The 144,179-nt window shown below is 44.5% G+C and overlaps 4 protein-coding genes and 2 pseudogenes across 4 annotated transcripts; all 6 read right to left on the bottom strand.

Annotated features, from left to right (window-relative positions):
• Positions 1–8,207: 8,207 nt before the first annotated feature.
• On the bottom strand, positions 8,208–9,946 carry LOC147021113 (uncharacterized). The gene has a single exon (XM_085890880.1). The coding sequence runs from the start codon at positions 9,863–9,865 to the stop codon at positions 8,240–8,242; it is 1,626 nt and encodes a 541-aa protein (XP_085747006.1). The 5' UTR covers positions 9,866–9,946; the 3' UTR covers positions 8,208–8,239.
• Positions 9,947–52,742: 42,796 nt separating this feature from the next.
• On the bottom strand, positions 52,743–81,125 carry LOC147021112 (uncharacterized; the record flags this gene model as incomplete). The annotated part of the gene is made up of 6 exons (XM_085890417.1): positions 52,743–53,856; positions 54,375–54,519; positions 70,647–70,804; positions 73,243–73,338; positions 73,682–73,779; positions 79,409–81,125. Coding segments are annotated over 6 exons (3,285 nt in total), but the record flags the coding sequence as incomplete, so codon positions are not given.
• A 15,893-nt stretch (positions 81,126–97,018) lies between these two features.
• Positions 97,019–104,923, bottom strand: LOC147021111 (uncharacterized; annotated as a pseudogene).
• Positions 104,651–112,762, bottom strand: LOC147021110 (uncharacterized). The gene is made up of 2 exons (XM_085890879.1): positions 112,411–112,762; positions 104,651–106,898 (listed from the first exon to the last, which is right to left on the bottom strand). Exons 1-2 carry the CDS (start codon positions 112,533–112,535, stop codon positions 105,185–105,187), a joined length of 1,839 nt encoding a protein of 612 aa, XP_085747005.1. The 5' UTR covers positions 112,536–112,762; the 3' UTR covers positions 104,651–105,184.
• Positions 112,763–120,839: 8,077 nt separating this feature from the next.
• LOC147021109 (uncharacterized) lies at positions 120,840–122,822 on the bottom strand. The gene has a single exon (XM_085890878.1). It carries the CDS (start codon positions 122,754–122,756, stop codon positions 121,131–121,133), a length of 1,626 nt encoding a protein of 541 aa, XP_085747004.1. The 5' UTR covers positions 122,757–122,822; the 3' UTR covers positions 120,840–121,130.
• A 17,608-nt stretch (positions 122,823–140,430) lies between these two features.
• On the bottom strand, positions 140,431–142,170 carry LOC147021108 (uncharacterized; annotated as a pseudogene).
• Between the last annotated feature and the right edge of the window lie 2,009 nt (positions 142,171–144,179).

The following is a 144,179-nucleotide window of genomic DNA, read 5'->3' as shown; positions in this document are numbered from 1 at the left end:
CACCTTCAATAGATTCCCATCAGGTCAGGTCAGGTATGGGAGCATGTGCCAGAACAGCACGTCGCTGCGTCCACTTTCCGCCGGTACTCCAGGGGCCTCCGTCTGGCCATCCCCCAGGCAGATGCCAGGCCCATCCCCATCTCCTTGAGATGATGGTCAACCTGTTGCAACCATGAGGCACATGGTCGACCCACTGGCCTCCTCCACTCATGAGACTCCCTCGCTGAGAGAATCTGGTGAGCAGGATCAGCGTCAGGAAAACGAGCCACATGTCCATACAGCCGCAACTGACGCTCACGGACTATGCAGGCAACAAATCTCATCCGAGTCTCTCTCAGCAACCGCTCGTTGGACACAAAATCCGACCAGCGATAGCCAAGGATTCTCCGAAGAGACCTGGTACCAAAGGAATTAAGTCTCCGTCTCAGATCCTTGGTCAGAGTCCAAGTCTCGCACCCATAGAGCAAGACTGGAAGTACCAAGGACCTGAAGACTCGGACTTTCGTCCTCCCGCACAGGTACCGGCAGCGCCACACCCCATGATCCAGTGAATCCATGACTCCCCAGGCCCGTCCCAGACGTCTATTGACCTCTGACTCGCAGCCAGCAGAGACATGAATATCACTGCCAAGGTAAGTGAATCTCTCCACGACCTCAACATCCTCACCACAAACAGACACAGACAGGACAGCAGCATCCAAGATGTCACCGAAAGCCTGGATCTTAGTTTTGACCCAAGAAACCCGTAATCCCAACGGCTCCGACTCCTCATTCAGCACCTCGAGGGCCCCCAAGAGGATCTCTAAAGTCTCCACAAAGATGACTGCATCATCTGCAAAGTCAAGGTCCGAGATCTTGACATTCCCAAATGACGCACCGCAACTTGATCTCTCCGACATCCTCCCTAGAATCCAGTCCATACAAGTGCTGAAAATTGTTGGGGCCAGTACACACCCCTGACGAACTCCAGTAACAACTGGAAATAAGTCAGAGATGGTACCACCACACTTCACAGCACTCTCAGTACCAGAGTAGAGTTCAGACATCAGATCGATCAGTTTTGGTGGCACCCCACGAAGACCAAGAATCCTCCAGAGGACATCCCGATTCACTGAATCGAACGCTTTACAGAGATCAACATAGGCTGCAAGCAGCCCCTGCCGAAACTCTCGTCTGCGTTCGGTGAGGACACGAAGTGCAAGGATACGGTCAATCGTTGACCTCTTTGGTGTAAAGCCTGACTGCTCTGGACACTGGTGCTCAAACAGATGGTGGCGAACCCTCTCGAGCATTATCCGAGCAAAGACCTTGCCCGGCACTGAGAGCAGCGTCACCCCTCGGTAGTTGTTGCAGTCTTGGCGATCACCCTTCCCTTTCCAGAGAGGGACAACAAGGCCCCTCTTCCAGTCAGTTGGGATGATGCCTGTGTTCCAGGCAGAGCACAAAACTGCATGCAACGACACGAGTGCAGCATTTCCACCAGCCTTGAGAAGTTCGGCATGGATGCCACAGATCCCTGGAGCTTTGCCCCATTTCAACTGATTCACCGCAGCCCGTGTTTCCACAAGCGTAGGTGGACCACAGTTGATTTGAGGGTTAGCAACAGGGATTGTAACACCCTTGACGTCCAACTCGACAGTTGGGGGATCAGCCTGGTACAACTGCTCAAAGTAACCGGCCCAGCGGGCCTTCACTTCAGACTCCTCTGTCAAGAGCCTACCACTCGCTGCTCGAACTGTAGTGCTCCGAGGGATGGGCTTGGATGAACGTAATGCGCGAATTCCCCTGTAAGCGGGACGAGAATCACCTGTCCACAGGTGATGCTCTACCCCCTCACAGATTCCTCGCACATAGGCCTCCTTGTCCACCCTCAGTGCACGAACAGTTTTACGCCTCAGCTCCCTGAACAGCTCAGCTCTGCCATTCAGCCTGGCCCTGCGACTCTGGTCAATGGTATCCAGTGTCCCTTGAGAGACAAAATTCTTCTTTGCCCTGCGGTGAGTTCGAAGACATCCACCGGCAACATCAAGGACGGTGGTCTTGAAGGCGCTCCACAACTCTTCAGGACCCCCCAAAGCACCCAGACCCCCCAAGTGTCCACTCAGCCTGTTCGCAAACTCCTCAGCTACTCTCTCATCCCTGAGCTTGGCAACATCCAGCCTCGGCTGGGATGATACCATTCTCCAGGATTTAAGGTGCAGCTTTGGAGTTGCTGCAACAAGCCTGTGGTCAGTATTGAGGAACTGAGCACTCCGGTAGACCCTGCAGTTCTGGATCATCCTCCAACGACCGTCAATGAGGACATGGTCAATCTCCTTTGCCACACCGCCAGCGTTGGAATACCAAGTCCAGCGATGAGCTTGTGGGCGCTGAAACCATGAACCAGCCACCCTAAGTCCATGACTTCTGGCAAAGTCAAGGAACTTAGTGCTATTCTGGTTCATAGTTCCTGACCCATGGGGACCAACACACACCTCATAACCATCCCTATCAGTTCCAGTCGATGCATTGAAATCCCCCAAGACTAGAAGTGTATCTCGTCTGGGGCACTGATCAACCACAGACTCGAGTGTGGCGTAGAATGCATCCTTCACGGTGAGATCACTCGCCTCAGTCGGAGCATAAACAGAGACCAGGGAAATGACACCTAAGGAGTGACGAATCCTTAATCTCGTAATACGCTCGTTGACCGGTGTTACCTCAATTATCATTGGGGTCAGCTTATTGGACACAGCTACAGCAACTCCTTGGGTATGGTAACCATCAGAGCGACCAGACCAATAGTAGGTGCAACCACCCACCATTATCTCGCCGCAATCCGGTCTCCGAACCTCAGAGAGAGCTGCAATCCCGATGTCCAAACGCTTGAGCTCAGATGATAACAAAGACAGGTGATCATCCTCTCTTAGGGATAGGACATTCCAGGCACCCACCCGAAGGGACCGCCTCAGGTTAACCCAAGGAGACCGCCGTCTGGTGGACGACACCTCAGCACCACTCCGACACACTCTCCCGCAATCTGACCCAGGGATGTTACCCCGTGGTTTCCCTCCTATCAAAGATTGGGGGTCCCGAAGGCTTTGCCCCAATCCCGTCATCCGGTGAGCTGCCCTGCGAAGGGAAGCTGCACAGGAGGTACTCCCACGGAGTGGGTTTTCAGATTTTTTTGCGTTTTTGCGTTTTGCGGAATGAAGGGTTTTACGGTGGCCGGAGTGCAAATCCTGCCACCAACCTCCTAATAAGAAGTAACCCAACTGCAGGAGGATGTCCGCAGACACAGTTGGGCACTAGATATGGATGGCCGTTGGCTTACAAGGAGCTCCTCCACCCTTTGATCCCGTTTTCCCATCCACCATCCCGTTTTCTCAATACATTCTCCACCGAAGGTGAACGAAGGTGATGTTTTCACTCCTATCTATCTGTTTGTTTGTTACTTGTCAAATTGAAGATTCGTAAGTATCAGGGAGTTCGGTGGTCGAGCAATGTCCTCCATCAGTAACGATGGAATGGGGGGAAAATGGCGGCCCCACCAAAGGCGCACCAAATGATCCGTTTGAAACTTGTCTGGAGCGATGTAATACTTCATGAATGGCCGAAACGTTTATTCTCGAACATTTTCATTCATAAATAACTGGCACTACACTCAGTGGAGCGCACACCTCCACCAGGTAAAGCAGGTTACATTTTGTTTCTCACCGATGGGCTGGATCTGGATCCGGATGTGAAGCAAAGTGTAATCACCTTGTTCTTGTCACCGACACAACTCGTCCACAACTTTTTAACATTGTGAGTTCACAGAAAGTGAAGGTATTGTGAGACTCATGATGTACGAGTGCAGCTGTGAAGAAAGACCTGGTGATGACAAGGCAGATCACTGACGAGGTCTATTCCTGCAAGCTGATTGATAGTACATACATTGCGTCTCTGTCCAGTTGCAAAGATCCATGTGGACACACCATACAATATGAGAGAGGTGGAAGTCATCTGCATGGATGAACCCGTTTGTGATCTTGTGATTGGTATAAAACCAGGAGCATGAGAGGTCAAGGATCCAGACGCAAACTGGATTCCACAGCTGGAACAAGCAGGAGTGACCAGGGCACAGACCACGTGCAACAAGGATGACACCAAACCATTGATAGTGTCACAATCTCACATCCCTTAGGTAACTGTGCAAGAGGTTGAGCAAGCTCAGAAAGAAGATGTCTCCCTTCAAAGGTTGTGGAAGGAGGTGCAGGATAACAGAGATCATCAGGCATGGGGCAAGAGCAAGTACAGGCTCAAAGTCCAGAAAGGTTTTTTACACTGTATCCACGCAACTGACAGGACCGAGGAAAGTGAAGCAAATCATCGTTCCCTCCAAATATCAGGAGGCCGTGATGAAAGTTTTCGCATCATGGGTGATGAAGATTGTGGTCAAGTTTCATCCAAATTGTGTGTTTATGTAGTTTTGGAGAAGAAAGGAAATAGCTTATTTGGTTGGGCGGTCAAACCGGGACAAACATTGACCACCCTTACACCCTCATTTTTAGCTCACTTGGAACATAGTTCCGGAGAGCTTATGGGATGGCATGTCGTCCGTCAGTCTGTCCATCCACAAACACTTTGCAGCTTCTTCTCGAAAACAACACACACAATTTCAATGAACATTCACCACAACCTTCATCACGGAGGAAGTACCAAAGTTTGTTCACGGCATGAACAAAAACAAAAAAAAAAATCAAATCGGCATCTGACAGAGTTTATGAGGGGGGGGGGGGTTGGCTCACAACATATGCATTTCCTTCCTTCCCCAGAACTTTAATTTCCTTTCACAGACAATTTCGATGAAACTCAAACACAACCTTTATCACCCATGATGTCACAAAGTTTGTTCAGGACATTGAAAAAAAACACATGGGTATTTACTTTCTTCTCCGTGATGTATTTTGTGAGTGGTGGCCTGGTGTTGGCTTAGTGGTTAGGGTGGTTGCTTGGGACCCTCGGGGTCCTGAGTTCGAGCCCCGCTTTCCACTGAATTAACGTCAGGGAGGTTGACTCAGCCTGTCATCCTTCCGAGGTCGGTGAATTGAGCATCAGTATTCTGGTAATTATCGCTGCGTGTTGAAGGCGACTGAAGGGTTGGCGTCAGGAAGGGCATCCAGCCGTAAAAAAAAAAAAAAAAAACTGCCACAAGAAAGGGGACCATGATTGGAGCCCGCAAAAAGCTGACCCCTGCTCAGTGAAAAAGGCTTTAAAACGGTGTGATGATCCTGTATTTTGTGGGTCATCCATATCAGTTAGTGATTCCCTGGTTATCTTATCCAGCCGCGAACAGGTGAGCGCCCAGGGGGTATTTGCCCGATGTTTAATAAATATAATCGTGTTTAACGCCTAACTCCTCCTTTACCATTGTGATGTGGCGAGAGAGATTTAACAAGACATAATATGTATATGTTTCATATGGAGTTCCACATTTCATATTATGTTACGAGCAAGTACCATCCATCACTTCGCTGACAGGAATACGAAGCGGGGTGGCGGGTGATGGGAGAGAGAGAGGGAGACAGTTGGGAGAGAGCAAATAAGACCAATGCTTACCTTTCCGTGATATTTAACCCCCCGGGGATCTTTGACAGGTCGAGGGTTAAACATGACCTTCACCGCCGCGCCTCAACACAGAGTGCCATTTCCTGTGTGTTTTGTATTTTACGGCGATGGCCCCGCTTCACACAGGGGCAACAAAGGTTTCATTGGCTTGAACTGGAGATGCAGATATGGGAGGGTAGAATGCAGTCATTGTTGCTGTGTTTGCTTCTTGATGTCACGGAGTTCCTGCCGCTCTGGTATTTTGTTAATCTTTGTGCACTTCTATCTTCCTGTCCTTCTGCCTTTCAAGAAAATTGCACAACATTATCAGTGGGTGAGGCAACACCAGAGGGACTGCAGGGCCAACACAGACTGTTGATGTGAGATGTGAACGTTATTTTTTATATGTATCTACGTGGAAGTGACGAGTGGATAATGAAAGATCACACAGAAATGTTAACATTAATAACAGACTCTGGAGGTTATCGTATGTGCAGAAATGAAACAAAGCCATGCACACTGGCATCTCCAGGTGTTTATAAGCGATTTGAATTTATGAATAATGAAGATGAGGCATTCGATGATAAGATTGAGGAAAGTGAAAAATATTTGGCACCACTTTATCTTTAAGAAATTGTTGTGGCCTATTCCAAGTCAAGGCACTGTTGAGCAGGCCAAAAAAATGCAAAAATAAATAAATTAATTAATACCCCCCAAAAAAACACGAACAGCGAGGGACAGCAAAGTGATGAAGGATGAGCCTTTTTTTAAAGGTTAATTAAATAATGCCGTTAATTATCTTCAATAGGGGTGTTTGAATGAAGCCAAACAACCGGTTTTCATTCATGTACTCCCTTGGAGTTCCCTCAACATCCTTGTAAAGTTTCAGGCTGTGAGGTTTCATGGTCTTGGAGTTATTGAGGACACACACACACACACACACACACACACACACACACACACACACACACACACACACACACACAATTATCGATAGACAGACAAACAAGGAAATGACAAATTGAAAAACATGGACGTAAAAAGGGTGTAAGTGATTAAATTAGGTGTATGGAAGGTTTCAGTACCTGTCGTTCTGGAGACTCATGTTTCTTTAAAAAAAAACATCTTGGATCGACCATCTGTAAGAGTCTAATGTTTCATCCTACCTTGCTGGAGCGCTTAGTCGATGGAGTGATGATGGATCCACTGCCAAACATGACACCTTCTCCAGCGGCCATGACTACAACTTCTTCGTTTGCACACACATCAACAAAAGGAAGTCAAAACAACTGGAGAGCGACATCATCGTAACCTCCATCATTATCAATCCTTCCAACACAATCCTGGAAATACTGTATCCTCTCAATTGCTTTCTGCATCTCAATTCAATTTTGCCTTTGTTTTGCCTTCAATTTCACATCTTTATTTTCATCATCACAAACTCCCACTGGATTTGCACTGAAGTTTTTCAAACAATTTCAATGATCATCCAGGTGTGCAGAATGACTTTTATACAGATACATTAACAATCATGCGAGACTTCGACCAACGGGAAGATTTGCTTGGTGCTTGTAAGTTTTAGAATCCAGCAAAATATGTGTTTGTCCTCAACACTTCTGAGGCACAGACAAAATTGGACATGATGCAGGTGAAGAACAGGTAGTTTAGACAAAGTTTTAAATTGTAATTTGTAATGTAAAGGAAGAATCTTGTCAACTTACGTTCCAACCGGAAGGATGGTTTCAGGTGAGGGTTGGAGGAGGGAACGAGCACCTCTTCTGAGGGACCTTTGGAAAAACAATCGAAATATGAAAGCTTAGACACATTGATATCTCAATCAGTTTGATAACTTGTTCAAAAAAGAAAACAAAAGGAAAGGCCTGGATGGAACAGGCAACAGATGACAAGGTGAATCAGGTGATCTCATCCAATCGAAGGGAGTTAAAGTTGTTGTTGTTTATTCTGCATGGGGATGATCACCCCAAGAAGTTACCTTCCCACAAAAATAATTACAATTATCTCCACAATTAAGGACACTTCTTCATGAAAGGAAGTATTTACATCAATGTCTGTAAAAGACGAAGTCTCAAAACAAATTTTTCTTGATGTTTTGATTTTGTGGTTGGCTGTGTTTGCACCCATTGTGTGTTCAACCCACCTGCCCCAAAGTATTGAAGAGTGCTTACCTGTGTAAGATCCTGCATACAATATGGCTTCTGCTGTTGCTGCCATCATCAGGGTGAGGCTTCTGTTCACGAGCCAGCCAATGAACAATGTAAGATGGTGATAGATTGATTTTCACCATCAACAAGATCCCACCATGGTTTTCCTCATCTTTCCTTCCTTCACTATGAAAGTTCAGGTTCCTGTCCTCATGAAATGCAAGATGTCCATCAGGATTGAACTCCCTGTCCATGACTGTCCGATCAAAAGATGTTTCAGTGATTGCTCCAACATGATCTCAGGTACATTCACGTGTTTGAAAGAGACCCTGCGTCAAAGTGAATTTGTTTCAACGGAATATTCTCCTTCAATGTTTTTTTTTTTTTGTGGTTTTTTTTCCCTTTAAGCTTTTTTTTGTGGTTTTTTCCCCCTTTAATGTTTTTTCCCCCTAAAATGTGTGTCAGGGAGGAGTCTGTTATAGGAGGTGGGAGATGAGGAGGGAAGGTCGTTATCTCTGGAGATGAGGCTTGCCCTTGGGATTCTTCAGGAGGACTACTTTATCTCCTTTGATGGTATATCTCCCGTTTGGGTCACTTTCCCTCTTTTTTTCAAGATCACTCAGCAGCATCTCTTGTTTTTCTCTTTGGAGCTGAGTGTAATCCGGAGTGATAAAAATGTTTTTTGTCCAGAGAGAGGGATCAGTTAAATTGCGAACCTTCTTGTTATTGGTAAGAACAAGATTCCGATCCGACTCACAACTGAACACAACTTTCATTGGTCTGAATCTGTTCTCAATGTACCGTCCAACGCGGAAAGTGTGTACGGGCTCTATGTTCAGGTTCATGGCTTTAATTAATTTTGTCACAACCTCCTTGTCAAGTTCCCCTTCTCCCTCCTTCACTCCACGGAACATGAGGTTATTTTTACGCCTTTCTATCTCCGCTGGTTCATCATTGACAAGCTTGGACTGAGACGAATGGTGAGGCTTACGTTCGGCCGGCAGCTGATCAACATCATGCTGTTTCACTTGTTGTTTCCTGCCTTCACAGAGAGGCTTCGGTTGGCGTTGAAGAACAACACTGTACTGTTGTCGCTGCTGCCGCCCTTCATCACTTTGAGGCTTTGGTTCAGGTGGGAGCAAATCAACATCCTGCTGTTTCAGTTGTTGCTTCTGTCGCCCATCATCAGTTATGAGAAGCACTTCTTCATCAACCCCTTCCTCAGCAAGTTTTCCTGCTTTTTGCAGTTTGGTTTCTCTCTCCAGGACCTGTTGCTCCCTCAACTCCACATGACGTTTCTTCTCTCTTATCTGTTCTTCTCTTTCCATGAGAATCAACTCTCTTGTTTTCCAGGCAACTTCACATTGCTCTCTGTGTTCTTGTTCCTTTTTCTCTCTCAGACGAGACTCTCCCTCCGATTTATTCAGATTACATTGTCGATTATGAAGCTTCTCTCCCTTTTGGTGGATATGGAGCTGCTGTTTCTTTAGCTCTTCATCTTTCCCATTCATGAAGGCATCAAACATCCCCTGTCGCTCCAGCTCCTGTTCCTGATATATCGGCAATTCTTTCTCTCTTTGCTGAACATCTTGCTTCCACTTTTTAACTTCTAACATTCTCTTTTCTACTTCAACCATTTTCTTCTTACGTTCTGTGTTTTTACGCTTTTCCCAGATCCAAACTTCAAATTTCTCATCCTCAAAATCCTTTTCCCAATTTGATCGTCTGGATTCTTCCTGCTCCATTATCTTTAACTCTTCTTGTTTCTTCCTCTCCTGTTCATTTATTTTCTTCTGCTCTGCTTCCTTCTTCTCTTTCTGCTGTTCCTCCTCTCGTTTCCTCCGTTCATCTTCCTCCTTTAACCACAATTCTTTGTTCAATTTCCTTTGCGCTTCCATTTCCATGAACTCACGTTCTCTGTCCTGAACAAACTTCTCTCTTTGGATGAGATCTCCTTTTTTTTGGAGCAACATCTTTTCTTTTTCCTGAAGTTGTTCTTTCTGTGCTTGTAAAACTTTATTTTGCTCCTCTTGATAATGTTCTTCCTCTTGTTCTTCATTTCCGAAGTTCTGTTTCACTGTGAACTCCATTTTTTCCTTCACATCATGAACCTCAGTTCCCTCCAGTTTCTGCATTTCAAGGAGTTTGTTTTCCTGAACATCATTTACCAATGGTGGCTCATCTTTCAGTTGTCTCCTTTTGATTTTACATCCACATTTCACACTGCAAGAGAAACAAACATTCTCAGTTCAAGGTAAAATGAAGTATTCCATCACCTGTAAAGTGTTGAATACATGGTTTTGTAAAACATAAACAAACATGTTCCACGAGTGTTACAATGCTACAGGATACGGAATATCGAGTATGCAGATGTAACTTAAACAAGGTCCAAATGATCGGTGTGGAACGATGAATCACACTTGATTATTTAAATAATTTAATGTAACGGTGGAGGATGTTGTGAAATTTAGTGTTTGTTTTTGGTGAAGAAGGAAATCATGTAACTTTTTGAAAATTATCTCTCACTTCACTGGCATTCCATTGGAAACAGGTTTTCATGACGTCATTTGGCGGCCATCTTGGATTTAAAAATATCCCCCATCTCAGAAGAACAACCAACTTATTCCTTGGAAATCAACACTTAATAAGTGAGTTTTACTTTTTATTCACAACAAGTGTTCAATAATAAACCTTTTAAAATCTTCCTAAAGACATCATTGTTACTTTGTGTGAACAAAAAAAATTCCAATCAGAGGTTTAAACTTGTGTCACGTGGGTTGGACATGGTTCATATCATGAACTGTTTCAACAATTAAATTACTTCACTCATACATCACAGACGAAAATAATGGGATATGGACTTTTTAGAATATTCACCATCGATCGAATTAAAAAAGAAAGAGCTCAAAGAAAAGAAAGATCTCACTGTCACACAGTAAATAGAAAGATTGATGATAATATTGTTGTGGGCCGGGGGTTTGGTGAGACCACCAGGGGGTGAAGCTATCTCGGTTTCCCACCAGACTCACCCGACTTGCAGGCCATCACACACGGATAAGTCTGTGATGTGGTGGCTCACTAACGGACCGTGAACGCCAATAACTCAACTACATGACCGAGGGTCCTCTGTATAGTTTTCCGGTTACCAAGAAAAATAACCACGTGATCTAATTGGAGGGGGACTCGCCCTAGGTACGTCTTGTCCGAACCAGATCACCTTACCGGATCAGATGCAGCCGAGCGACACTGCCAAGGACATACCGGCTAAAAGGAACGGATCGTTAGGAATAAAGTCCAGGCAAGGTTCGGATACGGACCATGCTGGATCAATGAAAGAAAGACAAAAACGAGCTGGGAACATTTCCACTTATAATTTATTAACAGGCAGGCGAGGAAAAATATGTGGCACGATTAGTAGTTTTTATTGTTGTGTGGAAGGAGGTACAGGAAGAAAAGTGTGGTGTGCCAATAATACAAGAAACTTACAAAAGCAGACACATAGCAATTATCCCGATATAATTCTTGTGCACTCTGAACTTAAGCGAGGACAGGCACATGACACACGCACACACACACACACACACACACACACACACACACACACACACACACACACACACACACACACACGCACGCACGCACGCACGCACACACGCACACACACACGCACACACACACACACACGCACACGCACACGCAAACGCACACGCACACGCGCACACACACAGACACGCACACACACACACATCCAGATGAAGAAGGGTTAATGAGAAGAAAGAGGAGAGGAGATGGGGCTAACGGTCTCTCAATATCTTGCACGATTGACCGATTGCACCACCAGTATGTTTTGGGGGGATGCTCCGCTTGGTGATACCTCCCTGACAGCTAGCACGTCGTCTCTTGCTTCGTAGCACTTTGAGCAGCTCAACATCGATCCAGAGAATAGGTCACGAACGTCAGGCATGAAAGAAGAGCTTTTGGTGGAGTCAGAAGCCAGTGGGTGGAGGAAGGCAGAGTCTGGAGCAGTGGGTGGAGAAAGGCAAACAGGATCATGTGGGTGAGTGGAGTCAGGGACGAGGCGGGGAAGAAGACGGATTCAGCAGGTGAGTTGGTGATGAAATTGGAATAAGCAGATGAGGAACGCTGAGCAGGAAAGACGATGACCGACAGCCCCACGACCCATACTTTTCTCGACGTTGTAGTGCGGGCGAGGGTGACGATCCGAAATGACGTGTCGTCACCTGAATCAGGTGCTCTGGTTGGGCCGTGGACAGCACACGGTCCGGCCGTGATGGCCTGCACCAAACTCCCGGGCTGTCCACGGCGACCCGTGGTCAGCGCCGGTCAATGCGCTGCCTGTCTGTAAGCCATGCGGCCCAAGGAGTACAGCGCGCCTCTGCCTGGCTGCAGCCTCGCCGGGTGGAGAGGCGAGTGGATGTTCGCCATCCGTGCGAGACACCTGGGGTCGCGGTGGTCAGCGAAGACCAATGGTAAGATGCTATGGTAAACACATTCACAGACCCGAACAAGGTGTGCAATTCGTCCCCTGCTATGTGTGCGATTATAAATTATCCTGGGGATGCGCATGTGACCGCCGCCATTGAGCATGCGGTCATTTATAAAATGCAGTGTTGTGTGCAGTGCCGGCCCTGATCTGTGTCATGAAATGAAGGAAAAGGTTGGATATAATTATTAGATGCAGAATTGGATTGAAAAGAGGACAGATACAATTATTAGATGGAGATTTGGATTGAAAAGAGGACAAAGATATAATTATTTAATGGAGATTTGGATTGAAAAGAGGATAGAAATAATTATTTAATGGAGATTTGGATTGAAAAGAGGACAAAGATATTGTTGCAGATTCGCGCCCGCCGGCGTGCGAACGGCCACGTAACTCGAATCGCGGCACGTCGCCCACCGGACGGACAATCCCGTCGTGACCCTCTCGGACTAACGCCGGGAACTAGTCACGGGTGGACCTTTCGGCCTCACCACGATCGTGCCAATCGGCCCCCCCCGCGTGGGATAGGGTTGCTCGCCAAATTCGACCTACCTAAGTACCCACACGGAGGGTACGAGGCACCCCCTCGATCGCCTTCGCCGCCGCCACCTCTCCTCAGCTCCGTCCTCTTCACTCTGACTACTACCACTTCTTCCCAGCTCCACCGACAACTCCCAACTGACTCGACTGACGAACGCGGCCCCCTTATATCCCCCGTGGCCTCGCTCCTTCACCTTTGACCCTTTACCTCCGACCCTTCACCTCTAACTGGCTCCCCATTGGACCGAGGAAAAGTGGGCGTAAATGCTTTTTGATCCATGAATTTGCATATAGCGACCGCACTCCAACGCCCTGGAGGTGGGGCCAAATCGCCCCACGCTCACCGATAGGACGGAACAGAAGTGGGCGTGAGTCGTTTTTGATCCGTTTTCCTCGGAAAGTCTGTGATGTTTCTGAACACGCTGCTCGGTGTGCGCCCTGCACGAGTCCAGTATCGGTGCCCACAAGTGGCGCAAGAATGGTGGTGATACCATGGTGGCGAGTTGTGACGGTAAAGGTCGTGGCTGTTGTCGTGAAGCGGCGTTGTGGTTGGTGGTTGTTGTGTGATGGCTGTTGAGACGTGGTTGGTGGTGGTAGTAATGGCGGCTGGTCCAAAATAAAGATAGTAAAAGAAAAACGGCTATCTAAAAGGGTCGCAGCCCGCATGAATGACATTTATTCCCTATAAACAACGGGTTTGGGCCTAACCACACATATACTTACAGAGATATCTCACCTAAGGGACCTGAATGGTGGTTTGTGAATTTCGTCAACCACAACACTACCCCCTCCCCTTTTTACAGACTCGTCCCGAGTCGTCAAATTTTCGTGTGCCATCATGTGTAGTTTTCCCCTAGTACATTTTACCTACGGATCCCTGAGTGCGACATTCATGGTATTCGTGTCCCCAAAATAAATAACCTGAGGGCTGAGTAACTACCTAAACAAACTCACTCACACGGACGACTTAAATAAAATTGCCGGCGCTAAGACAGACATGCCGGGGGCGCACTCATATTTACAGTACATCTTAACCTTAACTTACAAATTTTACACTAAACCATGGCCCAGGATCAATGAACTCTGCAAAAAGAAAGCAGTTAGCAGGGAGCCAGGCTGCTCGCATGCAGTCTCTGACTCAAATAATGCAGGTGACAGGGAACGTGGCCGGCTGCTCACACGCAGTCCAAGGCCTTCCCTTTTGAACTGAACGCAGTGAACCACAACGGTGCATGGGCTGCACAAACGTAGTCTCCGTGCCAGCTCAAGTGGCACACGCAATGAACACAACGAACGGATGGATGAATGGATGGACGCAAACACGGTGCACGGGCCGCCACTGCAGGCCCGTGTTGTAGCTGCCAACAGGGCAGTTCTTGCAGCTTGCAAACTGTTGCTTTCTGATCCTGGCGCACATGGCAATGAACAGGGGGGGCAAAGCAAAAATTGAACGGGGCTGGTGAACAGGGGCAGTGGGCATGGCATGGCAAAGGTGATCAGGCAAAAACAGCCCGCAGAAGAAGGCCGCTGCAGGCAAACACAGCCGGCAGATGAACTGGCCGGCACAGGCCTTGAAGCACAGCAGCTGCAGACAATCCAGCCGGCACAGGCCTTGCAGCAAAACAACAGCTGCCGATGAAGTTGGCCGGCCTCTGCCTTGCAGCAACGCAGCTAGCAGATGAAGCTGGCCAGCCTTTGCCGTTCAGTGAAGGTTGGTGGAGGGAGTGCGGTGGTGCTGGCCACTCGGAAGGCGGGCTCGGACCTACCCTACGGTCTCCCTCCCAACCTATCGCCTTTGCCTGTCACTGTCTATACCCACTCCCTTAATTTGTCAAACCCCAATTTAGCCCCAACTTTTTTTTTTTTTTTACTTCCCCACTATAAATCGTCCCCTAACCCCCTTTATCGTCCTTGTTCAGCTAACCTATCCTGTCACCTAGCCTACTCCCAACCCCTACGTTCCCTTCCCGGAGGGGAATAAGGGAGAGCTAACGTCCTGTGTCGAGGCCCAACGAAGCCTCAGGATGGCCTCTCCAGACTTCAGCGATCTATAACCAAAGTGGGTCCAGCGGCCCACAACGAGAGCGAGGGGATGGATGGTGCGGAGGGGTACACTTCCTATCTACCCTAACCATTAACTGTTAAACTACCCCGGGGCTTTCAACAAGCGCCTCTCGCTTAAACTATTGGTTCTAACAACCCAGATTCCCGTCGCCTGTGTTGGTGTTCTTACAATTTCGGGCCTCGCCCCCCAATTTTCTCTCCGTGCCCTCACACGGTCTCATTGCTGGGACACATGGCTCCCTTTGGCAGGCACGACCCTCTGCCGATTCTCCGACGATGGCACCCCCGGGCACTACACTGCCTCCGAGCCTACCAGCTCCCTAACACCGGGGAGTGCCCCCCATGGCACCTCCCCTGAACCGCACACGTGGCAGGCTGGCTTCCCAGGCCCCTTTCCGAGGGTCACCCGTGCCCACAACACTGCCCACGCGGCTAATGGCGCCCCGGGCCCCCGCACCAAGCAGGCGCACCCGTGCCCACTACGCTATCCCGGCCCCCCATGGGCCCTTGGCCTACCACGGCCGACTAGCCTGGTGCCCGGGGTACCCACTCAGCGATACTCACTTCTCGCAGCCACGCTCCCAGCCCGTCAACAGGGCTCCTGCACCCCTCCAAACGGGTTTCGAGCCTACACTCCCACCAACAACAAAACGACCTCCATTTTGTAAATTTGACTAACCCCCTAACTTAGTCTACACTGACCCCGGGGTCCCTTGGGCGGGAGTCACTCCTCCCCCCAATCACTCATCGCACCATGCATTCCCCATTCGCTCCACTCACACAGACCCGCTGGCCTCACTCACTCACTCACCAAGCACATGCTTCCACTTCACTCACCAACAACTCTTCAACACACTCACCACTGAACTCTGCCATCCTTCTAACTACCTCCCCTAACTAACTCGTGCTCCCACGTCGTCCCTTACACTATAGCACGTTCCTTTTAACACTACGTAGCTAAGCTACGTCCCCACTACACATTCACTGTCTGTCACGGTCTCCAAATAATCCCATTAAGCAATTTCCCAGGGGGGATTTCTTCCCTTCCTACTGGGCTCGTGAACTCGTTGCAAGGCTCCGAGAGCCTTGCGCCTCTGCGGGAGCGGCTGTTCCAGCACCGACTCCTCCGGCAAGACATATCCATGAGGGCGTAAGGTCGCCCTTGTAGGGCCTCAGGTGGTCCGCGTGGACGATCCGGGGGAGGGCTCGTGGTCCCATTTTAATTTTTAGGACCACGTCACTGACTTGCGCCAGGACGACCCCCGGGCCCTGCCAAGGTGAGGTGAGCTTCGGGCATCTGCCCTTCCTTCGCCGGGGGTTAAAGAACCGAATCTTCGCCCCCGGTGGGTATTTGCTCACCTGGCTCCGGTGGTCGTACCTGCGCTTCATCTTTATGCCCGCCTGTTGGAGCTGGTGTCGTGCGAAGGCGTGGACCTTCTCCAAGCCTTCCTCCAACCGACGGGCATAGCCCTCCCCCGGGGGCCTATCAAGCCGCTCAGGCGTCGGACCGCACAATAAATCGACGGGGCTTCTCAGCTCCCGTCCATACATCAACAGCGCCGGACTACATGCGGTAGACCCGTGCTGGGACGCGCGATAGGCCATCAGGAGGTACGGAAGGTGTTCGTCCCAGTCCTCCTGGTTAGTGGCGGTGAAGAGGGCCAACTGTTGGACCAGGGTCCTGTTGAACCTCTCCACCATGCCATCAGACTGTGGTCTCAGGGGCATTGTCCGTGTCTTTCGAATTTCCAGGAGCCTGCACACCTCTTTTAGTAATTCACTCTCAAAATGTCGTCCCTGGTCCGTGTGCAGCTCCTGCGGAATCCCATACCAGCATGTAAATCCTTCTACGAAGGCCTTGGCCACAACCCCTGCTTCCTGGCTGGGAAGGGCAAAGGCTTCTGGCCATTTGGTGAAATAGTCCATAATTACGAGGATGTACTTATTACCCTGGCGAGTGGGGGGCAGTGGTCCCAAAATGTCCATGGCCACTCGCTCAAGGGGAGCCCCAACCTGATGTAGTTGGAGTGGGGCCCTCATCCTCTGTGGCGGTCCCTTTTTCGCAGTACAGGCGTCGCATGCTCGACACCAGTCCTGTACATCACGCCCCATGTTAACCCAATAGAACTGCCGGCGGGCCCGAGATTTTGTTTTGGTCCTGCCCAAATGGCCGCCGGCGCGGGTACCGTGCACCTGTTTCAAAATTTGGGTCTTAAACCCATCAGGGACTATCACCAGCCAAGAAGTTTGTTCAGAAGGAATCTCCACCCACTTGCGATACAAGATGTTGTCCCTCATTTCTAGGGTCCTCCACTGAGCCCAGTATGCCTTTGTTCGCGCCCCGAATGGGGCGATTTCCTCCCCACTGGGCCTCCTGTTTTCCTGGACCCATTTGTACACTGGCCCTATCACGGGGTCTTCCGGCTGGGCCGTGCTCCATGCCAATCCACCAAATTCCTCTCCCGCGGTTAGTGGCAAAGTTGGGCCTACCACCCGGGCCGCACGGACTGGGAGTTTCGGGGAGGCGTCTGCCAATTGGTCCCTCTCCTCATGTCTCGTGCAATATTTGCAGTTTTCCCTCAGACAGGGGCGTCGAGAGAGCGCATCGGCATTCCCATGAGCCTTACCGGCTCTATGGACCACACTGAAATCGTACTGCTGCAATTTTTCCAACCACCTTGCAATTTGGCCTTCCGGTTCCTTGAACCGTAAGAGCCATTGCAAGGAGGAATGGTCAGTTCAAACCAAAAATTTCCTCCCGTACAAGTACGGGTGGAAATGGCTCACGGCAGACTGCATAGCCAATAGCTCCTTGCGAGTTACGCAATAATTTCGTTCGGGCCTACTCATGGCCCGACTGTAATACGCGATCACTCTTTCCACGCCCCCCTGTGTCTGAGACAAGACTGCTCCCAATCCTTCCTGGCTTGCATCCGTGTCCAGGGTATACATCCCGTCATCGGTGGGGTACGCTAAAACGGGTGTGGATGTCAAACACCCCTTTAATTTGAGGAAGGCCTCCTGGCACTCCTCCGTCCAATTAAATCTCAACCCCTTCTCCGTCAACCGGTGAAGGGGCCTGGCTATCTCCGCAAAGTTTGCCACGAAACGCCGGTAGTAGGAGCAAAGTCCCAAAAGCCCCGTACCTGTTTGACAGTTGTAGGTACGGGCCACTCCTCTACCGCTGTAATTTTTCCGGGGTCGGTCTTCACCCCCTCGCGGCCTATCACGTGTCCGAGATAGGCCACCTCTGTCGCGAACAAAGTGCATTTCTCTGGGCTCAATTTCAGCCCTGCCTGCCTGAGGTGCCCAAACACCTGGTCCAAATTGGCTATCTCCTGGGTGAATGTTTTAGCGTGTACCAGGACGTCATCCAGATACACCAGGCATGACTGCCACGGCATGCCGCCTAGTACACGCTCCATCAGTCTCTCAAAGGTGGCGGGGGCGTTACACAAACCGAACGGCATCACAGTGAACTGATACAGTCCCTTCCCTGTGGAAAATGCCGTTTTCTCCTTCCCCGTCTTATCCATCTCCACCTGCCAATACCCACTCTTGAGGTCCAAAGTTGAGAACCATTTAGAGCCTGCAACGGCGTCGAGCGTATCGTCAATTTTAGGCAGGGGATAGGAGTCTTTGAGTGTCACGTTGTTCAGCTGGCGATAGTCCACACAGAAACGCGTGGTCCCATCCTTCTTTTTAACCAGCACAACTGGTGACATCCAAGGACTTCCCGAGGGCTCGATGACACCTGCATTGAGCATCTTTTCAACCTGCTCATCAGCCTCCTCTCTTTTGCTCCATGGGAGCCTTCGAGCAGGCTGACGGACAGGCCGGGCCCCATCGGTGTGGATCTGATGTTGCACCAGGCCCGTACGTCCAATATCCTCGGGTGACAAGGAGAAGATCCCGATGTGTCGGTCGACCAGCTTGTATAAGGCCTCCCGCTGGGCATCCTCCAAATCTACACTACTCCGATTTACCATCTCGCAAATGGGACCGGGCCAATTCCTAATCGAGTCTGGAGACTCCCTCTGGGGCCGGTCCAGCTCGACGTTATCGTCCCTCAGCTCTGCGACCTCTTTTACTGGGGTGCAATCTGCCACCTTCGTGCCCTTCCTGATAGTGCGTGGTTCCGTGCTAACATTTATCACCCGCACGGGCGCTATTGGCCCGTCGGTACTTACCAGGGTGCGGCCCACGACTAAGCCCGGGGTTGACGGCCCTGCCGGTAGTTCCGCCAGGCCGCAGGGGCCCTGCCACGTTGGGGGTGCTCGCACCGGGCCGGGACCACCGCCTCGGCACCCGGGGGAATGACCACGGAGTCAGGAGCCTCCAGCTCCACCCTCTCATCCGTGCTCACGCCCCCTAACGGCAACTCCTCACCACCCAACTGCATGACCCCCCGGCCCAAATCGATCTTACAACCACCGGCCGTCAGCACATCCAACCCTATTAGACATGGGTCGTACACCTCCGCCACCCAAACCTCTATCTTGGTTTTCACGGTGCCCAATTTAAACGACACGAAACCACGTCCTATGATAGGGGCCGTTGCCCCGGTAGCTAGCTGCAAACTATGGTTTTGCAGACAGTGGATCTCATCCCAACCGTCTACACTCGAATCAAGGACCACAGGGCTGATGATTGTGGCACTTGCTCCTGTGTCCACAACGGCGTCTACCCCTACGCCGGCAACCTTGCACCGAATTGTTAAGCTACCTTTGCCAATTTGGCCACAACTGATGACCTGTCGCAGTTCTGAGGGCTCTTCTCTGTCTCAGTCTGCCGAACACGGCCCTACATGTTCGGCACTTCTTAGTTTCCCGGGGACTGGTGGGGGGTGATGGTTGGGCCTGGCTATCCCTATTGACCCGGGGCGGAGTTGGTGGTCTAGGGGGCCGTGGCTCTTCTCTTCGCGGGGGCCTTTCCCTGCGCGGGGCGTTGCACCTCCGCTGCAGGTGGTCCCTTGCGCCACAATTATAACACCTCCTCTGGTAAGGTGTTTGCCTCCAGTACGCCGAATTATACCCCCCTCCATTCCGAATTGGGGTACCCCCCAATGGCCCATCTCCCGCCCTTCCTGGGCCCGACCGCCTCTCCCCAGGTCTCCCGAACCGGCGGTCGAACATGCCCTGCACCATCCTTTCCATTCGCGCTTGGTCGCCTAGGGTTGCCCCGGCTCCCAGCGCACTGTCGTTCACGGGGTCCACCTGTCGGACTGCCACCGCGTGGCGCCCAGCCCCTCCCAATGGCGTTCTGGCTGCCTCCCAGCAGGCAGCAGTATCAGCCGCCTTCTGGAGGTTGTCCGGGCGCCATACCGTGAGCAATGCTCCGACATCGGTGCCCCCTATTGCTCGAAGGAAATGGTCCAGGGCAATCTCCTCCCGGTACTCCGGTGGCATGTTGGTGTGCGCGATCCCCACCAAGCGGCGAATGTCATGTGCCAATTCTCCCAGTGATTCCTGGGGACGTCGTTTGCGCCCGTTGAGCTGAGCTTTAACAAGCTCGCTCTGCTGGTCCATGCCAAATCGGTTTTTTAGGGCCGAATGGAGATCCTCCAGGGTCGCCCCCTCACTGGGTACCGTGGTCAGGACTTCCAAAGCCACGCCACGCAGGGCCGCTGTGAGTTGTGCCACACCCTGCACCTCGTTCCAGCCATTGCCTCTGGCAACACACTGGAACTGGGCCATATATGCCCTCAAGTCCGTCTTGCCATCGTACGTGGGTAGCGGCACCCTCGGTTCTTTCGAGGTCTCCTCCCGTTCCCCAGGTACTCCGGGAGGAGTGTACCTCCCCAGTCCCAACGGTACCTCACTCCCGCAGGGTCCGAGCCATTTGCCCGGGGGCTCTACCACCCCTGTCCGTGTCTGTCCGTGCCCCGCGTCGTCCCGCTTACTCTCCCAAGCCATTGGACTCGCACTCTGCACACCCCCCGGAACAGTCATTCTGGGTACCCCCATTAGGCCAAAAGACCCCGCGGCCTCTACCCTCCCCAAGCTTGGCATGCTCACCCCCGCATCGGGCAAGCCTCCTCCTCCGCCTTGTGACACCGGCCCCACCTGGGCACGATCCGCCTCGAGGGAGTATATCCTCTCCTCCTGTTCCCGAAGGAGGCCACCCTGCTTTTCACACCGGGCCTCCACCCTATCCGTCAGTCTCCTCTCCATTTCCTCCATTTTCCCCTTTATTCCCCCATTTATTTCCTCCCCTATCATTCCGAACGAAAGTTCCCTGACTTTCTCTCTTATTTGCTCCACCTCCCCTTGTAGCTGTGTCACCATCTTATTTGTCTTGGATAATTCCTCCCTCGTTGTCCTACATTGCTCTTCTGTCTCGCAGCGGTTTTTTCCTATCTGCTCCCCCAGTTCCTCTGTCTTTTCTCCGGCTTTCCGCTCCATTTCATTAATTACCTCCTCATGTCTCTTTCTACATTCCTCCGCCACCTTCTTTAATCCTTTCTGTGTCTCCACTTTTACCTCCTTTCGCAGGTTTTCAACTTTGTCTGTCATTTCCCGATGTCTTTTCTCACAGGCCTCCTTCACGGCTCCCAATCCCTCCTTTATTTTCCCTTGTTCTCTTTTTAATTCCTCTATCGCCGTCGTGTTCCTCCCTATTTCCTCCTTTATTTGGTCCCTGTTTTACTTCTCCCAATCCTTTTCCTACTTTGTCTATTTTTCCCACCACCGTCTTTATTTCGTTTACCCTCTCTTGTTTACTTTCTTCCATTGCGACTCCCACTCCTTTTACTTTCTCTTTTAACCCGGTCACCTCCGCTCGTATCGTGTCGACTTCCTTTTTCATTTCGTTTTTTAGTTCTTCCAATCTTCCTTTTAGGCTCATTCCCATGTTCTGCGTCTCACCCCGCAGCTCTTTCATTTCTTCCTTCATGTTTGTTTCCATTCCGTTCATTTGCTTGTTCATTCCGTTCATTTGCTTGTTCATGCCTTTCATTTCATTTGTGTTTGTATCCATCTTTTCGTTTATTTGTTGTGTATTCGCATCCATCTTTTGTGTATTCGCATCCATCTTTTGTGTATTCGCATCCATCCTCGCTGTCATTGCCGCCAGCATGGCGAATAGCTGGGCCATGTCGGGTGCGCTTGGGTGAGCCGTTTCGGCAAAGATCGGGGGGTTTTGGCGGAGGGGGGGAGGGGAGGTGTCATACACCGCGGCCGCTGCCGCACCTTTTTCGGGCTCTGGGCTCAGTTGGGGGAGTTCATGTTCCTGCACAATCAACATTTCCTGCACGGGGATTTCATCCTGAGCCATGGATTCTACACATTCTACATCCATTTCTAATACCCCCGGCTCCCGCTCGCCTTGAGACGCCATCTTGCTTCTCGTAAAGCGTTAATTTAGCTCGCTCGTAATTTAGAGGAATCGGGAGTCGCTACTCTCACCCCTGGACCGATTCCCGTGAATTTAGCTGGAGACAGGAGAGCCCGTTTTCCCGTTCTCCGATACCAGTGCCGCGAGGAGGGCGATGAGTTTATATCCTACTCCTGACACCAGTGTTGCGGATTCGCGCCCGCCGGCGTGCGAACGGCCACGTAACTCGAATCGCGGCACGTCGCCCACCGGACGGACAATCCCGTCGTGACCCTCTCGGACTTACGCCGGGAACTAGTCACGGGTGGACCTTTCGGCCTCACCACGATCGTGCCAATCGGCTCCCCACGTGGGATAGGGTTGCTCGCCAAATTCGACCTACCTAAGTACCCACACGGAGGGTAGACCGGGCGATCGCACCTCGCCGCAGGTCGACTTCGGACACGGGCCACTTTAAGCGACCCGTTCCGTACTATCGGGATAACCGAGCGGTGTTATCGTCGGCCTCGACGGTTCGATTAATTATCGGGCGTTTTAGCCCACGACCAACCCTTTACGTGAAGTAAGATGGAGATTCAATAGAGGAAAAGACGAAGCGAAGCGGGAAAACAGTTCAACATAAAGCACATTTATTTCACGATGAACGGAAAGCACACATATACAATTACACCAAAAGCAAATGTAAAAGAAGAAGAAACACAATATTACACAAAAAGCAAATATAAAAGAGAAACACAATGCAGATCTATTACCGACTACGCGAGCACACGGCAACACTTATGCAGTTTTACTTCACAGACGGCGCCGACAACACATATACCCAAAGCAAAAGAAAAGGACCACCCTCAAGGATGAGGCGGGCCTGGGGCCGAGACCGCGTCGGGCCTACCCGTCTGGTGATGAGCCGCGAAATGGCCCTGGCGCCCCGACTCCGCGGGCCTCGCTGGGACTGCCTGGTATGGGGTGGGGACGGGGCCCCCTTCTCGCACTATCTCAGCGCGGGGGGAAACAGGAGGGGGTTGTTGATGCTCGGGGGAAAGGAGGATATCTCCCTGTCTCGGGTCCCGCGACGAGCATCTCCACCACGACCTCGGTCGCGCCGCCGGCCTCTCCCTCCGCAACTCCCCGAATCCGACGCGAGCACCCCCTCGATCGCCTTCGCCGCCGCCACCTCTCCACAGCTCCGTCCTCTTCACTCTGACTACTACCACTTCTTCCCAGCTCCACCGACAACTCCCAACTGGCTCGACTGACGAACGCGGCCCCCTTATATCCCCCGTGGCCTCGCTCCTTCACCTTTGACCCTTTACCTCCGACCCTTCACCTCTAACTGGCTCCCCATTGGACCGAGGAAAAGTGGGCGTGAATGCTTTTTGATCCATGAATTTGCATATAGCGACCGCACTCCAACGCCCTGGAGGCGGGGCCAAATCGCCCCACGCTCACCGATAGGACGGAACAGAAGTGGGCGTGAGTCGTTTTTGATCCGTTTTCCTCGGAAAGTCTGTGATGTTTCTGAACACGCTGCTCGGTGCGCGCCCTGCACGAGTCCAGTATCGGTGCCCACAAGTGGCGCAAGAATGGTGGTGATACGATGGTGGCGAGTTGTGACGGTAAAGGTCGTGGCTGTTGTCGTGAAGCGGCGTTGTGGTTGGTGGTTGTTGTGTGATGGCTGTTGAGACGTGGTTGGTGGTGGTAGTAATGGCGGCTGGTCCAAAATAAAGATAGTAAAAGAAAAACGGCTATCTAAAAGGGTCGCAGCCCGCATGAATGACATTTATTCCCTCTAAACAACGGGTTTGGGCCTAACTACACATATACTTACAGAGATATCTCACCTAAGGGACCTGAATGGTGGTTTGTGAATTTCGTCAACCACAACAATATAATTACTAGACGCAGAAATGGGTTGAAAAGAGTGAGTCACATCGTTGAAAAGTAAGTTGTTATCATTTGGTGTGTTGTTTTTCCATGGCTGGCTTCCGTGAGGACCCCTTGCTTGGATTAGCCTCAGGAATAGCGTAACAGAATAAGAATGAGTTCAGAGATTTAATCGGACCGAACCATGAGATTCACACAACGCACTGTCCCGTTTGACCCATTAGACAAGAAGGAAGGGACTATCTGACGTATATTACTGAAATAACTGTCTTGGGACCACTGCATGTTGGATGCCATCATGTTGGACGGATGCGGATCCTGGATCCGCAACAATATCACATATCCCTGAAAATAATTTGGTTTCAGGTGGTTCTGACTTCCAGAAAATGGAGAATCAGTTTAAAACTGATTTTCGAATTAAAAAAAAAACAGTTCTTTTATTGCTGGACAGCGTTAAATTAATGTTTCATGAAACGTTGACATGCTTGTAATGACTTCTGATTGAGTAAACATAGTAAGACTTTGGTCATAAAGCACATCAAATAGAAAAGAATAGTCAATCCATTTTGCAAGATAAAATTTCACCGAGCGTTAATGGAACAAAGCAGTGCGCGAGGGAATATGGGATGGTGTGCCATCGACAACGTAATTCTAGTTTAATATTTTGTTTGCCTTCAACTGTGTTTTCATGAATTACAAGACAGACTGAGCTGAAACTTTCACAGGTTTTTTTTTGATACACAGGTTATTTAATACACAAGTATAATTGAAAACAGCTCACCAAAGTGACAGCTCACCAAAGTGATAGCTCACCAAAGGTGTCCCCTCCCTTTAAAATGAGTATTGTTCCACAAGATCTCACTATGACAGCCATTTTGAAGTTCAAGGTAATTACAAGTCTTTACTGCAAGTAAATCTACATTTGTTTTTTGAACCTCGATCAGTACAAATGTTGGTATTTACACCAAATTTAACTTTGATTTTATACAGGATCAGTGGACTTCTTCATGGCAGCCATTTTGAAATCCAAGATGGTCACCATCACCAACTTACACAAAATTAAAATTGTGGGTTTTTTAAACTCTTTGGCGTAACAAGTGTGGGTGTTCCCACCAAAATGGACTTCATACGACATCCACAGCCTGAGCTATCGTGTCCTCTTGGATGAAGGTATAAATATTGATGAAAAGTCATTTGTGTTCTTTACCAGTGAATGCAGCGCTTTCTCCTGAACCTCGTCTTGTTGAACCAACGAGATGGATTAAACATAATCACACCGACAAACAAAAGGGAGGCAATCACGACGAACACGACATCACGACCCAGGTACATCCCTCCATCCTCAACAGCATCGTTCTGGAAAACCTGTGGAAATAGACAAGGCCAGGGGTAGGAAACATGTTTATTTCATTTATAATTAAACTTAACAATGTTTTTACAATTACTTTACAAAATCAAAAAGTTCGTGACAAAATAGCATGTTCTTGATAATTTTAGAGAACAAACACAATGGTTCATGGAATGTTCGAGAGTTTACCTTTTGTACCACGCTTGTTAAGGACAGGTTTGTAAGAGGGTTTGGGAAGTAATTTGTAATTTGTTCAGAATGCTGGCGATAGCTCGCCGACCATTTTCAAAAAACACCGTGGAATCTTTACCATCCAATATAAATGAGTGTTGGTGGATGAATCCTTCATGTTTAATGTTCCTCCAATGGTTGTAACACACATTACACGTGAAACACCAGGGTGGCAGTTTATGGAGGGATCGAGATTTGAACCCAGACTCAGAGGTGAATGTGTAAACTGTGAAACTCCACCAACCCTGAGATGGATCTTCCTGGGGATCAATTTCCACTGCACACGGAGTGCAATGTGTGGTACCAGATACACTCAAGGTATACCGTGAAGATTCCTCCATCGACACGAACATGAAGGAGATTTTACCTTGAAGGGACAAATTCCAAGTTTACTTGGTGCGGAAAGTTCACCTGCAGTTTCCAACCAAAGATAAACTCTCTTTCTGTTCCTCATCACATCGTCACGGTAAAGATGGATCACAACAATTTAAAGGACAAACAAGGAAGAGTAAATATGGGATTTCAACTGTGCACCAACACTCACTGACCTACTCCTTGTTCAAGGCTACTCCTGGAATCTTTGATTTCCATAAAAAAGTGTCGTAAGACAAGACAGCCGACTTAAGAGGAATGAAAAATTGTGAAGCAGTGGGAGCTGATTAGATACCATTGTCGGATGGACCTGCCTTGGTGAATATGGGGTTCAGGTGTTCAATAAACCATTGAACTGGGTTATGATGAGAGAGGACATTCCAAGGACGTGGAGGGGAAACATTCTGGGATCATTATTTAATATTCCACTCTCCAGATGTAGATGTTTTCGATGAACCTTGAAGTTGGGAATATGGAATGTTTCTTTATGGTTTCTGGTCATTTAAGGTTTCCTGAATGAGAAACTGTATGATGACCCTCTGTCATCATTTAACATTGATTTTATACACACATTTTAAAAACACCGGGTTTGAGTACAAAACGTCTCCTTTTAAGGGGGTGTGTTGGGTGTGTTGGGTGTGTTGGGTGTTTTGGGTGTGTTGGGTGTGTTGGGTGTTTTGGGTGTGTTGGGTGTGTTGGGTGTTTTGGGTGTGTTGGGTGTTTTGGGTGTATGATCCAATCCTACAGCAGGCATGATGGTTCGGTGTCATCAAGCTCTATCTCAGAGGTCCAACTTGTTGAAGCTCCACACCTCCTCCCCCACACCCCACACCTCCTCACCCACACCCCCTACCTCTCCCCCAACCTCTCCCCCCACACTCCCACCATCGAAAATCCGAAGTCCAGGCTGGGCCTGATATCCCAAACTATAATAAAAACAACTCCCCCCGTGCTGTGTACCTTCCCCGAGTTCAGTACGTTATTTCTCACAATCCCTACTTACCTGCTGTGGTCGGGACGCTCCACTTCCGAGGACGGTGATCACGAACACCGCGATGAGAAACCACGACATGTCTGGTGTTCACTAATGCACGGACTGACGATTTAACGATACAGCTCTGTTATGTGTTGAGATCTCCCTGTTGTTGGAATTCTCATTGTAACCACGAACAACCATTGTGACGTCACAGTGTGGTCACGCCCCTTTCTCTCGTTTCTGTTCATATTTTCACCTCGATATAATTATTTACGTATTTTTTGTTCTGATTAAGCTCTTCCGGTGAAAACCACGTGACCCAAGGTTGATTAACATCTCGTGTTTTGTGTTTCAATCATTTTTACATCAATGAGAAAAGGATTTAAAAACGTTCAGTTTGATAAGTTGGGATATTGATAATACTGACATTGTACAACGGACGTGTGTTTACTCCATTGATGTTTTTAATGTTAAATCTTGTTATCAAGGAGTTCACTCAGTGAGTAATGGTGCACGTCCTGATTCATCTTCGTCTCTTTGTTATTCCTGTGAACATTTATTTTTGTGTGTGTGTGTGAACGTGTGTACATAATAAATAGATAGCCTTGAATGGATTCCCATCCCATAATCCCGTTTTCTCAACACATCCTCCACCGAAAGTGGACGAAGGTGAAGTTTTCACCCCTATCCATCTGTTGTTGGTTCCTTGGGAAATCGAGGATTCTTGAGTTTCGTGGAGTTCGGTGGTGGAGTACTCAGGGCCGCCGAGAGCCACAATGGGCCCGGGGCGGGGGGGGATACCAAGTGAAGACCCCCTTCGTCCAGCCCCTGCGCCACAAAGAAACTAAATTTCCCTGATTTCCCAATTGTGTTGTCTACCTTCCCCGAGTACACTACATCATCATTTCTGACAATCCCTACTTACCTGCTGCGGTGGACGGGATGCTCCACTTCCGAGGACGGTGAACACGAACACCGCGATGACAAACCACGACATGTCTGGTGTACGGCTGTCCACGAACTGACGATTTAACGACACACCTCTGTCTTAAGATTTTCCTGTTGTTGGAATTGTTATTGTAACCATGAACAACCTCTGTGATGTCACAATAGACTGTGGCCACGCCCGCTTTTCATCATTTCTATTGAAATCTCATGTAATATTTAGATATTTTTTATATACAATTGTTCAAATAAATCTCTTCCAGTGAAAACCACGTAACCCAACGTTGATGAATAACACGGATCTTTTGTCTTTCAAATATTTTACATCATTGAGAACAGGATTTTAAAACGTTCATTTTGATAAGTTGGGACACTGATTATTGACGCTGCGCAACAGATGTGTGTTTATTTCATTTACTCGTGCACCCACTCCCTTGAGAAGTGGCAGTGAGGATCCTATGACGAGTCCTGGTGTAGAATATAGATCACAGTAGATCTCGGTTCCAGTCCGTGATTCTGTGGTGGAGACGATCAGCATGGAATGCCTAAAGGATGTCGGGATTCCTCCAAATTTCTCTCATTTCCCTGTTAAACAGCAGCACCGACTGTTGAAAAAGGTAATCAATCCGTGTTTGTGTTTTATATAAATATTTATTTTTATTTCTGCTCTGTGTTTTCCACGAAACGCCACGATAAGCTATTTATACACGTCAACACGGCATTTGTCCAAGGAAGAACCCCTTCGGGAGGAGGTATTATTCGTATTAATATTTCTTTGTAATAACATTAATATTATCCTTTTGTTATTCAGATTGTTGTGAGAAACGGCATTGGAAAAACGTCACAATTAGCTATTTTCCCACGGATATACACCTTAAAACGGACCTCGCCCCCAAGGTGGAGGGGATCAAATAAAATCGCCACAAGCTCCATCGTTTGACCCTCAGTCCTCCAGTCAAGTTTCATTGAGATTGGATAAATATATAACAACCGAATGTATCGCGGTCAAAAAACACACAGAGACAGAGAGAGAGACACCAAATTGTGTAATTCAGTGTGATGATGTAATTAATGATAAACCTTGTGATAAAGGAGTTTGGACAGTGAATAATGGTTCACCTTGCTCTTCGTTTATATCTCTCTGGTATTGGTGTGAACATTCAATCTTTGTGTGAATATCCGTGGAAAAATGGACGTATAAACAAATAAGTAGGCCTCACCTTCAATAGATTCCCATCCACCATCCCGTTTTCTCAATACATTCTCCACCGAAGGTGAACGAAGGTGATGTTTTCACTCTTATCCATCTGTTTGTTTGTTACTTGTCAAATTGAAGATTCGTAAGTATCAGGGAGTTCGGTGGTCGAGCAATGTCCTCCATCAGTAACGATGGAATGGGGGAAAAATGGCGGCCCCACCAAAGGCGCACCAAATGATCCGTTTGAAACTCGTCTGGAGCGATGTAATACGTCATGAATGGCCGAAACGTTTATTCTCGAACATTTTCATTCATAAATAACTGGAACTACACTCAGTGGAGCGCACACCTCCGCCGGGTAAAGCAGGTTACATTTTGTTTCTCACCGATGGGCTGGATCTGGATCCGGATGTTAAGCAAAGTGTAATCACCTTGTTCTTGTCACCGACACAACTCGTCCACAACTTTTTAACATTGTGAGTTCACAGAAAGTGAAGGTATTGTGAGACTCATGATGTACGAGTGCAGCTGTGAAGAAAGACCTGGTGATGACAAGGCAGATCACTGACGAGGTCTATTCCTGCAAGCTGATTGATAGTACATACATTGCGTCTCTGTCCAGTTGCAAAGATCCATGTGGACACACCATACCATATGAGAGAGGTGGAAGTCATGTGCATGGATGAACCCATTTGTGATCTTGTGATTGGTATAAAACCAGGAGCACGAGAGGTCAAGGATCCAGATGCAAACTGGATTCCACAGCTGGCACAAGCAGGAGTGACCAGGGCACAGACCACGTGCAACAAGGATGACACCAAACCATTGATAGTGTCACAATCTGACATCCCTTAGCTAACTGTGCAAGAGGTTGAGCAAGCTCAAAAAGAAGATGTCTCCCTTCAAAGGTTGTGGAAGGAGGTGCAGGATAACAGAGATCATCAGGCATGGGGCAAGAGCAAGTACAGGCTCAAAGTCCAGAAAAGTTTTTTACACTGTATCCACGCAACTGACAGGACCGAGGAAAGTGAAGCAAATCATCGTTCCCTCCAAATATCAGGAGGCCGTGATGAAAGTTTTCGCATCATGGGTGATGAAGATTGTGGTCAAGTTTCATCCAAATTGTGTGTTTATGTAGTTTTGGAGAAGAAAGGAAATAGCTTATTTGGTTGGGCGGTCAAACTGGGACAAACATTGACCACAGTAGGGTAAGAATACTGGTTCTGGCTCACTTTTCCCCATGTAAATGAATGGGGGATTTTCAGCGATTCCCTTTTTTTTTCCCTAAAAATAAACCCCCTTTTTATCCCAAGGTATATTTATTTGTCTCCCCTTTTAACTTGGAGGTTGAACCTCATTGAATTGAACACCTGGGGGTTGAACAGCTCACTCATTGAACCTATAAAGATTTGTTCATTCTCAAATTCCTTCAATAGTTTAACTTTCTTTGCACAATAATCCCCATCTAAAATATTGACAAACAAAACATTTGAATCTTTATATTTTTTTAAGATACCCCTTTTGTGTCATTACGAAATGATAAACTTCTCTTAATGCTCTTGTTTGACCACCTCCTGAGCCACAGGTTATTTTTTTGTTAAGCCCCGCCCACTTTTCTTTAAGCCCCGCCCACTTTTGCTAAGCCCCGCCCACTTTCCACAAGGTATGCAGTAAGCCCCGCCCACTTTTCTTTAAGCCCCGCCCACTTTTGCTAAGCTCCACCCACTTTTTGTGAGGTATTTTTTCTAAGCCACGCCCACTTTTCTAAGCCCCGCCCACTTTGCTAAGCTCTGCCCACTTTTCATGAGGTATTTTTTCTAAGCCACGCCCACTTTTCCTAAGCCCCGCCCACTTTTACTAAGCTCCACCCACTTTTCGTGAGGTATTTTTTCTCAGCCACGCCCACTTTTTCTAAGCCCCGCCCACTTTGCTAAGCTCCGCCCACTTTCATCAGGTATTTTTCTAAGCCACGCCCACTTTTCCTAAGCCCCGCCTACTTTTGCTAAGCCCCGCCCACTCTTACATTATTTCCAGTTCATCTCTGACTCACAAAGAAATCACTAGAAAATTACAGGAGGTTATGGTTTTGAAAAATTTCCCAATGAAGGCTTGCCGAGACTTGCCCAGGGAATTTCCAAAGGAAACCACACCCACCAGTCTTTCTCTACAAAAGCTTCAAGCCCAGGCTCCATTTTAAACATTTGTTTTTGCTGGCAATGGTGTGCTGTGTGCTTGCCTGGAACTCTCTGTCTTGTATGGAACTAAACCTTCAAGTTGATGAACTGGATTCAAACCTCTTATCTGTTGAGGTAAGATTTTTATTTTCCTATTTTCAAACTTTGATTGAAGCATACTCATTTAATAATTAAATAACTTAATTAATACATTATTATTTTCTCTCACAGGAAATTGTGTCTGAAATACGAAATGAAAATACTGCTTTTGCTACAACTTGGGGCGAAATTGTTGGCTTGGTTGAAGACCTTATGAGCGACCAAGACCCACAGAACGAGTTCGTCCTTGATGACCCAACCAAAGAGTTATACCTTGGAGACCAGCAAAATCCTGAAAAAGAGTTTTACAGCAATAGTACTCATTGTGAGTTATCAAGACAATACCCACTGAACAAGTTATACGTTGATGAGCCAGAATACAAGTTTTACCTTGGAGACTCACAAATTTTGAAAAAATCAGAAAATGAGTTCTGCCTTGATGGTTTAAATAACTACCTTGGAGACTCAGGAAAAGGGTTCTGCCAAGATGGTTCTAAATATGGGAACTACCTTGGAGACTCACAAATTTTGAAAAAATCAGTAAATGAGTTCTGCCTTGATGGTTTAAATAACTACCTTGGAGACTTGGAAAGTTGGGTTTATTTTGAAGACTTGAAATGCTACCACTCTTTGGGATTTAAACCTATCAAGAAAGTTCTTACTCCCTCTTTCTATGTTATCAAACCTGAAAGCCTTAAAAGACAGAATTGGAAGAAGAGAAAAAAAAAAAAAAACGTAAAATATATATATATATATATATATATATATATATATATATATATATATATATATATATATATATATATATATATATATATATGTGGAAATCTCATTTTGAAAAAGACATTGTGTTGGGTGAGGATTGAGTTGGGGTTGAGATTTTGAATGTGAGGGTTGGGACACACACACACACACATACACATCAACAAACAAAAGTTAAGCCTTGACTATTCAGTTGAGGATTCTGTGTTTGGGGTTCACAGATCTAAGAACGTCCACCCCTTGACACACATTATATACTGTTATACACCTCGGACTTGGCCCTCGAGTGTCCACAACGGTGTATAGTAGGAGGGAATGAAGCGCCAACCTCTTGCTCCCATTGCACACACACACACACAAACAAAAGTTAAACCTTGACTATTCAGTTGAGGATTCTGTGTTTGGGGTTCACAGATCTAAGAACGTCCCCCTTGACACACATTATATACTGTAATACACCTCGGACTTGTCCCTCTAGTGTCCACAAAGGTGTATTATCTGCTTAGTTTTGTCTTTTGTAATTCCTGTGAATAAAATGAACCTAAAATCTCTTCCCCTTCCAAATCATATATTTTATAAGTCCAAGGAACCGTATCTATTACATCAACAATTTTAAAAAGTTCTTTCGTCCATCGTTCAGTAAAACCCTTTTCAAAATGAGATTTCCACCTATATATTCTTACGATATCACCAACTTTGAACTTAGGTTTTCTGACATTAATCTCTTTTTCATATTTTAATTTTGTAAATGTTTCTGATGGTTTCATATTTGTTGACGTGTGAATCGTGTCATTATACTTATCCACAATATCCTGAATAAAAGATGACCATTGTTGTGAACCGAGTTGTGTGAATTTTTTATATAGTCTCTCTTTTAAGGTACGATTAAAACGTTCAACAACAACTGCCTTCCCTTCATTAAAGGTACTGTATAATGTAATACTGTTATTTTTTAGAAAATTCATAAATGTCTTGTTATAAAACTCTCTACCCTCATCAGTCCACAATTTTTTAGGTTTTCACTTACTTTTATTAAATATCTGTTGAAAAGCTAACATAAGAGTATTACCTGTTTTGTTTTTTAAAGGGACAACCCACGCATATCTACTCCTCAAATCAATAACGGTTAAAGCATACTTGTACCCCTTATCATTATTGAGTTCAATCAAATCAGCAGACCAGATATAATCAACTTCCTTGGAATAAACTTTCCTTCTCTGAAACTTTGTGAATATTGGTTTATGTAATTCATCAGCTAATTGCTCTTCAGTCTTAATGGCATCATTAGAGCCTATAAGTTTTTTGAATTTCCAAGTCCAAGTTTCAATTTAGCACTAATCATCTTCTTCACGATGAACCTATCAACTTTTTCTCTCAAGGTTGGATTTTGTATCAGAGACAAATTATACAACATTTCTCTATCGGCTTCATGCTTTTCTTCCAACGTTGTGGTATTCCCATAATCAATATCGTGTCTCATGCACACTTCATCAACTCTATTGATTGGTTTACTCCAGGATTTAGGATTGTCTGCCTCATCTAATCTTTTATCCAAGTTTGTGCCTGGACCACAGAAAGAATACCCTGGAAGATGTAATTCCCCTGGTATTCCAGTAGTTGTAAATTTACTTCCTGATAAAAACTTTTGTATATCTCCTCCGAGTTTGTGTTTGGAGATAAATTGATTTTTTTGAACCACACACCGAACATATACCTTTTTGTATAACCCTGTTATTTTTACTTTTAATATATGAAATATTTTTAGTATTAGTTTTCTTTTTACATTTGAGACAATAACTCATTTATTTATGAGAAAAATTCCTGCAGAGTGCAAAAACCTTTTTAGTTTCCAACATGCACATTTGAATCTTAATTTTTAAAACATAAAGAATCCTTAGAAATGCCTTCACTCTCTCCTCCATTTATTTAAGAAAAAAAAAATGAAAAACTTGAATTAAAATCCATATCTTGTCGATGCTAATAGTCTTGTCGAAAGTATTGCAAATAGACTTGTCAATTCTTTGTTTTCCTCCTCGGTGGGTTGAGTTATTTTCTGTAATACCACCAATCTTTTTGAATCTCACTGCTTTCCATATTTTGATATTTATTCATTCTCTCTCTTTCCTCCCTCTCTCTTCTCTCTTTCCTCCTTCTCTCTCTTCTCCTTTTCCTCCTTCTCTTTCTTCTCCCTCTCTCTCTTCTCTCTTTCCTCCCTCTCTCTATTCTCTCTTTCCTCCTTCTCTCTCTTCTCCTTTTCCTCCTTCTCTTTCTTCTCCCTCTCTCTTCTCTCTTTCCTCCCTCTCTCTATTCTCTCTTTCCTCCTTCTCTCTCTTCTCCTTTTCCTCCTTCTCTTTCTTCTCCCTCTCCTCCTTCTCCTTTTCCTCCTCTTCCCTCTCTTCTTCAACTCCTTCCTCATCCCTTACTATCCTTGAATCGTTTACACCCCATAGAATATTATACATATATTCATCAGGATTTCTTGTTATTCCTGTATCCAAAATAATTTTTTTACAACAGGAAACCAATAAAATTTCTTTTGAATTTCTAAAAGAGCCTTACCTTTTCTTAACCTTATAATTTTTTCATTATTTAACATTCTAATTAAATCTAAAGTTGTCGGTTTATCAACATCAGCATAATGCCAATCTTTTATTGAAAATACCTCATTCTTATGTTGTAGAACATATTTATTAAAATAACGAATACCCTTTTCTTGAAGGTATGCTTGGACACAGAAATTATAATTTTCTTGAAGCCTTCTTGCTGTCATTTATGTATTAGAAATATATGTTAGAATAATATTATGGCACGAAACACCTCCCCATCTTCCCATAGTTAAATCATTTTGTATTTCCTTACTTATTATATATAATCCTGTTTTTTCTGTTTTCATGAGATAAACAAGGGCAAAACCATTATTATATTTACCCTTATTAAATTCTTTTATTTGTTGTTTACTAATCGTGGCTCCACAAAACTCATTCTCGATACCAAGTGCATAATATTCTTCCTTACGAGACTGATTTAATTGTTCCAGGTCTTCGAGGTTAATTTTAAATGACCAATTATACCCTAAATCATTCATATCATACCCCCATTGTTCTATTCTCATACAAACGATACGCCCTTCTTTATAAAAATTTATTTTAATTCGAACTGTGAATTCTGTATGACCTGGAGATAATATCAACACTTCTGTATCTTTGGAATACACAGCCGTTTTATTTAAGTATATATATTGTGATAAATCGCTTAATCTCACCAAGTCATTCGCGTCAGTCGGGCTTGGATAATTTTTTAATTTATAAGCATTTTTCATGTTAATATTTTTGTTTATATTATATTTATGTCGTTCAGCCTGTGCCTTTGTATAATAATTTGATAAATCAATATCCAGTTCTTGAGATACACCAAAGATAGAACCATCTTTACCAACATAAGTCATTTATATTAGATTAAAAATAATATCATAAAATTTTTTATTTTTGTTGAGTTGAAATAACACATATAGACATAATTGACCACAACACTTGGAATTTAATTCTTGGACTTGAAATGTTTGATAAACACCATTCTGTAAGAATTTTATGACTTCAACAGGTGGTGGAAGACCAAAACTATCAAAATAATATTTGTCTTGACTATTAAAAATACAAACCCAATGAGAACCGTTCCCATCATTATCTTCTAAGTTCATAATAATATTCTTTGTATGTTTCGGCACATTTGTTAATTCATCTCTCATACAAATAACCACATTATGAATTTTTAATTTCTTACAATATTTGGCAAGTTGTAAATTTGATGTTGTATTCTTTCCAAATTCTTTCAACCACTCATCAATGCTCATTTATTTATTAGAAAGATATAATCCATTACCTCTTTTCGTTAATTTTACACCTGCTTGTGCTATAGAAGAAAGCATATCTCCAACTAACAATCTCGCTTTATCAGGCAGACCTTCAAGTTTTTCAGCAAAATCTACAATTACACCACTTCCACTAATTTGTTTCTCCAACTCTTTGTTATGTCTTTCCAATTCTTTTTGAGCCTGGAGTTGAGCCTTCCTTTCGTTGGCAGTTTTCACCGCTGTTGAAATACCACCCGTCAATGCTCCAACCTCACTTAAACCAGCAAATAAAGGAATTAGAAATGGGAGAAATCCTCCACTCGTCTCTCTTATTGAATATTTTTTCAACATTGGTTTTGTCATTTTAATTTTAAGTGAGCCAGTGTCATTCAAGATTTTAACCTGTTCTCTTGTGAGCAAAACATCAATTCTTACTGCTCCTTTTCTCTGAATTGTATTAACGTTAATCGTACAAGGCTTTTGATTTTGAACACAAGATGATAGTTTATGAAGATTGATTTGATTAACATATACCCCAGTTGGTACTTTGCCATTCATTTATTTAACAAAAAATTATGTGAGACTAATCATCACACCATTATCTGTATTAATCTGCAATTCTGTTTCTTCCAAAAGCAAACAATATGTATCAACTTCTTCAATCTCTCCTCTTTCAATGTATAGGGAAGTATCCACTCGATTAGACTTTATAGTTTCCTTTTGAGCGCTCAGGTCAAACGCATAGATTGTATACAAACTTTTAAATGCTGTCATATCCAAAATAGGTTCTTTATTTCCATTACTTTCACACACCTTTTGGTAAGACTTGTATGCTTCAGCAAAATCATTTTTTCCCAATTAATTTCCAATCTATCTCGTGGATAAAATGTTCCATCTAGAGAAACGCGAAGTTGTTTCACCTTAGCATTATCACTCAATGCATTATTCTTATCAGTCGCAGTATCACCATCTGGCTTTTTAAAAATCATCCACAGATATCGTGGCTTTCCTTCCAGAACACCCAAATTCCACGTGTAAGTAGTTTGATTGAGTTTAACGTGTTGACATCTTCTTTTGAGGTATGATACACTGAGTGGTTTCTTTGAGTTAAGTCTTCGATTCAACATCTCTTCTGTTTTAAGATTAGGAGTATATTCACTGATATACCAACTCATCTCCTCAATTACAAATTTATTCTGTTCACCAAAAGCACTACCAACACCAAAAAGCAATCTATTTTCATTATCATTCCTTTGTAGTTGAAATCTAATTTTAAGACCATACAGAACTTTATCATAATCACAAAATCCAAATATACCTTTAAGAGGAACTGCCACAGTAAAACTATTTTCTGCTTTTGTATCATCATTATACATTCCTTTCCTTTGAATATATCCAGGGTCTGTGTTTGTTCCCGTTGACATATCAGGAATAAAACCTTCGACAGACCCCTTTCCCATTCTATCACTGAATGTATAGAGTGTAAATTTCATCATTTCAGATACAGCAGAGACATAATCAACCGCTTCAACTTCTTGTGTTCCAATATACAATCGCACACTATCAAACATTTTCCAGAAGAAATCATTTACATGTGTAGCGTTTGTGTTATTCCCAGCCTTAGTGAATTTAAATTTACACAACAAGAAACTTTCGGAGAGATTCAAATAGGTTTGTTGATTATTTATTTCAAAACTTTTTGTACCATTTGTATTCCAGTCTGTTCCAGTTATTGCATTTACCTTGAAGTAATCTTCTTTTTTAGTGGAGTTTGAGATAATAATAGTATCATCTAAATCATAGATACTATCAATTGCTTCCATACTTGAATTTATTGAGGAAAAAAGATGTTAAAACTTTTGAAACCCTGATCCAAGTATTTGAATTATTTTCTGTCGTTCTTGGGGGGACAACTGAGTTTTACCTTTCTTAATTTCTTTTATTGCTTGTAATTTATGAGATTCCTTCTGAGCATCTTTTGTACTCTTTACAGCACCTGCTACATTTCCCACAGCAGAAGCAGTTGAACCAATTAGGTCTTTATGTTTAAGAATAGTTGAACCAATACCCATGAGAGTATCAATTATCCCATCTCCTCTAAATTGATGTCCGACACCCCTTTGTCTCTTAGGTTTATAGTATCCTCTACCAAGATACATACCTTCACCCTTGTAGTACGGGGAAAGGAACATCCCATCCCCTGTAATTATTTTATATTTTCCCAACTCGTGTTTCCTCACAATAACCATCGTATTTATTTATTGGAACACTTCACGTAGGTGAATTCTGATGGATATAACTTCTCCATTAAAAGAAATCACACGATTATCTTGGTCGGTTATCCTAAAATTTACTCTGTGTATGGTTTTTCCTGACACAGGTAGATAAACCAAATTTTTAGGTTCCATATTGAATTTATAACCAATTGGGGTTGAGTATGCGCTGAATGAAAATATTGTATTTGTTTTTTTCCATCATTATAAGCACCATCAATCAAATCACAGTGAATTAACACCGAATTTATTCCTGAGGATATTTGAATGACATTATCAATGTAAAACGTCCCCTTAGTTTCAATCTTTTTGAGGAGAAACCCAATAACTCTCTAAATGAATTATCAATTGTGAAATCAACCTTGTAGTTATTTTTAACTTTAATCGTTGATTTTGAAGTATGTTTTTGAATGTTTATAACAATATTTTTTGGTTCATCACCCTGTTCTTTCATAAGACGAGCAATTTCGGAAGATATTTGAGAAATCTCGTATGCTCCGGGTGAGACTGTTATCGTTTTGTATCCACTTCCCGGATTATAACTAAACTTGTCATTTTTCTCGGTTATATTAAATAAGGTATTATAAGTTTCCATGGACAATAAAGATGCCTCATATTCTTTTGTTGTGTCAAGTTGTAGTGGGTATGGGAATGAAGATGTGTGGTCGCTTGTTGTGAAATTAAAACTCAGGATTGTGCTTCTCATCTTATTTAATATGAGATAAAATGTCTTTATATTGAGATTTATTAATTATTTTCATGTTCATCAACTGGTCTAAAATGGCTGATGCTTCATTAAAACAATTGTTATTTCCAGCCTTCTTACTGCCTAACAACAATAACAGTCTATTAACTAATTGCGATGGGTCATTTGGAAGAAAACTAATACCTGAACCAAGGATACTTAAAGCCTGAATAATGTGTTTCTCCTTCTCATTCTTCCTACTTTTACCAGAAAGAATAACCTTATAATTTAGAGTGTTCAGCAAATCAATATATACTCTATCATCATTATTTTCCATATCCAATGGTTTATCAATATACTTTGATTCATCCCTCACAGTTGAACCTTGTCTTCCATCTTTTGTGAGAAGAAACATTAATCTCGGAGTTAGTTTAACAGGGGGTTGAGCAGAACTTAAGAACCTTAATTCATCATTAAATATCAATACCTTTTCTTGAACAAGATGAAATATTGCTGGTTGTTCTGTTGGAATGAGTCCTGCTTTGGTTTTTGAATCCGCTGAATATTCATTGTTTTGAACAGCATTCACAATATAATCAGGGGGTTGATTAATCTCTTCCAGTTGTTGAAATAAACCTTCATCATATTCTAATTCTCCAATATGCTCTAATTCTTCCTCCGTCATTTGACTGAAATCTTTTAACATTTGGAGCTTTCTGGGAGTATATTCTACTGTGGGAACTGTGGAAACATCTTTCATTTTTCTTGGGAAGTTTTTAAAAGTGGTTTAAAAAATTTCTCTTGTTTTCTTTCAAATACTTCTTCGCCCGTTAGTTTCTGTCTGCGTTTCTTCTTTATGTCTTCCTGCTGTTTTACAACTTTTGAAACCAACTCTTGATGTTCCTTAAATCTTCTTGCTCTTTCTTTTGTATCCATTTATTTATTGTAAAATATCATTTAATGAATTGTAAAGATTAACAGGGAAATTTTCCTTTTCTTCATCATTCAAGTAGATGTGTTCAAATAAATCCTTTTCTTTAAATATTTCATCAAATTCTTTATTAACATTAATGCGAGTTGTAATTTCTTCTTCACTAATCCTTGCATCTCTGCTTTTCATACGTTTGCGTTGAGTTTCTTCATCAACATCAAAACCGAATGATAAAATCTTCACCCCGCTCAGATATTTAATAATTTGTCTCATTCCTTCTGGATTAGTTTCTAATATCCCAACACCACCAGATTTTAGTTTCCTTAACTCACTCTTACAATGTGAATATTTTGTTGTACCAAGAGAAACCTCCTCAAATATTTGTCCTTCATTCCTCAATCGCATATGTTCCTCCACTGAAATATAGTGATAATCTTCACCTTTTATTTCTCCAGGTCTTATTGCTCTAGTTGTTGTTGATACAATGCGTATCACGGGGTGTTTTTTAAGTAAATTTACAATATTCTCATTTGTACTACACAAGAACCTTGATTTATGAAAGTTTTTTCCAGAAGCAGATTTACCCACAAGATTTATAATAATAGTTGTCATTTATATATGTAATTGTTTATAAAACAAAAAATATATCCCTTAATATCTCATCTTGTTTCACAACAATATATTTATATTTTTCAGTCGTGTGCTTCATGTAATCCTCAAATTTCTTTTTACTACATAATGTAGAACAATTATCTCTCCAAAAATTATTGATATCTATTGAATTTAACTTGAATAAAATAAAAGTATTAGCATTGTTTCTGATGGAACGACGAGGAAGTTGAAAGTACGATTGACTAAGATAAATACAATTACAAGAAGAATGTCTCCCTCTTGTGTAGTAGCTATCCATTACTGTTTGGTTTCTCTCATTAACACAATCATCAAAGATAACGAGGTTCTTTTTGATTTATCCAAATCTTGGGAGACGGTATATCATCCGTATTATCACTAAGAATACAAGTTATAGGATTTGATTTCTTTTTACATCTCTGTGTATGACAAAATAGTTGAATTATATCTTCAATGTTATAATCATTTAGGTTTTTTGACGTTTAAATAAACCGATTATATCTTCTTTTGAAGACCAGCATTAAAACCTTGTGAGAGTAGTTGATACTCTGGTTGAAAACTCGACTTTGTGAAAATTATTAAATTATCATAATCTAAAAAGTTTGGAGTGAGGAGCATTTTTAAAAGTAAGCAGGTTTTTCCACATCCACTTGAACCAACTATGAGACATCTTAATGAATTTGGGAGATTTTTATGGTTGTTAAATTTTATCTTATTTTCCCAAATAGGTAAAAAATCATTCATTTATATATTTAGAAAACAAGTTATTTAATTTATTATTGGCTTTTTTAGAAACTCTATATTTTATCCTAAGTTCAGGTTTAATTTCAAGATAATCCATTATTTTATTTATACAATATCTTGTGTTGATATTTCCCTGAAAATTACATCCATGAATAATATATAACAACAATCCTTTGAACATTTCTCTTATACGTTCAGTTTCTTCCCTTGTAAGGAAAGGTGTGTTATCACCCTCATACTTTACATTCATTTCTCTAATCAATCTTGTAAAGTAATTCATTTTTGGTGTAAATCTAAAAGAATTATTTTCCTTTTTATATTTTTTATTATCATTAATTAGAAGATAATCACAGAATATACATTGTTTATAGGCTTTTGACTCTGTGTTTAATCCCCCTCTTTCACACGCAGGACAATTCTCAAATTTGTCATATGAAGAATCAGGAAAGTCTAGCATATTTATAAAGTAAAACTTTACTTAAACTGAAATTCATCTATACTTTCAGTTGTATATTACCATCGATATCGATATACTTTTTTCATTATCAGATTCAACGACAACATTTTTTATATTAAAGGTAATTTTAAAATTATCGTTAACTACTATTGAACGAAATGTCATTTCACCTGATATATTAACATCCTTTATTTCATCAGGATTTACATCTTTAGGGTTGTTGAAAAAAATACAAATTTCTCCTTGCATATTACAGATGGTCTTATCTTTTCTTTCTAAAGCTTCATCCATAAGGTTTTTGTTCTTTGATACTTTTTCTTGTTTCATTGCTTTTTCTAGTTTTGAATATATTACTAGAAGGAGAGGAGAAACTTTTGTTAGAGATACTTTAATTGATGTTCTACCAGGTATACTAAAAGCCCTTCCACTGAAGGAAATTGAAGAACTCGTATTATTTACCATAATAGTTTTTATCCACTAGTTGTTATATTTATCTTTGTTCAATTTTACATCCTTGACATATTTCTCAGTATCTTTAACAGATGAAGAGATTGATTGAAACTTGTCTTTTGTGTCTTGAAACATTGTATTTATTAAGTGAAAAAGTTGGAGGATAAAATGTTTTTAAGCACAGATTCACCTATAAATTAAACGAAATTTTCATCAAGAAAATTTTAGTTGAAGCAAAGTTTTATTCTATAAATATGGTGAATACAACGTACTGCGATGTTTGTAATCACGAATATAAACATTATAGAAAACACCTCCGAACCAACAAACACACATTTAATCTATTTCATCAAATATCTCCTCTTGAGTTGGAAAGAAAACATTGTGATATCTGTTCAAAGGATGTTTTGAAGAGTAGTTATAATAAACATCTTCAATCACAAAAACACAAGAAAAATGAGTTTAAAGTAAAGGGAGACTATTATATTGAAAACACTGATGGGGCATTTAAAGGGCATATAAAAATAAGGATTTTTTAATTTGGAGAACCCGGTCCATCATCAATAGCTGAATCAATTGAAATAGTGAAACCCGATGTTGAAAAATTTATTAAAAAGACATTAAAAGAAATGAAAACTTTAAAGTTTTATATGGGAGTGAAAATGAATATGAAAAGACAAGATGAAGAACATACTCCTTATATGAGAACAGGTCTTCATTTTATAACATCATTTCAAGATTTTTTGAATAGTGGGGTTTATGAAGAACTATCAAGACAAGAGGAGGATGTTGATAATACAGTGGTAGGAAGTGGATTCAATATTTAAAAAATCATCTTTTTAGATATACACATTCTAAAATGAAACCCTCTTAAAGCTTCTTCTTATATTGAATTACCAAAAGAAATAAAACTAAATAAGGCAGTTGTTAATATTAAGAACAATGATAATAAATGTTTTCTCTGGTCTGTTCTTGCTCACTTTCATCCACCAAAATGTAATTCAGAAAGAGTAAAACAATATATGAAATATGAGAATACCTTGGACATTAAAGATTTTAAATTCCCAATGCGACTAACAGATATTCCTAAGTTTGAGAAAAAGAATAATCTTTCTATTAATGTATATGGATTAACGGATACAAACAAAGTTCAAATATTAAAAATTTCAAACAACTATAAAAATGAAGACACACACATTGACCTTTTATATTTTAGTGTTGGAAAGAATTCACATTACACATACATCAATAATTTATCAAGATTAATCTCTTCTCAGGTATTCAGAACAGCAAACAAAATATATCCTTGTAAGCGATGTCTTAATTCATTTCATACAAAAGAACGATTAGAACAACATTCAAAATATTGTAGTAATCATAAATCAGCTGTAATTACAATGCCTAAACCTGGTGAAAAGATTTCTTTTGAAGATTATAATAAATCTATCATGCACCCATTTGTGATATACGCTGATTTTGAATGTATCCTTAAAAAGATAAATACTGCTTCTCCTAATCCAAAAGAACCATATACAAATAAATATCAAAAACATATTCCTTGTGGTTTCTGTTATTATATCAAATCATCTGTTGGAGAAAAGTATAACAAACTTGAACATTATCGTGGAAAAAATGCTTCACAAGAGTTTGTAAAACGATTAGAAAAGGATTGTATAAGACTCACTAAATTAATGAAAGAAACAAATGAACCGATGAAATTAACCAAAGAAGAAAAATTAGAATTTAGAATGAACAATATCTGTCATATTTGTGAGGGGGAAATTAAGGAGTCTAAAGTTAGAGACCATTGTCATCTTACTGGTAAATATAGAGGTCCCGCTCATTCCTGTTGTAATCTTAATTATAAATTACCTTCTTTTATTCGTCTTTCTTCACAACAGCGCCAACTATGATACACATCTATTTATAAATGAACTTTCAAAAACACCAGGGAATATTTCTGCCATAACAAACACAAGTCAAAAGTATATTTCATTTTCAAAAATGATATTCACAAAACCTTTAACTCGTATTAGGTTTCTAGATTCTTACAAGTTTATGGGAACACCACTAGCCTACCTCGCATCAAATCTAAGCTCCACGGACTCTTTTCCAAATCTTAATTCATTCTTTCCAAAAGAGGAAATTCTCACTAAAGAGGAAATTCAGATTAAAGAGAGAATTCAAAGTAAAGAGGAAACTCTAATTAATGAAGAAATTCTAACTGAAGATGAAATTCTAATTATAAAGAAAATTCGAACAATGAATGAAATTCTAACTAAAGAGGAAATTCAGATTAAAGATGAAATTCTGATTAAAGAAGGAATTCTTACGAGAGAGGAAATTCAAACAAGGAATGAAATTCAAAGTAAAGAGAAAATTCTTACAAGTAAGGGAATTTATCCTTATGATTATATGGATTCATTTATGAGATTTAAAGAAACACAACTTCCTTCAAAAGAAAGTTTCTATAATAACCTTTATGAAGAAGAGATAAGTGATAAGGAATATAAACACGCACAAGAAATATGGAAAATATTTAAGATAAAGAACCTTGGAGAATATCATGATTTATATCTAAAAACAGATGTTTTATTGTTAGCTGATGTGTTTGAGGCTTTTAGAACACTCTGTCATAATAAAAATTGTTATGGATTAGATCCTGCCCACTATTTCACAGCTCCTGGTTTAGCTTGGAGTGCAATGTTGAAAATGACAAAACAAGATATAGATTTAATCAGTGATGTTGATATGCTTTTGATGATTGAGAAGTCCAACAGAGGTGGAATATCACAAGTATGTTCAAAAAGATATGCGAAAGCAAATAATAAATATCTACCAAATTATGATAGTGAAAAAGATAGTAATTATTTGATGTATTTTGATGCTAATAATTTGTATGGATGGGCAATGTCTCAATCTCTGCCTTATGGTAAATTAGAGTGGGTGGAAGAAAAGGATTATGAAAAGGCTTTGATGAATATTGTTATTTCTTCTCAAGAGGAATTGAATGACGAAGAAGAAGGTTATTATTTTGAAGTTGATTTGAGGTACCCGAGTGTTCTTCATAATAAGCATAAAGACCTTCCTTTTGCATGTGAGAAAGAAACCCCAAAGAAAGAATGGTTCAGTGATTATCATAAAAGTTTTAATATTAAAGGCAAATCAACAGAAAAGTTATTAACAACATTCTATGATAAAGAGGGATATGTTTTACATCAGAGAAGCTTAAAACAGTTTTTGAGAGAAGGATTGAGAGTAGCTAAAATTCATAGAGTTTTAAAATTTAAACAAAGTCCTTGGGTGAAAAAGTATATTCAATTCAATACAGATATGAGAGCAAATACAAAAGTAAAATTTGAAGGGGACTTTTATAAATTAATGAATAATGCTGTATTTGGAAAGACTATGGAAAATGTTAGAAACAGGCAAAACATTAGATTCGCAACATCTTGGAAAGAAGCTTCGAGATTGATAAATAAACCAAGTTTTGAGAGAGAAGAGGTTTTTTCAGAGAACTTTTCTGCAATTCATATGAAAAAGGAAAGTATTGTAATGGATAAACCAATTTATATTGGAACAGCAGTTCTTGATTTATCAAAGATATTGATGTATGATTATTTGTATAATGACTTAAAGAAAGAGTATGGTGAAAATGTTTCATTGTTGTATATGGACACTGATAGTTTTATCCTAGATATAAAAACTGATGATGTTTATGAAGATATGAAGAAAAATATTGGAGTATATGATACAAGTAATTTCAGCAAGAAGAGTGAGTTATTTTCCAAAAAGAATGAAAAGGTTATTGGTAAGTTTAAGGATGAGTTGGGTGGAAAAGTAATGAGTGAGTTTATTGGATTGAGAGCAAAGGCATATGCTTATAAGTATGGTGAACAGATTGATAAGAGGTTAAAGGGAATAAAGAAATATGTAATAAAGAAATCAATAACTTTTAGAAATTATTATAATTGTTTGATGAATAAGAAAGAAGAATATAGGAAAATGAATACAATAAGAAGTTATAAACATAACATATATAGTGAAGAAGTAAATAAAAAGGCATTAGGAGCCTTTGATGATAAGAGATTTATTTTAGATAATGGAATCGATTGTGTTCCATATGGATATTGCATGATAGAGTGAATAGAATAGATTGTGTTTTAACGATGGGAAGATGGGTTAGGGTTTTTTCAGGGCTACCGCCGTGTTTTTTCACAATATATAAATGGTTAAACCAAGTATTAATCAAACTAAAGAGTGGAGAAAATCTCAGTCTTGGTATATAAATGGAAAACATAATGAATGTGAAAAATATCAAATAAGTCTTATTGAAAAAATAACTAAAACAAAGGTAAATAAAACAAATAAGCGAATCAATTTAAAAACTAGTAAGTTAGAGGATGCAAAGAAAAAAATGAATATCCTTGAATGGACTGAAAACTTTGATGGTTATCAATTGAACAATGAAAAAACAATTTACTATAATCTCAAAATGATATGTGGCTCAGGAGGTGGTCAAACAAGAGCATTATGAGAAGTTTATCATTTCGTAATGGCACAAATGGGGTATCTTAAAAAATATAAAGATTCAAATGTTTTGTTTGTCAATATTTTAGATGGGGATTATTGTGCAAAGAAAATTAAACTATTGAAGGAATTTGAGAATGAACAAATCTTTATAGGTTCAATGAGTGAGCTGTTCAACCCCCAGGTGTTCAATTCAATGAGGTTCAACCTCCAGGTTAAAAGGGGAGACAAATAAATATACCTTGGGATAAAAAGGGGGTTTATTTTTAGGGAAAAAAAAAGGGAATCGCTGAAAATCCCCCATTCATTTACATGGGGAAAAGTGAGCCAGAATCAGTATTCTTACCCTACTGACCACCCTTACACCCTCATTTTTAGCTCACTTGGAACATAGTTCCGGAGAGCTTATGGGATGGCATGTAGTCCGTCAGTCTGTCCATCCACAAACACTTTGCAGCTTCTTCTCTAAAACAACACACACAATTTCAATGAACATTCACCACAACCTTCATCACGGAGGAAGTACCAAAGTTTGTTCACAGCATGAACAAAAACAAAAAAAAAATCAAATCGGCGTCTGACAGAGTTTATGAGGGGGGGGGGGGTTGGCTCACAACATATGCATTTCCTTCCTTCCCCAGAACTTTAATTTCCTTTCACAGACAATTTCGATGAAACTTAAACACAACCTTTATCACCCATGATGTCACAAAGTTTGTTCAGGACATTAAAAAAAAAACACATGGGTATTTACTTTCTTCTCCATGATGTATTTTGTGGGTGGTGGCCTGGTGTTGGCTTAGTGGTTAGGGTGGTTGCTTAGGAACCTCGGGGTCCTGAGTTTGAGCCCCGCTTTCCACTGAATTAACGTCAGGGGGGTTGACTCAGCCTGTCATCCTTCCGAGGTCGGTGAAATGAGCATCAGTATACTGGTAATTATCCCTGCGTGTTGAAGGCGACAAAAGGGTTGGCGTCAGGAAGGGCATCCAGCCGTAAAAAAAAAAACTGCCACAAGAAAGGGGACCATGATTGGAGCCCGCAAAAAGCTGACCCCTGCTCAGGGAAAAAGGCTTTAAAACGGTGTGATGATCCTGTATTTTGTGGGTCATCCATATCAGTTAGTGATTCCCTGGTTATCTTATCCAGCTGCGAACAGGTGAGCGCCCAGGGGGTATTTGCCCGATGTTTAATAAATATCATCGTGTTTAATGCCTAACTCCTCCTTCACTATTGTGATGTGGCGAGAGAGATTTAAGGCCCGGTCACACCTTGACGTTTTAGCCAGCGATGGCAACGTGTTAAAATTTATGTAAAACGCTGGCTTACGTTGAACTTTTGTTGTTTTTTTTTTAAGATTCGGACGTAGTCATAGCGACTTGGTCTTATGTGTAACGCATTGGTAACTACACAGAACGTTTCGTTGTGTTATAGATAACTTATACCAACGAATGCTGAACCTGTTGTCGGCCTACACAACCGATGCCCAACGATAGTCTAACTCAGGCATAGCGCGTTGCACGCATCGCCGACGATGTCGTGACGTAGCCTATTAAAAGGCTGACGCACAACGATTCGAATCATAACTGCCGTAGAAATGGAAGGGTCAAAATCGCGGTCACACCTTGGCGATCTTGCCAGCGTATGCCGACGTAACAAAAAGTGTGTCTAAAACGTTGGGGCACGTCGAATACGGTATGGGTAAGTTTGGTATACGTGAGTACAACGCTAAATACGCTATCATAAGTCGTAGTAAGTAGAGTACGTCAAGAAATTTTGAACATGTTCAAAATTTTACGACGTACTCGGCGTATGACACACGTTCCGCATGCGATGGGGATAAGTTTTACACACGATATGCGGACGCTTACACACGTCCACAAACGCTACTTATAAGCTACTCATAAGTCGAAAGACGTCGCGGTAATGTCTTTTTTACGCGAAACTTATTTCTAACTTGTGTTTGACGTGCTTTGAACCAATTCTTTACGTAGTCCCAACACACATCGACGTATGTAGACGTATTCCAATGATGTCTTCCGGTCGACAAAAAAAAAAAATGAATGTCTTTCTCGCTTACAACTGCCATATAAAGACGTGTTCCCAGCGGTTTTGGGAATTGGTAGATAAAAATGGTGTTCATAAAAGGGGAACCCAACAGTGTTTTCGAGTTCCTTTTTGAGTCGATGTCCATGTCAGCAGTAACAGTATCAGTATCAGTATCAGTATCAGTGTTAGTATGAGTATGAGTAGTAGTTTGTTCATGTTGGCAGTAGTAGGTGGGTGTGAGGGGGAGGGTGTGGGTTATGATGGATCGTCCTTGCGTCCGCGTGTCCACGGGTAGGTTCATAGGCTGCCACTCAACGATTTAAATGGCTGCATCTCCACTATTGAAAGTAGACGCTTGCGATCAACAATTGGATTTTTTTTACACTCAACGACTTTTAAAGGTACCACTCAGCTAGTTTCATTGTTTACAATGAACGATTTAAATTGCTGTCACTCGCCTTTGTTTTTTTTTTTGTTTTTTTTGTTTTTTGACGCTGGGGTTTGGAAATTTGAAACGTTTCTTCTGAACGTGTTAAAACGCTCAAACTCGACTATTTTAAATAGACGCTGCCGATAGACAATTGGAATCATAGCCAAGCTAGACATCGAAGTGTGAACATCCTCGTCATGCCGAAGAAAAGTTTGAAGAATGCTGCAAATAAGTGTCCTGGCCGTGGCCGTGGACGCTGACGCAAGGACGATCCATTATACCGACGTCTTTCAGCCTATGAGTAACTTAAAAGTAACGTCTGTCGACGTGTGGCAACGATCGCGTAACGTGCCAACAACACCTTAATCATAGGTTAGAAAAAGTTTCGGGTACGCGAAACATTACCTCGGCGTGTCTCAACTTATGATTAACTTAAAAGTAGCATGTGTTGACGTCTGTCAACGATCGCAGACCGTGCCTACAACTTGTGGCCAGCGTCGCGGAACGTGTGAGTCATACACCGGCATACGTCGTGAAATTTCAAGCATGAAAAAATTTGAGGACAACCGAAAAGTACAACGTTTAAAGCCAACGTACAACGACTTATGGCAACGTAATACGACGTATGCCAGCGTGCTCTTAATGTTATCTAAACTTTCCCATAAAGTATTCAACGTTTGCCTAGGTTTTAGAAAAAAATTCAAAAATCGGCATACGTTGGCTAAAACGTCAAGGTGTGACCGGGCCTTTAACAAGACATAATATGTATATGTTTCATATGGAGTTCCACATTTCATATTATATTACGAGCAAGTACCATCCATCACTTCGCTGACAGGAATACGAAGCGGGGTGGCAGGTGATGGGAGAGAGAGAGGGAGACAGTTGGGAGAGAGCAAATAAGACCAATGCTTACCTTTCCGTGATATTTAACCCCCCGGGGATCTTTGACAGGTCGAGGGTTAAACATGACCTTCACCGCCGCACCTCAACACAGAGTGCCATTTCCTGTGTGTTTTGTATTTTACGGCGATGGCCCCGCTTCACACAGGGGCAACAAAGGTTTCATTGGCTTGAACTGGAGATGCGGATATGGGAGGGTAGAATGCAGTCATTGTTGCTGTGTTTGCTTCTTGATGTCACGGAGTTCCTGCCGCTCTGGTATTTTGTTAATCTTTGTGCACTTCTATCTTCCTGTCCTTCTGCCTTTCAAGAAAATTGCACAACATTATCAGTGGGTGAGGCAACACCAGAGGGACTGCAGGGCCAACACAGACTGTTGATGTGAGATGTGAACGTTATTTTTTATATGTATCTACGTGGAAGTGACGAGTGGATAATGAAAGATCACACAGAAATGTTAACATTAATAACAGACTCTAGAGGTTATCGTATGTGCAGAAATGAAACAAAGCCATGGACACTGGCATCTCCAGGTGTTTATAAGCGATTTGAAGGTATGAATAATGAAGATGAGGCATTCGATGATAAGATTGAGGAAAGTTAAAAAATATTTGTCACCACTTTATCTTTAAGAAATTGTTGTGGCCTATTCCAAGTCAAGGCACTGTTGAGCAGGCCAAAAAAATGCAAAAATAAATAAATAAATTAAAACCCCCCAAAAAAACACGAACAGCGAGGGACAGCAAAGTGATGAAGGATGAGCCTTTTTTAAGGTTAATTAAATAATGCCGTTAATTATCTTCAATAGGGGTGTTTGAATGAAGCCAAACAACCGGTTTTCATTCATGCACTCCCTTGGAGTTCCCTCAACATCCTTGTAAAGTTTCAGGCTGTGAGGTTTCATGGTCTTGGAGTTATTGAGGACACACACACACACACACACACACACACACACACACACACACACACACACACACACACACACACACACACACACACACACACACAATTATCGATAGACAGACAAACAAGGAAATGACAAATTGAAAAACATGGACGTAAAAAGGGTGTAAGTGATTAAATTAGGTGTATGGAAGGTTTCAGTACCTGTCGTTCTGGAGACTCACGTTTCTTTAAAAAAAACATCTTGGATCGACCATCTGTAAGAGTCTAATGTTTCATCCTACCTTGCTGGAGCGCTTTGGAGATGGAGTGATGATGGATCCACTGCCAAACATGACACCTTCTCCAGCGGCCATGACTACAACTTCTTCGTTTGCACACACATCAACATAAGGAAGTCAAAACAACTGGAGAGCGACATCATCGTAACCTCCATCATTATCAATCCTTCCAACACAATCCTGGAAATACTGTATCCTCTCAATTGCTTTCTGCATCTCAATTCAATTTTGCCTTTGTTTTGCCTTCAATTTCACACCTTTATTTTCATCATCACAAACTCCCACTGGATTTGCACTGAAGTTTTTCAAACAATTTCAATGATCATCCAGGTGTGCAGAATGACTTTTATACAGATACATTAACAATCATGCGAGACTTCGACCAACGGGAAGATTTGCTTGGTGCTTGTAAGTTTTAGAATCCAGCAAAATATGTGTTTGTCCTCAACACTTCTGAGGCACAGACAAAATGGGACATGATGCAGGTGAAGAACAGGTAGTTTAGACAAAGTTTTAAATTGTAATTTGTAATGTAAAGGAAGAATCTTGTCAACTTACGTTCCAACCGGAAGGATGGTTTCAGGTGAGGGTTGGAGGAGGGAAGGAGCACCTCTTCTGAGGGACCTTTGGAAAAACAATAGAAATATGAAAGCTTAGACACATTGATATCTCAATCAGTTTGATAACTTGTTCAAAAAAGAAAACAAAAGGAAAGGCCTGGATGGAACAGGCAACAGATGACAAGGTGAATCAGGTGATCTCATCCAATCGAAGGGAGTTAAAGTTGTTGTTTATTCTGCATGGGGATGATCACCCCAAGAAGTTACCTTCCCACAAAAATAATTACAATTATCTCCACAATTAAGGACACTTCTTCATGAAAGGAAGTATTTACATCAATGTCTGTAAAAGACGAAGTCACAAAACAAATTTTTCTTGATGTTTTGATCTTGTGGTTGGCTGTGTTTGCACCCATTGTGTGTTCAACCCACCTGGCACAAAGTATTGAAGAGTGCTTACCTGTTGAAGATCCTGCATACAATATGGCTTCTGCTGTTGCTGCCATCATCAGGGTGAGGCTTCTGTTCGCGAGCCAGCCAATGAACAATGTAAGATGGTGATAGATTGATTTTCACCAACAACAAGATCCCACCATGGTTTTCCTCATCTTTCCTTCCTTCACTATGAAAGTTCAGGTTCCTGTCCTCATGAAATGCAAGATGTCCATCAGGAGTGAACTCCCTGTCCATGACTGTCCGATCAAAAGATGTTTCAGTGATTGCTCCAATATGATCTCAGGTACATTCACGTGTTTGAAAGAGACCCTGCGTCAAAGTGAATTTGTTTTAACGGAATATTCTCATGAAATGTTTTTCTGTTTGTTTTTTTGTGTTTTTTTTTCCCCTTTAAGCTTTTTTTTGTGTTTTTTTTCCCCCTTTAATATTTTTTCCCCCTTAAATGTGTGTCACGGAGGAGTCTGTTATAGGAGGTGGGAGATGAGGAGGGAAGGTCGTTATCTCTGGAGATGAGGCTTGCCCTTGGGATTCTTCAGGAGGACTACTTTATCTCCTTTGATTGTATATCTCCCGTTTGGGTCACTTTCCCTCTTTTTTTCAAGATCACTCAGCAGCATCTCTTGTTTTTCTCTTTGGAGCTGAGTGTAATCCGGAGTGATAAAAATGTTTTTTGTCCAGAGAGAGGGATCAGTTAAATTGCGAACCTTCTTGTTATTGGTAAGAACAAGATTCCGATCCGACTCACAACTGAACACAACTTTCATTGGTCTGAATCTGTTCTCAATGTACCGTCCAACGCGGAAAGTGCGTACGGGCTCTATGTTCAGGTTCATGGCTTTAATTAATTTTGTCACAACCTCCTTGTCATGTTCCCCTTTTCCCTCCTTCACTCCACGGAACATGAGGTTATTTTTACGCCTTTCTATCTCCGCTGGTTCATCATTGACAAGCTTGGACTGAGACGAATGGTGAGGCTTACGTTCGGCCGGCAGCTGATCAACATCATGCTGTTTCACTTGTTGTTTCCTGCCTTCACAGAGAGGCTTCGGTTGGCGTTGAAGAACAACACTGTACTGTTGTCGCTGCTGCCGCCCTTCATCACTTTGAGGCTTTGGTTCAGGTGGGAGCAAATCAACATCCTGCTGTTTCAGTTGTTGCTTCTGTCGCCCATCATCAGTTATGAGAAGCACTTCTTCATCAACCCCTTCCTCAGCAACTTTTCCTGCTTTTTGCAATTTGGTTTCTCTCTCCTGGACCTGTTGCTCCCTCAACTCCACATGACGTTTCTTCTCTCTTATCTGTTCTTCTCTTTCCATGAGAATCAACTCTCTTGTTTTCCAGGCAACTTCACATTGCTCTCTGTGTTCTTGTTCCTTTTTCTCTCTCAGACGAGACTCTCCCTCCGATTTATTCAGATTACATTGTCGATTATGAAGCTTCTCTCCCTTTTGGTGGATATGGAGCTGCTGTTTCTTTAGCTCTTCATCTTTCCCGTTCATGAAGGCATCAAACATCCCCTGTCGCTCCAGCTCCTGTTCCTGATATATCGGCAATTCTTTCTCTCTTTGCTGAACAATACTTTGCTCTTTGCTCTCTCTTGCTTCCACTTTTTAACTTCTAACATTCTCTTTTCTACTTCAACCATTTTCTTCTTACGTTCTGTGTTTTTACGCTTTTCCCAGATCCAAACTTCAAATTTCTCATCCTCAAAATCCTTTTCCCAATTTGATCGTCTGGATTCTTCCTGCTCCCTTATCTTTAACTCTTCTTCTTTCTTCCTCTCCTGTTCATTTATTTTCTTCTGCTCTGCTTCCTTCTTCTCTTTCTGCTGTTCCTCCTCTCGTTTCCTCCGTTCATCTTCCTCCTTTAACCACAATTCTTTGTTCAATTTCCTTTGCGCTTCCATTTCCATGAACTCACGTTCTCTGTCCTGAACAAACTTCTCTCTTTGGATGAGATCTCCTTTTTTTTGGAGCAACATCTTTTCTTTTTCCTGAAGTTGTTCTTTCTGTGCTTGTAAAACTTTATTTTGCTCCTCTTGATAATGTTCTTCCTCTTGTTCTTCATTTCCGAAGTTCTGTTTCACTGTGAACTCCATTTTTTCCTTCACATCATGAACCTCAGTTCCCTCCAGTTTCTGCATTTCAAGGAGTTTGTTTTCCTGAACATCATTTACCAATGGTGGCTCATCTTTCAGTTGTCTCCTTTTGATTTTACATCCACATTTCACACTGCAAAGAAAACAAACATTCTCAGTTCAAGGTAAAATGAAGTATTCCATCACCTGTAAAGTGTTGAATACATGGTTTTGTAAAACATAAACAAACATGTTCCACGAGGGTTACAATGCTACAGGATACGGAATATCGAGTATGCAGATGTAACTTAAACAAGGTCCAAATGATCGGTGTGGAACGATGAATCACACTTGATTATTTAAATAATTTAATGTAACGGTGGAGGATGTTGTGAAATTTAGTGTTTGTTTTTGATGAAGAAGGAAATCATGTAACTTTTTGTAAATTATCTCTCACTTCACTGGAATTCCATTGGAAACATGTTTTCATGACGTCATTTGGTGGCCATCTTGGATTTAAAAATATCCGCCATCTCAGAAGAAAAACCAACTTATTCCTTGGAAATCAACACTTAATAAGTGAGTTTTACTTTTTATTCACAACAAGTGTTCAATAATAAACCTTTTAAAATCTTCCTAAAGACATCATTGTTACTTTGTGTGAACAAAAAAAATTCCAATCAGAGGTTTAAACTTGTGTCACGTGGGTTGGACATGGTTCATATCATGAACTGTTTTCAACAATTAAATTACTTCACTCATACATCACAGACGAAAATAATGGGATATGGACTTTTTAGAATATTCACCATCGATCGAATTAAAAAAGAAAGAGCTCAAAGAAAAGAAAGATCTCACTGTCACACAGTAAATAGAAAGATTGATGATAATATTGTTGTGGGACGGGGGTTTGGTGAGACCACCAGGGGGTGAAGCTATCTAGGTTTCCCACCAGACTCACCCGACTTGCAGGCCATCACACACGGATAAGTCCGTGATGTGGTGGGTCACTAACGGACTGTGAACGCCAATAACTCAACTACATGACCGAGGGTCCTCTGTATAGTTTTCCGGTTACCAAGAAAAATAACCACGTGATCTAATTACAGGGGGACTCGCCCTAGGTACGTCTTGTCCGAACCAGATCACCTTACCGGATCAGATGCAGCCGAGCGACACTGCCAATGACATACCGGCTAAAAGGAACGGATCGTTAGGAATAAAGTCCAGGCGAGGTTCGGATACGGACCATGCTGGATCAATGAAAGAAAAGACAAAAACGAGCTGGGAACATTTCCACTTATAATTTATTAACAGGCAGGCGAGGAAAAATATGTGGCACGATTAGTAGTTTTTATTGTTGTGTGGAAGGAGGGACAGGAAGAAAAGTGTGGTGTGCCAATAATACAAGAAACTTACAAAAGCAGACACATAGCAATTATCCCGATATAATTCTTGTGCACTCTGAACTAAAGCGAGGACAGGCACATGACACACGCACACACACACACACACACACACACACACACACACACACACACACACACACACACACACACACACACACACGCGCACACACACACACACACACACACACACACACACACACACACGCGCGCACACACACACACACACACACACACACACACACACACACACACACACACACACACGCACGCACACACACACACACATCCAGATGAAGAAGGGTTAATGAGAAGAAAGAGGAGAGGAGATGGGGCTAACGGTCTCTCAATATCTTGCACGATTGACCGATTGCACCACCAGTATGTTTTGGGGGGATGCTCCGCTTGGTGATACCTCCCTGACAGCTAGCACGTCGTCTCTTGCTTCGTAGCACTTTGAGCAGCTCAACATCGATCCAGAGAATAGGGCACGACCGTCAGGCATGAAAGAAGAGCTTTTGTTGGAGTCAGAAGCCAGTGGGTGGAGGAAGGCAGAGTCCGGAGCAGTGGGTGGAGAAAGGCAAACAGGATCATGTGGGTGAGTGGAGTCAGGGACGAGGCGGGGAAGAAGACGGATTCAGCAGGTGAGTTGGTGATGAAATTGGAATAAGCAGATGAGGAACGCTGAGCAGGAAAGACGATGACCGACAGCCCCACGAACCATAATTTTCTCGACGTTGTAGTGCGGGCGAGGGTGACGATCCGAAATGACGTGTCGTCACCTGAATCAGGTGCTCTGGTTGGGCCGTGGACAGCACACGGTCCGGCCGTGATGGCCTGCACCAAACTCCCGGGCCGTCCACGGCGACCCGTGGTCAGCGCCGGTCAATGCGCTGCCTGTCTGTAAGCCATGCGGCCCAAGGAGTACAGCACGCCTCTGCCTGGCTGCAGCCTCGCCGGGTGGAGAGGCAAGTGGATGTTCGCCATCCGTGCGAGGCACCTGGGGTCGCGGTGGTCAGCGAAGACCGATGGTAAGATGCTATGGTAAACACATTCACAGACCCGAACAAGGTGTGCCATTCGTCCCCTGCTATGTGTGCGATTATAAATTATCCCGGGGATGCGCGTGTGACCGCCGCCATTGAGCATGCGGTCATTTATAAAATGCAGTGTTGTGTGCAGTGCCGGCCCTGATCTGTGTCATGAAATGAAGGAAAAGGTTGGATATAATTATTAGATGCAGACTTGGATTGAAAAGAGGACAGATACAATTATTAGATGGAGATTTGGATTGAAAAGAGGACAAAGATATAATTATTTAATGGAGATTTGGATTGAAAAGAGGATAGAAATAATTATTTAATGGAGATTTGGATTGAAAAGAGGACAAAGATATTGTTGCGGATTCGCGCCCGCCGGCGTGCGAACGGCCACGTAACTCGAATCGCAGCACGTCGCCCACCGGACGGACAATCCCGTCGTGACCCTCTCGGACTAACGCCGGGAACTAGTCACGGGTGGACCTTTCGGCCTCACCACGATCGTGCCAATCGGCCCCCCCGCGTGGGATAGGGTTGCTCGCCAAATTCGACCTACCTAAGTACCCACACGGAGGGTAGACCGGGCGATCGCACCTCGCCGCAGGTCGATTTCGGACACGGGCCACTTTAAGCGACCCGTTCCGTACTATCGGGATAACCGAGTGGTGTTATCGTCGGCCTCGACGGTTCGATTAATTATCGGGCGTTTTAGCCCACGACCAACCCTTTACGTGAAGTAAGATGGAGATTCAATAGAGGAAAAGACGAAGCGAAGCGGGAAAACAGTTCAACATAAAGCACATTTATTTCACGATGAACGGAAAGCACACATATACAATTACACCAAAAGCAAATGTAAAAGAAGAAGAAACACAATATTACACAAAAAGCAAATATAAAAGAGAAACACAATGCAGATCTATTACCGACTACGCGAGCACACGGCAACACTTATGCAGTTTTACTTCACAGATGGCGCCGACAACACATATACCCAAAGCAAAAGAAAAGGACCACCCTCAAGGATGAGGCGGGCCTGGGGCCGAGACCGCGTCGGGCCTACCCGTCTGGTGATGAGCCGCGAAATGGCGCTGGCGCCCCGACTCCGCGGGCCTCGCTGGGACTGCCTGGTATGGGGTGGGGACGGGGCCCCCTTCTCGCACTATCTCAGCGTGGGGGGAAACAGGAGGGGGTTGTTGATGCTCGGGGGAAAGGAGGATATCTCCCTGTCTCGGGTCCCGCGACGAGCGTCTCCACCACGACCTCGGTCGCGCCGCCGGCCTCTCCCTCCGCAGCTCCCCGAATCCGACGCGAGCACCCCCTTGATCGCCTTCGCCGCCGCCACCTCTCCACAGCTCCGTCCTCTTCACTCTGACTACTACCACTTCTTCCCAGCTCCACCGACAACTCCCAACTGACTCGACTGACGAACGCGGCCCCCTTATATCCCCCGTGGCCTCGCTCCTTCACCTTTGACCCTTTACCTCCGACCCATCACCTCTAACTGGCTCCCCATTGGACCCAGGAAAAGTGGGCGTAAATGCTTTTTGATCCATGAATTTGCATACAGCGACCGCACTCCAACGCCCTGGAGGCGGGGCCAAATCGCCCCACGCTCACCGATAGGACGGAACAGAAGTGGGCGTGAGTCGTTTTTGATCCGTTTTCCTCGGAAAGTCTGTGATGTTTCTGAACACGCTGCTCGGTGCGCGCCCTGCACGAGTCCAGTATCGGTGCCCACAAGTGGCGCAAGAATGGTGGTGATACGATGGTGGCGAGTTGTGACGGTAAAGGTCGTGGCTGTTGTCGTGAAGTGGCGTTGTGGTTGGTGGTTGTTGTGTGATGGCTGTTGAGACGTGGTTGGTGGTGGTAGTAATGGCGGCTGGTCCAAAATAAAGATAGTAAAAGAAAAACGGCTATCTAAAAGGGTCGCAGCCCGCATGAATGACATTTATTCCCTCTAAACAACGGGTTTGGGCCTAACTACACATATACTTACAGAGATATCTCACCTAAGGGACCTGAATGGTGGTTTGTGAATTTCGTCAACCACAACACCACCCCCTCCCCTTTTTGCAGACTCGTCCCGAGTCGTCAAATTTTCGTGTGCCATCATGTGTAGTTTTCCCCTAGTACATTTTACCTACGGATCCCTGAGTGCGACATTCATGGTATTCGTGTCCCCAAAATAAATAACCTGAGGGCTGAGTAACTACCTAAACAAACTCACTCACACGGACGACTTAAATAATATTGCCGGCGCTAAGACAGACATGCCGGGGGCGCACTCATATTTACAGTACATCTTAACCTTAACTTACAAATTTTACACTAAACCATGGCCCAGGATCAATGAACTCTGCAAAAAGAAAGCAGTTAGCAGGGAGCCAGGCTGCTCGCATGCGGTATCTGGCTCAAACAATGCAGGTGACAGGGAACGTGGCTGGCTGCTCACATGCAGTCCAAGGCCTTCCCTTTTGAACTGAACGCAGTGAACCACAACGGTGCATGGGCTGCACAAACGTAGTCTCCGTGCCAGCTCAAGTGGCACACGCAATGAACACAACGAACGGATGGATGAATGGATGGACGCAAACACGGTGCACGGGCCACCACTGCAGGCCCGTGTTGTAGCTGCCAACAGGGCAGTTCTTGCAGCTTGCAAACTGTTGCTTTCTGATCCTGGCGCACATGGCAATGAACAGGGGGGGGGGGGGCAAAGCAAAAATTGAACGGGGCTGGTGAACAGGGGCAGTGGGCATGGCATGGCAAAGGTGATCAGGCAAAAACAGCCCGCAGAAGAAGGCCGCTGCAGGCAAACACAGCCGGCAGATGAACTGGCCGGCACAGGCCTTGAAGCACAGCAGCTGCAGACGATCCGGCCGGCGCAGGCCTTGCAGCACAGCAGCTGCAGACAATCCAGCCGGCACAGGCCTTGCAGCAAAACAACAGCTGCCGATGAAGTTGGCCGGCCTCTGCCTTGCAGCAACGCAGCTGGCAGACGAAGCTGGCCAGCCTTTGCCGTTCAGTGAAGGTTGGTGGAGGGAGTGCGGTGGTGCTGGCCACTCGGAAGGCGGGCTCGGACCTACCCTACGGTCTCCCTCCCAACCTATCGCCTTTGCCTGTCACTGTCTATACCCACTCCCTTAATTTGTCATACCCCAATTTAGCCCCAACTTTTATTTTTTATTTTTACTTCCCCACTATAAATCGTCCCGTAACCCCCTTTATCGTCCTTGTTCGGCTAACCTATCCTGTCACCTAGCCTACTCCCAACCCCTACGTTCCCTTCCCGGAGGGGAATAAGGGAGAGCTAACGTCCTGTGTCGAGGCCCAACGAAGCCTCAGGATGGCCTCCCCAGACTTCAGCGATCTATAACCAAAGTGGGTCCAGCGGCCCACAACGAGAGCGAGGGGATGGATGGTGCGGAGGGGTATACTTCCTATCTACCCTAACCATTAACTGTTAAACTACCCCGGGGCTTTCAACAAGCGCCTCTCGCTTAAACTATTGGTTCTAACAACCCAGATTCCCGTCGCCTGTGTTGGTGTCCTTACAATTTCGGGCCTCGCCCCCCAATTTTCTCTCCGTGCCCTCACACGGTCTCATGGCTGGGACACGTGGCTCCCTTTGGCGGGCACGACCCTCTGCCGATTCTCCGACGATGGCACCCCCGGGCACTACACTGCCTCCGAGCCTACCAGCTCCCTAACACCGGGGAGTGCCCCCCATGGCACCTCCCCTGAAACGCACACGTGGCAGGCTGGCTTCCCAGGCCCCTTTCCGAGGGTCACCCGTGCCCACAACACTGCCCACGCGGCTAATGGCGCCCCGGGCCCCCGCACCAAGCAGGCGCACCCGTGCCCACTACGCTATCCCGGCCGCCCATGGGCCCTTGGCCTACCACGGCCGACTAGCCTGGTGCCCGGGGTACCCACTCAGCGATACTCACTTCTCGCAGCCACGCTCCCAGCCCGTCAACAGGGCTCCTGCACCCCTCCAAACGGGTTTCGAGCCTACACTCCCACCAACAACAAAACGACCTCCATTTTGTAAATTTGACTAACCCCCTAACTTAGTCTACACTGACCCCGGGGTCCCTTGGGCGGGAGTCACTCCTCCCCCCAATCACTCATCGCACCATGCATTCCCCATTCGCTCCACTCACACAGACCAAATGGCCTCACTCACTCACTCACCAAGCACATGCTTCCACTTCACTCACCAACAACTCTTCAACACACTCACCACTGAACTCTGCCATCCTTCTAACTCCCTCCCCTAACTAACTCGTGCTCCCACGTCGTCCCTTACACTATAGCACGTTCCTTTTAACACTACGTAGCTAAGCTACGTCCCCACTACACATTCACTGTCTGTCACGGTCTCCAAATAATCCCATTAATCAATTTCCCAGGGGGGATTTCTTCCCTTCCTACTGGGCTCGTGAACTCGTTGCAAGGCTCTGAGAGCCTTGCGCCTCTGCGGGAGCGGCTGTTCCAGCACCGACTCCTCCGGCAAGACATATCCATGAGGGCGTAAGGTCGCCCTTGTAGGGCCTCAGGCGGTCCGCGTGGACGATCCGGGGGAGGGCTCGTGGTCCCATTTTAATTTTTAGGACCACGTCACTGACTTGCGCCAGGACGACCCCCGGGCCCTGCCAAGATGAGGTGAGCTTCGGGCATCTGCCCTTCCTTCGCCGGGGGTTAAAGAACCGAATCTTCGCCCCCGGTGGGTATTTGCTCACCTGGCTCCGGTGGTCGTACCTGCGCTTCATCTTTATGCCCGCCTGTTGGAGCTGGTGTCGTGCGAAGGCGTGGACCTTCTCCAAGCCTTCCTCCAACCAACGGGCATCGCCCTCCCCCGGGGGCCTATCAAGCCGCTCAGGCGTCGGACCGCACAATAAATCGACGGGGCTTCTCAGCTCCCGTCCATACATCAACAGCGCCGGACTACATGCGGTAGACCCGTGCTGGGACGCGCGATAGGCCATCAGGAGGTACGGAAGGTGTTCGTCCCAGTCCTCCTGGTTAGTGGCGGTAAAGAGGGCCAACTGTTGGACCAGGGTCCTGTTGAACCTCTCCACCATGCCATCAGACTGTGGTCTCAGGGGCGTTGTCCGTGTCTTTCGAATTTCCAGGAGCCTGCACACCTCTTTTAGTAATTCACTCTCAAAATGTCGTCCCTGGTCTGTGTGCAGCTCCTGCGGAATCCCATACCGGCATGTAAATCCTTCTATGAAGGCCTTGGCCACAACCCCTGCTTCCTGGCTGGGAAGGGCAAAGGCTTCTGGCCATTTGGTGAAATAGTCCATAATTACGAGGATGTACTTATTACCCTGGCGAGTGGGGGGCAGTGGTCCCAAAATGTCCATGGCCACTCGCTCAAGGGGAGCCCCAACCTGATGTAGTTGGAGTGGGGCCCTCATCCTCTGTGGCGGTCCCTTTTTCGCAGTACAGGCATCGCATGCTCGACACCAGTCCTGTACATCGCGCCCCATGTTAACCCAATAGAACTGCCGGCGGGCCCGAGATTTTGTTTTGGTCCTGCCCAAATGGCCGCCGGCGCGGGTACCGTGCACCTGTTTCAAAATTTGGGTCTTAAACCCATCAGGGACTATCACCAGCCAAGAAGTTTGTTCAGAAGGAATCTCCACCCACTTGCGATATAAGATGTTGTCCCTCATTTCTAGGGTCCTCCACTGAGCCCAGTATGCCTTTGTTCGCGCCCCGAATGGGGCGATTTCCTCCCCACTGGGCCTCCTGTTTTCCTGGACCCATTTGTACACTGGCCCTATCACGGGGTCTTCCCGCTGGGCCGTGCTCCATGCCAATCCACCAAATTCCTCTCCCGCGGTTAGTGGCAAAGTTGGGCCTACCACCCGGGCCGCACGGACTGGGAGTTTCGGGGAGGCGTCTGCCAATTGGTCCCTCTCCTCATGTCTCGTGCAATATTTGCAGTTTTCCCTCAGACAGGGGCGTCGAGCGAGCGCATCGGCATTCCCATGAGCCTTACCGGCTCTATGGACCACACTGAAATCGTACTGCTGCAATTTTTCCAACCACCTTGCAATTTGGCCTTCCGGTTCCTTGAACCGTAAGAGCCATTGCAAGGAGGAATGGTCAGTTCAAACCAAAAATTTCCTCCTGTACAAGTACGGGTGGAAATGGCTCACGGCAGACAGCATAGCCAATAGCTCCTTGCGAGTTACGCAATAATTTCGTTCGGGCCTACTCATGGCCCGACTGTAATACGCGATCACTCTTTCCACGCCCCCCTGTGTCTGGGACAAGACTGCTCCCAATCCTTCCTGGCTTGCATCCGTGTCCAGGGTATACATCCCGTCATCGGTGGGGTACGCTAAAACGGGTGTGGATGTCAAACACCCCTTTAATTTGAGGAAGGCCTCCTGGCACTCCTCCGTCCAATTAAATCTCAACCCCTTCTCCGTCAACCGGTGAAGGGGCCTGGCTATCTCCGCAAAGTTTGCCACGAAACACCGGTAGTAGGAGCAAAGTCCCAAAAAGTCCCGTACCTGTTTGACAGTTGTAGGTACGGGCCACTCCTCTACCGCTGTAATTTTTCCGGGGTCGGTCTTCACCCCCTCGCGGCCTATCACGTGTCCGAGATAGGCCACCTCTGTCGCGAACAAAGTGCATTTCTCTGGGCTCAATTTCAGCCCTGCCTGCCTGAGGCGCCCAAACACCTGGTCCAAGTTGGCTATCTCCTGGGTGAATGTTTTAGCGTGTACCAGGACGTCATCCAGATACACCAGGCATGACTGCCACGGCATGCCGCCTAGTACACGCTCCATCGGTCTCTCAAAGGTGGCGGGGGCGTTACACAAACCGAACGGCATCACAGTGAACTGATACAGTCCCTTCCCTGTGGAAAATGCCGTTTTCTCCTTCGCCGTCTTATCCATCTCCACCTGCCAATACCCACTCTTGAGGTCCAAAGTTGAGAACCATTTAGAGCCTGCAACGGCGTCGAGGGTATCGTCAATTTTAGGCAGGGGATAGGAGTCTTTGAGTGTCACGTTGTTCAGCTGGCGATAGTCCACACAGAAACGCGTGGTCCCATCCTTCTTTTTAACCAGCACAACTGGTGACATCCAAGGACTTCCCGAGGGCTCGATGACACCTGCATTGAGCATCTTTTCAACCTGCTCATCAGCCTCCTCTCTTTTGCTCCATGGGAGCCTTCGAGCAGGCTGACGGACAGGCCGGGCCCCATCGGTGTGGATCTGATGTTGCACCAGGCCCGTACGTCCAATATCCTCGGGTGACAAGGGGAAGATCCCGATGTGTCGGTCGACCAGCTTGTATAAGGCCTCCCGCTGGGCATCCTCCAAATCTACACTACTCCGATTTACCATCTCGCAAATGGGACCGGGCCAATTCCTAATCGAGTCTGGAGACTCCCTCTGGGGCCGGTCCAGCTCGACGTTATCGTCCCTCAGCTCTGCGACCTCTTTTACTGGGGTGCAATCTGCCACCTTCATGCCCTTCCTGATAGTGCGTGGTTCCGTGCTAACATTTATCACCCGCACGGGCGCTATTGGCCCGTCGGTACTTACCAGGGTGCGGCCCACGACTAAGCCCGGGGTTGACGGCCCTGCCGGTAGTTCCGCCAGGCCGCAGGGGCCCTGCCATGTTGGGGGTGCTCGCCACCGGGCCGGGACCACCGCCTCGGCACCCGGGGGAATGACCACGGAGTCAGGAGCCTCCAGCTCCACCCTCTTATCCGTGCTCACGCCCCCTAATGGCAACTCCTCACCACCCAACTGCATGACCCCCCGGCCCAAATCGATCTTACAACCACCGGCCGTCAGCACATCCAACCCTATTAGACATGGGTCGTACACCTCCGCCACCCAAACCTCTATCTTGGTTTTCACGGTGCCCAATTTAAACGACACGAAACCACGTCCTATGATAGGGGCCGTTGCCCCGGTAGCGAGCTGCAAACTATGGTTTTGCAGACGGTGGATCTCATCCCAACCGTCTACACTCGAATCAAGGACCACAGGGCTGATGATCGTGGCGCTTGCTCCTGTGTCCACAACGGCGTCTACCCCTACGGCGTCTACCCCTACGCCGGCAACCTTGCACCAAATTGTTAAGCTACCTTTGCCAATTTGGCCACAACTGATGACCTGTCGCAGTTCTGAGGGCTCTTCTCCGTCTAAGTCTGCCGAACACGGCCCTACATGTTCGGCACTTCTTAGTTTCCCGGGGACTGGTGGGGGGGTGATGGTTGGGCCTGGCTATCCCTATTGACCCGGGGCGGAGTTGGTGGTCTAGGGGGCCGTGGCTCTTCTCTTCGCGGGGGCCTTTCCCTGCGCGGGGCGTTGCACCTCCGCTGCAGGTGGTCCCTTGCGACACAATTATAACACCTCCTCTGGTAAGGTGATTGCCTCCAGTACGCCGAATTATACCCCCCTCCATTCCGAATTGGGGTACCCCCCGATGGCCCATCTCCCACCCTTCCTGGGCCCGACCGCCTCTCCCCAGGTCTCCCGAACCGGCGGTCGAACATGCCCTGCACCATCCTTTCCATTCGCGCTTGGTCGCCTAGGGTTGCCCCGGCTCCCAGCGCACTGTCGTTCACGGGGTCCACCTGTCGGACTGCCACCGCGTGGCGCCCAGCCCCTCCCAATGGCGTTCTGGCTGCCTCCCAGCAGGCAGCAGTATCAGCCGCCTTCTGGAGGTTGTCCGGGCGCCATACGGTGAGCAATGCTCCGACATCGGTGCCCCCTATTGCTCGAAGGAAATGGTCCAGGGCAATCTCCTCCCGGTACTCTGGTGGCATGTTGGTGTGCGCGATCCCCACCAAGCGGCGAATGTCATGTGCCAATTCTCCCAGTGATTCCTGGGGACGTCGTTTGCGCGCGTTGAGCTGAGCTTTAACAAGCTCGCTCTGCTGGTCCATGCCAAATCGGTTTTTTAGGGCCGAATGGAGATCCTCCAGGGTCGCCCCCTCACTGGGTACCGTGGTCAGGACTTCCAAAGCCACGCCACGCAGGGCCGCTGTGAGTTGTGCCACACCCTGCACCTCGTTCCAGCCATTGCCTCTGGCAACACACTGGAACTGGGCCATATATGCCCTCAAGTCCGTCTTGCCATCGTACGGGTGTAGCGGCACCCTCGGTTCTTTCGAGGTCTCCTCCCATTCCCCAGGGACTCCGGGAGGAGTGTACCTCCCCAGTCCCAACGGTGCCTCACTCCCGCAGGGTCCGAGCCATTTGCCCGGGGGCTCTACCACCCCTGTCCGTGTCTGTCCGTGCCCCGCGTCGTCCCGCTTACTCTCCCAAGCCATTGGACTCGCACTCTGCACACCCCCCGGAACAGTCATTCTGGGTACCCCCATTAGGCCAAAAGACCCCGCGGCCTCTACCCTCCCCAAGCTTGGCATGCTCACCCCCGCATCGGGCAAGCCTCCTCCTCCGCCTTGTGACACCGGCCCCACCTGGGCACGATCCGCCTCGAGGGAGTATATCCTCTCCTCCTGTTCCCGAAGGAGGCCACCCTGCCTCTCACACCGGGCCTCCACCCTATCCGTCAGTCTCCTCTCCATTTCCTCCATTTTCCCCTTTATTACCCCATTTATTTCCTCCCCTATCATTCCTAACGACAGTTCCCTGACTTTCTCTCTTATTTGCTCCACCTCCCCTTGTACCTGTGTCACCATCTTATTTGTCTTGGATATTTCCTCCCTCGTTGTCCTAAACTGCTCTTCTGTCTCGCCCCGGTTTTTTCCTATCTGCTCCCCCAGTTCCTCTGTCTTTTCTCCGGCTTTCCGCTCCATTTCATTAATTACCTCCTCATGTCTCTTTCTACATTCCTCCGCCACCTTCTTTAATCCTTTCTGTGTCTCCGCTTTTACCTCCTTTCGCAGGTTTTCAACTTTGTCTGTCATTTCCCGATGTCTTTTCTCACAGTCCTCCTTCACGGCTCCCAATCCCTCCTTTATTTCCCTTGTTCTCTTTTTAATTCCTCTATCGCCGTCGTGTTCCTCCCTATTTCCTCCTTTATTTGGTCTTGTCGCTGTTTTACTTCTCCCAATCCTTTTCCTACTTTGTCTATTTTTCCCACCACCGTCTTTATTTCGTTTACCCTCTCTTGTTTACTTTCTTCCATTGCGACTCCCACTCCTTTTACTTTCTCTTTTAACCCGGTCACCTCCGCTCGTATCGTGTCGACTTCCTTTTTCATTTCGTTTTTTAGTTCTTCCAATCTTCCTTTTAGGCTCATTCCCATGTTCTGCGTCTCACCCCGCAGCTCTTTCATTTCATCCTTCATGTTTGTTTCCATTCCGTTCATTTGCTTGTTCATTCCGTTCATTTGCTTGTTCATGCCTTTCATTTCGTTTGTGTTTGTATCCATCTTTTCGTTTATTTGTTGTGTATTCGCATCCATCTTTTGTGTATTCGCATCCATCTTTTGTGTATTCGCATCCATCCTCGCTGTCATTACCGCCAGCATGGCGAATAGCTGGGCCATGTCGGGTGCGCTTGGGTGAGCCGTTTCGGCAAAGATCGGGGGGTTTTGGCGGAGGGGGGGAGGGGAGGTGTCATACACCGCGGACACTGCCGCACCTTTTTCGGGCTCTGGGCTCAGTTGGGGGAGTTCATGTTCCTGCACAATCAACATTTCCTGCACGGGGATTTCATCCTGAGCCATGGATTCTACACATTCTACATCCATTTCTAATACCCCCGGCTCCCGCTCGCCTTGAGACGCCATCTTGCTTCTCGTAAAGCGTTAATTTAGCTCGCTCGTAATTTGGAGGGAATCGGGGGTCGCTCCTCTCACCCCTGGACCGATTCCCGTGAATTTAGCTGGAGACAGGAGAGCCCGTTTTCCCGTTCTCCGATACCAGTGCCGCGAGGAGGGCGATGAGTTTATATCCCACTCCTGACACCAGTGTTGCGGATTCGCGCCCGCCGGCGTGCGAACGGCCACGTAACTCGAATCGCGGCACGTCGCCCACCGGACGGACAATCCCGTCGTGACCCTCTCGGACTAACGCCGGGAACTAGTCAAGGGTGGACCTTTCGGCCTCACCACGATCATGCCAATCGGCCCCCCGCGTGGGATAGGGTTGCTCGCCAAATTCGACCTACCGAAGTACCCACACGGAGGGTAGACCGGGCGATCGCACCTCGCCGCAGGTCGACTTCAGACACGGGCCACTTTAAGCGACCCGTTCCGCACTATCGGGATAACCGAGCGGTGTTATCGTCGGCCTCGACGGTTCGATTAATTATCGGGCGTTTTTGCCCACGACCAACCCTTTACGTGAAGTAAGATGGAGATTCAATAGAGGAAAAGACGAAGCGAAGCGGGAAAACAGTTCAACATAAAGCACATTTATTTCACGATGAACGGAAAGCACACATATACAATTACACCAAAAGCAAATGTAAAAGAAGAAGAAACACAATATTACACAAAAAGCAAATATAAAAGAGAAACACAATGCAGATCTATTACCGACTACGCGAGCACACGGCAACACTTATGCAGTTTTACTTCACAGATGGCGCCGACAACACATATACCCAAAGCAAAAGAAAAGGACCACCCTCAAGGATGAGGCGGGCCTGGGGCCGAGACCGCGTCGGGCCTACCCGTCTGGTGATGAGCCGCAAAATGGCGCTGGCGCCCCGACTCCGCGGGCCTCGCTGGGACTGCCTGGTATGGGGTGGGGACGGGGCCCCCTTCTCGCACTATCTCAGCGCGGGGGGAAACAGGAGGGGGTTGTTGATGCTCGGGGGAAAGGAGGATATCTCCCTGTCTCGGGTCCCGCGACGAGCGTCTCCACCACGACCTCGGTCGCGCCGCCGGCCTCTCCCTCCGCAGCTCCCGGAATCCGACGCGAGCACCCCCTCGATCGCCTTCGCCGCCGCCACCTCTCCACAGCTCCGTCCTCTTCACTCTGACTACTACCACTTCTTCCCAGCTCCACCGACAACTCCCAACTGACTCGACTGACGAACGCGGCCCCCTTATATCCCCTGTGGCCTCGCTCCTTCACCTTTGACCCTTTACCTCCGACCCTTCACCTCTAACTGGCTCCCCATTGGACCGAGGAAAAGTGGGCGTGAATGCTTTTTGATCCATTAATTTGCATATAGCAACCGCAATCCAACGCCCTGGAGGCGGGGCCAAATCGCCCCACGCTCACCGATAGGACGGAACAGAAGTGGGCGTGAGTCGTTTTTGATCCGTTTTCCTCGGAAAGTCTGTGATGTTTCTGAACACGCTGCTCGGTGCGTGCCCTGCACGAGTCCAGTATCGGTGCCCACAAGTGGCGCAAGAATGGTGGTGATACGATGGTGGCGAGTTGTGACGGTAAAGGTCGTGGCTGTTGGCGTGAAGCGGCGTTGTGGTTGGTGGTTGTTGTGTGATGGCTGTTGAGACGTGGTTGGTGGTGGTAGTAATGGCGGCTGGTCCAAAATAAAGATAGTAAAAGAAAAACGGCTATCTAAAAGGGTCGCAGCCCGCATGAATGACATTTATTCCCTATAAACAACGGGTTTGGGCCTAACTACACATATACTTACAGAGATATCTCACCTAAGGGACCTGAATGGTGGTTTGTGAATTTCGTCAACCACAACAATATAATTACTAGATGCAGAAATGGGTTGAAAAGAGTGAGCCACATGGTTGAAAAGTAAGTTGTTATCATTTGGTGTGTTGTTTTTCCATGGCTGGCTTCCGTGAGGACCCCTTGCTTGTATTAGCCTCAGGAATAGCGTAACAGAATAAGAATGAGTTCAGAGATTTAATCGGACCGAACCATGAGATTCACACAACGCACTGTCCCGTTTGACCCATTAGACAAGAAGGAAGGGACTATCTGACGTATATTACTGAAATAACTGTCTTGGGACCACTGCATGTTGGATGCCATCATGTTGGACGGATGCGGATCCTGGATCCGCAACAATATCACATATCACTGAAAATAATTTGGTTTCAGGTGGTTCTGACTTCAAGAAAATGGAGAATCTGTTTAAAACTGATTGGCGAATTAAAAAAAAAACAGTTCTTTTATTGCTGGACAGTGTTAAATTAATGTTTCATGAAACGTTGACATGCTTGTGATGACTTCTGATTGAGTAAACATAGTAAGACTTTGGTCATAAAGCACATCAAATAGAAAAGAATAGTCAATCCATTTTGCAAGATAAAATTTCACCGAGCGTTAATGGGACAAAGCAGTGCGCGAGGGAATATGGGATGGTGTGCCATCGACAACGTAATTCTAGTTTAATATTTTGTTTGCCTTCAACTGTGTTTTCATGAATTACAAGACAGACTGAGCTGAAACTTTCACAGGTTTTTTTTTGATACACAGGTTATTTAATACACAAGTATAATTGAAAACAGCTCACCAAAGTGACAGCTCACCAAAGTGATAGCTCACCAAAGGTGTCCCCTCCCTTTAAAATGAGTATTGTTCCACAAGATCTCACTATGACAGCCATTTTGAAGTTCAAGGTAATTACAAGTCTTCACTGCAAGTAAATCTACATTTGTTTTTTGAACCTCGATCAGTACAAATGTTGGTATTTACACCAAATTTAACTTTGATTTTATACAGGATCAGTGGACTTCTTCATGGCAGCCATTTTGAAATCCAAGATGGTCACCATCACCAACTTACACAAAATTAAAATTGTGGGTTTTTTAAACTCTTTGGTGTAACAAGTGTGGGTGTTCCCACCAAAATGGACTTCATACGACATCCACAGTCTGAGCTATCGTGTCCCCTTGGATGAAGGTATAAATATTGATGAAAAGTCATTTGTGTTCTTTACCAGTGAATGCAGCGCTTTCTCCTGAACCTCGTCTTGTTGAACCAACGAGATGGATTAAACATAATCACACCGACAAACAAAAGGGAGGCAATCACGACGAACACGACATCACGACCCAGGGACATCCCTCCATCCTCAACAGCATCGTTCTGGAAAACCTGTGGAAATAGACAAGGCCAGGGGTAGGAAACATGTTTATTTCATTTATAATTAAACTAAACAATGTTTTTACAATTACTTTACAAAATCAAAAAGTTCGTGACAAAATAGCATGTTCTTGATAATTTTAGAGAACAAACACAATGGTTTATGGAATGTTCGAGAGTTTACCTTTTGTACCACGCTTGTTAAGGACAGGTTTGTAAGAGGGTTTGGGAAGTAATTTGTAATTTGTTCAGAATGCTGGCGATAGCTCGCCGACCATTTTCAAAAAACACCGTGGAATCTTTACCATCCAATATAAATGAGTGTTGGTGGATGAATCCTTCATGTTTAATGTTCCTCCAATGGTTGTAACACACATTACACGTGAAACACCAGGGTGGCAGTTTATGGAGGGATCGAGATTTGAACCCAGGCTCAGAGGTGAATGTGTCAACTGTGAAACTCCACCAAACCTGAGATGGATCTTCCTGGGGATCAATTTCCACTGCACACGGAGTGCAATGTGTGGTACCAGATACACTCAAGGTATACCGTGAAGATTCCTCCATCGACACGAACATGAAGGAGATTTTACCTTGAAGGGACAAATTCCAAGTTTACTTGGTGCGGAAAGTTCACCTGCAGTTTCCAACCAAAGATAAACTCTCTTTATGTTCCTCATCACATCGTCACGGTAAAGATGGATCACAACAATTTAAAGGACAAACAAGGAAGATTAAATATGGGATTTCAACTGTGTCCCAACACTCACTGACCTACTCCTTGTTCAAGGCTACTCCTGGAATCTTTGATTTCCATAAAAAAGTGTCGTAAGACAAGACAGCCGACTTAAGAGGAATGAAAAATTGTGAAGCAGTGGGACCTGATGAGATACCATTGTAGGATGGACCTACCTTGGTGAATATGGGGTTCAGGTGTTCAATAAACCATTGAACTGGGTTATGATGAGAGAGGACATTCCAAGGACATGGAGGGGAAACATTCTGGGATCATTATTTAATATTCCACTCTCCAGATGTAGATGTTTTAGATGAACCTTGAAATTGGGAATATGGAATGTTTCTTTATGGTTTCTGGTCATTTAAGGTTTCCTGAATGAGAAACTGTATGATGACCCTCTGTCATCATTTAACATTGATTTTATACACACATTTTAAAAACACCGGGTTTGAGTACTAAACGTCTCCTATTCAGGGGGTGTGTTGGGTGTGTTGGGTGTTTTGGGTGTGTTGGGTGTTTTGGGTGTATGATCCAATCCTACAGCAGGCATGATGGTTCGGTGTCATCAAGCTCTATCTCAGAGGTCCAACTCGTTGAAGCTCCACACCTCCTCACCCACACCCCCAACCTCTCCCCCAACCTCTCCCCCCACACTCCCACCATCGAAAATCCGAAGTCCAGGCTGGGCCTGATATCCCAAACTATAATAAAAACAACTCCCCCCGTGCTGTGTACCTTCCCCGAGTTCAGTACGTTATTTCTCACAATCCCTACTTACCTGCTGTGGTCGGGACGCTCCACTTCCGAGGACGGTGATCACGAACACCGCGATGAGAAACCACGACATGTCTGGTGTTCACTAATCCACGGACTGACGATTTAACGATACAGCTCTGTTATGTGTTGAGATCTCCCTGTTGTTGGAATTCTCATTGTAACCACGAACAACCATTGTGACGTCACAGTGTGGTCACGCCCCTTTCTCTCGTTTCTGTTCATATTTTCACCTCGATATAATTATTTACGTATTTTTTGTTCTGATTAAGCTCTTCCAGTGAAAACCACGTGACCCAAGGTTGATTAACATCTCGTGTTTTGTGTTTCAATCATTTTTACACCAAAGAGAAGAGGATTTAAAAACGTTCAGTTTGATAAGTTGGGATATTGATAATACTGACATTGTACAACGGACGTGTGTTTACTCCATTGATGGTTTTAATGTTAAACCTTGTTATCAAGGAGTTCACTCAGTGAGTAATGGTGCACGTCCTGATTCATCTTCGTCTCTTTATTATTCCTGTGAACATTTATTTTTTGTGTGTGTGTGTGTGTGTGTGTGTGTGTGTGTGTGTGTGTGTGTGTGAACGTGCGTACGTAATAAATAGATAGCCTTGAATGGATTCCCATCCCATAATCCCGTTTTCTCAACACATCCTCCACCGAAAGTGGACGAAGGTGAAGTTTTCACCCCTATCCATCTGTTGTTGGTTCCTTGGGAAATCGAGGATTCGTGAGTTTCGTGGAGTTCGGTGGTGGAGTACTCAGGGCCGCCGAGAGCCACAATGGGCCCGGGGGGGGGGGGGATACCAAGTGAAGACCCTCTTCGTCCAGCCCCTGCGCCACAAAGAAACTAAATTTCCCTGATTTCCCAATTGTGTTGTCTACCTTCCCCGAGTACACTACATCATCATTTCTGACAATCCCTACTTACCTGCTGCGGTGGACGGGACGCTCCACTTCCGAGGACGGTGAACACGAACACCGCGATGACAAACCACGACATGTCTGGTGTACGGCTGTCCACGAACTGACGATTTAACGACACACCTCTGTCTTAAGATTTTCCTGTTGTTGGAATTGTTATTGTAACCATGAACAACCACTGTGATGTCACAATAGACTGTGGCCACGCCCCCTTTTCATCATTTCTATTGAAATCTCATGTAATATTTAGATATTTTTTTATATACAATTGTTCAAATTAATCTCTTCCAGTGAAAACCACGTGACCCAACGTTGATGAATAACACGGATCTTTTGTCTTTCAAATATTTTACATCATTGAGAACAGGATTTTAAAACGTTCATTTTGATAAGTTGGGACACTGATTATTGACGCTGCACAACAGCTGTGTGTTTATTTCATTTACTCGTGCACCCACTCCCTTGTGAAGTGGCAGTGAGGATCCTATGACGAGTCCTGGTGTAGAATATAGATCACAGTAGATCTCGGTTCCAGTCCGTGATTCTGTGGTGGAGACGATCAGCATGGAATGCCTAAAGGATGTCGGGATTCCTCCAAATTTCTCTCATTTCCCTGTTAAACAGCAGCACCGACTGTTGAAAAAGGTAATCAATCCGTGTTTGTGTTTTATGTAAATATTTATTTATATTTCTGCTCTGTGTTTTCCACGAAACGCCACGATAAGCTATTTATACACGTCAACACGGCATTTGTCCAAGGAAGAACCCCTTCGGGAGGAAGTATTATTCGTATTAATATTTCTTTGTAATAACATTAATATTATCTTTTTGTTATTCAGATTGTTATGAGAAACGGCATTGGAAAAACGTCACAATTAGCTATTTTCCCACGGATATACACCTTAAAACGGACCTCGCCCCCAAGGTGGAGGGGATCAAATAAAATCGCCACAAGCTCCATCGTTTGACCCTCAGTCCTCCAGTCAAGTTTGATTGAGATTGGATAAATATATAACAACCGAATGTATCGCGGTCAAAAAACACACAGAGACAGAAAGAGAGAGACATCAAATTGTGTAATTCAGTGTGATGATGTAATTAATGATAAACCTTGTGATAAAGGAGTTTGGACAGTGAATAATGGTTCACCTTGCTCTTCGTTTATATCTCTCTGGTATTGGTGTGGACATTCAATCTTTGTGTGAATATCCGTGGAAAAATGGACGTATAAACAAATAAGTAGGCCTCACCTTCAATAGATTCCCATCCACCATCCCGTTTTCTCAATACATTCTCCACCGAAGGTGAACGAAGGTGATGTTTTCACTCTTATCCATCTGTTTGTTTGTTACTTGTCAAATTGAAGATTCGTAAGTATCAGGGAGTTCGGTGGTCGAGCAATGTCCTCCATCAGTAACGATGGAATGGGGGAAAAATGGCGGCCCCACCAAAGGCGCACCAAATGATCCGTTTGAAACTCGTCTGGAGCGATGTAATATGTCATGAATGGCCGAAACGTTTATTCTCGAACATTTTCATTCATAAATAACTGGAACTACACTCAGTGGAGCGCACACCTCCGCCAGGTAAAGCAGGTTACATTTTGTTTCTCACCGATGGGCTGGATCTGGATCCGGATGTGAAGCAAAGTGTAATCACCTTGTTCTTGTCACCGACACAACTCGTCCTCAACTTTTTCACATTGTGAGTTCACAGAAAGTGAAGGTATTGTGAGACTCATGATGTACGAGTGCAGCTGTGAAGAAAGACCTGGTGATGACAAGGCAGATCACTGACGAGGTCTATTCCTGCAAGCTGATTGATAGTACATACATTGCGTCTCTGTCCAGTTGCAAAGATCCATGTGGACACACCATACAATATGAGAGAGGTGGAAGTCATGTGCATGGATGAACCCATTTGTGATCTTGTGATTGGTATAAAACCAGGACCACGAGAGGTCAAGGATCCAGATGCAAACTGGATTCCACAGCTGGCACAAGCAGGAGTGACCAGGGCACAGACCACGTGCAACAAGGATGACACCAAACCATTGATAGTGTCACAATCTGACATCCCTGACGTTACTGTGCAAGAGGTTGAGCAAGCTCAGAAAGAAGATGTCTCCCTTCAAAGGTTGTGGAAGGAGGTGCAGGATAACAGAGATCATCAGGCATGGGGCAAGAGCAAGTACAGGCTCAAAGTCCAGAAAGGTTTTTTACACTGTATCCACGCAACTGACAGGACCGAGGAAAGTGAAGCAAATCATCGTTCCCTCCAAATATCAGGAGGCCGTGATGAAAGTTTTCGCATCATGGGTGATGAAGATTGTGGTCAAGTTTCATCCAAATTGTGTGTTTATGTAGTTTTGGAGAAGAAAGGAAATACCTTATTTGGTTGGGCGGTCAAACCGGGACAAACATTGACCACCCTTACACCCTCATTTTTAGCTCACTTGGAACATAGTTCCGGAGAGCTTATGGGATGGCATGTAGTCCGTCAGTCTGTCCAACCACAAACACTTTGCAGCTTCTTCTCTAAAACAACACACACAATTTCAATGAACATTCACCACAACCTTCATCACGGAGGAAGTACCAAAGTTTGTTCACAGCATGAACAAAAACAAAAAAAAAAATCAAATCGGCGTCTGACAGAGTTTATGAGGGGGGGGGGGGTTGGCTCACAACATATGCATTTCCTTCCTTCCCCAGAACTTTAATTTCCTTTCACAGACAATTTCGATGAAACTGAAACACAACCTTTATCACCCATGATGTCACAAAGTTTGTTCAGGACATTAAAAAAAAACACATGGGTATTTACTTTCTTCTCCATGATGTATTTTGTGGGTGGTGGCCTGGTGTTGGCTTAGTGGTTAGGGTGGTTGCTTGGGACCCTCGGGGTCATGAGTTTGAGCCCCGCTTTCCACTGAATTAACGCCAGGGGGGTTGACTCAGCCTGTCATCCTTCCGAGGTCGGTGAAATGAGCATCAGTATTCTGGTAAATATCCCTGCGTGTTGAAGGCGACAAAAGTGTTGGCGTCAGGAAGGGCATCCAGCCGTAAAAAAAAAAAAAAACTGCCACAAGAAAGGGGACCATGATTGGAGCCCGCAAAAAGCTGACCCCTGCTCAGGGAAAAAGGCTTTAAAACGGTGTGATGATCCTGTATTTTGTGGGTCATCCATATCAGTTAGTGATTCCCTGGTTATCTTATCCAGCCGCGAGCAGGTGAGCGCCCAGGGGGTATTTGCCCGATGTTTAATAAATATCATCGTGTTTAACGCCTAACTCCTCCTTTACCATTGTGATGTGGCGAGAGAGATTTAACAAGACATAATATGTATATGTTTGATATGGAGTTCCACATTTCATATTATATTACGAGCAAGTACCATCCATCACTTCGCTGACAGGAATACAAAGCGGGGTGGCGGGTGATGAGAGACAGAGAGAGGGAGACAGTTGGGAGAGAGCAAATAAGACCAATGCTTACCTTTCCGTGATATTTAACCCCCCGGGGATCTTTGACAGGTCGAGGGTTAAACATGACCTTCACCGCCGTGCCTCAACACAGAGTGCCATTTCCTGTGTGTTTTGTATTTTACGGCGATGGCCCCGCTTCACACAGGGGCAACAAAGGTTTCATTGGCTTGAACTGGAGATGCGGATATGGGAGGGTAGAATGCAGTCATTGTTGCTGTGTTTGCTTCTTGATGTCATGGAGTTCCTGCCGCTCTGGTATTTTGTTAATCTTTGTGCACTTCTATCTTCCTGTCCTTCTGCCTTTCAAGAAAATTGCACAACATTATCAGTGGGTGAGGCAACACCAGAGGGACTGCAGGGCCAACACAGACTGTTGATGTGAGATGTGAACGTTATTTTTTATATGTATCTACGTGGAAGTGACGAGTGGATAATGAAAGAAGATCACACAGAAATGTTAACATTAATAACAGACTCTAGAGGTTATCTTATGTGCAGAAATGAAACAAAGCCATGGACACTGGCATCTCCAGGTGTTTATAAGCGATTTGAAGGTATGAATAATGAAGATGAGGCATTTGATGATAAGATTGAGGAAAGTGAAAAAATATTTGTCACCACTTTATCTTTAAGAAATTGTTGTGGCCTATTCCAAGTCAAGGCACTGTTGAGCAGGCCAAAAAAATGCAAAAATAAATAAATAAATTAATACCCCCCAAAAAAACACGAACAGCGAGGGACAGCAAAGTGATGAAGGATGAGCCTTTTTTTAAAGGTTAATTAAATAATGCCGTTCATTATCTTCAATAGGGGTGTTTGAATGAAGCCAAACAACCGGTTTTCATTCATGTACTCCCTTGGAGTTCCCTCAACATCCTTGTAAAGTTTCAGGCTGTGAGGTTTCATGGTCTTGGAGTTATTGAGGACACACACACACACACACACACACACACACACACACACACACACACACAATTATCGATAGACAGACAAACAAGGAAATGACAAATTGAAAAACATGGACGTAAAAAGGGTGTAAGTGATTAAATTAGGTGTATGGAAGGTTTCAGTACCTGTCGTTCTGGAGACTCACGTTTCTTTAAAAAAAAACATCTTGGATCGACCCTCTGTAAGAGTCTAATGTTTCATCCTACCTTGCTGGAGCGCTTAGTCGATGGAGTGATGATGGATCCACTGCCAAACATGACACCTTCTCCAGCGGCCATGACTACAACTTCTTCGTTTACACACACATCAACAAAAGGAAGTCAAAACAACTGGAGAGCGACATCATCGTAACCTCCATCATTATCAATCCTTCCAACACAATCCTGGAAATACTGTATCCTCTCAATTGCTTTCTGCATCTCAATTCAATTTTGCCTTTGTTTTGCCTTCAATTTCACACCTTTATTTTCATCATCACAAACTCCCACTGGATTTGCACTGAAGTTTTTCAAACAATTTCAATGATCATCCAGGTGTGCAGAATGACTTTTATACAGATACATTAACAATCATGCGAGACTTCGACCAACGGGAAGATTTGCTTGGTGCTTGTAAGTTTTAGAATCCAGCAAAATATGTGTTTGTCCTCAACACTTCTGAGGCACAGACAAAATTGGACATGATGCAGGTGAAGAAGAGGCAGTTTAGACAAAGTTTTAAATTGTAATTTGTAATGTAAAGGAAGAATCTTGTCAACTTACGTTCCAACCGGAAGGATGGTTTCAGGTGAGGGTTGGAGGAGGGAACGAGCACCTCTTATGAGGGACCTTTGGAAAAACAATAGAAATATGAAAGCTTAGACACATTGATATCTCAATCAGTTTGATAACTTGTTCAAAAAAGAAAACAAAAGGAAAGGCCTGGATGGAACAGGCAACAGATGACAAGGTGAATCAGGTGATCTCATCCAATCGAAGGGAGTTAAAGTTGTTGTTTATTCTGCATGGGGATGATCACCCCAAGAAGTTACCTTCCCACAAAAATAATTACAATTATCTCCACAATTAAGGACACTTCTTCATGAAAGGAAGTATTTACATCAATGTCTGTAAAAGACGAAGTCTCAAAACAAATTTTTCTTGATGTTTTGATCTTGTGGTTGGCTGTGTTTGCACCCATTGTGTGTTCAACCCACCTGCCCCAAAGTATTGAAGAGTGCTTACCTGTTGAAGATCCTGCATACAATATGGCTTCTGCTGTTGCTGCCTACATCAGGGTGAGGCTTCCGTTCACGAGCCAGCCAATGAACAATGTAAGATGGTGATAGATTGATTTTCACCATCAACAAGATCCCACCATGGTTTTCCTCATCTTTCCTTCCTTCACTATGAAAGTTCAGGTTCCTGTCCTCATGAAATGCAAGATGTCCATCAGGATTGAACTCCCTGTCCATGACTGTCCGATCAAAAGATGTTTCAGTGATTGCTCCAACATGATCTCAGGTACATTCACGTGTTTGAAAGAGACCCTGCGTCAAAGTGAATTTGTTTCAACGGAATATTCTCCTTACATGTTTTTTTTTTGTTTTTTTTGTGTTTTTTTTTTCCCTTTAAGCTTTTTTTTGTGTTTTTTCCCCCTTTAATGTGTTTTTCCCCCTTAAATGTGTGTCACGGAGGAGTCTGTTAGAGGAGGGGGGAGATGAGGAGGGAAGGTCGTTATCTCTGGAGATGACGCTTGCCCTTGGGATTCTTCAGGAGGACTACTTTATCTCCTTTGATGGTATATCTCCCGTTTGGGTCACTTTCCCTCTTTTTTTCAAGATCACTCAGCAGCATCTCTTGTTTTTCTCTTTGGAGCTGAGTGTAATCCGGAGTGATAAAAATGTTTTTTGTCCAGAGAGAGGGATCAGTTAAATTGCGAACCTTCTTGTTATTGGTAAGAACAAGATTCCGATCCGACTCACAACTGAACACAACTTTCATTGGTCTGAATCTGTTCTCAATGTACCGTCCAACGCGGAAAGTGCGTACGGGCTCTATGTTCAGGTTCATGGCTTTAATTAATTTTGTCACAACCTCCTTGTCATGTTCCCCTTTTCCCTCCTTCACTCCACGGAACATGAGGTTATTTTTACGCCTTTCTATCTCCGCTGGTTCATCATTGACAAGCTTGGACTGAGACGAATGGTGAGGCTTACGTTCGGCCGGCAGCTGATCAACATCATGCTGTTTCACTTGTTGTTTCCTGCCTTCACAGAGAGGCTTCGGTTGGTGTTGAAGAACAACACTGTACTGTTGTCGCTGCTGCCGCCCCTCATCACTTTGAGGCTTTGGTTCAGGTGGGAGCAAATCAACATCCTGCTGTTTCAGTTGTTGCTTCTGTCGCCCATCATCAGTTATGAGAAGCACTACTTCATCAACTCCTTCCTCAGTAAGTTTTCCTGCTTTTTGCAATTTGGTTTCTCTCTCCTTGACCTGTTGCTCCCTCAACTCCACATGACGTTTCTTCTCTCTTATCTGTTCTTCTCTTTCCATGAGAATCAACTCTCTTGTTTTCCAGGCAACTTCACATTGCTCTCTGTGTTCTTGTTCCTTTTTCTCTCTCAGACAAGACTCTCCCTCCGATTTATTCAGATTACATTGTCGATTATGAAGCTTCTCTCCCTTTTGGTGGATATGGAGCTGCTGTTTCTTTAGCTCTTCATCTTTCCCGTTCATGAAGGCATCAAACATCCCCTGTCGCTCCAGCTCCTGTTCCTGATATATCGGCAATTCTTTCTCTCTTTGCTGAACATCTTGCTTCCACTTTTTAACTTCTAACATTCTCTTTTCTACTTCAACCATTTTCTTCTTACGTTCTGTGTTTTTACGCTTTTCCCAGATCCAAACTTCAAATTTCTCATCCTCAAAATCCTTTTCCCAATTTGATCGTCTGGATTCTTCCTGCTCCCTTATCTTTAACTCTTCTTGTTTCTTCCTCTCCTGTTCATTTATTTTCTTCTGCTCTGCTTCCTTCTTCTCTTTCTGCTGTTCCTCCTCTCGTTTCCTCCGTTCATCTTCCTCCTTTAACCACAATTCTTTGTTCAATTTCCTTTGCGCTTCCATTTCCATGAACTCACGTTCTCTGTCCTGAACAAACTTCTCTCTTTGGATGAGATCTCCTTTTTTTTGGAGCAACATCTTTTCTTTTTCCTGAAGTTGTTCTTTCTGTGCTTGTAAAACTTTGTTTTGCTCCTCTTGATAATGTTCTTCCTCTTGTTCTTCATTTCCGAAGTTCTGTTTCACTGTGAACTCCATTTTTTCCTTCACATCATGAACCTCAGTTCCCTCCACTTTCTGCATTTCAAGGAGTTTGTTTTCCTGAACATCATTTACCAATGGTGGCTCATCTTTCAGTTGTCTCCTTTTGATTTTACATCCACATTTCACACTGCAAGAGAAACAAACATTCTCAGTTCAAGGTAAAATGAAGTATTCCATCACCTGTAAAGTGTTGAATACATGGTTTTGTAAAACATAAACAAACATGTTCCACGAGTGTTACAATGCTACAGGATACGGAATATCGAGTATGCAGATGTAACTTAAACAAGGTCCAAATGATCGGTGTGGAACGATGAATCACACTTGATTATTTAAATAATTTAATGTAATGGTGGAGGATGTTGTGAAATTTAGTGTTTGTTTTTGATGAAGAAGGAAATCATGTAACTTTTTGTAAATTATCTCTCACTTCACTGGAATTCCATTGGTAACATGTTTTCATGATGTCATTTGGTGGCCATCTTGGATTTAAAAATATCCGCCATCTCAGAAGAACAACCAACTTATTCCTTGGAAATCAACACGAAATAAGTGAGTTTTACTTTTTATTCACAACAAGTGTTCAATAATAAACCTTTTAAAATCTTCCTAAAGACATCATTGTTACTTTGTGTGAACAAAAAAAATTCCAATCAGAGGTTTAAACTTGTGTCACGTGGGTTGGACATGGTTCATATCATGAACTGTTTTCAACAATTAAATTACTTCACTCATACATCACAGACGAAAATAATGGGATATGGACTTTTTAGAATATTCACCATCGATCGAATTAAAAAAGAAAGAGCTCAAAGAAAAGAAAGATCTCACTGTCACACAGTAAATAGAAAGATTGATGATAATATTGTTGTGGGCCGGGGGTTTGGTGAGACCACCAGGGGGTGAAGCTATCTCGGTTTCCCACCAGACTCACCCGACTTGCAGGCCATCACACACGGATAAGTCTGTGATGTGGTGGGTCACTAACGGACCGTGAACGCCAATAACTCAACTACGTGACCTCGGGTCCTCTTTATAGTTTATCCAGTTACAAAGAAAAATAACCACGTGATCTAATTACAGGGGGACTCGCCCTCGGTACGCCTTCTCCAAATCAGATCACCTTACCGGATCAGATGCAGCCGAGCGACACTGCCAATGACATACCGGCTCAAAGGAACGGATCGTTAGGAATAAAGTCCAGGCGAGGTTCGGATACGGACCATGCTGGATCAATGAAAGAAAAGAAAAAAACGAGCTGGGAACATTTCCACTAATAATTTATTAACAGGCAGGCGAGGAAAAATATGTGGCACGATTAGTAGTTTTTATTGTTGTGTGGAAGGAGGGACAGGAAGAAAAGTGTGGTGTGCCAATAATACAAGAAACTTACAAAAGCAGACACATAGCAATTATCCCGATATAATTCTTGTGCACTCTTCACTTGAGCGAGGACAGGCACATGACACACACGCACACACACACACACACACACACACACACACACACACACACACACACACACACACACACACACACACACACACACACACACGCGCGCGTGCACACACACACACACACACACACACACACACACACACGCACGCACGCACACACACACACACACACGCACGCACGCACACACACACACACACACGCACGCACGCACACACACACACACACACATCCAGATGAAGAAGGGTTAATGAGAAGAAAGAGGAGAGGAGATGGGGCTAACGGTCTCTCAATATCTTGCACAATTGACCGATTGCACCACCAGTATGTTTTGGGGGGATGCTCCGCTTGGTGATACCTCCCTGACAGCTAGCACGTCGTCTCTTGCTTCGTAGCACTTTGAGCAGCTCAACATCGATCCAGAGAATAGGGCAAGACCGTCAGGCATGAAAGAAGAGCTTTTGGTGGAGTCAGAAGCCAGTGGGTGGAGGAAGGCAGAGTCCGGAGCAGTGGGTGGAGAAAGGCAAACAGGATCATGTGGGTGAGTGGAGTCAGGGACGATGCGGGGAAGAAGACGGATTCAGCAGGTGAGTTGGTGATGAAATTGGAATAAGCAGATGAGGAACGCTGAGCAGGAAAGACGATGACCGACAGCCCCACGAACCATACTTTTCTCGACGTTGTAGTGCGGGCGAGGGTGACGATCCGAAACGACGTGTCGTCACCTGAATCAGGGGCTCTGGTTGGGCCGTGGACAGCACACAGTCCGGCCGTGATGGCCTGAACCAAACTCCCGGGCCGTCCACGGCGACCCGTGGTCAGCGCCGGTCAATGTGCTGCCTGTCTGTAAGCCATGCGGCCCAAGGAGTACAGCGCGCCTCTGCCTGGCTGCAGCCTCACCGGGTGGACAGGCGAGTGGATGTTCGCCATCCGTGCAAGACACCTGGGGTCGCGGTGGTCATCGAAGACCGATGGTAAGATGCTATGGTAAACACATTCACAGACCCGAACAAGGTGTGCCATTTGTCCCCTGCTATGTGTGCGACTATAAATTATCCCGGGGATGCGCGTGTGACCGCCGCCATTGAGCATGCGGTCATTTATAAAATGCAGTGTTGTGTGCAGTGCCGGCCCTGATCTGTGTCATGAAATGAAGGAAAAGGTTGGATATAATTATTAGATGCAGACTTGGATTGAAAAGAGGACAAAGATATAATTATTAGATGGAGATTTGGATTGAAAAGAGGACAAAGATATAATTATTTAGTGGAGATTTGGATTGAAAAGAGGATAGAAATAATTATTTAATGGAGATTTGGATTGAAAAGAGGACAAAGATATAATTACTAGACGCAGAAATGGGTTGAAAAGAGTGAGCTACATGGTTGAAAAGTAAGTTGTTATCATTTGGTGTGTTGTTTTTCCATGGCTGGCTTCCGTGAGGACACCTTGCTTGGATTAGCCTCAGGAATAGCGAAACAGAATAAGAATGAGTTCAGAGATTTAATCGGACCGAACCATGAGATTCACACAACGCACTGTCCCGTTTGACCCATTAGACAAGAAGGAAGGGACTATCTGACGTATATTACTGAAATAACTGTCTTGGGACCACTGTATGTTGGATGCCATTATGTTGGACGGATGCGGATCCTGGATCCGCAACAATATCACATATCCCTGAAAATAATTTGGTTTCAGGTGGTTCTGACTTCAAGAAAATGGAGAATCAGTTTAAAACTATTTTCGAATTAAAAAAAAACAGTTCTATATTGCTGGACAGTGTTAAATTAATGTTTCATGAAACGTTGACATGCTTGTAATGACTTCTGATTGAGTAAACATAGTAAGACTTTGGTCATAAAGCACATCAAATAGAAAAGAATAGTCAATCCATTTTGCAAGATAAAATTTCACCGAGCGTTAATGGGACAAAGCAGTGCGCGAGGGAATATGGGATGGTGTGCCATCGACAACGTAGTTCTAGTTTAATATTTTGTTTGCCGACAACTGTGTTTTCATGAATTACAAGACAGACTGAGCTGAAACTTTCACAGGTTTTTTTTTGAAACACAGGTTATTTAATACACAAGTATAATTGAAAACAGCTCACCAAAGTGACAGCTCACCAAAGGTGTCCCCTCCCTTTAAAATGAGTATTGTTCCACAAGATCTCACTATGACAGCCATTTTGAAGTTCAAGGTAATTACAAATCTTTACTGCAAGTAAATCTACATTTGTTTTTTGAACCTCGATCAGTACAAATGTTGGTATTTACACCAAATTTAACTTTGATTTTATACAGGATCAGTGAACTTCTTCATGGCAGCCATTTTGAAATCCAAGATGGTCACCATCACCAACTTACACAAAATTAAAATTGTGGGTTTTTTAAACTCTTTGGCGTAACAAGTGTGGGTGTTCCCACCAAAATGGACTTCATACGACATCCACAGTCTGAGCTATCGTGTCCCCTTGGATGAAGGTATAAATATTGATGAAAAGTCATTTGTGTTCTTTACCAGTGAATGCAGCGCTTTCTCCTGAACCTCGTCTTGTTGAACCAACGAGATGGATTAAACATAATCACACCGACAAACAAAAGGGAGGCAATCACGACGAACACGACATCACGACCCAGGGACATCCCTCCATCCTCAACAGCATCGTTCTGGAAAAGCTGTGGAAATAGACAAGGCCAGGGGTAGGAAACATGTTTATTTCATTTATAATTAAACTAAACAATGTTTTTACAATTACTTTACAAAATCAAAAGTTCGTGACAAAATAGCATGTTCTTGATAATTTTAGAGAACAAACACAATGGTTCATGGAATGTTCGAGAGTTTACCTTTTGTACCACGCTTGTTAAGGACAGGTTTGTAAGAGCGTTTGGGAAGTAATTTGTAATTTGTTCAGAATGCTGGCGATAGCTCGCCGACCATTTTCAAAAAACACCGTGGAATCTTTACCATCCAATATAAATGAGTGTTGGTGGATGAATCCTTCATGTTTAATGTTCCTCCAATGGTTGTAACACACATTACACGTGAAACACCAGGGTGGCAGTTTATGGAGGGATCGAGATTTGAACCCAGGCTCAGAGGTGAATGTGTAAACTGTGAAACTCCACCAGCCCTGAGATGGATCTTCCTGGGGATCAATTTCCACTGCACACGGAGTGCAATGTGTGGTACCAGATACACTCAAGGTATACCGTGAAGATTCCTCCATCGACACGAACATGAAGGAGATTTTACCTTGAAGGGACAAATTCCAAGTTTACTTGGAGCGGAAAGTTCACCTGCAGTTTCCAACCAAAGATAAACTCTCTTTATGTTCCTCATCACATCGTCACGGTAAAGATGGATCACAACAATTTAAAGGACAAACAAGGAAGAGTAAATATGGGATTTCAACTGTGCACCAACACTCACTGACCTACTCCTTGTTCAAGGCGACTCCTGGAATATTTGATTTCCATAAAAAAGTGTCGTAAGACAAGACAGCCGACTTAAGAGGAATGAAAAATGGTGAAGCAGTGGGACCTGATGAGATACCATTGTAGGATGGACCTGCCTTGGTGAATATGGGGTTCAGGTGTTCAATAAACCATTGAACTGGGTTATGATGAGAGAGGACATTCCAAGGACATGGAGGGGAAACATTCTGGGATCATTATTTAATATTCTACTCTCCAGATGTAGATGTTTTAGATGAACCTTGAAGTTGGGAATATGGAATGTTTCTTTATGGTTTCTGGTCATTTAAGGTTTCCTGAATGAGAAACTGTATGATGACCCTCTGTCATCATTTAACATTGATTTTATACACACATTTTAAAAACACCGGGTTTGAGTACTAAACGTCTCCTATTCAGGGGGTGTGTTGGGTGTGTTGGGTGTTTTGGGTGTGTTGGGTGTTTTGGGTGTTTTGGGTGTATGATCCAATCCTACAGCAGGCATGATGGTTCGGTGTCATCAAGCTCTATCTCAGAGGTCCAACTTGTTGAAGCTCCACACCTCCTCACCCACACCCCACACCTCCTCACCCACACCCCCTACCTCTCCCCCAACCTCTCCCCCCACACTCCCACCATCGAAAATCCGAAGTCCGGGCTGGGCCTGATATCCCAAACTATAATAAAAAAAACTCCCCCCGTGCTGTGTACCTTCCCCGAGTTCAGTACGTTATTTCTCACAATCCCTACTTACCTGCTGTGGTCGGGACGCTCCACTTCCGAGGACGGTGATCACGAACACCGCGATGAGAAACCACGACATGTCTGGTGTTCACTAATCCACGGACTGACGATTTAACGATACAGCTCTGTTATGTGTTGAGATCTCCCTGTTGTTGGAATTCTCATTGTAACCACGAACAACCACTGTGACGTCACAGTGTGGTCACGCCCCTTTCTCTCGTTTCTGTTCATATTTTCACCTCGATATAATTATTTACGTATTTTTTGTTCTGATTAAGCTCTTCCGGTGAAAACCACGTGACCCAAGGTTGATTAACATCTCGTGTTTTGTGTTTCAATCATTTTTACACCAATGAGAAAAGGATTTAAAAACGTTCAGTTTGATAAGTTGGGATATTGATAATACTGACATTGTACAACGGACGTGTGTTTACTCCATTGATGTTTTTAATGTTAAATCTTGTTATCAAGGAGTTCACTCAGTGAGAAATGGTGCACGTCCTGATTCATCTTCGTCTCTTTATTATTCCTGTGAACATTTATTTTTGTGTGTGTGTGTGTGTGTGTGTGAACGTGCGTACGTAATAAATAGATAGCCTTGAATGGATTCCCATCCCATAATCCCGTTTTCTCAACACATCCTCCACCGAAAGTGGACGAAGGTGAAGTTTTCACCCCTATCCATCTGTTGTTGGTTCCTTGGGAAATCGAGGATTCGTGAGTTTCGTGGAGTTCGGTGGTGGAGTACTCAGGGCCGCCGAGAGCCACAATGGGCCCGGGGGGGGGGGGGGGGGATACCAAGTGAAGACCCCCTTCGTCCAGCCCCTGCGCCACAAAGAAACTAAATTTCCCTGATTTCCCAATTGTTTTGTCTACCTTCCCCGAGTACACTACATCATCATTTCTGACAATCCCTACTTACCTTCTGCGGTGGACGGGACGCTCCACTTCCGAGGACGGTGAACACGAACACCGCGATGACAAACCACGACATGTCTGGTGTACGGCTGTCCACGAACTGACGATTTAACGACACACCTCTGTCTTAAGATTTTCCTGTTGTTGGAATTGTTATTGTAACCATGAACAACCACTGTGATGTCACAATAGACTGTGGCCACGCCCGCTTTTCATCATTTCTATTGAAATCTCATGTAATATTTAGATATTTTTTTACATACAATTGTTCAAATTAATCTCTTCCAGTGAAAACCACGTGACCCAACGTTGATGAATAACACGGATCTTTTGTCTTTCAAATATTTTACATCATTGAGAACAGGATTTTAAAACGTTAATTTTGATAAGTTGGGACACTGATTATTGACGCTGCACAACAGATGTGTGTTTATTTCATTTACTCGTGCACCCACTCCCTTGAGAAGTGGCAGTGAGGATCCTATGACGAGTCCTGGTGTAGAATATAGATCACAGTAGATCTCGGTTCCAGTCCGTGATTCTGTGGTGGAGACGATCAGCATGGAATGCCTAAAGGATGTCGGGATTCCTCCAAATTTCTCTCATTTCCCTGTTAAACAGCAGCACCGACTGTTGAAAAAGGTAATCAATCCGTGTTTGTGTTTTATATAAATATTTATTTTTATTTCTGCTCTGTGTTTTCCACGAAACGCCACGATAAGCTATTTATACACGTCAACACGGCATTTGTCCAAGGAAGAACCCCTTCGGGAGGATGTATTATTCGTATTAATATGTCTTTGCAATAACATTAATATTATCCTTTTGTTATTCAGATTGTTGTGAGAAACGGCATTGGAAAAACGTCACAATTAGCTATTTTCCCACGGATATACACCTTAAAACGGACCTCGCCCCCAAGGTGGAGGGGATCAAATAAAATCGCCACAAGCTCCATCGTTTGACCCTCAGTCCTCCAGTCAAGTTTGATTGAGATTGGATAAATATATAACAACCGAATGTATCGCGGTCAAAAAACACACAGAGACAGAGAGAGAGACACCAAATTGTGTAATTCAGTGTGATGATGTAATTAATGATAAACCTTGTGATAAAGGAGTTTGGACAGTGAATAATGGTTCACCTTGCTCTTCGTTTATATCTCTCTGGTATTGGTGTGAACATTCAATCTTTGTGTGAATATCCGTGGAAAAATGGACGTATAAACAAATAAGTAGGCCTCACCTTCAATAGATTCCCATCAGGTCAGGTCAGGTATGGGAGCATGTGCCAGAACAGCACGTCGCTGCGTCCACTTTCCGCCGGTACTCCAGGGGCCTCCGTCTGGCCATCCCCAGGCAGATGCCAGGCCCATCCCCATCTCCTTGAGATGATGGTCAACCTGTTGCAACCATGAGGCACATGGTCGACCCACTGGCCTCCTCCACTCATGAGACTCCCTCGCTGAGAGAATCTGGTGAGCAGGATCAGCGTCAGGAAAACGAGCCACATGTCCATACAGCCGCAACTGATGCTCACGGACTATGCAGGCAACAAATCTCATCCGAGTCTCTCTCAGCAACCGCTCGTTGGACACAAAATCCGACCAGCGATAGCCAAGGATTCTCCGAAGAGACCTGGTACCAAAGGAATTAAGTCTCCGTCTCAGATCCTTGGTCAGAGTCCAAGTCTCGCACCCATAGAGCAAGACTGGAAGTACCAAGGACCTGAAGACTCGGACTTTCGTCCTCCCGCACAGGTACCGGCAGCGCCACACCCCATGATCCAGTGAATCCATGACTCCCCAGGCCCGTCCCAGACGTCTATTGACCTCTGACTCGCAGCCAGCAGAGACATGAATATCACTGCCAAGGTAAGTGAATCTCTCCACGACCTCAACATCCTCACCACAAACAGACACAGACAGGACAGCAGCATCCAAGATGTCACCGAAAGCCTGGATCTTAGTTTTGACCCAAGAAACCCGTAATCCCAACGGCTCCGACTCCTCATTCAGCACCTCGAGGGCCCCCAAGAGGATCTCTAAAGTCTCCGCAAAGATGACTGCATCATCTGCAAAGTCAAGGTCCGAGATCTTGACATTCCCAAATGACGCACCGCAACTTGATCTCTCCGACATCCTCCCTAGAATCCAGTCCATACAAGTGCTGAAAAGTGTGGGGGCAAGTACACATCCCTGACGAACTCCAGTAACAACTGGAAATAAGTCAGAGATGGTACCACCACACTTCACAGCACTCTCAGTACCAGAGTAGAGTTCAGACATCAGATCGATCAGTTTTGGTGGCACCGCACGAAGACCAAGAATCCTCCAGAGGACATCCCGATTCACTGAATCGAACGCTTTACAGAGATCAACATAGGCTGCAAGCAGCCCCTGCCGAAACTCTCGTCTGCGTTCGGTGAGGACACGAAGTGCAAGGATACGGTCAATCGTTGACCTCTTTGGTGTAAAGCCTGACTGCTCTGGACGCTGGTGCTCAAGCAGATGGTGGCGAACCCTCTCGAGCATTATCCGAGCAAAGACCTTGCCCGGCACTGACAGCAGCGTCACCCCTCGGTACTTGTTGCAGTCTTGGCGATCACCCTTCCCTTTCCAGAGAGGGACAACAAGGCCCCTCTTCCAGTCAGTTGGGATGATGCCTGTGTTCCAGGCAGAGCACAAAACTGCATGCAACGACACGAGTGCAGCATTTCCACCAGCCTTGAGAAGTTCGGCATGGATGCCACAGATCCCTGGAGCTTTGCCCCGTTTCAACTGATTCACCGCAGCCCATGTTTCCACAAGCGTAGGTGGACCACAGTTGATTTGAGGGTTAGCAACAGGGATTGTAACACCCTTGACGTCCAACTCGACAGTTGGGGGATCAGCCTGGTACAACTGCTCAAAGTAACCGGCCCAGCGGGCCTTCACTTCAGACTCCTCTGTCAAGAGCCTACCACTCGCTGCTCGAACTGTAGTGCTCCGAGGGATGGGCTTGGATGAACGTAATGTGCGAATTCCCCTGTAAGCGGGACGAGAATCACCTGTCCACAGGTGATGCTCTACCCCCTCACAGATTCCTCGCACATAGGCCTCCTTGTCCACCCTCAGTGCACGAACAGTTTTACGCCTCAGCTCCCTGAACAGCTCAGCTCTGCCATTCAGCCTGGCCCTGCGACTCTGGTCAATGGTATCCAGTGTCCCTTGAGAGACAAAATTCTTCTTTGCCCTGCGGTGAGCTCCAAGGCATCCACCGGCAACATCAAGGACGGTGGTCTTGAAGGCGCTCCACAACTCTTCAGGACCCCCCAAAGCACCCAGACCCCCCAAGTGTCCACTCAGCCTGTTCGCAAACTCCTCAGCTACTCTCTCATCCCTGAGCTTGGCAACATCCAGCCTCGGCTGGGATGATACCATTCTCCAGGATTTAAGGTGCAGCTTTGGAGTTGCTACAACAAGCCTGTGGTCAGTATTGAGGAACTGAGCACTCCGGTAGACCCTGCAGTTCTGGATCATCCTCCAACGACCGTCAATGAGGACATGGTCAATCTCCTTTGCCACACCGCCAGCGTTGGAATACCAAGTCCAGCGATGAGCTTGTGGGCGCTGAAACCATGAACCAGCCACCCTAAGTCCATGACTTCTTGCAAAGTCAAGGAACTTAGTGCTATTCTGGTTCATAGTTCCTGACCCATGGGGACCAACACACACCTCATAACCATCCCTATCAGTTCCAGTCGATGCATTGAAATCTCCCAAGACTAGAAGTGTATCTCGTCTGGGGCACTGATCAACCACAGACTCGAGTGTGGCGTAGAATGCCTCCTTCACGGTGAGATCACTCGCCTCAGTCGGAGCATAAACAGAGACCAGGGAAATGACACCTAAGGAGTGACGAATCCTTAATCTCGTAATACGCTCGTTGACCGGTGTCACCTCAATTATCATTGGGGTCAGCTTATTGGACACAGCTACAGCAACTCCTTGGGTATGGTAACCATCAGAGCGACCAGACCAATAGTAGGTGTAACCACCCACCATTATCTCGCCGCAATCCGGTCTCCGAACCTCAGAGAGAGCTGCAATCCCGATGTCCAAACGCTTGAGCTCAGATGATAACAAAGACAGGTGATCATCCTCTCTTAGGGATAGGACATTCCAGGCACCCACCCGAAGGGACCGCCTCAGGTTAACCCAAGGAGACCGCCGTCTGGTGGACGACACCTCAGCACCACTCCGACACACTCTCCCGCAATCTGACCCAGGGATGTTACCCCGTGGTTTCCCTCCTATCAAAGATTGGGGGTCCCGAAGGCTTTGCCCCAATCCCGTCATCCGGTGAGCTGCCCTGCGAAGGGAAGCTGCACAGGAGGTACTCCCACGGAGTGGGTTTTCAGATTTTTTTGCGTTTTTGCGTTTTGCGGAATGAAGGGTTTTACGGTGGCCGGAGTGCAAATCCTGCCACCAACCTCCTAATAAGAAGTGACCCAACTGCAGGAGGACGTCCGCAGACACAGTTGGGCACTAGATATGGATGGCCGTTGGCTCACAAGGAGCTCCTCCGCCCTTTGATCCCGTTTTCCCATGCACCATCCCGTTTTCTCAATACATTCTCCACCGAAGGTGAACGAAGGTGATGTTTTCACTCTTATCTATCTGTTTGTTTGTTACTTGTCAAATTGAAGATTCGTAAGTGTCAGGGAGTTCGGTGGTCGAGCAATGTCCTCCATCAGTAACGATGGAATGGGGGGAAAATGGCGGCCCCACCAAAGGCGCACCAAATGATCCGTTTGAAACTCGTCTGGAGCGATGTAATACGTCATGAATGGCCGAAACGTTTATTCTCGAACATTTTCATTCATAAATAACTGGCACTACACTCAATGGAGCGCACACCTCCACCAGGTAAAGCAGGTTACATTTTGTTTCTCACCGATGGGCTGGATCTGGATCCGGATGTGAAGCAAAGTGTAATCACCTTGTTCTTGTCACCGACACAACTCGTCCACAACTTTTTAACATTGTGAGTTCACAGAAAGTGAAGGTATTGTGAGACTCATGATGTACGAGTGCAGCTGTGAAGAAAGACCTGGTGATGACAAGGCAGATCACTGACGAGGTCTATTCCTGCAAGCTGATTGATAGTACATACATTGCGTCTCTGTCCAGTTGCAAACATCCATGTGGACACACCATACAATATGAGAGAGGTGGAAGTCATGTGCATGGATGAACCCGTTTGTGATCTTGTGATTGGTATAAAACCAGGAGCATGAGAGGTCAAGGATCCAGACGCAAACTGGATTCCACAGCTGGCACAAGCAGGAGTGACCAGGGCACAGACCACGTGCAACAAGGATGACACCAAACCATTGATAGTGCCACAATCTGACATCCCTTAGGTAACTGTGCAAGAGGTTGAGCAAGCTCAGAAAGAAGATGTCTCCCTTCAAAGGTTGTGGAAGGAGGTGCAGGATAACAGAGATCATCAGGCATGGGGCAAGAGCAAGTACAGGCTCAAAGTCCAGAAAGATTTTTACACTGTATCCACGCAACTGACAGGACCGAGGAAAGTGAAGCAAATCATCGTTCCCTCCAAATATCAGGAGGCCGTGATGAAAGTTTTCGCATCATGGGTGATGAAGATTGTGGTCAAGTTTCATCCAAATTGTGTGTTTATGTAGTTTTGGAGAAGAAAGGAAATACCTTATTTGGTTGGGGGGTCAAACCGGGACAAACATTGACCACCCTTACACCCTCATTTTTAGCTCACTTGGAACATAGTTCCGGAGAGCTTATGGGATGGCATGTAGTCCGTCAGTCTGTCCATCCACAAACACTTTGCAGCTTCTTCTCGAAAACAACACACACAATTTCAATGAACATTCACCACAACCTTCATCACGGAGGAAGTACCAAAGTTTGTTCACGGCATGAACAAAAACAAAAAAAAAATCAAATCGGCGTCTGACAGAGTTTATGAGGGGGGGGGGGTTGGCTCGCAACATATGCATTTCCTTCCTTCCCCAGAACTTTAATTTCCTTTCACAGACAATTTCGATGAAACTCAAACACAACCTTTATCACCCATGATGTCACAAAGTTTGTTCAGGACATTGAAAAAAAACACATGGGTATTTACTTTCTTCTCCGTGATGTATTTTGTGAGTGGTGGCCTGGTGTTGGCTTAGTGGTTAGGGTGGTTGCTTGGGACCCTCGGGGTCCTGAGTTCGAGCCCCGCTTTCCACTGAATTAACGTCAGGGGGGTTGACTCAGCCTGTCATCCTTCCGAGGTCGGTGAATTGAGCATCAGTATTCTGGTAATTATCGCTGCGTGTTGAAGGCGACTGAAGGGTTGGCGTCAGGAAGGGCATCCAGCCGTAAAAAAAAAAACTGCCACAAGAAAGGGGACCATGATTGGAGCCCGCAAAAAGCTGACCCCTGCTCAGTGAAAAAGGCTTTAAAACGGTGTGATGATCCTGTATTTTGTGGGTCATCCATATCAGTTAGTGATTCCCTGGTTATCTTATCCAGCCGCGAACAGGTGAGCGCCCAGGGGGTATTTGCCCGATGTTTAATAAATATAATCGTGTTTAACGCCTAACTCCTCCTTTACCATTGTGATGTGGCGAGAGAGATTTAACAAGACATAATATGTATATGTTTCATATGGAGTTCCACATTTCATATTATGTTACGAGCAAGTACCATCCATCACTTCGCTGACAGGAATACGAAGCGGGGTGGCGGGTGATGGGAGAGAGAGAGGGAGACAGTTGGGAGAGAGCAAATAAGACCAATGCTTACCTTTCTGTGATATTTAACCCCCCGGGGATCTTTGACAGGTCGAGGGTTAAACATGACCTTCACCGCCGCGCCTCAACACAGAGTGCCATTTCCTGTGTGTTTTGTATTTTACGGCGATGGCCCCGCTTCACACAGGGGCAACAAAGGTTTCATTGGCTTGAACTGGAGATGCAGATATGGGAGGGTAGAATGCAGTCATTGTTGCTGTGTTTGCTTCTTGATGTCACGGAGTTCCTGCCGCTCTGGTATTTTGTTAATCTTTGTGCACTTCTATCTTCCTGTCCTTCTGCCTTTCAAGAAAATTGCACAACATTATCAGTGGGTGAGGCAACACCAGAGGGACTGCAGGGCCAACACAGACTGTTGATGTGAGATGTGAACGTTATTTTTTATATGTATCTACGTGGAAGTGACGAGTGGATAATGAAAGATCACACAGAAATGTTAACATTAATAACAGACTCTAGAGGTTATCGTATGTGCAGAAATGAAACAAAGCCATGGACACTGGCATCTCCAGGTGTTTATAAGCGATTTGAATTTATGAATAATGAAGATGAGGCATTCGATGATAAGATTGAGGAAAGTGAAAAAATATTTGTCACCACTTTATCTTTAAGAAATTGTTGTGGCCTATTCCAAGTCAAGGCACTGTTGAGCAGGCCAAAAAAATGCAAAAATAAATAAATTAATTAATACCCCCCAAAAAAACATGAACAGCGAGGGACAGCAAAGTGATGAAGGATGAGCCTTTTTTTAAGGTTAATTAAATAATGCCGTTAATTATCTTCAATAGGTGTGTTTGAATGAAGCCAAACAACCGGTTCTCATTCATGCACTCCCTTGGAGTTCCCTCAACATCCTTGTAAAGTTTCAGGCTGTGAGGTTTCATGGTCTTGGAGTTATTGAGGACACACACACACACACACACACACACACACACACACACACACACACACACACACACACACACACACACAATTATCGATAGACAGACAAACAAGGAAATGACAAATTGAAAAACATGGACGTAAAAAGGGTGTAAGTGATTAAATTAGGTGTATGGAAGGTTTCAGTACCTGTCGTTCTGGAGACTCACGTTTCTTTAAAAAAAAACATCTTGGATCGACCATCTGTAAGAGTCTAATGTTTCATCCTACCTTGCTGGAGCGCTTAGTCGATGGAGTGATGATGGATCCACTGCCAAACATGACACCTTCTCCAGCGGCCATGACTACAACTTCTTCGTTTACACACACATCAACAAAAGGAAGTCAAAACAACTGGACAGCGACATCATCGTAACCTCCATCATTATCAATCCTTCCAACACAATCCTGGAAATACTGTATCCTCTCAATTGCTTTCTGCATCTCAATTCAATTTTGCCTTTGTTTTGCCTTCAATTTCACACCTTTATTTTCATCATCACAAACTCCCACTGGATTTGCACTGAAGTTTTTCAAACAATTTCAATGATCATCCAGGTGTGCAGAATGACTTTTATACAGATACATTAACACTCATGCGAGACTTCGACCAACGGGAAGATTTGCTTGGTGCTTGTAAGTTTTAGAATCCAGCAAAATATGTGTTTGTCCTCAACACTTCTGAGGCACAGACAAAATTGGACATGATGCAGGTGAAGAACAGGTAGTTTAGACAAAGTTTTAAATTGTAATTTGTAATGTAAAGGAAGAATCTTGTCAACTTACGTTCCAACCGGAAGGATGGTTTCAGGTGAGGGTTGGAGGAGGGAACGAGCACCTCTTCTGAGGGACCTTTGGAAAAACAATAGAAATATGAAAGCTTAGACACATTGATATCTCAATCAGTTTGATAACTTGTTCAAAAAAGAAAACAAAAGGAAAGGCCTGGATGGAACAGGCAACAGATGACAAGGTGAATCAGGTGATCTCATCCAATCGAAGGGAGTTAAAGTTGTTGTTGTTTATTCTGCATGGGGATGATCACCCCAAGAAGTTACCTTCCCACAAAAATAATTACAATTATCTCCACAATTAAGGACACTTCTTCATGAAAGGAAGTATTTACATCAATGTCTGTAAAAGACGAAGTCTCAAAACAAATTTTTCTTGATGTTTTGATTTTGTGGTTGGCTGTGTTTGCACCCATTGTGTGTTCAACCCACCTGCCCCAAAGTATTGAAGAGTGCTTACCTGTTGAAGATCCTGCATACAATATGGCTTCTGCTGTTGCTGCCATCATCAGGGTGAGGCTTCCGTTCGCGAGCCAGCCAATGAACAATGTAAGATGGTGATAGATTGATTTTCACCATCAACAAGATCCCACCATGGTTTTCCTCATCTTTCCTTCCTTCACTATGAAAGTTCAGGTTCCTGTCCTCATGAAATTCACAAGATGTCCATCAGGATTGAACTCCCTGTCCATGACTGTCCGATCAAAAGATGTTTCAGTGATTGCTCCAACATGATCTCAGGTACATTCACGTGTTTGAAAGAGACCCTGCGTCAAAGTGAATTTGTTTCAACGGAATATTCTCCTTAAATGTTTTTTTTTGTTTTTTTTGTGTTTTTTTTTCCCTTTAAGCTTTTTTTTGTGTTTTTTCCCCCTTTAATGTGTTTTTCCCCCTTAAATGTGTGTCACGGAGGAGTCTGTTAGAGGAGGGGGGAGATGAGGAGGGAAGGTCGTTATCTCTGGAGATGAGGCTTGCCCTTGGGATTCTTCAGGAGGACTACTTTATCTCCTTTGATGGTATATCTCCCGTTTGGGTCACTTTCCCTCTTTTTTTCAAGATCACTCAGCAGCATCTCTTGTTTTTCTCTTTGGAGCTGAGTGTAATCCGGAGTGATAAAAATGTTTTTTGTCCAGAGAGAGGGATCAGTTAAATTGCGAACCTTCTTGTTATTGGTAAGAACAAGATTCCGATCCGACTCACAACTGAACACAACTTTCATTGGTCTGAATCTGTTCTCAATGTACCGTCCAACGCGGAAAGTGCGTACGGGCTCTATGTTCAGGTTCATGGCTTTAATTAATTTTGTCACAACCTCCTTGTCATGTTCCCCTTTTCCCTCCTTCACTCCACGGAACATGAGGTTATTTTTACGCCTTTCTATCTCCGCTGGTTCATCATTGACAAGCTTGGACTGAGACGAATGGTGAGGCTTACGTTCGGCCGGCAGCTGATCAACATCATGCTGTTTCACTTGTTGTTTCCTGCCTTCACAGAGAGGCTTCGGTTGGCGTTGAAGAACAACACAGTACTGTTGTCGCTGCTGCCGCCCTTCATCACTTTGAGGCTTTGGTTCAGGTGGGAGCAAATCAACATCCTGCTGTTTCAGTTGTTGCTTCTGTCGCCCATCATCAGTTATGAGAAGCACTTCTTCATCAACTCCTTCCTCAGCAAGTTTTCCTGCTTATTGCAATTTGGTTTCTCTCTCCTGGACCTGTTGCTCCCTCAACTCCACATGACGTTTCTTCTCTCTTATCTGTTCTTCTCTTTCCATGAGAATCAACTCTTTTGTTTTCCAGGCAACTTCACATTGCTCTCTGTGTTCTCGTTCCTTTTTCTCTCTCAGACGAGACTCTCCCTCCGATTTATTCAGATTACATTGTCGATTATGAAGCTTCTCTCCCTTTTGGTGGATATGGAGCTGCTGTTTCTTTCGCTCTTCATCTTTCCCGTTCATGAAGGCATCAAACATCCCCTGTCGCTCCAACTCCTGTTCCTGATATATCAGCAATTCTTTCTCTCTTTGCTGAACATCTTGCTTCCACTTTTTAACTTCTAACATTCTCTTTTCTACTTCAACCATTTTCTTCTTACGTTCTGTGTTTTTACGCTTTTCCCAGATCCAAACTTCAAATTTCTCATCCTCAAAATCCTTTTCCCAATTTGATCGTCTGGATTCTTCCTGCTCCCTTATCTTTAACTCTTCTTGTTTCTTCCTCTCCTGTTCATTTATTTTCTTCTGCTCTGCTTCCTTCTTCTCTTTCTGCTGTTCCTCCTCTCGTTTCCTCCGTTCATCTTCCTCCTTTAACCACAATTCTTTGTTCAATTTCCTTTGCGCTTCCATTTCCATGAACTCACGTTCTCTGTCCTGAACAAACTTCTCTCTTTGGATGAGATCTCCTTTTTTTTGGAGCAACATCTTTTCTTTTTCCTGAAGTTGTTCTTTCTGTGCTTGTAAAACTTTATATTGCTCCTCTTGATAATGTTCTTCCTCTTGTTCTTCATTTCCGAAGTTCTGTTTCACTGTGAACTCCATTTTTTCCTTCACATCATGAACCTCAGTTCCCTCCAGTTTCTGCATTTCAAGGAGTTTGTTTTCCTGAACATCATTTACCAATGGTGGCTCATCTTTCAGTTGTCTCCTTTTGATTTTACATCCACATTTCACACTGCAAGAGAAACAAACATTCTCAGTTCAAGGTAAAAAGAAGTATTCCATCACCTGTAAAGTGTTGAATACATGGTTTTGTAAAACATAAACAAACATGTTCCACGAGTGTTACAATGCTACAGGATACGGAATATCGAGCTTGCAGATGTAACTTAAACAAGGTCCAAATGATCGGTGTGGAACGATGAATCACACTTGATTATTTAAATAATTTAATGTAACGGTGGAGGATGTTGTGAACCTTTGTGTTTGTTTTTGATGAAGAAGGAAATCATGTAACTTTTTGTAAATTATCTCTCACTTCACTGGAATTCCATTGGAAACATGTTTTCATGACGTCATTTGGCGGCCATCTTGGATTTAAAAATATCCGCCATCTCAGAAGAACAACCAACTTATTCCTTGGAAATCAACACTTAATAAGTGAGTTTTACTTTTTATTCACAACAAGTGTTCAATAATAAACCTTTTAAAATCTTCCTAAAGACATCATTGTTACTTTGTGTGAACAAAAAAAATTCCAATCAGAGGTTTAAACTTGTGTCACGTGGGTTGGACATGGTTCATATCATGAACTGTTTTCAACAATTAAATTACTTCACTCATACATCACAGACGAAAATAATGGGATATGGACTTTTTAGAATATTCACCATCGATCGAATTAAAAAAGAAAGAGCTCAAAGAAAAGAAAGATCTCACTGTCACACAGTAAATAGAAAGATTGATGATAATATTGTTGTGGGCCGGGGGTTTGGTGAGACCACCAGGGGGTGAAGCTATCTCGGTTTCCCACCAGACTCACCCGACTTGCAGGCCATCACACACGGATAAGTCCGTGATGTGGTGGGTCACTAACGGACCGTGAACGCCAATAACTCAACTACATGACCGAGGGTCCTCTGTATAGTTTTCCGGTTACCAAGAAAAATAACCACGTGATCTAATTGGAGGGGGACTCGCCCTAGGTACGTCTTGTCCGAACCAGATCACCTTACCGGATCAGATGCAGCCGAGCGACACTGCCAATGACATACCGGCTAAAAGGAACGGATCGTTAGGAATAAAGTCCAGGCGAGGTTCGGATACGGACCATGCTGGATCAATGAAAGAAAAGACAAAAACGAGCTGGGAACATTTCCACTTATAACACTGAACAACAAAAATTTTTTACTGGAGATGTGTAAAGTGATTTAGACTAATTTGGGTACGCTGATTTCAAAAATCATAACCGTTTTGCTGTATCACGTCAGGATTTTCAGTAACAGAAATATTCCCATTGCCTAGAAGTCAGGATTTCAATGAAATTTACAAAAATTCATTTATTCATTTATTTCATCATGAATGCTTCAAAATTATAGAAATTACAGAAAAACTCCACCAGAATGTAATTAAAAATGCTTTAGGCATTTGGCTTTGCGTTTGTGCTGCTCTGTGTCAGTTTCACGATGCAGGAACCAGCAGAAATCGCCCATCATGTTCGGGTTGTGCCGCCCTTGGTAACGCGTCTCCATGAGTGAAATCTCTTGGTGGAATCGCTCGCCGTGCTTGTCCGAGACTGCTCCCAAGTTGTCAGGGAAGAAGTTCAGGTGCTGGTGTAGGAAATGGATTTTCAGGGACATCCTGGAGCCAAGTTTCCTGAAGGACTCCAGCAGCTGCTGCACTATTTCTTCATAGTTGTCCGCGCGCTCGTTCCCCAAGAAGTTGTCCGTCACAGCTTTGAAGCTCCTCCATGCTGCCAGCTCTTTGGGGTTTAGAATTGTCGGAAAAGTTTCGTCCTTCATAATCTGTCGGATTTGCGGTCCAACAAAGACACCAGCCTTGATCTTGGCCTCCGACAAGGTGTTGCCAAACTTTTCCTTGAGGTATAAAAACCCACGCCCATTCAGATCCATTGCCCGTACAAAACTTTTCATCAAGCCGAGCTTTATGTGGAGTGGTGGAAGGAAAACCTTGGCTGGGTCGGCAAGGGCGACATGCTTCACGTTGTGTCGACCAGGTACATGCTCTTTTCGCTCTTCCCAATCTTTCTTCGTCCAGTGATTCTTGTCGTCTCTGCTATCCCAGAGACAAAGGAAGCACATGTATTTCGTGTAGCCTGACTGCAGCCCTAACAACAGCGCCACCACTTTCAAGTCTCCGCAGATGTGCCAGTTGAAGTCATTGTACTTGATGGAATCAAGCAGCTGCCGCATAGTCTCATAGGTCTCTGTCATGCCGAACGCGTGAGCCAGTGGGACTGATGGTTTCTCGTTGCCCTTCTGGAGCAAAACAGCCTTCAAGCTGTTCTTCCCAGAGTCGATGAAGAGGCGCCAGTCTGCAGGATCGTGATCACACCCAAGTTCTTTCAACAGACCGTTGATGTCACTGCAGAATGTCATCGTGTCTTCCATCTCAAAGAACTCAGCCATGTCTCTGTGACGTGCTCTGAACAAGGATATCTTGGTGTTAGGTTCAAGTAGATTCCACTGCTGCAGCCTTGATCCAAGCAGCTCTGCCTTCGCCTTTGACAGCGAGAGATCTCTTACAAGATCATTTAAGTCTCCCTGGTTCAGAAGGTGTGATTCTTGAGTGTCGGGTTCAAAAGGTTCATCATCACCATCCTCTTCACCACTGCTTACAGCTATGTTCTGATCAGCTGGAGGTGTTGGAACGGGGTTCTCGTCATCATGAGGCACAGGTTTACGAGCAGAGACGCAGTCAGCATACTTGATGTGACCTTTATTCTTCTTGTTGAAGCCGGCGATGCTTGTGCAGCAGAAATAACAATCATCATGATGATTCTGCGGCTCACGCCATATGGGCACCACAAATGGCATGCTCGCGCGCTTGCCCACCAACCACTGAGTCAAGGTTGTGTGACAGCTTGTGCAGCAGATGTGTGGTGCCCAGCTCTGTTCTTGGTCCCCCACCTTACACCCGAAGTAGTGAAAGTAGGCGGCCTTCATTTTCACTGCTGTAGATATACTTCGCTGTTGATCTTTTTTGGTATACCGACCACAGACATAACAGAAGTTGTCAGGATGATTGGTACAGGAACGCCAACTCATCTTTATCTGAAAGAAAGAAATATAACACAAGTTAACAACAATTGTACGAAATAGACATGTTAAAGACATATGTAAATTTCATTGAAATCCTGACTTCTAGGCAATGGGAATATTTCTGTTCCTGAAAATCCTGACGTGATACAGCAAAACGGTTATGATTTTTGAAATCAGCGTACCCAAATTAGTCTTAATCACTTTACACATCTCCAGTAAAAAAAAAATTTTGAAATTTGTTGTTCAGTGTAATTATACGTGCGTGTTGAAGGCGACAAAAGGGTTGGCGTCAGGAAGGGCATCCAGCCGTAAAAAAAAAAAAACTGCCACAACAAAGGGGACCATGATTGGAGCCCGCAAAAAGCTGACCCCTGCTCAGGGAAAAAGGCTTTAAAACGGTGTGATGATCCTGTATTTTGTGGGTCATCCATATCAGTTAGTGATTCCTTGGTTATCTTATCCAGCCGCGAACAGGTGAGCGCCCAGGGGTATTTGCCCGATGTTTAATAAATATCATTGTGTTTAACGCCTAACTCCTCCTTTACCATTGTGATGTGGCGAGAGAGATTTAACAACACATAATATGTATATGTTTCATATGGAGTTCCACATTTCATATTATATTCCGAGCAAGTACCATCCATCACTTCGCTGACAGGAATACGAAGCGGGGTGGCGGGTGATGGGACAGAGAGAGGGAGACAGTTGGGAGAGAGCAAATAAGACCAATGCTTACCTTTCCGTGATATTTAACCCCCCGGGGATCTTTGACAGGTCGAGGGTTAAACATGACCTTCACCGCCGCGCCTCAACACAGAGTGCCATTTCCTGTGTGTTTTGTATTTTACGGCGATGGCCCCGCTTCACACAGGGGCAACAAAGGTTTCATTGGCTGAACTGGAGATGCTGGTGCGGGAGGGCAGAATGCAGTCATTGTTGCTATGTTTGCTTCTTGATGTCACGGAGTTCCTGCCGCTCTGGTATTTTGTTAATCTTTGTGTACTTCTATCTTCCTGTCCTTCTGCCTTTCAAGAAAATTACATAACATTGTCAGTGGGTGAGGCAACACCAGAGGGACTGCAGGGCCAACATAGACTGTTGATGTGAGATGTGAACGTTATTTTTTACATGTATCGATGTGGAAGAGATGAGTGGATAATGAAAGAAGATCACACAGAAATGTTAACATTAATAACAGACTCTAGAGGTTATCGTATGTGCAGAAATGAAACAAAGCCATGGACACTGGCATCTCCAGGTGTTTATAAGCGATTTGAAGGAATGAATAATGAAGATGAGGCATTCGATGATAAGATTGAGGAAAGTGAAAAAATATTTGTCACCACTTTATCTTTAAGAAATTGTTGTGGCCTATTCCAAGTCAAGGCACTGTTGAGCAGGCCAAAAAAAATGCAAAAAATAATTAATTAATTAATACCCCCCCAAAAAACACGAACAGCGAGGGACAGCAAAGTGATGAAGGATGAGCCTTTTTTAAGGATAATTAAATAATGCCGTTAATTATCTTCAATAGGGGTGTTTGAATGAAGCCAAACAACCGGTTTTCATTCATGCACTCCCTTGGAGTTCCCTCAACATCCTTGTAAAGTTTCAGGCTGTGAGGTTTCATGGTCTTGGAGTTATTGAGGACACACACACACACACACACACACACACACACACACACACACACACACACACAATTATCGATAGACAGACAAACAAGGAAATGACAAATTGAAAAACATGGACGTAAAAAGGGTGCAAGTGATTAAATAAGGTGTATGGAAGGTTTCAGTACCTGTCGTTCTGGAGACTCATGTTTCTTTAAAAAATCATCTTGGATCGACCATCTGTAAGAGTCTAATGTTTCATCCTACCTTGCTGGAGCGCTGAGTCGATGGAGTGATGATGGATCCACTGCCAAACATGACACCTTCTCCAGCGGCCATGACTACAACTTCTTCGTTTGCACACACATCAACAAAAGGAAGTCAAAACAACTGGAGAGCGACATCATCGTAACCTCCATCATTATCAATCCTTCCAACACAATCCTGGAAATACTGTATCCTCTCAATTGCTTTCTGCATCTCAATTCAATTTTGCCTTTGTTTTGCCTTCAATTTCACACCTTTATTTTCATCATCACAAACTCCCACTGGATTTGCACTGAAGTTTTTCAAACAACTAATTTCAAAGATCATCCAGGTGTGCAGAATGACTTTTATACAGATACATTAACAATCATGCGAGACTTCGACCAACGGGAAGATTTGCTTGGTGCTTGTAAGTTTTAGAATCCAGCAAAATATGTGTTTGTCCTCAACACTTCTGAGGCACAGACAAAATTGGACATGATGCAGGTGAAGAACAGGCAGTTTAGACAAAGTTTTAAATTGTAATTTGTAATGTAAAGGAAGAATCTTGTCAACTTACGTTCCAACATGAAGGATGGTTTCAGGTGAGGGTTGGAGGAGGGAACGAGCACCTCTTCTGAGGGACCTTTGGAAAAACAATAGAAATATGAAAGCTTAGACACATTGATATCTCAATCAGTTTGATAACTTGTTCAAAAAAGAAAACAAAAGGAAAGGCCTAGATGGAACAGGCAACAGATGACAAGGTGAATCAGGTGATCTCATCCAATCGAAGGGAGTTAAAGTTGTTGTTTATTCTGCATGGGGATGATCACCCCAAGAAGTTACCTTCCCACAAAAATAATTACAATTATCTCCACAATTAAGGACACTTCTTCATGGAAGGAAGTATTTACAGCAATGTCTGTAAAAGACTAAGTCTCAAAACAATTTTTCTTGATGTTTTGATCTTGTGGTTGGCTGTGTTTGCACCCATTGTGTGTTCAACCCACCTGCCCCAAAGTATTGAAGAGTGCTTACCTGTTGAAGATCCTGCATACAATATGGCTTCTGCTGTTGCTGCCATCATCAGGGTGAGGCTTCCGTTCGCGAGCCAGCCAATGAACAATGTAAGATGGTGATAGATTGATTTTCACCATCAACAAGATCCCACCATGGTTTTCCTCATCTTTCCTTCCTTCACTATGAAAGTTCAGGTTCCTGTCCTCATGAAATGCAAGATGTCCATCAGGAGTGAACTCCCTATCCATGACTGTCCGATCAAAAGATGTTTCAGTGATTGCTCCAATATGATCTCAGGTACATTCACGTGTTTGAAAGAGACCCTGCGTCAAAGTGAATTTGTTTTAACGGAATATTCTCCTTAAATGTTTTTTTTTGTTTTTTTCTGTTGTTTTCCCCCCTTTAAGGTTTCTTTTGTGTTTTTTTCCCCCTTTAATATTTTTTTCCCCCTTAAATGTGTGTCACGGAGGAGTCTGTTATAGGAGGTGGGAGATGAGGAGGGAAGGTCGTTATCTCTGGAGATGAGGCTTGCCCTTGGGATTCTTCAGGAGGACTACTTTATCTCCTTTGATGGTATATCTCCCGTTTGGGTCACTTTCCCTCTTTTTTTCAAGATCACTCAGCAGCATCTCTTGTTTTTCCCTTTGGAGCTGAGTGTAATCCGGAGTGATAAAAATGTTTTTTGTCCAGAGAGAGGGATCAGTTAAATTGCGAACCTTCTTGTTGTTGGTAAGAACAAGATTCCGATCCGACTCACAACTGAACACAACTTTCATTGGTCTGAATCTGTTCTCAATGTACCGTCCAACGCGGAAAGTGCGTACGGGCTCTATGTTCAGGTTCATGGCTTTAATTAATTTTGTCACAACCTCCTTGTCATGTTCCCCTTTTCCCTCCTTCACTCCACGGAACATGAGGTTATTTTTACGCCTTTCTATCTCCGCTGGTTCATCATTGACAAGCTTGGACTGAGACGAATGGTGAGGCTTACGTTCGGCCGGCAGCTGATCAACATCATGCTGTTTCACTTGTTGTTTCCTGCCTTCACAGAGAGGCTTCGGTTGGTGTTGAAGAACAACACTGTACTGTTGTCGCTGCTGCCGCCCTTCATCACTTTGAGTCTTTGGTTCAGGTGGGAGCAAATCAACATCCTGCTGTTTCAGTTGTTGCTTCTGTCGCCCATCATCAGTTATGAGAAGCACTTCTTCATCATCTCCTTCCTCAGCAAGTTTTCCTGCTTTTTGCAATTTGGTTTCTCTCTCCAGGACCTGTTGCTCCCTCAACTCCACATGACGTTTCTTCTCTCTTATCTGTTCTTCTCTTTCCATGAGAATCAACTCTCTTGTTTTCCAGGCAACTTCACATTGCTCTCTGTGTTCTTGTTCCTTTTTCTCTCTCAGACGAGACTCTCCCTCCGATTTATTCAGATTACATTGTCGATTATGAAGCTTCTCTCCCTTTTGCTGGATATAGAGCTGCTGTTTATTTAGCTCTTCATCTTTCCCGTTCATGAAGGCATCAAACATCCCCTGTCGCTCCAGCTCCTGTTCCTGATATATCGGCAATTCTTTCTCTCTTTGCTGAACATCTTGCTTCCACTTTTTAACTTCTAACATTCTCTTTTCTACTTCAACCATTTTCTTCTTACGTTCTGTGTTTTTACGCTTTTCCCAGATCCAAACTTCAAATTTCTCATCCTCAAAATCCTTTTCCCAATTTGATCGTCTGGATTCTTCCTGCTCCCTTATCTTTAACTCTTCTTGTTTCTTCCTCTCCTGTTCATTTATTTTCTTCTGCTCTGCTTCCTTCTTCTCTCTCTGGTGTTGCTCCTCTCGTTTCCCCCGTTCATCTTCCTCCTTTAACCACAATTCTTTGTTCAATTTCCTTTGCGCTTCCATTTCCATGAACTCACGTTCTCTGTCCTGAACAAACTTCTCTCTTTGGATGAGATCTCCTTTTTTTTGGAGCAACAACTTTTCTTTTTCCTGAAGTTGTTCTTTCTGTGCTTGTAAAACTTTATTTTGCTCCTCTTGATAATGTTCTTCCTCTTGTTCTTCATTTCCGAAGTTCTGTTTCACTGTGAACTCCATTTTTTCCTTCACATCAGGAACCTCAGTTCCCTCCAGTTTCTGCATTTCAAGGAGTTTGTTTTCCTGAACATCATTTACCAATGGTGGCTCATCTTTCAGTTGTCTCCTTTTGATTTTACATCCACATTTCACACTGCAAGAGAAACAAACATTCTCAGTTCAAGGTAAAATGAAGGATTCCATCACCTGTAAAGTGTTGAAAACATGGTTTTGTAAAACATAAACAAACATGTTCCACGAGTGTTACAATGCTACAGGATACGGAATATCGAGCTTGCAGATGTAACTTAAACAAGGTCCAAATGATCGGTGTGGAACGATGAATCATACTTGATTATTTAAATAATTTAATGTAACGGTGGAGGATGTTGTGAAATTTAGTGTTTGTTTTTGATGAAGAAGGAAATCATGTAACTTTTTGTAAATTATCTCTCACTTCACTGGAATTCCATTGGAAACATGTTTTCATGACGTCATTTGGCGGCCATCTTGGATTTAAAAATATCCGCCATCTCAGAAGAACAACCAACTTATCCTTGGAAATCAACACTTAATAAGTGAGTTTTACTTTTTATTCACAACAAGTGTTCAATAATAAACCTTTTAAAATCTTCCTAAAGACATCATTGTTACTTTGTGTGAACAAAAAAAATTCCAATCAGAGGTTTAAACTTGTGTCACGTGGGTTGGACATGGTTCATATCATGAACTGTTTTCAACAATTAAATTACTTCACTCATACATCACAGACGAAAATAATGGGATATGGACTTTTTAGAATATTCACCATCGATCGAATTAAAAAAGAAAGAGCTCAAAGAAAAGAAAGATCTCACTGTCACACAGTAAATAGAAAGATTGATGATAATATTGTTGTGGGCCGGGGGTTTGGTGAGACCACCAGGGGGTGAAGCTATCTCGGTTTCCCACCAGACTCACCCGACTTGCAGGCCATCACACACGGATAAGTCTGTGATGTGGTGGGTCACTAATGGACCGTGAACGCCAATAACTCAACTACATGACCGAGGGTCCTCTGTATAGTTTTCCGGTTACCAAGAAATATAACCACGTGATCTAATTACAGGGGGACTCGCCCTAGGTACGTCTTGTCCGAACCAGATCACCTTACCGGATCAGATGCAGCCGAGCGACACTGCCAATGACATACCGGCTAAAAGGAACGGATCGTTAGGAATAAAGTCCAGGCGAGGTTCGGATACGGACCATGCTGGATCAATGAAAGAAAAGACAAAAACGAGCTGGGAACATTTCCACTTATAATTTATGAACAGGCAGGCGAGGAAAAATATGTGGCACGATTAGTAGTTTTTATTGTTGTGTGGAAGGAGGGACAGGAAGAAAAGTGTGGTGTGCCAATAATACAAGAAACTTACAAAAGCAGACACGTAGCAATTATCCCGATATAATTCTTGTGCACTCTGAACTTAAGCGAGGACAGGCACATGACACACACACGCACACACACACACACACACACACACACACACACACACACACACACACACACACACACACACACACACACACACACACACACACACACACACACACACACGCGCACACACACACACACACACACGCACACGCACACACACACACACACACACACACACACACACACAGACACGCACACACACACACACACACACACACATCCAGATGAAGAAGGCTTAATGAGAAGAAAGAGGAGAGGAGATGGGGCTAACGGTCTCTCAATATCTTGCAGGATTGACTGATTGCACCACCAGTATGTTTTGGGGGGATGCTCCGCTTGGTGATACCTCCCTGACAGCTAGCACGTCGTCTCTTGCTTCGTAGCACTTTGAGCAGCTCAACATCGATCCAGAGAATAGGTCACGACCGTCAGGCATGAAAGAAGAGCTTTTGGTGGAGTCAGAATCCAGTGGGTGGAGGAAGGCAGAGTCCGGAGCAGTGGGTGGAGAAAGGCAAACAGGATCATGTGGGTGAGTGGAGTCAGGGACGAGGCGGGGAAGAAGACGGATTCAGCAGGTGAGTTGGTGATGAAATTGGAATAAGCAGATGAGGAACGCTGAGCAGGAAAGACGATGACCGACAGCCCCACGAACCATACTTTTCTCGACGTTGTAGTGCGGGCGAGGGTGACGATCCGAAACGACGTGTCGTCACCTGAATCAGGGGCTCTGGTTGGGCCGTGGACAGCACACGGTCCGGCCGTGATGGCCTGCACCAAACTCCCGGGCTGTCCACGGCGACCCGTGGTCAGCGCCGGTCAATGTGCTGCCTGTCTGTAAGTCATGCGGCCCAAGGAGTACAGCGGGCCTCTGCCTGGCTGCAGCCTCGCCGGGTGGAGAGGCGAGTGGATGTTCGCCATCCGTGCGAGACACCTGGGGTCGCGGTGGTCAGCGAAGACCGATGGTAAGATGCTATGGTAAACACATTCACAGACCCGAACAAGGTGTGCCATTCGTCCCCTGCTATGTGTGCGATTATAAATTATCCCGGGGATGCGCATGTGACCGCCGCCATTGAGTATGCGGTCATTTATAAAATGCAGTGTTGTGTGCAGTGCCGGCCCTGATCTGTGTCATGAAATGAAGGAAAAGGTTGGATATAATTATTAGATGCAGACTTGGATTGAAAAGAGGACAGATACAATTATTAGATGGAGATTTGGATTGAAAAGAGGACAAAGATATAATTATTTAATGGAGATTTGGATTGAAAAGAGGACAAAGATATTGTTGCAGATTCGCGCCCGCCGGCGTGCGAACGGCCACGTAACTCGAATCGCGGCACGTCGCCCACCGGACGGACAATCCCGTCGTGACCCTCTCGGACTAACGCCGGGAACTAGTCAAGGGTGGACCTTTCGGCCTCACCACGATCGTGCCAATCGGCCCCCCACGTGGGATAGGGTTGCTCGCCAAATTCGACCTACCGAAGTACCCACACGGAGGGTAGACCGGGCGATCGCACCTCGCCGCAGGTCGACTTCGGACACGGGCCACTTTAAGCGACCCGTTCCGTACTATCGGGATAACCGAGCGGTGTTATCGTCGGCCTCGACGGTTCGATTAATTATCGGGCGTTTTAGCCCACGACCAACCCTTTACGTGAAGTAAGATGGAGATTCAACAGAGGAAAAGACGAAGCGAAGCGGGAAAACAGTTCAACATAAAGCACATTTATTTCACGATGAACGGAAAGCACACATATACAATTACACCAAAAGCAAATGTAAAAGAAGAAGAAACACAATATTACACAAAAAGCAAATATAAAAGAGAAACACAATGCAGATCTATTACCGACTACGCGAGCACACGGCAACACTTATGCAGTTTTACTTCACAGACGGCGCCGACAACACATATACCCAAAGCAAAAGAAAAGGACCACCCTCAAGGATGAGGCGGGCCTGGGGCCGAGACCGCGTCGGGCCTACCCGTCTGGTGATGAGCCGCGAAATGGCGCTGGCGCCCCGACTCCGCGGGCCTCGCTGGGACTGCCTGGTATGGGGTGGGGACGGGGCCCCCTTCTCGCACTATCTCAGCGCGGGGGGAAACAGGAGGGGGTTGTTGATGCTCGGGGGAAAGGAGGATATCTCCCTGTCTCGGGTCCCGCGACGAGCATCTCCACCACGACCTCGGTCGCGCCGCCGGCCTCTCCCTCCGCAGCTCCCCGAATCCGACGCGAGCACCCCCTCGATCGCCTTCGCCGCCGCCACCTCTCCACAGCTCCGTCCTCTTCACTCTGACTACTACCACTTCTTCCCAGCTCCACCGACAACTCCCAACTGACTCGACTGACGAACGCGGCCCCCTTATATCCCCTGTGGCCTCGCTCCTTCACCTTTGACCCTTTACCTCCGACCCTTCACCTCTAACTGGCTCCCCATTGGACCGAGGAAAAGTGGGCGTGAATGCTTTTTGATCCATTAATTTGCATACAGCAACCGCAATCCAACGCCCTGGAGGCGGGGCCAAATCGCCCCACGCTCACCGATAGGACGGAACAGAAGTGGGCGTGAGTCGTTTTTGATCCGTTTTCCTCGGAAAGTCTGTGATGTTTCTGAACACGCTGCTCGGTGCGCGCCCTGCACGAGTCCAGTATCGGTGCCCACAAGTGGCGCAAGAATGGTGGTGATACGATGGTGGCGAGTTGTGACGGTAAAGGTCGTGGCTGTTGGCGTGAAGCGGCGTTGTGGTTGGTGGTTGTTGTGTGATGGCTGTTGAGACGTGGTTGGTGGTGGTAGTAATGGCGGATGGTCCAAAATAAAGATAGTAAAAGAAAAACGGCTATCTAAAAGGGTCGCAGCCCGCATGAATGACATTTATTCCCTCTAAACAACGGGTTTGGGCCTAACTACACATATACTTACAGAGATATCTCACCTCAGGGACCTGAATGGTGGTTTGTGAATTTCGTCAACCACAACAATATAATTACTAGACGCAGAAATGGGTTGAAAAGAGTGAGCCACATGGTTGAAAAGTAAGTTGTTATCATTTGGTGTGTTCTTTTTCCATGGCTGGCTTCCGTGAGGACCCCTTGCTTGGATTAGCCTCAGGGATAGCGTAACAGAATAAGAATGAGTTCAGAGATTTAATCGGACCGATCCATGAGATTCACACAACGCACTGTCCCGTTTGACCCATTAGACAAGAAGGGACTATCTGACGTATATTACTGAAATAACTGTCTTGGGACCACTGTATGTTGGATGCCATCATGTTGGACGGATGCGGATCCTGGATCCGCAACAATATCACATATCCCTGAAAATAATTTGGTTTCAGGTGGTTCTGACTTCCAGAAAATGGAGAATCTGTTTAAAACTGATTTTCGAATTAAAAAAAAAACAGTTCTATTTTGCTGGACAGTGTTAAATTAATGTTTCATGAAACGTTGACATGCTTGTAATGACTTCTGATTGAGTAAACATAGTAAGACTTTGGTCATAAAGCACATCAAATAGAAAAGAATAGTCAATCCATTTTGCAAGATAAAATTTCACCGAGCGTTAATGGGACAAAGCAGTGCGCGAGGGAATATGGGATGGTGTGCCATCGACAACGAAGTTCTGATTTAATATTTTGTTTGCCTTCAACTGTGTTTTCATGAATTACAAGACAGACTGACCTGAAACTTTCACAGGCTTGTTTTTGATACACAGGTTATTTAATACACAAGTATAATTGAAAACAGCTCACCAAAGTGACAGCTCACCAAAGTGATAGCTCACCAAAGGTGTCCCCTCCCTTTAAAATGAGTATTGTTCCACAAGATCTCACTATGACAGCCATTTTGAAGTTCAAGGTAATTACAAGTCTTTACTGCAAGTAAATCTACATTTGTTTTTTCAACCTCGATCAGTACAAATGTTGGTATTTACACCAAATTTAACTTTGATTTTATACAGGATCAGTGGACTTCTTCATGGCAGCCATTTTGAAATCCAAGATGGTCACCATCACCAACTTACACAAAATTAAAATTGTGGGTTTTTTAAACTCTTTGGCGTAACAAGTGTGGGTGTTCCCACCAAAATGGACTACATACGACATCCACAGCCTGAGCTATCGTGTCCCCTTGGATGAAGGTATAAATATTGATGAAAAGTCATTTGTGTTCTTTACCAGTGAATGCAGCGCTTTCTCCTGAACCTCGTCTTGTTGAACCAACGAGATGGATTAAACATAATCACACCGACAAACAAAAGGGAGGCAATCACGACGAACACGACATCACGACCCAGGTACATCCCTCCATCCTCAACAGCATCGTTCTGGAAAACCTGTGGAAATAGACAAGGCCAGGGGAAGGAAACATGTTTATTTCATTTATAATTAAACTAAACAATGTTTTTACAATTACTTTACAAAATCAAAAAGTTCGTGACAAAATAGCATGTTCTTGATAATTTTAGAGAACAAACACAATGGTTCATGGAATGTTCGAGAGTTTACCTTTTGTACCACGCTTGTTAAGGACAGGTTTGTAAGAGGGTTTGGGAAGTAATTTGTAATTTGTTCAGAATGCTGGCGATAGCTCGCCGACCATTTTCAAAAAACACCGTGGAATCTTTACCATCCAATATAAATGAGTGTTGGTGGATGAATCCTTCATGTTTAATGTTCCTCCAATGGTTGTAACACACATTACACGTGAAACACCAGGGTGGCAGTTTATGGAGGGATCGAGATTTGAACCCAGGCTCAGAGGTGAATGTGTAAACTGTGAAACTCCACCAGCCCTGAGATGGATCTTCCTGGGGATCAATTTCCACTGCACACGGAGTGCAATGTGTGGTACCAGATACACTCAAGGTATACCGTGAAGATTCCTCCATCGACACGAACATGAAGGAGATTTTACCTTGAAGGGACAAATTCCAAGTTTACTTGGTGCGGAAAGTTCACCTGCAGTTTCCAACCAAAGATAAACTCTCTTTATGTTCCTCATCACATCGTCACGGTAAAGATGGATCACAACAATTTAAAGGACAAACAAGGAAGAGTAAATATGGGATTTCAACTGTGCACCAACACTCACTGACCGACTCCTTGTTCAAGGAGACTCCTGGAATCTTTGATTTCCATAAAAAAGTGTCGTAAGACAAGACAGCCGACTTAAGAGGAATGAAAAATGGTGAAGCAGTGGGACCTGATGAGATACCATTGTAGGATGGACCGACATTGGTGAATATGGGGTTCAGGTGTTCAATGAACATTGAACTGGGTTATGATGAGAGAGGACATTCCAAGGACATGGAGGGGAAACATTCTGGGATCATTATTTAATATTCCACTCTCCAGATGTAGATGTTTTAGATGAACCTTGAAGTTGGGAATATGGAATGTTTCTTTATGGTTTCTGGTCATTTAAGGTTTCCTGAATGAGAAACTGTATGATGACCCTCTGTCATCATTTAACATTGATTTTATACACACATTTTAAAAACACCGGGTTTGAGTACTAAACGTCTCCTATTCAGAGGGTGTGTTGGGTGTTTTGGGTGTTTTGGATGTATGATCCAATCCCACAGCAGGCATGATGGTTCGGTGTCATCAAGCTCTATCTCAGAGGTCCAACTTGTTGAAGCTCCACACCTTCTCCCCCACTCCCCCTACCTCTCCCCCAACATCTCCCCCCACACCATCGAAAATCCGAAGTCCAGGCTGGGCCTGATATCCCAAACTATAATAAAAACAACTCCCCCCGTGCTGTGTACCTTCCCCGAGTTCAGTACGTTATTTCTCACAATCCCTACTTACCTGCTGTGGTCGGGACGCTCCACTTCCGAGGACGGTGATCACGAACACCGCGATGAGAAACCACGACATGTCTGGTGTTCACTAATCCACGGACTGACGATTTAACGATACAGCTCTGTTATGTGTTGAGATCTCCCTGTTGTTGGAATTCTCATTGTAACCACGAACAACCACTGTGACGTCACAGTGTGGTCACGCCCCTTCCTCTCGTTTCTGTTCATATTTTCACCTCGATATAATTATTTACGTATTTGTTGTTCTGATAAAGCTCTTCCGGTGAAAACCACGTGACCCAAGGTTGATTAACATCTCGTGTTTTGTGTTTCAATCATTTTTACACCAATGAGAAGAGGATTTAAAAACGTTCAGTTTGATAAGTTGGGATATTGATAAAACTGACATTGTACAACGGACGTGTGTTTACTCCATTGATGTTTTTAATGTTAAATCTTGTTATCAAGGAGTTCACTCGATGAGTAATGGTGCACGTCCTGATTCATCTTCGTCTCTTTATTATTCCTGTGAACATTTATTTTTGTGTGTGTGTGTGTGTGTGTGTGTGTGTGTGTGTGTGTATGTGTGTGTGTGTGTGTGTGTGAACGTGCGTACGTAATAAATACATAGCCTTGAATGGATTCCCATCCCATAATCCCGTTTTCTCAACACATCCTCCACCGAAAGTGGACGAAGGTAAAGTTTTCACCCCTATCCATCTGTTGTTGGTTCCTTGGGAAATCGAGGATTCGTGAGTTTCGTGGAGTTTGGTGGTGGAGTACTCAGGGCCGCCGAGAGCCACAATGGGCCAGGGGGTGGGGGATACCAAGTGAAGACCCCCTTCGTCCAGCCCCTGCGCCACAAAGAAACTAAATTTCCCTGATTTCCCAATTGTGTTGTCTCCCTTCCCCGAGTACACTACATCATCATTTCTGACAATCCCTACTTACCTGCTGCGGTGGACGGGACGCTCCACTTCCGAGGACGGTGAACACGAACACCGCGATAACAAACCACGACATGTCTGGTGTACGGCTGTCCACGAACTGACGATTTAACGACACACCTCTGTCTTAAGATTTTCCTGTTGTTGGAATTGTTATTGTAACCATGAACAACCACTGTGATGTCACAATAGACTGTGGCCACGCCCGCTTTTCATCATTTCTATTGAAATCTCATGTAATATTTAGATATGTTTTTACATACAATTGTTCAAATTAATCTCTTCCAGTGAAAACCACGTGACCCAACGTTGATGAATAACACGGATCTTTTGTCTTTCAAATATTTGACATCATTGAGAACAGGATTTTAAAACGTTCATTTTGATAAGTTGGGACACTGATTATTGACGCTGCGCAACAGATGTGTGTTTATTTCATTTACTCGTGCACCCACTCCCTTGAGAAGTGGCAGTGAGGATCCTATGACGAGTCCTGGTGTAGAATATAGATCACAGTAGATCTCGGTTCCAGTCCGTGATTCTGTGGTGGAGACGATCAGCATGGAATGCCTAAAGGATGTCGGGATTCCTCCAAATTTCTCTCATTTCCCTGTTAAACAGCAGCACCGACTGTTGAAAAAGGGAATCCATCCGTGTTTGTGTTTTTTATAAATATTTATTTCTATTTCTGCTCTGTGTTTTCCACGAAACGCCACGATAAGCTATTTATACACGTCAACACGACATTTGTCCAAGGAAGAACCCCTTCGGGAGGAGGTATTATTCGTATTAATATTTCTTTGTCATAACATTAATATTATCCTTTTGTTATTCAGATTGTTGTGAGAAACGGCATTGGAAAAACGTCACAATTAGCTATTTTCTCACGGATATACACCTTAAAACGGACCTCGCCCCCAAGGTGGAGGGGATCAAATAAAATCGCCACAAGCTCCATCGTTTGACCCTCAGTCCTCCAGTCAAGTTTGATTGAGATTGGATAAATATATAACAACCGAATGTATCGCGGTCAAAAAACACACAGAGACAGAGAGAGAGAGAGAGAGACACCAAATTGTGTAATTCAGTGTGATGATGTAATTAATGATAAACCTTGTGATAAAGGAGTTTGGACAGTGAATAATGGTTCACCTTGCTCTTCGTTTATATCTCTATGGTATTGGTGTGAACATTCAATCTTTGTGTGAATATCCGTGGAAAAATGGACGTATAAACAAATAAGTAGGCCTCACCTTCAATAGATTCCCATCCACCATCCCGTTTTCTCAATACATTCTCCACCGAAGGTGAACGAAGGTGATGTTTTCACTCTTATCTATCTGTTTGTTTGTTACTTGTCAAATTGAAGATTCGTAAGTATCAGGGAGTTCGGTGGTCGAGCAATGTCCTCCATCAGTAACGATGGAATGGGGGAAAAATGGCGGCCCCACCAAAGGCGCACCAAATGATCCGTTTGAAACTCGTCTGGAGCGATGTAATACGTCATGAATGGCCGAAACGTTTATTCTCGATCATTTTCATTCATAAATAACTGGAACTACACTCAGTGGAGCGCACACCTCCGCCAGGTAAAGCAGGTTACATTTTGTTTCTCACCGATGGGCTGGATCTGGATCCGGATGTGAAGCAAAGTGTAATCACCTTGTTCTTGTCACCGACACAACTCGTCCACAACTTTTTAACATTGTGAGTTCACAGAAAGTGAAGGTATTGTGAGACTCATGATGTACGAGTGCAGCTGTGAAGAAAGACCTGGTGATGACAAGGCAGATCACTGACGAGGTCTATTCCTGCAAGCTGATTGATAGTACATGCATTGCGTCTCTGTCCAGTTGCAAAGATCCATGTGGACACACCATACAATATGAGAGAGGTGGAAGTCATGTGCATGGATGAACCCATTTGTGATCTTGTGATTGGTATAAAACCAGGAGCACGAGAGGTCAAGGATCCAGATGCAAACTGGATTCCACAGCTGGCACAAGCAGGAGTGACCAGGGCACAGACCACGTGCAACAAGGATGACACCAAACCATTGATAGTGTCACAATCTGACATCCCTTAGGTAACTGTGCAAGAAGTTGAGCACGTTCAGAAAGAAGATGTCTCCCTTCAAAGGTTGTGGAAGGAGGTGCAGGATAACAGAGATCATCAGGCATGGGGCAAGAGCAAGTACAGGCTCAAAGTCCAGAAAGGTTTTTTACACTGTATCCACGTAACTGACAGGACCGAGGAAAGTGAAGCAAATCATCGTTCCCTCCAAATATCAGGAGGCCGTGATGAAAGTTTTCGCATCATGGGTGATGAAGATTGTGGTCAAGTTTCATCCAAATTGTGTGTTTATGTAGTTTTGGAGAAGAAAGGAAATACCTTATTTGGTTGGACGGTCAAACCAGGACAAACATTGACCACCCTTACACCCTCATTTTTAGCTCACTTGGAACATAGTTCCGGAGAGCTTATGGGATGGCATGTAGTCCGTCAGTCTGCCCATCCACAAACACTTTGCAGCTTCTTCTCTAAAACAACACACACAATTTCAATGAACATTCACCACAACCTTCATCACGGAGGAAGTACCAAAGTTTGTTCACAGCATGAACAAAAACAACAAAAAAAATCAAATCGGCGTCTGACAGAGTTTATGAGGGGGGGGGGGGGTTGGCTCACAACATATGCACTTCCTTCCTTCCCCAGAACTTTAATTTCCTTTCACAGACAATTTCGATGAAACTTAAACACAACCTTTGTCACCTATGATGTCACAAAGTTTGTTCAGGGCATTAAAAAAAAACACATGGGTATTTACTTTCTTCTCCATGATGTATTTTGTGGGTGGTGGCCTGGTGTTGGCTTAGTGGTTTGGGTGGTTGCTTGGGAACCTTGTGGTCCTGAGTTTGAGCCCCGCTTTCCACTGAATTAACGTCAGGGGGGTTGACTCAGCCTGTCATCCTTCCGAGGTCGGTGAAATGACCATCAGTATTCTGGTAATTATCCCTGCGTGTTGAAGGCGACAAAAGGGTTGGCGTCAGGAAGGGCATCCAGCCGTAAAAAAAAAACTGCCACAAGAAAGGGGACCATGATTGGAGCCCGCAAAAAGCTGACCCCTGCTCAGGGAAAAAGGCTTTAAAACGGTGTGATGATCCTGTATTTTGTGGGTCATCCATATCAGTTAGTGATTCCCTGGTTATCTTATCCAGCCGCGAACAGGTGAGCGCCCAGGGGGTATTTGCCCGATGTTTAATAAATATCATCGTGTTTAACGCCCAACTCCTCCTTTACCATTGTGATGTGGCGAGAGAGATTTAACAAGACATAATATGTATATGTTTCATAAGGAGTTCCACATTTCATATTATATTACGAGCAAGTACCATCCATCACTTCGCTGACAGGAATACGAAGCGGGGTGGCGGGTGATGGGAGAGAGAGAGGGAGACAGTTGGGAGAGAGCAAATAAGACCAATGCTTACCTTTCCGTGATATTTAACCCCCCGGGGATCTTTGACAGGTCGAGGGTTAAACATGACCTTCACCGCCGCGCCTCAACACAGAGTGCCATTTCCTGTGTGTTTTGTATTTTACGGCGATGGCCCCGCTTCACACAGGGGCAACAAAGGTTTCATTGGCTTGAACTGGAGATGCGGATATGGGAGGGTAGAATGCAGTCATTGTTGCTGTGTTTGCTTCTTGATGTCACGGAGTTCCTGCCGCTCTGGTATTTTGTTAATCTTTGTGCACTTCTATCTTCCTGTCCTTCTGCCTTTCAAGAAAATTGCACAACATTATCAGTGGGTGAGGCAACACCAGAGGGACTGCAGCGCCAACACAGACTGTTGATGTGAGATGTGAACGTTATTTTTTATATGTATCTACGTGGAAGTGACGAGTGGATAATGAAAGATCACACAGAAATGTTAACATTAATAACAGACTCTTGAGGTTATCGTATGTGCAGAAATGAAACAAAGCCATGGACACTGGCATCTCCAGGTGTTTATAAGCGATTTGAAGGTATGAATAATGAAAATGAGGCATTCGATGATAAGATTGAGGAAAGTGAAAAAATATTTGTCACCACTTTATCTTTAAGAAATTGTTGTGGCCTATTTCAAGTCAAGGCACTGTTGAGCAGGCCAAAAAAATGCAAAAATAAATAAATAAATTAATACCCCCCAAAAAAACACGAACAGCGAGGGACAGCAAAGTGATGAAGGATGAGCCTTTTTTTAAGGTTAATTAAATAATGCCGTTAATTATCTTCAATAGGGGTGTTTGAATGAAGCCAAACAACCGGTTTTCATTCATGCACTCCCTTGGAGTTCCCTCAACATCCTTGTAAAGTTTCAGGCTGTGAGGTTTCATGGTCTTGGAGTTATTGAGGACACACACACACACACACACACACACACACACACACACACACACACAATTATCGATAGACAGACAAACAAGGAAATGACAAATTGAAAAACATGGACGTAAAAAGGGTGTAAGTGATTAAATTAGGTGTATGGAAGGTTTCAGTACCTGTCGTTCTGGAGACTCACGTTTCTTAAAAAAAACATCTTGGATCGACCATCTGTAAGAGTCTAATGTTTCATCCTACCTTGCTGGAGCGCTTAGTCGATGGAGTGATGATGGATCCACTGCCAAACATGACACCTTCTCCAGCGGCCATGACTACAACTTCTTCGTTTGCACACACATCAACAAAAGGAAGTCAAAACAACTGGAGAGCGACATCATCGTAACCTCCATCATTATCAATCCTTCCAACACAATCCTGGAAATACTGTATCCTCTCAATTGCTTTCTGCATCTCAATTCAATTTTGCCTTTGTTTTGCCTTCAATTTCACACCTTTATTTTCATCATCACAAACTCCCACTGGATTTGCACTGAAGTTTTTCAAACAATTTCAATGATCATCCAGGTGTGCAGAATGACTTTTATACAGATACATTAACAATCATGCGAGACTTCGACCAACGGGAAGATTTGCTTGGTGCTTGTAAGTTTTAGAATCCAGCAAAATATGTGTTTGTCCTCAACACTTCTGAGGCACAGACAAAATTGGACATGATGCAGGTGAAGAAGAGGCAGTTTAGACAAAGTTTTAAATTGTAATTTGTAATGTAAAGGAAGAATCTTGTCAACTTACGTTCCAACCGGAAGGATGGTTTCAGGTGAGGGTTGGAGGAGGGAACGAGCACCTCTTCTGAGGGACCTTTGGAAAAACAATAGAAATATGAAAGCTTAGACACATTGATATCTCAATCAGTTTGATAACTTGTTCAAAAAAGAAAACAAAAGGAAAGGCCTGGATGGAACAGGCAACAGATGACAAGGTGAATCAGGTGATCTCATCCAATCGAAGGGAGTTAAAGTTGTTGTTGTTTATTCTGCATGGGGATGATCACCCCAAGAAGTTACCTTCCCACAAAAATAATTACAATTATCTCCACAATTAAGGACACTTCTTCATGAAAGGAAGTATTTACAGCAATGTCTGTAAAAGACGAAGTCACAAAACAAATTTTTCTTGATGTTTTGATCTTGTGGTTGGCTGTGTTTGCACCCATTGTGTGTTCAACCCACCTGCCCCAAAGTATTGAAGAGTGCTTACCTGTTGAAGATCCTGCATACAATATGGCTTCTGCTGTTGCTGCCATCATCAGGGTGAGGCTTCCGTTCGCGAGCCAGCCAATGAACAATGTAAGATGGTGATAGATTGATTTTCACCATCAACAAGATCCCACCATGGTTTTCCTCATCTTTCCTTCCTTCACTATGAAAGTTGAGGTTCCTGTCCTCATGAAATGCAAGATGTCCATCAGGAGTGAACTCCCTATCCATGACTGTCCGATCAAAAGATGTTTCAGTGATTGCTCCAACATGATCTCAGGTACATTCACGTGTTTGAAAGAGACCCTGCGTCAAAGTGAATTTGTTTTAACGGAATATTCTCCTTCAATGTTTTTTTGTTTGTTTTTTTGTGTTTTTTTTCCCCTTTAAGCTTTTTTTTGTGTTTTTTTCCCCCTTTAATATTTTTTTCCCCCTTAAATGTGTGTCACGGAGGAGTCTGTTATAGGAGGTGGGAGATGAGGAGGGAAGGTCGTTATCTCTGGAGATGAGGCTTGCCCTTGGGATTCTTCAGGAGGACTACTTTATCTCCTTTGATGGTATATCTCCCGTTTGGGTCACTTTCCCTCTTTTTTTCAAGATCACTCAGCAGCATCTCTTGTTTTTCTCTTTGGAGCTGAGTGTAATCCGGAGTGATAAAAATGTTTTTTGTCCAGAGAGAGGGATCAGTTAAATTGCGAACCTTCTTGTTATTGGTAAGAACAAGATTCCGATCCGACTCACAACTGAACACAACTTTCATTGGTCTGAATCTGTTCTCAATGTACCGTCCAACGCGGAAAGTGCGTACGGGCTCTATGTTCAGGTTCATGGCTTTAATTAATTTTGTCACAACCTCCTTGTCATGTTCCCCTTTTCCCTCCTTCACTCCACGGAACATGAGGTTATTTTTACGCCTTTCTATCTCCGCTGGTTCATCATTGACAAGCTTGGACTGAGACGAATGGTGAGGCTTACGTTCGGCCGGCAGCTGATCAACATCATGCTGTTTCACTTGTTGTTTCCTGCCTTCACAGAGAGGCTTCGGTTGGCGTTGAAGAACAACACTGTACTGTTGTCGCTGCTGCCGCCCTTCATCACTTTGAGGCTTTGGTTCAGGTGGGAGCAAATCAACATCCTGCTGTTTCAGTTGTTGCTTCTGTCGCCCATCATCAGTTATGAGAAGCACTTCTTCATCAACCCCTTCCTCAGCAAGTTTTCCTGCTTTTTGCAATTTGGTTTCTCTCTCCTGGACCTGTTGCTCCCTCAACTCCACATGACGTTTCTTCTCTCTTATCTGTTCTTCTCTTTCCATGAGAATCAACTCTCTTGTTTTCCAGGCAACTTCACATTGCTCTCTGTGTTCTTGTTCCTTTTTCTCTCTCAGACGAGACTCTCCCTCCGATTTATTCAGATTACATTGTCGATTATGAAGCTTCTCTCCCTTTTGGTGGATATGGAGCTGCTGTTTATTTAGCTCTTCATCTTTCCCGTTCATGAAGGCATCTAACTTCCCCTGTCGCTCCAGCTCCTGTTCCTGATATATCGGCAATTCTTTCTCTCTTTGCTGAACATCTTGCTTCCACTTTTTAACTTCTAACATTCTCTTTTCTACTTCAACCATTTTCTTCTTACGTTCTGTGTTTTTACGCTTTTCCCAGATCCAAACTTCAAATTTCTCATCCTCAAAATCCTTTTCCCAATTTGATCGTCTGGATTCTTCCTGCTCCCTTATCTTTAACTCTTCTTGTTTCTTCCTCTCCTGTTCATTTATTTTCTTCTGCTCTTCTTCCTTCCTCTCTTTCTGCTGTTCCTCCTCTCGTTTCCTCCGTTCATCTTCCTCCTTTAACCACAATTCTTTGTTCAATTTCCTTTGCGCTTCCATTTCCATGAACTCACGTTCTCTGTCCTGAACAAACTTCTCTCTTTGGATGAGATCTACTTTTTTTTGGAGCAACATCTTTTCTTTTTCCTGAAGTTGTTCTTTCTGTGCTTGTAAAACTTTATTTTGCTCCTCTTGATAATGTTCTTCCTCTTGTTCTTCATTTCCGAAGTTCTGTTTCACTGTGAACTCCATTTTTTCCTTCACATCAGGAACCTCAGTTCCCTCCAGTTTCTGCATTTCAAGGAGTTTGTTTTCCTGAACATCATTTACCAATGGTGGCTCATCTTTCAGTTGTCTCCTTTTGATTTTACATCCACATTTCACACTGCAAGAGAAACAAACATTCTCAGTTCAAGGTAAAATGAAGTATTCCATCACCTGTAAAGTGTTGAATACATGGTTTTGTAAAACATAAACAAACATGTTCCACGAGTGTTACAATGCTACAGGATACGGAATATCGAGTATGCAGATGTAACTTAAACAAGGTCCAAATGATCGGTGTGGAACGATGAATCACACTTGATTATTTAAATAATTTAATGTAACGGTGGAGGATGTTGTGAAATTTAGTGTTTGTTTTTGATGAAGAAGGAAATCATGTAACTTTTTGTAAATTATCTCTCACTTCACTGGAATTCCATTGGAAACATGTTTTCATGACGTCATTTGGCGGCCATCTTGGATTTAAAAATATCCGCCATCTCAGAAGAACAACCAACTTATTCCTTGGAAATCAACACTTAATAAGTGAGTTTTACTTTTTATTCACAACAAGTGTTCAATAATAAACCTTTTAAAATCTTCCTAAAGACATCATTGTTACTTTGTGTGAACAAAAAAAATTCCAATCAGAGGTTTAAACTTGTGTCACGTGGGTTGGACATGGTTCATATCATGAACTGTTTTCAACAATTAAATTGCTTCACTCAAACATCACAGACGAAAATAATGGGATATGGACTTTTTAGAATATTCACCATCGATCGAATTAAAAAAGAAAGAGCTCAAAGAAAAGAAAGATCTCACTGTCACACAGTGAATAGAAAGATTGATGATAATATTGTTGTGGGACGGGGGTTTGGTGAGACCACCAGGGGGTGAAGCTATCTCAGTTTCCCACCAGACTCACCCGACTTGCAGGCCATCACACACGGATAAGTCCGTGATGTGGTGGGTCACTAACGGACCGTGAACGCCAATAACTCAACTGCATGACCGAGGGTCCTCTGTATAGTTTTCCGGTTACCAAGAAAAATAACCACGTGATCTAATTACAGGGGGACTCGCCCTAGGTACGTCTTGTCCGAACCAGATCACCTTACCGGATCAGATGCAGCCGAGCGACACTGCCAATGACATACCGGCTAAAAGGAACGGATCGTTAGGAATAAAGTCCAGGCGAGGTTCGGATACGGACCATGCTGGATCAATGAAAGAAAAGACAAAAACGAGCTGGGAACATTTCCACTTATAATTTATGAACAGGCAGGCGAGGAAAAATATGTGGCACGATTAGTAGTTTTTATTGTTGTGTGGAAGGAGGGACAGGAAGAAAAGTGTGGTGTGCCAATAATACAAGAAACTTACAAAAGCAGACACATAGCAATTATCCCGATATAATTCTTGTGCACTCTTCACTGAAGCGAGGACAGGCACATGACACACGCACACACACACACACACACACACACACACACACACACACACACACACACACACACACACAAACACACACACACATCCAGATGAAGAAGGGTTAATGAGAAGAAAGAGGAGAGGAGATGGGGCTAACGGTCTCTCAATATGTTGCACGATTGACCGATTGCACCACCAGTATGTTTTGGGGGGATGCTCCGCTTGGTGATTCCTCCCTGACAGCTAGCACGTCGTCTCTTGCTTCGTAGCACTTTGAGCAGCTCAACATCGATCCAGAGAATAGGGCACGACCGTCAGGCATGAAAGAAGAGCTTTTGGTGGAGTCAGAAGCCAGTGGGTGGAGGAAGGCAGAGTCCGGAGCAGTGGGTGGAGAAAGGCAAACAGGATCATGTGGGTGAGTGGAGTCAGGGACGAGGCGGGGAAGAAGACGGATTCAGCAGGTGAGTTGGTGATGAAATTGGAATCAGCAGATGAGGAACGCTGAGCAGGAAAGACGATGACCGACAGCCCCACGAACCATACTTTTCTCGACGTTGTAGTGCGGGCGAGGGTGACGATCCGAAACGACGTGTCGTCACCTGAATCAGGTGCTCTGGTTGGGCCGTGGACAGCACACGGTCCGGCCGTGATGGCCTGCACCAAACTCCCGGGCCGTCCACGGCAACCCGTGGTCAGCGCCGGTCAATGCGCTGCCTGTCTGTAAGCCATGCGGCCCAAGGAGTACAGCGCGCCTCTGCCTGGCTGCAGCCTCGCCGGGTGGAGAGGCGAGTGGATGTTCGCCATCCGTGCGAGACACCTGGGGTCGCGGTGGTCAGCGAAGACTGATGGTAAGATGCTCTGATAAACACATTCACAGACCCGAACAAGGTGTGCCATTTGTCCCCTGCTATGTGTGCGATTATAAATTATCCCGGGGATGCGCGTGTGACCGCCGCCATTGAGCATGCGGTCATTTATAAAATGCAGTGTTGTGTGCAGTGCCGGCCCTGATCTGTGTCATGAAACGAAGGAAAAGGTTGGATATAATTATTAGATGCAGACTTGGATTGAAAAGAGGACAGATACAATTATTAGATGGAGATTTGGATTGAAAAGAGGACAAAGATATAATTATTTAATGGAGATTTGGATTGAAAAGAGGATAGAAATAATTACACTGGTCAACAATTTTTTACTTTCTGAATGTTGTCTAGATTTCTACAAGTGAATTAGGGTATTCTGGCACTGCTGAATCAGGAAATGGCATCCGTTTCTCTCCATCAGGTCAGGTTTTTGTGCTAAGTTGATTTGAAAAAATCAGATCTTGTGACAAAATCAATTACATTTTTGTGGCATTATCAGCTGATTTTTGTCAACACATATCATCCTAAACATGTTTTTAAGAAAAAAAAATGTTTTGCCAACAACATTTATTGATTACATGATAGAAACATCGATTACTGTCATCTGAATGGTGGGCATTGATAAAGGTAAGTGCAAGTAAATTGCATGTTGCGTCACCACTGTTCAAACTTCAGGGCTTGAACTTCCGTTTCTTCGAACTCCTGGAATGTTCAGCGGCAGGGAGGTCTCTCTTCAGATTCCAACAGTAGTCAGCCATCATGACTGCGTCCCAGCGACCCTGATACCTGGTCTCCATCTCCTTCATGTCCTGATGGAATCTCTCCCCCTGCTCGTCACTCATTGAACCCAGGTTCTCAGGAAACCGGTTCATATGTGAAAATAGGTAGTGCATCTTGATGCTCATGTTGCAGCCCAGGTTTCTGAAAGCAGTCAGCATGTTGTTGACAAGTTCTGCGTAGTTTCTGGCCTTATTGTTGCCAAGAAAGTTCTTCACTACCAAAACAAATGTCTTCCACGCTTCCAGTTCCACTTCGTTCATTGAGTTTTTGAACTCTGGATCTCTGATGAGCTGACAGATCTGAGAACCATCAAAGATGCCAGCTTTCAACTTCTCCATGGTCAATCCTGGAAAAGCCTGGCACAAGTAAGTGAAGCAGTCACCATCTTTGTCCAGAGCCTTGGTGAACTGCTTGATTAAGCCGAGCTTGATGTGCAGCGGTGGGAAGAGTATTCTGTCTCTGTTCACCAGAGGGTCATTGATGACGTTCCTTTCTTTGCATGGCACCAATTCCTCCCGCACAGGCCAGTCCTTCTTCGTGTAATGCTGAGCACGGTCCCTACTATCCCACATGCACAGAAAACATGGGTACTTGGTGAAGCCAGACTGTTGTCCCAACAAAAAGTTCACCATCTTCAGGTCAACACAAATAAACCACTTATGCTGATCATAACCAATTTTCTCCAGCACGTACTTCACCGCTTCATACTTCTCCTTCAGTGTAGTCGAGTGAGCGATGGGTACAGAGGCAAACTGGTTGCCGTTGTGTAGCAGAACACATTTCAGTGATCGCTTGCTGCTGTCAATGAACAGTCTCCAATCTTTGGGTTCGTACTGTGGCACTCCAAGCTTGAGCAGAAGCGCATGTCATAAATTGGTGCATGTAGGTATTGTACATTCTTCAGAGTTCGTTATTTCAAGAAATACAACTTTTTTGGATCACATTATTACAAAACTGCCCCATTAACTTTAGTTTTGATCCACGAACTTTATGCTTTGCCTCACCAATTTTTGGAAGATTTTGAGGTTTTATGACTTCAAACTGATCCCTTTTCGACATAATCACCCAGAACTATCGCACCTGAATACTTCTTGTCATTAAAATAATTATTTCCAATCAAAACAATTATTTGACATGACATTTTACCCCCACCAACTTCTTCTAAAATGCTCCACACATGCGTACATGTGAACAAAAATGTAAAAAACGACATGTGGCCATATCTCAAAAACTTGACCTGATTGAACAAAACTAATGTGAGTTTTGGATTCAGCGCATCAGATTCGTCCTAAATCAGCTTAAAATATGCAGACAATAAAGTTGTTGTTGACCAGTGTTATTTAATGGAGATTTGGATTGAAAAGAGGACAAAGATATCATTACTAGACGCAGAAATGGGTTGAAAAGAGTGAGCCACATGGTTGAAAAGTAAGTTGTTATCATTTGGTGTGTTGTTTTTCCATGGCTGGCTTCCGTGAGGACACCTTGCTTGGATTAGCCTCAGGAATAGCGTAACAGAATAAGAATGAGTTCAGAGATTTAATCGGACCGAACCATGAGATTCACACAACGCACTGTCCCGTTTGACCCATTAGACAAGAAGGGACTATCTGACGTATATTACTGAAATAACTGTCTTGGGACCACTGCATGTTGGATGCCATCATGTTGGACGGATGCGGATCCTGGATCCGCAACAATATCACATATCCCTGAAAATAATTTGGTTTCAGGTGGTTCTGACTTCAAGAAAATGGAGAATCAGTTTAAAACTGATTTTCGAATTAAAAAAAAACAGTTCTATATTGCTGGACAGTGTTAAATTAATGTTTCATGAAACGTTGACATGCTTGTAATGACTTCTGATTGAGTAAACATAGTAAGACTTTGGTCATAAAGCACATCAAATAGAAAAGAATAGTCAATCCATTTTGCAAGATAAAATTTCACCGAGCGTTAATGGGACAAAGCAGTGCGCGAGGGAATATGGGATGGTGTGCCATCGACAACGTAGTTCTAGTTTAATATTTTGTTTGCCTTCAACTGTGTTTTCATGAATTCCAAGACAGACTGAGCTGAAACTTTCACAGGTTTTTTTTGATACACAGGTTATTTAATACACAAGTATAATTGAAAACAGCTCACCAAAGTGACAGCTCACCAAAGTGATAGCTCACCAAAGGTGTCCCCTCCCTTTAAAATGAGTATTGTTCCACAAGATCTCACTATGACAGCCATTTTGAAGTTCAAGGTAATTACAAGTCTTTACTGCAAGTAAATCTACATTTGTTTTTTGAACCTCGATCAGTACAAATGTTGGTATTTACACCAAATTTAACTTTGATTTTATACAGGATCAGTGGACTTCTTCATGGCAGCCATTTTGAAATCCAAGATGGTCACCATCACCAACTTACACAAAATTAAAATTGTGGGTTTTGTAAACTCTTTGGTGTAACAAGTGTGGGTGTTCCCACCAAAATGGACTTCATACGACATCCACAGCCTGAGCTATCGTGTCCCCTTGGATGAAGGTATAAATATTGATGAAAAGTCATTTGTGTTCTTTACCAGTGAATGCAGCGCTTTCTCCTGAACCTCGTCTTGTTGAACCAACGAGATGGATTAAACATAATCACACCGACAAACAAAAGGGAGGCAATCACGACGAACACGACATCACGACCCAGGGACATCCCTCCATCCTCAACAGCATCGTTCTGGGAAAGCTGTGGAAATAGACAAGGCCAGGGGTAGGAAACATGTTTATTTCATTTATAATTAAACTAAACAATGTTTTTACAATTACTTTACAAAATCAAAAAGTTCGTGACAAAATAGCATGTTCTTGATAATTTTAGAGAACAAACACAATGGTTCATGGAATGTTCGAGAGTTTACCTTTTGTACCACGCTTGTTAAGGACAGGTTTGTAAGAGGGTTTGGGAAGTAATTTGTAATTTGTTCAGAATGCTGGCGATAGCTCGCCGACCATTTTCAAAAAACACCGTGGAATCTTTACCATCCAATATAAATGAGTGTTGGTGGATGAATCCTTCATGTTTAATGTTCCTCCAATGGTTGTAACACACATTACACGTGAAACACCAGGGTGGCAGTTTATGGAGGGATCGAGATTTGAACCCAGGCTCAGAGGTGAATGTGTAAACTGTGAAACTCCACCAGCCCTGAGATGGATCTTCCTGGGGATCAATTTCCACTGCACACGGAGTGCAATGTGTGGTACCAGATACACTCAAGGTATACCGTGAAGATTCCTCCATCGACACGAACATGAAGGAGATTTTACCTTGAAGGGACAAATTCCAAGTTTACTTGGTGCGGAAAGTTCACCTGCAGTTTCCAACCAAAGATAAACTCTCTTTATGTTCCTCATCACATCGTCACGGTAAAGATGGATCACAACAATTTAAAGGACAAACAAGGAAGATTAAATATGGGATTTCAACTGTGAACCAACACTCACTGACCGACTCCTTGTTCAAGGCGACTCCTAGAATCTTTGATTTCCATAAAAAAGTGTCGTAAGACAAGACAGCCGACTTAAGAGGAATGAAAAATTGTGAAGCAGTGGGACCTGATGAGATACCATTGTAGGATGGACCTACCTTGGTGAATATGGGGTTCAGGTGTTCAATAAACCATTGAACTGGGTTATGATGAGAGAGGACATTCCAAGGACATGGAGGGGAAACATTCTGGGATCATTATTTAATATTCCACTCTCCAGATGTAGATGTTTTAGATGAACCTTGAAGTTGGGAATATGGAATGTTTCTTTATGGTTTCTGGTCATTTAAGGTTTCCTGAATGAGAAACTGTATGATGACTCTCTGTCATCATTTAACATTGATTTTATACACACATTTTAAAAACACCGGGTTTGAGTACTAAACGTCTCCTATTCAGGGGGTGTGTTGGGTGTGTTGGGTGTTTTGGGTGTGTTGGGTGTTTTGGGTGTATGATCCAATCCTACAGCAGGCATGATGGTTCGGTGTCATCAAGCTCTATCTCAGAGGTCCAACTTGTTGAAGCTCCACACCTCCTCCCCCACACCCCACACCTCCTCACCCACACCCCACACCTCCTCACCCACACCCCCTACCTCTCCCCCAACCTCTCCCCCCACACTCCCACCATCGAAAATCCGAAGTCCGGGCTGGGCCTGATATCCCAAACTATAATAAAAAAAACTCCCCCCGTGCTGTGTACCTTCCCCGAGTTCAGTACGTTATTTCTCACAATCCCTACTTACCTGCTGTGGTCGGGACGCTCCACTTCCGAGGACGGTGATCACGAACACCGCGATGAGAAACCACGACATGTCTGGTGTTCACTAATCCACGGACTGACGATTTAACGATACAGCTCTGTTATGTGTTGAGATCTCCCTGTTGTTGGAATTCTCATTGTAACCACGAACAACCACTGTGACGTCACAGTGTGGTCACGCCCCTTTCTCTCGTTTCTGTTCATATTTTCACCTCGATATAATTATTTACGTATTTTTTGTTCTGATTAAGCTCTTCCGGTGAAAACCACGTGACCCAAGGTTGATTAACATCTCGTGTTTTGTGTTTCAATCATTTTTACACCAATGAGAAAAGGATTTAAAAACGTTCAGTTTGATAAGTTGGGATATTGATAATACTGACATTGTACAATGGATGTGTGTTTACTCCATTGATGGTTTTAATGTTAAACCTTGTTATAAAGGAGTTCACTCAGTGAGTAATGGTGCACGTCCTGATTCATCTTCGTCTCTTTATTATTCCTGTGAACATTTATTTTTGTGTGTGTGTGTGTGTGTGAACGTGCGTACGTAATAAATAGATAGCCTTGAATGGATTCCCATCCCATAATCCCGTTTTCTCAACACATCCTCCACCGAAAGTGGACGAAGGTGAAGTTTTCACCCCTATCCATCTGTTGTTGGTTCCTTGGGAAATCGAGGATTCGTGAGTTTCGTGGAGTTCGGTGGTGGAGTACTCAGGGCCGCCGAGAGCCACAATGGGCCCGGGGGGGGGGGATACCAAGTGAAGACCCCCTTCGTCCAGCCCCTGCGCCACAAAGAAACTAAATTTCCCTGATTTCCCAATTGTGTTGTCTACCTTCCCCGAGTACACGACATCATCATTTCTGACAATCCCTACTTACCTGCTGCGGTGGACGGGACGCTCCACTTCCGAGGACGGTGAACACGAACACCGCGATGACAAACCACGACATGTCTGGTGTACGGCTGTCCACGAACTGACGATTTAACGACACACCTCTGTCTTAAGATTTTCCTGTTGTTGGAATTGTTATTGTAACCATGAACAACCACTGTGATGTCACAATAGACTGTGGCCACGCCCGCTTTTCATCATTTCTATTGAAATCTCATGTAATATTTAGATATTTTTTTACATACAATTGTTCAAATTAATCTCTTCCAGTGAAAACCACGTGACCCAACGTTGATGAATAACACGGATCTTTTGTCTTTCAAATATTTTACATCATTGAGAACAGGATTTTAAAACGTTCATTTTGATAAGTTGGGACACTGATTATTGACGCTGCGCAACAGATGTGTGTTTATTTCATTTACTCGTGCACCCACTCCCTTGAGAAGTGGCAGTGAGGATCCTATGATGAGTCCTGGTGTAGAATATAGATCACAGTAGATCTCGGTTCCAGTCCGTGATTCTGTGGTGGAGACGATCAGCATGGAATGCCTAAAGGATGTCGGGATTCCTCCAAATTTCTCTCATTTCCCTGTTAAACAGCAGCACCGACTGTTGAAAAAGGTAATCAATCCGTGTTTGTGTTTTATATAAATATTTATTTTTATTTCTGCTCTGTGTTTTCCACGAAACGCCACGATAAGCTATTTATACACGTCAACACGACATTTGTCCAAGGAAGAACCCTTTCGGGAGGAGGTATTATTCGTATTAATATGTCTTTGTAATAACATTAATATTATCCTTTTGTTATTCAGATTGTTGTGAGAAACGGCATTGGAAAAACGTCACAATTAGCTATTTTCCCACGGATATACACCTTAAAACGGACCTCGCCCCCAAGGTGGAGGGGATCAAATAAAATCGCCACAAGCTCCATCGTTTGACCCTCAGTCCTCCAGTCAAGTTTGATTGAGATTGGATAAATATATAACAACCGAATGTATCGCGGTCAAAAAACACACAGAGACAGAGAGAGAGACACCAAATTGTGTAATTCAGTGTGATGATGTAATTAATGATAAACCTTGTGATAAAGGAGTTTGGACAGTGAATAATGGTTCACCTTGCTCTTCGTTTATATCTCTCTGGTATTGGTGTGAACATTCAATCTTTGTGTGAATATCCGTGGAAAAATGGACGTATAAACAAATAAGTAGGCCTCACCTTCAATAGATTCCCATCAGGTCAGGTCAGGTATGGGAGCATGTGCCAGAACAGCACGTCGCTGCGTCCACTTTCCGCCGGTACTCCAGGGGCCTCCGTCTGGCCATCCCCAGGCAGATGCCAGGCCCATCCCCATCTCCTTGAGATGATGGTCAACCTGTTGCAACCATGAGGCACATGGTCGACCCACTGGCCTCCTCCACTCATGAGACTCCCTCGCTGAGAGAATCTGGTGAGCAGGATCAGCGTCAGGAAAACGAGCCACATGTCCATACAGCCGCAACTGACGCTCACGGACTATGCAGGCAACAAATCTCATCCGAGTCTCTCTCAGCAACCGCTCGTTGGACACAAAATCCGACCAGCGATAGCCAAGGATTCTCCGAAGAGACCTGGTACCAAAGGAATTAAGTCTCCGTCTCAGATCCTTGGTCAGAGTCCAAGTCTCGCACCCATAGAGCAAGACTGGAAGTACCAAGGACCTGAAGACTCGGACTTTCGTCCTCCCGCACAGGTACCGGCAGCGCCACACCCCATGATCCAGTGAATCCATGACTCCCCAGGCCCGTCCCAGACGTCTATTGACCTCTGACTCGCAGCCAGCAGAGACATGAATATCACTGCCAAGGTAAGTGAATCTCTCCACGACCTCAACATCCTCACCACAAACAGACACAGACAGGACAGCAGCATCCAAGATGTCACCGAAAGCCTGGATCTTAGTTTTGACCCAAGAAACCCGTAATCCCAACGGCTCCGACTCCTCATTCAGCACCTCGAGGGCCCCCAAGAGGATCTCTAAAGTCTCCGCAAAGATGACTGCATCATCTGCAAAGTCAAGGTCCGAGATCTTGACATTCCCAAATGACGCACCGCAACTTGATCTCTCCGACATCCTCCCTAGAATCCAGTCCATACAAGTGCTGAAAAGTGTGGGGGCAAGTACACATCCCTGACGAACTCCAGTAACAACTGGAAATAAGTCAGAGATGGTACCACCACACTTCACAGCACTCTCAGTACCAGAGTAGAGTTCAGACATCAGATCGATCAGTTTTGGTGGCACCGCACGAAGACCAAGAATCCTCCAGAGGACATCCCGATTCACTGAATCGAACGCTTTACAGAGATCAACATAGGCTGCAAGCAGCCCCTGCCGAAACTCTCGTCTGCGTTCGGTGAGGACACGAAGTGCAAGGATACGGTCAATCGTTGACCTCTTTGGTGTAAAGCCTGACTGCTCTGGACGCTGGTGCTCAAGCAGATGGTGGCGAACCCTCTCGAGCATTATCCGAGCAAAGACCTTGCCCGGCACTGACAGCAGCGTCACCCCTCGGTACTTGTTGCAGTCTTGGCGATCACCCTTCCCTTTCCAGAGAGGGACAACAAGGCCCCTCTTCCAGTCAGTTGGGATGATGCCTGTGTTCCAGGCAGAGCACAAAACTGCATGCAACGACACGAGTGCAGCATTTCCACCAGCCTTGAGAAGTTCGGCATGGATGCCACAGATCCCTGGAGCTTTGCCCCGTTTCAACTGATTCACCGCAGCCCATGTTTCCACAAGCGTAGGTGGACCACAGTTGATTTGAGGGTTAGCAACAGGGATTGTAACACCCTTGACGTCCAACTCGACAGTTGGGGGATCAGCCTGGTACAACTGCTCAAAGTAACCGGCCCAGCGGGCCTTCACTTCAGACTCCTCTGTCAAGAGCCTACCACTCGCTGCTCGAACTGTAGTGCTCCGAGGGATGGGCTTGGATGAACGTAATGCGCGAATTCCCCTGTAAGCGGGACGAGAATCACCTGTCCACAGGTGATGCTCTACCCCCTCACAGATTCCTCGCACATAGGCCTCCTTGTCCACCCTCAGTGCACGAACAGTTTTACGCCTCAGCTCCCTGAACAGCTCAGCTCTGCCATTCAGCCTGGCCCTGCGACTCTGGTCAATGGTATCCAGTGTCCCTTGAGAGACAAAATTCTTCTTTGCCCTGCGGTGAGCTCCAAGGCATCCACCGGCAACATCAAGGACGGTGGTCTTGAAGGCGCTCCACAACTCTTCAGGACCCCCAAAGCACCCAGACCCCCAAGTGTCCACTCAGCCTGTTCGCAAACTCCTCAGCTACTCTCTCATCCCTGAGCTTGGCAACATCCAGCCTCGGCTGGGATGATACCATTCTCCAGGATTTAAGGTGCAGCTTTGGAGTTGCTACAACAAGCCTGTGGTCAGTATTGAGGAACTGAGCACTCCGGTAGACCCTGCAGTTCTGGATCATCCTCCAACGACCGTCAATGAGGACATGGTCAATCTCCTTTGCCACACCGCCAGCGTTGGAATACCAAGTCCAGCGATGAGCTTGTGGGCGCTGAAACCATGAACCAGCCACCCTAAGTCCATGACTTCTTGCAAAGTCAAGGAACTTAGTGCTATTCTGGTTCATAGTTCCTGACCCATGGGGACCAACACACACCTCATAACCATCCCTATCAGTTCCAGTCGATGCATTGAAATCTCCCAAGACTAGAAGTGTATCTCGTCTGGGGCACTGATCAACCACAGACTCGAGTGTGGCGTAGAATGCCTCCTTCACGGTGAGATCACTCGCCTCAGTCGGAGCATAAACAGAGACCAGGGAAATGACACCTAAGGAGTGACGAATCCTTAATCTCGTAATACGCTCGTTGACCGGTGTTACCTCAATTATCATTGGGGTCAGCTTATTGGACACAGCTACAGCAACTCCTTGGGTATGGTAACCATCAGAGCGACCAGACCAATAGTAGGTGTAACCACCCACCATTATCTCGCCGCAATCCGGTCTCCGAACCTCAGAGAGAGCTGCAATCCCGATGTCCAAACGCTTGAGCTCAGATGATAACAAAGACAGGTGATCATCCTCTCTTAGGGATAGGACATTCCAGGCACCCACCCGAAGGGACCGCCTCAGGTTAACCCAAGGAGACCGCCGTCTGGTGGACGACACCTCAGCACCACTCCGACACACTCTCCCGCAATCTGACCCAGGGATGTTACCCCGTGGTTTCCCTCCTATCAAAGATTGGGGGTCCCGAAGGCTTTGCCCCAATCCCGTCATCCGGTGAGCTGCCCTGCGAAGGGAAGCTGCACAGGAGGTACTCCCACGGAGTGGGTTTTCAGATTTTTTTGCGTTTTTGCGTTTTGCGGAATGAAGGGTTTTACGGTGGCCGGAGTGCAAATCCTGCCACCAACCTCCTAATAAGAAGTGACCCAACTGCAGGAGGACGTCCGCAGACACAGTTGGGCACTAGATATGGATGGCCGTTGGCTCACAAGGAGCTCCTCCGCCCTTTGATCCCGTTTTCCCATGCACCATCCCGTTTTCTCAATACATTCTCCACCGAAGGTGAACGAAGGTGATGTTTTCACTCTTATCTATCTGTTTGTTTGTTACTTGTCAAATTGAAGATTCGTAAGTGTCAGGGAGTTCGGTGGTCGAGCAATGTCCTCCATCAGTAACGATGGAATGGGGGGAAAATGGCGGCCCCACCAAAGGCGCACCAAATGATCCGTTTGAAACTCGTCTGGAGTGATGTAATACGTCATGAATGGCCGAAACGTTTATTCTCGAACATTTTCATTCATAAATAACTGGCACTACACTCAATGGAGCGCACACCTCCACCAGGTAAAGCAGGTTACATTTTGTTTCTCACCGATGGGCTGGATCTGGATCCGGATGTGAAGCAAAGTGTAATCACCTTGTTCTTGTCACCGACACAACTCGTCCACAACTTTTTAACATTGTGAGTTCACAGAAAGTGAAGGTATTGTGAGACTCATGATGTACGAGTGCAGCTGTGAAGAAAGACCTGGTGATGACAAGGCAGATCACTGACGAGGTCTATTCCTGCAAGCTGATTGATAGTACATACATTGCGTCTCTGTCCAGTTGCAAACATCCATGTGGACACACCATACAATATGAGAGAGGTGGAAGTCATGTGCATGGATGAACCCGTTTGTGATCTTGTGATTGGTATAAAACCAGGAGCATGAGAGGTCAAGGATCCAGACGCAAACTGGATTCCACAGCTGGCACAAGCAGGAGTGACCAGGGCACAGACCACGTGCAACAAGGATGACACCAAACCATTGATAGTGTCACAATCTGACATCCCTTAGGTAACTGTGCAAGAGGTTGAGCAAGCTCAGAAAGAAGATGTCTCCCTTCAAAGGTTGTGGAAGGAGGTGCAGGATAACAGAGATCATCAGGCATGGGGCAAGAGCAAGTACAGGCTCAAAGTCCAGAAAGATTTTTACACTGTATCCACGCAACTGACAGGACCGAGGAAAGTGAAGCAAATCATCGTTCCCTCCAAATATCAGGAGGCCGTGATGAAAGTTTTCGCATCATGGGTGATGAAGATTGTGGTCAAGTTTCATCCAAATTGTGTGTTTATGTAGTTTTGGAGAAGAAAGGAAATACCTTATTTGGTTGGGGGTCAAACCGGGACAAACATTGACCACCCTTACACCCTCATTTTTAGCTCACTTGGAACATAGTTCCGGAGAGCTTATGGGATGGCATGTAGTCCGTCAGTCTGTCCATCCACAAACACTTTGCAGCTTCTTCTCGAAAACAACACACACAATTTCAATGAACATTCACCACAACCTTCATCACGGAGGAAGTACCAAAGTTTGTTCACGGCATGAACAAAAACAAAAAAAAAATCAAATCGGCGTCTGACAGAGTTTATGAGGGGGGGGGGGTTGGCTCGCAACATATGCATTTCCTTCCTTCCCCAGAACTTTAATTTCCTTTCACAGACAATTTCGATGAAACTCAAACACAACCTTTATCACCCATGATGTCACAAAGTTTGTTCAGGACATTAAAAAAAAACACATGGGTATTTACTTTCTTCTCCGTGATGTATTTTGTGAGTGGTGGCCTGGTGTTGGCTTAGTGGTTAGGGTGGTTGCTTGGGACCCTCGGGGTCCTGAGTTCGAGCCCCGCTTTCCACTGAATTAACGTCAGGGGGGTTGACTCAGCCTGTCATCCTTCCGAGGTCGGTGAATTGAGCATCAGTATTCTGGTAATTATCGCTGCGTGTTGAAGGCGACTGAAGGGTTGGCGTCAGGAAGGGCATCCAGCCGTAAAAAAAAAAAAAAAAAACTGCCACAAGAAAGGGGACCATGATTGGAGCCCGCAAAAAGCTGACCCCTGCTCAGTGAAAAAGGCTTTAAAACGGTGTGATGATCCTGTATTTTGTGGGTCATCCATATCAGTTAGTGATTCCCTGGTTATCTTATCCAGCCGCGAACAGGTGAGCGCCCAGGGGGTATTTGCCCGATGTTTAATAAATATAATCGTGTTTAACGCCTAACTCCTCCTTTACCATTGTGATGTGGCGAGAGAGATTTAACAAGACATAATATGTATATGTTTCATATGGAGTTCCACATTTCATATTATGTTACGAGCAAGTACCATCCATCACTTCGCTGACAGGAATACGAAGCGGGGTGGCGGGTGATGGGAGAGAGAGAGGGAGACAGTTGGGAGAGAGCAAATAAGACCAATGCTTACCTTTCCGTGATATTTAACCCCCCGGGGATCTTTGACAGGTCGAGGGTTAAACATGACCTTCACCGCCGCGCCTCAACACAGAGTGCCATTTCCTGTGTGTTTTGTATTTTACGGCGATGGCCCCGCTTCACACAGGGGCAACAAAGGTTTCATTGGCTTGAACTGGAGATGCAGATATGGGAGGGTAGAATGCAGTCATTGTTGCTGTGTTTGCTTCTTGATGTCACGGAGTTCCTGCCGCTCTGGTATTTTGTTAATCTTTGTGCACTTCTATCTTCCTGTCCTTCTGCCTTTCAAGAAAATTGCACAACATTATCAGTGGGTGAGGCAACACCAGAGGGACTGCAGGGCCAACACAGACTGTTGATGTGAGATGTGAACGTTATTTTTTATATGTATCTACGTGGAAGTGACGAGTGGATAATGAAAGATCACACAGAAATGTTAACATTAATAACAGACTCTAGAGGTTATCGTATGTGCAGAAATGAAACAAAGCCATGGACACTGGCATCTCCAGGTGTTTATAAGCGATTTGAATTTATGAATAATGAAGATGAGGCATTCGATGATAAGATTGAGGAAAGTGAAAAAATATTTGTCACCACTTTATCTTTAAGAAATTGTTGTGGCCTATTCCAAGTCAAGGCACTGTTGAGCAGGCCAAAAAAATGCAAAAATAAATAAATTAATTAATACCCCCCAAAAAAACATGAACAGCGAGGGACAGCAAAGTGATGAAGGATGAGCCTTTTTTTAAGGTTAATTAAATAATGCCGTTAATTATCTTCAATAGGGGTGTTTGAATGAAGCCAAACAACCGGTTCTCATTCATGCACTCCCTTGGAGTTCCCTCAACATCCTTGTAAAGTTTCAGGCTGTGAGGTTTCATGGTCTTGGAGTTATTGAGGACACACACACACACACACACACACACACACACACACACACACACACACACACACACACACACACACACAATTATCGATAGACAGACAAACAAGGAAATGACAAATTGAAAAACATGGACGTAAAAAGGGTGTAAGTGATTAAATTAGGTGTATGGAAGGTTTAAGTACCTGTCGTTCTGGAGACTCACGTTTCTTTAAAAAAAAACATCTTGGATCGACCATCTGTAAGAGTCTAATGTTTCATCCTACCTTGCTGGAGCGCTTAGTCGATGGAGTGATGATGGATCCACTGCCAAACATGACACCTTCTCCAGCGGCCATGACTACAACTCCTTTGTTTGCACACACATCAACAAAAGGAAGTCAAAACAACTGGACAGCGACATCATCGTAACCTCCATCATTATCAATCCTTCCAACACAATCCTGGAAATACTGTATCCTCTCAATTGCTTTCTGCATCTCAATTCAATTTTGCCTTTGTTTTGCCTTCAATTTCACACCTTTATTTTCATCATCACAAACTCCCACTGGATTTGCACTGAAGTTTTTCAAACAATTTCAATGATCATCCAGGTGTGCAGAATGACTTTTATACAGATACATTAACACTCATGCGAGACTTCGACCAACGGGAAGATTTGCTTGGTGCTTGTAAGTTTTAGAATCCAGCAAAATATGTGTTTGTCCTCAACACTTCTGAGGCACAGACAAAATTGGACATGATGCAGGTGAAGAACAGGTAGATTAGACAAAGTTTTAAATTGTAATTTGTAATGTAAAGGAAGAATCTTGTCAACTTACGTTCCAACCGGAAGGATGGTTTCAGGTGAGGGTTGGAGGAGGGAACGAGCACCTCTTCTGAGGGACCTTTGGAAAAACAATAGAAATATGAAAGCTTAGACACATTGATATCTCAATCAGTTTGATAACTTGTTCAAAAAAGAAAACAAAAGGAAAGGCCTGGATGGAACAGGCAACAGATGACAAGGTGAATCAGGTGATCTCATCCAATCGAAGGGAGTTAAAGTTGTTGTTGTTTATTCTGCATGGGGATGATCACCCCAAGAAGTTACCTTCCCACAAAAATAATTACAATTATCTCCACAATTAAGGACACTTCTTCATGAAAGGAAGTATTTACATCAATGTCTGTAAAAGACGAAGTCTCAAAACAAATTTTTCTTGATGTTTTGATTTTGTGGTTGGCTGTGTTTGCACCCATTGTGTGTTCAACCCACCTGCCCCAAAGTATTGAAGAGTGCTTACCTGTTTAAGATCCTGCATACAATATGGCTTCTGCTGTTGCTGCCATCATCAGGGTGAGGCTTCCGTTCACGAGCCAGCCAATGAACAATGTAAGATGGTGATAGATTGATTTTCACCAACAACAAGATCCCACCATGGTTTTCCTCATCTTTCCTTCCTTCACTATGAAAGTTCAGGTTCCTGTCCTCATGAAGTGCAAGATGTCCATCAGGATTGAACTCCCTGTCCATGACTGTCCGATCAAAAGATGTTTCAGTGATTGCTCCAACATGATCTCAGGTACATTCACGTGTTTGAAAGAGACCCTGCGTCAAAGTGAATTTGTTTCAACGGAATATTCTCCTTAAATGTTTTTTTTTTGTTTTTTTGTGTTTTTTTCCCCCTTTAATATTTTTTTCCCCCTTAAATGTGTGTCACGGAGGAGTCTGTTATAGGAGGTGGGAGATGAGGAAGGAAGGTCGTTATCTCTGGAGATGAGGCTTCCCCTTGGGATTCTTCAGGAGGACTACTTTATCTCCTTTGATGGTATATCTCCCGTTTGGGTCACTTTCCCTCTTTTTTTCAAGATCACTCAGCAGCATCTCTTATTTTTCTCTTTGGAGCTGAGTGTAATCCGGAGTGATAAAAATGTTTTTTGTCCAGAGAGAGGGATCAGTTAAATTGCGAACCTTCTTGTTATTGGTAAGAACAAGATTCCGATCCGACTCACAACTGAACACAACTTTCATTGGTCTGAATCTGTTCTCAATGTACCGTCCAACGCGGAAAGTGCGTACGGGCTCTATGTTCAGGTTCATGGCTTTAATTAATTTTGTCACAACCTCCTTGTCATGTTCCCCTTTTCCCTCCTTCACTCCACGGAACATGAGGTTATTTTTACGCCTTTCTATCTCCGCTGGTTCATCATTGACAAGCTTGGACTGAGACGAATGGTGAGGCTTACGTTCGGCCGGCAGCTGATCAACATCATGCTGTTTCACTTGTTGTTTCCTGCCTTCACAGAGAGGCTTCGGTTGGCGTTGAAGAACAACACTGTACTGTTGTCGCTGCTGCCGCGCTTCATCACTTTGAGGCTTTGGTTCAGGTGGGAGCAAATCAACATCCTGCTGTTTCAGTTGTTGCTTCTGTCGCCCATCATCAGTTATGAGAAGCACTTCTTCATCAACCCCTTCCTCAGCAAGTTTTCCTCCTTTTTGCAATTTGGTTTCTCTCTCCAGGACCTGTTGCTCCCTCAACTCCACATGACGTTTCTTCTCTCTTATCTGTTCTTCTCTTTCCATGAGAATCAACTCTCTTGTTTTCCAGGCAACTTCACATTGCTCTCTGTGTTCTTGTTCCTTTTTCTCTCTCAGACGAGACTCTCCCTCCGATTTATTCAGATTACATTGTCGATTATGAAGCTTCTCTCCCTTTTGCTGGATATGGAGCTGCTGTTTCTTTAGCTCTTCATCTTTCCCGTTCATGAAGGCATCTAACATCCCCTGTCGCTCCAGCTCCTGTTCCTGATATATCGGCAATTCTTTCTCTCTTTGCTGAACATCTTGCTTCCACTTTTTAACTTCTAACATTCTCTTTTCTACTTCAACCATTTTCTTCTTACGTTCTGTGTTTTTACGCTTTTCCCAGATCCAAACTTCAAATTTCTCATCCTCAAAATCCTTTTCCCAATTTGATCGTCTGGATTCTTCCTGCTCCCTTATCTTTAACTCTTCTTGTTTCTTCCTCTCCTGTTCATTTATTTTCTTCTGCTCTGCTTCCTTCTTCTCTTTCTGCTGTTGCTCCTCTCGTTTCCTCCGTTCATCTTCCTCCTTTAACCACAATTCTTTGTTCAATTTCCTTTGCGCTTCCATTTCCATGAACTCACGTTCTCTGTCCTGAACAAACTTCTCTCTTTGGATGAGATCTCCTTTTTTTTGGAGCAACATCTTTTCTTTTTCCTGAAGTTGTTCTTTCTGTGCTTGTAAAACTTTATTTTGCTCCTCTTGATAATGTTCTTCCTCTTGTTCTTCATTTCCGAAGTTCTGTTTCACTGTGAACTCCATTTTTTCCTTCACATCATGAACCTCAGTTCCCTCCAGTTTCTGCATTTCAAGGAGCTTGTTTTCCTGAACATCATTTACCAATGGTGGCTCATCTTTCAGTTGTCTCCTTTTGATTTTACATCCACATTTCACACTGCAAGAGAAACAAACATTCTCAGTTCAAGGTAAAATGAAGTATTCCATCACCTGTAAAGTGTTGACTACATGGTTTTGTAAAACATAAACAAACATGTTCCACGAGTGTTACAATGCTACAGGATACGGAATATCGAGCTTGCAGATGTAACTTAAACAAGGTCCAAATGATCGGTGTGGAACGATGAATCACACTTGATTATTTAAATAATTTAATGTAACGGTGGAGGATGTTTTGAAATTTAGTGTTTGTTTTTGGTGAAGAAGGAAATCATGTAACTTTTGTAAATTATCTCTCACTTCACTGGAATTCCATTGGAAACATGTTTTCATGACGTCATTTGGTGGCCATCTTGGATTTAAAAATATCCGCCATCTCAGAAGAACAACTAACTTATTCCTTGGAAATCAACACTTAATAAGTGAGTTTTACTTTTTATTCACAACAAGTGTTCAATAATAAACCTTTTAAAATCTTCCTAAAGACATCATTGTTTCTTTGTGTGAACAAAAAAAATTCCAATCAGAGGTTTAAACTTGTGTCACGTGGGTTGGACATGGTTCATATCATGGTTGGACATGTGTCACGTGGGTTGGACATGGTTGGACATGACATGGACATGTTTTCAACAATTAAATTACTTCACTCATACATCACAGACGAAAATAATGGGATATGGACTTTTTAGAATATTCACCATCGATCGAATTAAAAAAGAAAGAGCTCAAAGAAAAGAAAGATCTCACTGTCACACAGTAAATAGAAAGATTGATGATAATATTGTTGTGGGCCGGGGGTTTGGTGAGACCACCAGGGGGTGAAGCTATCTCGGTTTCCCACCAGACTCACCCGACTTGCAGGCCATCACACACGGATAAGTCTGTGATGTGGTGGGTCACTAACGGACTGTGAACGCCAACAACTCAACTACATGACCGAGGGTCCTCTGTCTAGTTTTCCGGTTACCAAGAAAAAAAAACCACGTGATCTAATTACAGGGGGACTCGCCCTAGGTACGTCTTGTCCGAACCAGATCACCTTACCGGATCAGATGCAGCCGAGCGATACTGCCAATGACATACCGGCTAAAAGGAAGAGATCGTTCGGAATAAAGTCCAGGCGAGGTTCGGATATGGACCATGCTGGATCAATGAAAGAAAAGACAAAAACGAGCTGGGAACATTTCCACTTATAATTTATTAACAGGCAGGCGAGGAAAAATATGTGGCACGATTAGTAGTTTTTTGTTGTGTGGAAGGAGGGACAGGAAGAAAAGTGTGGTGTGCCAATAATACAAGAAACTTACAAAAGCAGACACGTAGCAATTATCCCGATATAATTCTTGTGCACTCTGAACTTAAGCGAGGACAGGCACATGACACACACGCACACACACACACACACACACACACACACACACACACACACACACACGCACACACACACACACACACACACACACACACACACACACGCACACACACACACATCCAGATGAAGAAGGGTTAATGAGAAGAAAGAGGAGAGGAGATGGGGCTAACGGTCTCTCAATATCTTGCACGATTGACCGATTGCACCACCAGTATGTTTTGGGGGGATGCTCCGCTTGGTGATACCTCCCTGACAGCTAGCACGTCGTCTCTTGCTTCGTAGCACTTTGAGCAGCTCAACATCGATCCAGAGAATAGGGCACGACCGTCAGGCATGAAAGAAGAGCTTTTGGTGGAGTCAGAAGCCAGTGGGTGGAGGAAGGCAGAGTCCGGAGCAGTGGGTGGAGAAAGGCAAACAGGATCATGTGGGTGAGTGGAGTCAGGGACGAGGCGGGGAAGAAGACGGATTCAGCAGGTGAGTTGGTGATGAAATTGGAATAAGCAGATGAGGAACGCTGAGCAGGAAAGACGATGACCGACAGCCCCACGAACCATACTTTTCTCGACCTTGTGGTGCGGGCGAGGGTGACGATCCGAAACGACGTGTCGTCACCTGAATCAGGTGCTCTGGTTGGGCCGTGGACAGCACACGGTCCGGCCGT

This window comes from Eptatretus burgeri, chromosome 8 (assembly GCF_056783735.1).
Source record: "Eptatretus burgeri isolate ZD-2024b chromosome 8, Ebu_testis_v1, whole genome shotgun sequence".
Lineage (NCBI taxonomy): Eukaryota > Metazoa > Chordata > Myxini > Myxiniformes > Myxinidae > Eptatretus > Eptatretus burgeri.
This window is presented reverse-complemented; position numbering and strand designations above follow the sequence as displayed.

Bases quoted from the DNA above. Each gene is read 5' to 3' on its own strand.
- LOC147021113 (XM_085890880.1), bottom strand. From the start codon at position 9,865: ATGCAGAAACTGGAGGGAACTGAGGTTCATGATGTGAAGGAAAAAATG.
- LOC147021110 (XM_085890879.1), bottom strand. From the start codon at position 112,535: ATGTACCTGGGTCGTGATGTCGTGTTCGTCGTGATTGCCTCCCTTTTG. The intron at 106,899-112,410 runs GTAAAGAACACA...TTTCTCTTGCAG, and splicing joins AGAAAGCGCTGCATTCACTG to TGTGAAATGTGGATGTAAAA.
- LOC147021109 (XM_085890878.1), bottom strand. From the start codon at position 122,756: ATGCAGAAACTGGAGGGAACTGAGGTTCCTGATGTGAAGGAAAAAATG.